The sequence below is a fragment of the Callorhinchus milii genome, unplaced genomic scaffold (assembly GCF_018977255.1).
Source record: "Callorhinchus milii isolate IMCB2004 unplaced genomic scaffold, IMCB_Cmil_1.0 Scaffold10, whole genome shotgun sequence".
NCBI classification, from domain to species: Eukaryota; Metazoa; Chordata; class Chondrichthyes; order Chimaeriformes; family Callorhinchidae; genus Callorhinchus; species Callorhinchus milii.
In genome coordinates this window covers 17869647-18013825 of record NW_024704751.1, presented here as the reverse complement: position 1 = coordinate 18013825, position 144179 = coordinate 17869647, and the positions used below count along the sequence as shown (strand labels likewise).

General features: G+C 43.2%; 1 protein-coding gene across 3 annotated transcripts; it reads left to right on the top strand.

The window, feature by feature from the left end:
* Positions 1–39526: 39526 nt before the first annotated feature.
* LOC103179592 (KH domain-containing, RNA-binding, signal transduction-associated protein 1) lies at positions 39527–101414 on the top strand. Of its 3 annotated transcripts, none has more exons than XR_006085317.1 (12): positions 39527–39693; positions 47165–47286; positions 47632–47748; positions 53386–53532; positions 56357–56478; positions 57390–57621; positions 58884–58951; positions 59938–59996; positions 63160–63246; positions 67109–67168; positions 94283–94584; positions 100630–101414. XR_006085317.1 is itself a non-coding variant. In XM_007894962.1 (9 exons), the coding sequence occupies exons 1-9, from the start codon at positions 39600–39602 to the stop codon at positions 63255–63257; spliced, it is 1059 nt and encodes a 352-aa protein (XP_007893153.1). In that variant the 5' UTR covers positions 39527–39599; the 3' UTR covers positions 63258–65879. The 3 variants fall into 3 exon arrangements, 1 of the variants encoding a protein (XP_007893153.1); XR_487994.2 differs by having other exon boundaries at positions 47632–47770; positions 53390–53532; XM_007894962.1 differs by lacking the exons at positions 67109–67168; positions 94283–94584; positions 100630–101414 and having other exon boundaries at positions 63160–65879.
* The last annotated feature ends 42765 nt before the right edge of the window (positions 101415–144179 follow it).

Below are 144179 nucleotides of genomic sequence, written 5' to 3'. Positions count from 1 at the left end.
CCCTAAGCCTGGCGCAGTTTTTTGGGGGCTATTCTTAGTATTAACAATACAATTGGAACAAGGTTCTCAGTCAGGCCAAGGTTACCTGGAACTATGATTGCAACACTGCTCCTGGTTAGACAGTGGGAGGGCAAGTGCACATCTGTAGCACTAAAACAGTGCTTTGGTGCCAGCTCTCTCACTGTAAATGGGTTAAGCCTCATGCTGTTTGCAGGTTCCCTCATTATTGTTGTATGAAATGACTTAAAACAAAACACAAAGAAGTAGAAGCTTTTCTCTGTCATTGGAAACCCAGCAGGAGGTAAGGAAGCAACATTTAGCAACTGCACACAGCATGTTCTCACTGGAGTTGGAATGAATTACGAGGTTAGATTACTGACGGTAGTTTCGCATATTGATCACTGTCCTCGGCTGTTTTTTCAGCAGCTCAGAGATTAGTGCAGAGAAATCCAAAACCTCTCAACAGTAATGGAATACCAGTGTGTGCGAGGACTGTGCCTGATGTAAGCCTGAATCCAGGCATGAGGCAAATGCTGAACACTAAAGGATGGGACCTGCAATCGGACTGTTACATTGTCAATCACTGCAAATTGAAAAGAAAACATATGAGCAGAAGGGTGATCTAAGCAAAGTTTTTGTTTAGTACAAAGTAGTTGGAACAACAACAACTTGCATTTATATAGCGCCCTTAATCCAATGCAGTGCTCGAGAGAGTTGTAGGTGCCATCCTTCGGATGAGATGTCCCAGCTTCCTGCTTCGATGAACGTCACAGCGCCTTGGGACGTCCTCCCGACGTGAAAGGCGCTCTATAAATGGAATCTTATTGTTGTTGTTGTTAAAGACTCTGGTGATACCGTTAGATAAGAGAAGGGTGTTCCCCCTGGTGTCCTGGCGGACAAGCTCCCGAATTAAACCGGTCACGCGCTTGATGGTGCGTGGGATATTGTTGTGCACAGATTGGCTGCCGCGGTCACCTGCACAAATTCCCAGTTACTACACCTCACAGTTAATGCTATGAAGCATTTTGAAACTTCTCTCGGAGGTGCAAGCATTATTGTAATGCCCTGATGGAATATTCTAGACCATTTCTCCCTAACCCACAAACTTAATTTAGCAAACCATCCCATAATCTATCGAACTCTCAACCTACACTATTCACTCTGCTGTTGCTTTCTGTGGACGAACGTGCCATAAGAACCTAAGAATATCTAGATGAAAGAAGACCAAGGTCGATCCAGTTTGTCTTCCACCATCCTGGCAGTCGCATGGCATATCATGTACCAAACTATATATTGTTTCATGAGATATTATCTCCGAAAAGAAACCTATCTAATTTGTTCTTGAATGAGTCGACACTTTCTGTTTCTGCCATCTCCCTCGGGAGCCTGTTCCGTTCGTTTACTACTCACTCACCGAAGTAGTGTTTCTGCAGATTTGTTCTGAATTTCCATGATCCCAGCCACACTATAACCATTATGTGCAAGAAACTATTCGATTATCTTGATCTCTGCTTATCTGTGTAATGTTCAATTTATTCGCAGCCAGATACTTATCCGGTTATTTTTTCCAAGGAGATTTCACAATCTGCTGTGAAATCTGTCTAATCTCTATTCTTTGGTTGACCCTGGTTAACTTTGTGCTTGTGTCCTTCAGTTCCGCCCTCACAGTCCACATAAAATTGCTTGATGTTGTTTACCTAACCAATAACATCTAATTGTACTTATTATAATATCTTCCAATGTCTCAGAGTACTTACCAGGTATGATAAAGAGCATTGAGCAGGGTGAAGGGTGAGTTCAGGATATTGACCAAAAATACAGTCACAGAAGCTATGTTTTAAGAGGGTTTTGAAGACACAAAGAGAGGAAGCAAATCAAAAGAGGTTTTTGAATAGAGTTCTAGGGAGCAGAAGTTGAAAGCTCAACCACCAATGATGGGTTGAAGGGAATGAGTAATAGATGAGAATTGGAGTCAATGGTTCAAGTGATTGCTTAAGGAAGGGAGGGGAAAGACCTTGAAGGATTTAGAAGGTTTGGACCAAAATCTTAAAATCAATCCTGACGCCTTATCTCTCAGACCTGGATCAAACTAGCATCATTTTTTTGTTTCTCGGTGTTCAGTCGTCTTTATAAATTGCAGCTGGAGATAGTGATTCTTCCCTTATGGCTTCTGTGATTCCTGTGAGCCAAAGCCCTAATAGATGGGTTAGTGCAAGCTTGACAAGAACCAGATTTTGCTGTCAATGGCAAGCTGTGCAGTTTTAGCTAGTTAAACTCCCAACAGTGGCCCCAACTCACACACTGGATTACCTCTCGTCAACCTGCACCGAATACTCTCCAGAATTAGGTAAGCAGGTTGCACCCCCCTAGAGAGACTGTGCATTCTATTGGGAACACAGGGAAGTTTCTGTGCACAGGTGGCATTCACACGCCCATAAAATATACAGTTAATCGACTTTACAGTATATTCTGTGAAACGATTTGAGACGCCTCAAAGAAGTGATAAAGACGCTATATCAAATGCATGGATTATTATTATTATATGTGGAACTCTCATTCTGGTCATCTTGGTGATGAGTTTCCACTGGTGTCAGCCACTCAGCTGACCAAGAAAAAACAACATACAATGGAGGCTCAGATCCCATAACCATCTCTCTTAATCTTCTTGAAGCTCTCCTAACTCATGGTGTTCTTCTGAAGACGAAGTGTCTAACATTGCACACAGTATTTCAACTGTGGTCTCACCGGCTAAGAGATTAGGATAACTCACTTCAACTTTAATCAAATGCCCTTGAGATACATTCCTCTACACAATAAGCCTTGTCGATATCAGCTTCGCTCTAACTGGATACTTGCTAAGAATAGTCAATAAATAATCACAACCAAATCCTTTTCCATTTTCACCTCCATCGTATCACTCCTGCAAAAGCTCCGTTGCTTTAATGTACCGAACAGTAACTGTTAAACACGTCTTAAACCGGTTTCTGTCTCGATTGGCGACTGTGAAATAAACAGAATACACAAAAGGGAACAATGAAAGAATGGATCAATTGGAATTATGAGACAGAACTGATTAGCTCAGTCATGACTTTGTCAATTGTGAGTTATGAGGCCTTTGCTGCTTTTTATTCATGCAGTTTCTCAACTTGTGTTGTGGTCCTTTTCCAACACCTTCCAGCGCCTTGGGAGACGTGCTCCCAACGTGAAAGGCGCTATACAAGTAATCTTGTTGTTGTTCCTCCCCAAACTTTGTGTGGGATCTTTTACCAGTAGTTATTTTTATGTCTCTGAGTTCTGAGAACTGAGATTTCTGTGTGTCAAGCACATGGCTTGGTGAGCACCAGAGATCCCACTTTTAATGTAATATTCTTGTTACAGCTCATTTTTAATTTAAAATTCTTGTTACTGCTCAGAAGTAATATTTGATTTACACCAGATATTATGGCTTTATTTCATTAAAAGGGGCACCGGCATTATATAAAAAATCTTTTGTTTACGTCCGTTTGACGCTTGCATTCTGAGTTAGAGGTTATACCATCTCGTGTGCTTTACATGACAAATGTAGTTCAGTTCGAGAATCAAACGCAACTTGAGAACTTTACCTCCCAGTCTAGGCTGACATCCCAACCCAGACTGGGAGAGGGGGAGTGCTGCATTGCTGAAAGTGCCATCTCTTGGATGAGACATTAAACTGAGGTCCTTTCTGTCATCAAAACAGAACAGGGTGACACAGGAGCTGAGTGGGAAGAAGTCGGTCGTTTGAAGTGACTGAGCAGGTACCCATGACCGTAGCTAGTATTAACATTCAGTCCTGCTTTTATATTATGATACTGACTGACTGAATGACACTCAAGTGGTGACTGACTGAATCACAAGGTGACCGACCGACTGAGGGAAAATTTTCGTGCTGACACATGAGCCTCTCTCTTAGTACAGCCGCACATTTTAGAATTAAGAACCCACTTTTCCGTTCCACATAAACGTAAAACGTATGACTTCATTGTGTACCTGACACAGTGCATTCACGCATGAGTTCCTTGGAAAAGTTTTTCCAGTTTTTCAGATTACCAACCAATGAACTTGATGGGGAGGGGGTGAGGGAACAGGTGTCTCCTTGGAATTGAGATGGGAGGTGTGACTGAGTATCAGGTGTTTGTTGCTGGTGTTTTTTTCCAGTTCGGCTGCTATTATTTAGGTTGTAATGAAAAAGTAAAAGGGCGTCAGAAGTTCCACACCAAGGTTTGACATTATCATGTTATCTAAGTGTTGAGAAAAGGTTAAACACATCCACAGAGGCAAAGTTAGATGCTTTTTTTTCACTACACTCTGCCCTTTGAAACAATTACATACTGCTAAGAGGTCTCTTCAGCTGCATCGTGTATTAGCAGCCTCTGTTCACCTCCTACTCTGATCACAGGGCCACCAGTTGTGTCCTTTGATGAACAGAATCTGCTAAAGACAGATTTTCAATCCTTTTCTTGTTCTTCAATCGAAGAATGTTTGTCTTCATTGATGTCACCTATTTTCTCTTTTCCCTTCCAAGCCAATTTTCCCATCATTTCTTCTTAATAATAATAATGATTCTTACCATAAGATCAGAAGATGTAGGAGCCAGGAGTAGGCCATTCGGTCCCTCGAGCCTGCCCCACCATTTAATAAGATCATGGCTGAACTTCTAACCTGATTCCATATCCCTTAAAGATATGGGGATAGAAATCCTTTAGAAATCTTTCAACCCCCGTCTTTGCCAGCAATGAACTCACATTCACTTTTGATAGTCTCTTCCTCTTTATATACTTTTAAAACTCTTATAATCTGTCTTTATGTTCCTAGCTAGTTTACTCTCATATTCCATTTTCTCTCTCTTAATCAGTTTCTTGGTTTTCCCAATCCTCAGGATTACTGCTCTTTCTGGCAGTATTATAGGCCTCATCTTTAATTTTATACTTTCCCTAACTTCTCTAGTTAGCTAAGGTTGAACCACTTTTCCCATGGTGTTTTTATTTTTCAAGGGAATATGTGATCGCTGGGAATTATGTACTATATCTTTAAACGTTTGCCATTGCTGGTCTACTGTCGTATTTTTAAATCTAATTTCCCAGTCTATGTTAGCCAAATCTTCTCTCAAACCTGCAAAGTTGGCTTTATTTAGATTTAAGACCCTTGCTTCGGATTCAACTATATCACTCTCTAACTTAATGTTAAATTCCATCATGTTATGGTCACTCTGCCCAAGAGGAGTGGAGTCCTGTAGCTCAGTGGTTAGAGCACTCGCTTTGCAAGCGAGAGACCTGAGTTCAATTCCAGGCAGAGGGCGAAACCTTGGGCAAGTTTCCTTACTCCACACAGAGCCTAATAATAATCCCTCCAAAAACAATAATAAATTGGTCATTTTCAATCTACGACTGTTTGTGGGACATTGCTGTGCGCAATTGGCCGCCGCGTTCGCCCACAAATATACAGTCAATTCACTTTACAGTATATTCTGTGAAGCGCTTTGGGACGTCCTCCCGACGTGAAAAGCGCTATATCAAATGCAAGGATTATTATTATTATTATTATTAAGAGGAACCTTAGCTTCCAGATTGCTGATTAGTCCTATTTCATTAAACATTACATTTAATACAGAGTCTTTCACACTAGGGGAACATCTCAAAGCGCTTCACAGGATTTACTGAAAACCGCTGTGCATTTGCAGGTGATCATGGCAGCCAGTTTGCACGCAGTAGTGTCCAACAAACAGCCATGAAGTGAATGACCAATTTTATCCAGGGGATTGTTGGGGAGAAATTCCCTTCTTATGTTGAATACACTCATTGAAGGTAAGAGTACAGTATGTGCAACAAGGCCTCACAAAGTAAGTCCTGTATATAACAGGATGTGGCTTAAAGGAGGTAAGGGAGGGAACAAGGCGGCTGTGGGATGGAGTTCTAAAGGGTGGGGGCTGAGAGGATGAAGGCCCAACCGCCAATGGTGGGGCAGGCCGGGCGGGGGATGTGGAGCAGGCTGGAGCCTGCTGAGCAGAGGCAGCGGACAGGATGATATGGGGTTCGCAAGTCACAGAGGTAGGAAGGAGCAGGGCTGTGGCGGGCCTTGAAGGTGAGGGCGAGGATTTTGAACTCTCCTCTGGGGGATGGGGAGCCAGTGGAGCCAACCGAGGGTGGTGGTGATAGCGCCTATAATATGCTGCAATGTGATCCATCAATCAACTAACAACCGTGTTCCTACTTACTGTTAGGCAAACAGAGGTGTGTGCATGGAGTAAGAAAACTTGCCTAAGGTTTTGCACGGCCTGGGAATTAAATCCGTGTCCTCTCCCTCGCGAGGCGAGTGCTCTAACCAATACCTACAGGACTCCACAATTTGTGTAGGGTATATGATCCGTACATTCTCGTTGCACCGAAGTGCCCTCCATTTCTCTTTGATATCAGAATATTTATTTTGCAAAAAAAACTCCATATTTGATGTCGGTGACCTCCAGGGGGTGTGTGGTCTTGAACGCGGAGTTCTGCCATCAGAGAGCGTTGTTAGTTGGCTGAATAACAAGGCCATATGCAGATGGTGCAATATCAGCTGAGAATTTGTGGCTTTAATTAACTAGGATGCTTGAAAGTTCCAAGCCTTCCATCAATTACTCTCTGTTTCTGAAGCTGCTTTACTGCGGTGCTACCTCATGCTGAGCTTCTGCTTGGAAAAATGTGCACTGAATTATTCCTCTGAAGACTCTGGGCTCATTGCGGCTCAACGAAATCCCACACAGAATTAAAATGAAAGAGCAAGCACTCAGCAGTTGTTATTTTTTACAGCTACACATCGCCTCCATCCTGCCCGCGAAGGTTTGCCTGTGAGCGAGCGAATCTCCAAAAAAAATCCTTGCATTTGATATAACGCCTTTCAGGTCAGGAGTTTGTCAGGATTTTACTGTAAAGTACAGTCATTGCATATTTTGTACTTGAACACGGAAGCCAGTTTGCGCACAGTGATGTTCCCACCAGCAGTTACGAAGTGAGAGACCAATTTTATCCAGGGCGATTGTTGACCAGGACTTCAGGAAAAACTCCCTTCTTTTTTCGAATCGTTCCATGGGATCTTTACCTGGACAGGCAAACAGGAGTGCAATTTATTTGTCTCATCTGAAGGATGATGCCTGCATCAATGCAGTACACCCCCAGCGCTGTATTGGAGCGTTATCTCAGACTGCGTTGTCACGTATTGATGTCAAGTTGGAGACCAGAGTTCTGCTAACCAGGCTGAACTTTAACATCTTTGCTTTTAGCTCTGATTATCAGCCCCACGAACCACCAGGAATTAGTTTCTCTCTCTCCACAGCCATCTCAACACTTTCTCCTCCACTGTACATTGACTCTAACCAAAAAGGTGAGCCATCCCCAAGCCTCAGTCATCACACATTGCTCTGTCTCTCACTTTCATCCAGAAGAAAGGAAAACTTGGCTATTTTGGGGGTCTCACAAACAGAATGAGGTGAATTACCAATTATTTCTGGAGTTTTGTCGGCCAGGACACAAGGAGAAACTCGCTTCTCCTTTCAAATTGTGACATGGTACCTTTTATACCTTCATTTTTACCAGAAGATGGATCTTGTTTTAACCTCTGATCCGAAGCATGGCACTTAAAATAATAATAATCCTTATTATTCACTTCTTATTAGAAATAATAATTATTATTAAGACTTTCTAATAATACAGAGCTCCCTCTATACTATACTGAAAAGTTATCTTGGACCATAAATTCGAATGTAATCACTTGCTTTTGCGACCACATGTTCCTTTGCTCTGTGCTCTTCCCAGTCTGGTTCCCGTCTCCTGGTCTCACTAAAGAGCATTTCTATTTCCAGTTATCTCGTGGTCTTGCTACTTAAAACTGGAATGTCACTAGGCCTCGCCCAGTTGGAGCTGGACCGAGACAACATTAAACACGTTTCCGCAGATCCTTTCAAGCCAACAGTGACGGAGAGGAAACCCAAACACAGGTATAAGAGCACTAAAGGTCAGAGAGCTATACAGGTTGATACTCAAACCTGTCAGGATGGAGAGAATGAGCTGATGTTCGGAATTTGACTGATGTTCGTGAAAGATGATTTAATAAAGAATATTTTCATGAAGTTGAAGCATTTTAAATCACTTTACGCTGACCTGATTTATCTATTACAGGCTGCTTGGGAGCATATTGAAACATTAGATAATTATACAGATTTACTTCAGTTAAAGTACAAAATTAAATGAGGGTAATTTTATTCGTGGAAGCCCAGATGCATTATGATATCAGTCTTCTGTAGCTTGGAATGGAACAAACTGACTGATTGACCCTCCTCTGTCCTGACTTCATCACAGCTGGAGTGAAGAGATCACTTCAATCAGCATTGTTGTAAAGATCCTGAGAAACAGACCATTCTGCAAAGTCAGGACCTCGAGACAGTTAAAGTTTTTTGGACAATCTGGAGCTGTTCAATGGGACAGTTTAGATGGAGCTTTATTCTGTTTCTAACCCATGTTGTAGCTGATCTGAGATGGTGTAGACGGAGCTTTATAACTAACCTGACCTGGGATTTGCCGGATTGAACAGTGACGAGAGAGGTTTATTCTGTACCTAAATCGTATTGTGGCTGACCTGGGAATGCTGGATTGTACAATATAAAGGGAATTTACTTTGCTATTTTGAATGTTCCTATGTGCTTTTCACTTAAGCTTCTGTATCTTAAGCTTTAAACCACATCTTAAGCTTGTTTGCCTGTAATTAAGATCAGTGCAGTCTTAGTGTCTGCCCTTGACAATACTCCTTCCATGTTCACTGGAAGCTAGACCTTCACATGAGGGAGAGGGGAATAGAAGGGTGAGGGTGGGAGGGAGCAAGGAGTGAATGAGTGAAAACTCAACACGTTACATTTGTATAGTGCCTTTCACGTCAGGAGGACGTTCCAAGGCGCTGATGCGTGCGGAGTGTAAAAAACAGCAAGGAATGGTTCGGCCGAGTGGCCTGTTTCACGCTGTACTTTCTTTGTAAATCTTTATGTTTTGAGGTTCGTTATCTGAGTTACTTCCGTTATCTAAGTAACTTCATTGCCAAATGTCATCATCTACCCAAGTATTGTCCCAGAGTCACTACCAAATAGAGCCACTGAAAGCAAAACTCAGCCACTAACATTCCCTGTTCCCGGCACTGACAGCCCTCACAACATTCACCAAGAAATTTAATTTTAGAAAAGGTTTGGGACTGTGATCTGGCCATATTATCCAGAGGAAAGCAAGATAGATGCTCGTCTTCACTCTTTCCCCCCCGCCCCCGCACGTAACATTATTTAAATAGGTATTGAATATTTACGTCTAGTTAAACCTTCAACAGTAATTATTAGCATTTTAATAAGAAAAACAGCCCAAACCAATCCTTGTCTTCTCAGAGTTGTCCAGAAGCTGGGTGTCAGTCTGGATCTAAATCCCTGAATGTTTAATCCTACGTTTGATGTTAGCATTCCCACCCTGCGTTCTGATCGCAGTGAGAATAATTCGCACGGTGATTGGCAGTGACAATTTCATAATGGTGTGCACCCGAGTGGGTCAGGCCTTAATAGTGCATTATGTGAAATCACATTCCTCTCTCAGCAGTGGCACCGATTTATTGGTTTAGTTCCTGCCGGAGTTTGCCTTCCAGCCTCTTCCAGTTTGTCTTCAGGCTCTGGCTATGTGCGAACGCAGGTTAACACACTACCAAGACGTTCGGTTTCAAGTAGATGCAAGGAGTAAGTTGGAACAATCAGGGTTAGCAAAACATTTATTGCAGTTGAGAAAAAAATCTCGCCAGCTTGTGTCCTTCGACTGTGGGACCTGTCATATGTATTTTTCAGACAGAGGCTTTCCTTTGCGAAACGATCCGTTTGGGGTTATATGGGGCCGGGATTGGTTCTTTTTCAATCATTCCACTTTTTTCCATTTGATTTGATTTTTTCTCTCTTCTTTTTTGTTTCGACTCTGTTCCCGGGAGGAACAGCAAACAACGGGAGCTGGAACCAACCTGAACTGGTGGACATTGTGTTTTTTTAAAGAAAAAAGGCAAACTGATCATCCTTAGGAGCAGAATCCTGGACCAGGACAAATACAATACAAAATAACATTTGTATAGCGCCTTTCATGTCGGGAGGATGTCCCAAGGCACTATACACAATTGCAGGCAGTCAAATCAGTTTGCAAAGCCCTCCCCCAAAAAATGTGGTCACTCAATCCACGACTGTTTGTGTGACACTGCTGCGTGCAATTGGCTGCTGCATTTCTCCTACAAAATACACAGTGAATTCACTTTACAATATATTCTGCGAAGCGCTTTGAGACATCTCAGCAATGTGATAAGGTTCTATATCAAATGCAAGGATTAATATGTCAAACCTGTATCAAGTGGGATGAAGGGACGTAGTCCTGAGATACATACAATAGGTTAGAAGATGAGACACTGTCTTCAAGTTGTGTTTCAATGCAGTGATGAGGAAGGAGTATTGAAAAATTATTTTATTATTATGTTTTGAACGTGCGAAAAAGAAGAGGGGAAGGTTTAGAGCAGCAAAGAGCTCAATAACGTTGATGTAACAGAGTAAGGTAAGCAAGGTTGTGATGGAGAGCGAGAAGGATTGGAGGTTGGAGGTGAGAGAAATTGTCTTACAATCTATCTAGGAGTGTAAGAGAGGAGTTCAGAGTATCTCCCTCTTTGGAAACAGAGTTCAACTCTTTGATCTGAACTGCATACCGAGGTGAGAGTTGCTGAGAGAAAAATCTGCCTTTGGCGTGACAAAGGGAAACTTCTCCCAATGTGTTTTTAACCACAAAGGAGATGAGAGCACTCTATTTGTGATCGGAGGGGGAAAGGAGACAAGAATCAGGCCTGAGTTGACCGAGTGGAGGGTACGATCGCAAGCAGTCGCAGAGGTAAGTCGGGGGCAAGAATTTTGAAAGAAAGAGCAGGGATCTTAAAGTGGATACGCGAGGAAATAGGGAGCCAGTTAGAGCTGTGTGTGGATGGGTGCGAGAATGCATTCAGTGAAACTGCATCCTTTAGGTGTCTGTGTGTGTGTGTGTGTGGTGGTGGGGTGGGGTGGGGCGCAGTGTTCAGTCTGTGACTATCAGCCAAATTGCCAACCTTAACAGTTATTGGCAACCTCATCAGAAAATCCCATCAGTATCACTAAACAAGCAGTGATATTCTGTGAAGCTGATACATTTGCACTGTCCACATCCGCGACACGACCGTCACTGCCTACCACCACCTCCGGAACATTGCCAGACTCTGCCACTGCCTCACCCCTCAGGCTGCCCAAACCCTCACCCACGGATTTGTCATATCAAGCCTCGATTATGGAAATTCCCTCCTCATCGGCCTTCCCAATTCTTCCCTTCACATCCTGCAGATCATCCAAAACTCTGCAGCTCATGTACTCTCGCACACCAGGCTCCGTGATCCCATCACTCCCACCCTCGCCCGACTCCACTAGTTCCCCATTCCTCAAAGGATCGAATTCAAGATCATCATCCTCACTTTCAAGGCCATCCATGGCCTTGCCCTCTCCTACCTCTCTGACCTGCTGACTCCCTACCAACCTGCCCGATCCGTCCATTCAGCAGGTTCCGGCCTGCTCCATGTCTCCCACCCGACCCGCGCTACCATCGGTGGCCACACATCCTCTCTGCCCCCACACTCTGGAACTCCATCCCACGGTCCCTTCACTTCGCTTCCTCCCTTGCCTCCTTCAAGACCGGTCTCAAGACCCTCCTCTTCGATCGTGCCTTTGGTCTCCCTCCCACCTCTCTGCCTTCCCTCACCCCTACCTCACCCCTCCCCCATGTTCGGGTCCTGACCCCTGACTCTCCAGCGCCTTGGGATGTCCTCCCGACGTGAAAGGGGCTCTCTATAAATGTAATTTTGTTGTTGTTGTTGTTGTCTTTGCGGCTAGCTGAAATGTTGGTGGGGAAGCCATTTGCAAACAGGGTTCACTCCATCCTCTGAGATGCTGCAGCTTTCCCTTTTGCAGACTGACTAATTCTGAAATGCCAGGCGTGTATCTCCAGTGGCCTTCACACAGTGTTTGATATTGGCCCGTGTCTGTGAATATCATTAAGCTGCATTTCTCAGCCTCCCTCGTCCCTAAAACCCTAGGATATCACTCTGTAGTTTCTGCCATTGCTTCTCGCCTTTCTTTCACTCTCAGTGGGAATGCGCTGTGATGTCACGACCCAGACAGACTTTTGTGTGCATGTGTGTTTATGGGACTCAATGAGTAAATCCATTTCCTGAATAGCTTGTTGCAAATGGACCAGCTGTGACCCACTGGAACAGACAGGATCGCCTGCGCTCATAGACATCGCAGTACCTAAGGCGAGAGAGCTCCTAAAATATTCAGCTATGATTTAGCAACGTGCACCAACTTGCAGGCTGAAGCTTTCTCATTTGTCGGTGCTGGATTCCAAGCTTGTCACAGAGAGAGCACATGATTTGCAGTGACAGCTCCTGCCAGGATTAATGTCACTGACATCCATCCCCACACTGCTTATAGCTGACACAATGGACCTTCTTCATTATCACTGATATCACCTAACTCGGTGTGCTCTTTCTTTCTATCCCCTGTAATAAAAGTTTACGCAGCAAAGTTTATCCCTGTTTCTCAATGGCACGGCTGTTAATTCGTAATCCGCCCAAATTTGTTGCGAGGCATCCGAAGTGCAAAGGGAAAGCACTTTGAGACGTCCCGAAGTTGTGATGAGGCGCTATATCAAATGCAAGGGTTATAATTATGTTATTATCCCAGCACATCTGAGATGCAAAGAGGAAATGAATGGAACAAAAAAAGGGATACAAGCAACAACTGGGATTTATTTAGCGCCCCTCATGCAGGGTCGTGTCTCAAAGCGGTTGACAGTGGCTGAGCCTGATGCCAAGTCAGGGGGTGGTGGTGGGGGGTGTTGGGGTGGAAGAGGAAGGTCTTCAGACCCGACCTGAAGATGGGGAAGGGCTGTGTGTGATTACAGTGATTCATTTAGTTGAGGATTGGCTGTTGTTTGTAGAATTCCTTGTTGTTTGCAGTAAGTAAGAAATATTTCTTTGCTGACAACCACTGTTCCTCCAATGACTCTGTAGATAAATGCATTGTGTAGTGCTGAAGCACATACACATCGGAAAGCTCCCAGGTTCAATAGCAGCTCCATGCTGAGTTAGCTGATCTCAACCAGTCAACCTTTACTGCCCAAGAGCAACAAACAGGTTTATACTTCTCAAAGTTTCAGTTTACAGACATTAGTTGAGACCGATTGGATTCAGCTTCCCCACCCTCCCCCCCACCGCCCCAGCAGTCAACAAACTGCCAACACTCACTATCTCTAACCTTGAACATGACTCCACACGCCTAATAATAATCCCTCCAAAAAACAAAACAATAATAAATGGGTCATTTTCAATCCATGATTGTTTGTGGGACATTGCTGTGCACAATTGGCTGCCGCGGTCGCCCACAAATATACAGTCAATTCACTTTACAATATATTCTGTAAAGCGCTTTGGGACATCTAGAAGACGTGAAAAGCGCTATATCAAATGCAAGGAGTATTATTATTATTAGAATGTCTCTGGGTGAGATGCCTGAGGGAACTCTTGCTCAGAGAAGATCAAGAGGAGAAGAATAAAACTGTCCGTATTGATTGGTGAGAACTCAGAGACTTCTCCAAACAGTCAGGACAGGTCGATTCAACAGGAACAACAGGCAGAGTGGACGTTGAGGCCTGATTCCATCAGTTCACATGTGTACAAATAACGTTATATAATAAGCAAATGATTAAACCTGGTTCTGAGTCTTTCCAGAAGTAAAGCTAATGGATGTTTTTGGTGAGATTTCTCCCAGATTAATATCTCCCTATTAGAAAGCCATTCTGAGATTTACTGAGAGCTACTTTGTGGGCCATTATCTTGACAGATGATCTGTTTCACACTATTGGTATAATTCCCCTCATCTGCAACTCCACCCTCACCCCTCCCTGATGAAGCAGGTTTACAGCACTGAATGCTAAAAGGTGCCAATGTATTCACTTACCACAAAGGCACCTGCAATCATCGAGTGTAATGATGACACAGGATATGGTTTTGCAAAACTCAATTTCAATTTCTAATCAGTTAGCAGAGACAGCGGGGAATCAGTGTGTGCTGCGGAGTGCGTACTGTCTGTGTTCCATTCACTGCAGCACTGTCTCAACAGGAACTTTGCTGTCACACAAGCTTGACTGGTGACACACTGCACGCAGCACTGCCTGTGTGTCAATGATCAGTTACCTTTACCGCAGAGGAACACTGAATACAATTGTATAATATCCCTTGCATTTGGCATAACTTCTTCAGCCTACAAAAAATACGATCGCTGCACTTCAAGTAACATCCGACACAGTGATTTGTGATATCCTCCCATTTAGAAAAGCACTGTAATAAATCCAAGGATTATTATTGTTATCAAAGTGTCTCGAAGCATTTCACAGCTAATTGCTGTTAAGAGCGGAGAGCTGTGTATTTGCAGTCAAATAAAACAATAACAAAACACAAATATTGTATATTTATATTAAGTTACCATTCTATCTGAGAGTAAATATCTTTCAGTAAAAAGAAAGAGGTATTAAAGAAGCAGCCACTTCATTTCTATAGCACCTACTTATATTAAAATGCCTTAAAAATGATTTACAGTAATTACTGCTAAGTGGAGTGTTACTGTATATATACTGTGTATATGTAAACAAATACGACATCCATTTTGCTCATAGTAAGGTACCACAAACAGCCATGAGGTCAGTGACCAGATTACCTGGGGATTGTTGGCCAGGAGAATAGTGCCATGAGATAATAATCCCTCAAGAAAAAAACAATAATAAAATTGGTGACTTCAATCCACGACTGTTTGTGGGACATTGCTGTGCACAATTGACTGCCGCGTTTCGTCCACAAATATACAGTCAATTCACTTTATAGTATATTCTGTGCAGGGCTTTGAGACGTCTAAAAGACGTGAAAAGCGCTATATCAAATGCAAGGATTATTATTATGAGATCTTTAATATCCACTTGAACAGGCTGACAAGCCCTTGCTTTACTGTCTCACCTGTATAACACCAATCCCCACCCCCCCAGCAATGTCCCTGCGGTCATTGCACATGGCCTGAATGTCTGACTAGTTCTTCCTGAATTACTTGTTGCTCAGCTCTCGAGTTCTCATGGGCTCTAGTCTGTGCTCCAATGAAATGTTGAGGCATCAATGTGCACCAGAAAGAAAAGAATATATAAGTACAGGGAGGAAAACAGAGGAAGAGAGAAAATAGGAGATTTTGCTCTGTTTTATTTTACAAGAATATCAGACACCAGAATCCCCCTGCACTGCCCCGCACTGGGCTGGTACTCTTGGCTTCACAATCAGTAATTAGAACAATTACAGGGCAGCTCTCTGGGAGATGAATCACTTTGATTTGTCAAAGCCACAAGCTACAGATTCACAGCCAGGGCACTGTCGAGTCTCCTCAGTGCTGTCCTCTCATTTACTGGTGGCTTCAAAGGTTGTTCTGCATGTTTCAAGGTCACAGCAGCACCACAGCCCCTGTTACCTGAAATCACAGCAAGTTGGGCTCCAGCACGACTCATAATTGGTGCCAACTTGCCACTGGCGAGTAAAACATATGGGTATAGGCTGAGCACTGCAGTGCGAGACATGTTGTGAGCATTGCCCTAGAGAAGAGTCTTTCCCCCCAGATATGAAAACATTAGCATCCAAAGACAGAGAGATTTCTGTGGAGTCCTGCAGTATATTGTGAGATGGCAAGTGAGTTTTCAATTGACTCTTTGAGTGCTTCCCTTACAGTGCCAGTTGATGAACACAAACACACTAAAATACATCATCCAAATGGCCACTCTTTGCATGTACTGAGCTGGTAAATTGATGATCTGTGAACGTTAACTTGGGCTAGATCAATAAGATTCACAGGCCGATCAATCTGTTCTCACCAGAGTAAAGATGAATTAAAGGGGAGACAAACTGACACCCAGCGTAGAGAATAGGACTCGGTCAGAATAAACTGTTACCCACAAGTTGAGGGGGATTCAGTTAGAGTAGACTAGATTAGGGTCACCCAGTGGAGTGAGTGTGCGATTGGTAATAGCATTCACCAAGGAGATGGGGTAGTTTCTTAATTCAAGCGACAGAAAAGAGGGAAGGGGTAGGTGCCAAGGCAACAACAACAACAACAAATTGCACTTGTATAGTGCCCTTCATGTCCCAAGGCAGGAGTGAGATGAAAGTGATCTGAGAGATGACTGCAGGTCACATAATAGGATGAATGTCTTTCTGTGATCTGCCCTTTTTTTTTGTCCTTGTCATTTTCTTGCTGTTTACCTGTTTCATGTAATGTCAGGTATCCATGTTTTTGAGAGACGGCTGGTTAAACACTGAGCAAGTGTCAAAGGCTCAGTTCCAGACAATGGAGCGAATTGCTGAATTGTAGCTCTCAACTTACCAGAACCGTGATGTTATCGTATTATAATAATGTTAAGTTCAGCTTCTTCACTCGCATGGGTGCTCAAGATATTACATGCATGTTCGATATCACGTGCATGTTCAACAATAATCTTGCATTTGATATAGCGCTTATCACATCTTCGAGACGTCTCAAAGCACTTCACAGATCATCCTGTATATTGGTGAATTGACTGTGTATTTTGTGGGCGAAACGCGGCAGCCAATTGCGAATTCAATACCACGTGCGTGTTCGATAACATGATTCCCAAAACATGTTCAGAATATTTAGAGTTAATCTGCACTTCATGATGTGGATTCATTCATGCGCATTAAACACAAATCGGCTCCAGTTGCTGGGTTTGAAGAATTTGGCCCTTATTTTAAATAAATGCAAATATGAGACTTTCCCTTTAGTTGGGGCTCCGATGATAAGACATTTGTGTTTGTTTGTGTCTTAGTTTGAAGCGTGCCTGTTGACATTATTGCTGGGATAGCAACAAAGAGAACTCAGTGTGGCAGTGCAAATATTGTCGCCTGACTTAACCTCAGCAGAGATTCAATCGTTGCCCCGAAGCTACTTCACTGATGCTGCAATTTCATTTGTGGACGTTAATTCAGCTTACTCACATTGGCAGCTCACAGCGAGCACCCGAGTTATGTCACCAGCACTCACTGTTTTAATATAAATAGTATAAATACACTTTAAGGTTCATCAGAATTGTTCAAAATTGGACGATCTTAACATATTTCTGCGGCAAAACATCTTCTTTAAAAAATATGTATACTGACAGCTTCGCTCGCAACTAAACAATCCAGAATGGAATGTAGATTGACACACAGACAGACATTTTGTCTTTATGTATACTCAGTTGGAAGGACTCCTTTTGGGAGGACTCCTGTGGGAGGACTGCAGCTCCCATTACAACCCGAAAAAACTGCCATACATTTGTTGCAGAATATATTGGTATAGGTATATCTCTTTAGAAGGGTGTACTTTCCTCTGGGACTACTTTGTTGCAGAATACCACGCGTACCTCATATTTCGGGGCTTAATGAAAGCTATATTTTTTAAATATAGCTCATTCACGGTAGGAGATCCCCGGGAAAAAAAATTCCCATGACACTCTCGCATGCGAGACCTTTCCGACAAGATACAAATCATGTCTGTACGTCAATCAATTATTACGTTATTGGCGGAAACACAGACACACTCCCACAGACACTTTGCACTTTGTCTTTATTAGTATAGGTATAAATTTTAAAAAGTTATTAGCTAACAAGATGACCGTGAAGCAGTCGCAGTTCATTTTGACCAAATGACAGAAGAACATCTGCCTTTAATTCTGTTCTGAGATGGGATGTCTCACTTTAATTGTAGCAATACTTGCATTTGATATCGCGCCTTATCACGTCTTCTAGATGTCTCAAAACGCTTCACAGAATATACTGTAAAGTGAATTGGCTGTATATTTTGTGGGCAAAACACAAAAGAGTCCACTTTAGGGCTCTGAGCGATGATTTGTGGCCATCAGTACACTCCAGTGCGTATTCTTAGCTTACCTGTTAAACTGGTGTGGCTGAGCTAGTGGTTACTGGCTGAAAATGTCCAAGAGACAATATTTAAAAGATGCACAGAGGCGTACAAATTGATGTATGGGATTAGATATCCAAGCTACGAGGAGAGTCTGCGGAAAGAGGTGAATGTTTGCACTGGAGAAAAAATTAAGCGTGATCGTATTGACTTTTTCTCGATGCGAAAGACTACAGATGAGCTGGACTCCGATAATGTGTTTCACTAGAGTCACAGAGTTTACAAGAGAGTCAAAGGCTCAAGGTCAGCCGGGGAGGTGAGCAGACAGTTTGGACTTGTACCAGTAACTCAGGGAGGCAATGGAGGAAGATAGTAGAAAATGATGTCTAATGTGGTTCAAATGTAGAAAATCGCATTGCGTCTCTGGCTTTACTTCAAAATATTTACGTGCGGCAAAGTTACAGAAATCATATGTTACATCTGCCACTGACACAAAACGAAAGATGGAAATTTGAGTTAATGTTTTTTAATGATTATTCCATCGAACATATTAGGAAATCCGACAGATTTTACCCTGGAGTTTATCTGAAAGCTGCGTTGAATATCCTGTACTGACTGGTTGTGAAATTAAACGTGGAGCTCTTATAATGAGGTCTAACTTAAATATTAACTGAGCAATTGTTAAACAAGGTTGGGCTATTCAATCTTGAAAAGAGATATCTCAGAGGGCTTCTGTACAGGCCCTTAATTATAAGATTTTAAATGGGTTTGAGAAAATAACCTTGGAATGATATTTTTAGATGTAACAAGACAACAGGAAGAGAGGTCACAGCTCTGGAGTTGGACCGGGCAGTTTCAGGGCAGATACCAGGAGATATTTCTTTACTCAGAGAGTAATTAGTGATTGGAATACATTGCCACGAAGAGTGGTCAAGGTCAGGATACTGGACTCATTTAACTAACAGCTTGATGCTGTGATGGTAGGATGGTGGGGTGGGTTTTCTGGAAGGAAGAAATGAGAAGGACGCTACATAAATGCAAGCTGTTGTTGTTAAGATGGACCAAACGACCTTCTTCATCTAAACCAGTCTTGCGATTGGGAATACCTTGGAGGTGAACCCTCCATTCTATGTATGTAATGTTATGGAATCCTCACCGTCCAGCTGAATAAGCAAATGGGACTTCAGCTCAACGTTTCATCCAAAGAAACAGGACCTCTGACAACGTAGCGCTCCCCAGCACTGTGTCTGGGTCTCGGCATGCATTAAAGCTTCTTACTGAAGTGGCTCAATACATTTGCAGCGTGCTGGGTCACGGCACTGTAAAATGGCTTCTGGAACAGATGTTATTGAGGTTTTCCCCTGCAGAAGTTGTCTGGTCTCCGAGCTTCCATTTCCCTCACACTGCGGTGGGGGTGAGAATGTTGTGGAGGAGAATCCGCTCTAAATTTCTGATTTGGCTGATTTCACAATGGGCTTCACCGATGATGAGACTGGCACCTTGTTCCACGCCTTAATCTGGGATTGAGCTGGGTTGCAGCTGGTGTCATCTGCGAAGGACAGGGAACTGTGCATTGTGGCGATATGTAACAGGAGGCTGATGTACACAAAGAGGCAGCAGATGCAGTGAGCAGGAACAAGTAGATGCCTTTGTGTGTGTGTGTGTGTGCACTTTTGTCTTCATCTATCATGTGAACCTGATTTATGTGGTCCTACTCTCCGGCTGTGTCGCCAGAGGGTCATCATATTACACTCGCATCAGGACCCTCTTGCAAGTCAAAGGATGCTGCATAACATCTTTTTGTTTTTCTGTCCATTGGAGTTTTGGTTTAAACGTCTTTATATTAATTTCAGATCGCTAATTCACACACAATCAGTGGTGGTTGAGAGGAATTACTGAGACTGACAATGCGAAGCCGGTAAATCCCTTGACTCTAACTGGGGATTATTTTCAACTGATTGCTAAAAGTAGGCGTTCTTTTGTTTTCAGGATGTCTTAATAAAATATCAGCCTGCCTTAGTTTGCCTCTGAGTCAAAAGGCTTGTGTGGTTCAAGCTACATTAAGTGCTCAGGGATGCTATATAAATGCAAGTTGTTGTTGTTGTTCTTGTTACATGTTAGGACTTTGAGCTCATAGTCAAGGCTGACATTCCAATACAGAGCTGGGGGAGTGCCGTATTGTCGGAGGAGCCGTCCTTTGAATGAGACTTTAAATCAGATCCCATTTGCCTGTTTAGGTGGACGTTAATAAACAACGGCAGTATCACATTTGTACAGTGCCTTTCACGTAGAGAGGACATCTCAAACCACTTCACACTTCATCTGCTGGAAGCCCAACCTGAATATTTCCATAGAAGGTAAACAGCTGGAATAGGTGAGCAGAAAGGATTTTAGAGCCCTGTACTCTGAACTCTTTGAAGAAGCAATGTGATGCCATGAAGGAAAGACAAGGAATGTGGGTTGGATTTCTGAAAGGAAGAAATCAATGGGGCTGAAAGTTTTTTTTAATCAGAAGCTCTATATGGATGTTTTAACACTGAGGATCTCTTTCTACTGAAGACGCTGAGTGGAGCAAGCAGGAAGAACTCGGCTACCTGCTGATGACTGTTCCTCTTTGACCCATTGGGGATCCTGTAATATTTAATTGAGAGTTAGTGAGAGACTCTCACTAGAGGGATCGAGTGAATCAATCTGAGGTGACATTACATTCGACTCCATAAATTAATTCACTGAAACACAAAGTGCTAGCATTCCATGGCTAAAGTATTAATGCAGGCCGACGTGCTATGTTCATACATTTATTATCAGTGAAAACTACATCTCTCACTCAGTGAAGTTAATGTAGGCCAAATATGGTAGAATACCAAATTAAATGGTTAGCCATCCTTAAGTTTGATCACATTCTGTCTCTCTATTCTTTTAATTTCTCTTGGAAAAAATCATTTTGATCCAGGCCAGCGTGAGGCCAACTGTTACAGTCTGGTGTACATGTGGCATTATATAATAATAAATATAATAATGGTAATCCTTGATATAGTGCCTTATCACGTCTTCAAGTCATTTCAAAGCACTTCACAGATTATATTGTAAAGTGTAGTGACTGTGTATTTTGTGGGTGAAACCGGCAGCCAATTGCGCTCAGCAGTGTTCCCGCAAACAGCCGTGGTTTGAATGACCAAATTATTATTATTATAATTTTTTTAAGGGATTATTATCTAAAGCTCATGAGCGAAGAACTGGTGAATCTGTCGAGTCATAGTCAAGCCTGAACATGATGAAACCATAAATAAGTAAACGTATAAATAAATAAACTTACCCTTGATCTTCCCTTCCTCCTACAACCTGCAGGTTTTGAAATCCCAGGCTTAGCTTCAACCTAAATATTTCTTGACTTATCCTGTTTCTATGCGATTCATCCAACCTTAATGGTGCCCTGTACTATAGAGCTTGTGGTGTCTAAAGTGTCTATCTTCATATTTGTTCTGCAGTTCTGTCTCCATTTATTATTTGAACCCTGTTCTGACCCAGCCTTGCTCTGAGCTGAGTGGATCACCTTTGGTAGAGCGGCAACAATCAAGCAACAGTCACTAAGGTAAAGGATATCCTTAGTGTAGCTTTATATAGCAAGCAAGAGACACATAAAGCTTATGATCATATTATCAGTGCAGATAAATAATAATCCTTACATTTGATATAGCGCCTTATCACATCACCAGTTTAGATTATACAAGCTCAATTCCTGACATGCGGCTTGAACCCAAAACCTCCTGGCTCAGAGGTAGGCTGACACCCAGGTTTAGCGTTAAATTCAGTCTTAATTTGGAAGCAGGTTTCTTGTATTTTTTAGAAAGCACTGGCTTCTTTGTGTAATGTGTATTTCGCCCACAAAATGTACAGTTTCCAGTATATTTTGTGAAGCCCTTTGAGACGTCTCAATGATGTAATAAGGTGCTGTATCAAATGCAAGGATTATTATAATCGTTAAGTGCTCTGGGACGCTACCCAGCATGAGGGGCACTATATAAGTACAGGTTGTTGTTATTAATTAGGACTGAATTCAAGCTTTTGAGACGGTTCGAAGGTGTAAAAAGCGCTATATCAAATCCAAGGATGATTATTATTAAGCTTTTGCCACAATTCTGCAGAATGTTAACTTTTAAGACCAAATGGTCTTCAGGCTGAGGCTAAATGGAATTTTGAACCTTTGTGTTTGCAACGTCTGTGCAGTGTTTAATGGCCAAGCCTGCGTTACATTGTCAAAGGTCAGACTTTAACCAGAAGGTTAAAGATCACTGCAGTCAGATCCAGGATATCACAGCGCTGCCCTCAAAGGACATGCTTGATGGGAATTACAGTAGATTATGGGCAATTAAAAGAAAACCCATAAACCAAGGCTATTAGTGAGTCACAAGAGCATTTTAAAAGCAATGTCTGCTTATCTGACACTATCGAAGCGCTGGCCTGGCTGATGCTCTGGAGACTTACATTTGTTGAAACGATCAGTAAGTTGCAAAGTGCTTGTGATTATTTCTTTGAAGCGGATGTTACAAAGTGGATGTATATCACAGCTCCAAACTTCATTAAAACAGGATCCAGGATGAGCGGTGATGCTCAACGCAGTCTGATAATACTAAGTATGAATTAATGAATTCATTCAACTTCTTATCTGCTTCCAGCAGCACGTTTAGCAGTTAGGATAATATTTAATCATAAGCTTAATATCATTACCCAGAGCGATGCAAAAATGAATCGTCTGCAATCTGCTTGAATTTTAATAACTGGTTTGATTTTAGATTTGTAACTCACTGCAGAAACAACAGGGGGGGTATTATACCATTGCACGTGAAAACAAAGTGCGCTCTTTTGCTTTTTGTTAGAAAATAAATGCTTTAATGTAATATTGTTCCTTCGGAGTGCAGTGCAGTATGTATTTCTCGAGCCTGTTTGCCATGTCGTCACTACCCTGGGATTGGCAATGATTTCTTGCTTCTACTTTCCTGGGATTTAGCCTTCATCCTGACACCTCCGAGGATTTGCGTCTGGAGCATCTCACCAACTGCAGGCTGAATGTGAGATCTATCACTCACTGTTTGTGTAATTAGGCACATTGAAGCAGAACAGTTGCCTGGAGCTGCATAGACTAGAAGCAGAAGCAGTGATTCCTTGGGCACCTGTCACAGGCTGCCCCAGATCTAACAATACATAAGTTCAAAGAATAATTCATTTAGAAAATTCTCACAGTGGCAGCTAACATTCAAAAATGAAATGAAGAAGCCCAATGAGAGTTAACGTGGACGTTGGAACATTGGTGACGTTATCGTGTGCAGAACTGCGTGTTGTAGGACTGTGGAGTCCTGTAGCTCAGTGGTTAAAGCACTCGCCTCGCAAGCGAGAGACCTGGGTTTGATTCGCGGCAGGGCCAAACCTTGGGCAAGTTTCCTTACTCCACACGCCTGATAATAATCCCTCAAGAAAATAAATTAAAAAATAATAATTTGGTCACTCAATCCACGACTGTTTGTGGGACGCTGCTGTGCGCAATTGGCTGCCGCGTTTCACCCACAAATATATAATCAATTCATTTTACAGTATATTCTGTGAAGCGCTTTGAGACGTCAAGAAGCTGTGAAAAGCGCTATATCAAATGCAAGGGTTATTAGTATTATTGTTACACACACACAAAGACATCCACACAGGTATAAACACACACATGTACGTTCACCAGCAAAATACCTCAATAATAATAATAATCCTTGCATTTGATATAGTGCTTTTCACGTCTTCTCGACATCTCAAAGTGCTTCACAGAATAGACTGTAAAGTGAATTGACTGTATTTTTGTGGGCGAAACGCGACAGTCAATTGCGCACGGCAGCGTCCCACAAACAGTCGTGGGTTGAAATGACCAATTTATTATTGTTTTTTTGAGGGATTATTATCAGGCGTGTGGAGTAAGGAAACTTGCCCAAGGTTTTGCCCTGCTGGGAATCAAACCCAGGTCTCTTGCATGCAAAGTGAGTACTCTAACCACTGCGCTACAGGACCTTTGCTGTCGTTTCCCTTTACAGAAAATCCTGTGAAGAGCTTTGAGATGTCCTTTCAATGTGAAAGGTGCTACATCAAATGCAAAGATTTTTAACACTATATATATGCATATAGACATGTATGAATACACACCACATACGCATTCACACATGCATTTAAATGCACACACAGATACATAAATACATTCATATAGTACAAATACACATTCACATAAACTCATTAATATATTCGCACTTACATATGAACAGTCATGTATAAATTACCAATTCTCGGGCCATTAGCATGAGATATGGCAGATGTCGAAGACAAATGGGGAGGGATGGGGCGGGGTGGGGAGAAAGAGCATATAGCTAAATATTTATAAACATACACACATTGACACATTTGTACATAAACACACAAACGCCCACATGTAAATCAGAACACATACACCACATGTACATAAAAAGTACAGGCCTACATAAAAACAGCACATTTATTATTTTCTAATAATTTTATTTTCTAAGCACACATACAATATTTGCATGGTCAGAAACTTGGCACATTGATTCACTTCAATTTCGAGTCTCTGGCAATATGTCTTCACAGACACTTTGGTAATGGGCACAGAACCATATTGGAGTGAGTTCATAGAACAATTAGGATAGAGTAATTGTTAGCCCTCAGGCACGGACTTACAAAGGCGAGAGCCATCAGCAATTCCACGATTGGAGGATTCCTGGTTGCAATTTTGGGAACTCTTGCTCAGCTGTTAAAACATGAGGAATGGCAGCAAACTCGAGGCTGTAAGAGGCTCGTTGCATTGCAGGAGATGCCCGGCTGTAAATTGCTTAATGGTTAAACGACGATTGTTTATTTGCCCTTAATTCTCACATTGCCAACAATCTCACCTCCTTTCTAACCCTTCCTGTATTTCCCTTGATTGCTTTAGGAGCTAAGGCAGAATTTCTTAGTGCTTCACACTTCCACGTAGGCCTATAGACCCACGTACATACAGATGCACATTTACGAATGCAGGTACAATCACACTCCTTTAAACACACACTTTGGTTTCGTTCGGGTCTATTTATAGCTCAGGCGCATGATATGCTGGAAGTGTGGTCATGTATATGTGTGTCCATATATGCAGGGGTTTGTATATGGAGGTCTCCACAAGAAATGAAGTGAATGTTGTTATATAGGTAGAAGCAGCAGCTTCTTTGCACCAACAATGTCCCATGAACAATAATGAGATGAGCAGCCAATTAATCTGAAAATCTGTGAGTCGATTTGAAAGAGGAGGGAATATAAACCAGGATAACGGGAATAGGACTCTACAATGTACAAACTCTGAACTAGCAATGGCAGGGTGATCCCTTTACATCCACCTAAAATTAATAATGCAATCAAGGATGCTGATCTGGAAATAAATAATAAAATTGTTAGAGAAAAATGATCCCTGCCTTTGATCTCAGCAGTGTGAAGCGTTTTGAGACTTCCTCCCAATGCAAAAGGCATTTATAAATGTAAATTGTATTGTACTGGGTGCCTTACCACATCATGAAAAGATCTCAAAGCAAAAGGAAGAAAGAAAATATGAGTAAAATGGGGAAAAAGAAAATGGAGGACAGAAAGGCAGTCAACTCCATCCCCAGTCAGGGTGGCATTCTACATGCCAAAGGTTCACTTTACCCTTTGTTTGTCACTAAGCCGATTGGCGGATCGCTTTTCTGGGGATAATAATCCCTTCAAAAAAACAAATATTAATAATAACAATTTGGTCACTCAATTCAAGACTGTTTGTGGGACACTGCTGTGTGTAATTGGCTGCCGTGTTTCGCCCACAAAATATCCAGTCATTTCACTTTGCAGGATATTCTGTGAAGCGCTTTGAGACGTCTCAAAGACGGGATAAGGCGCTATATCAAATGCAAGGATTATTATTATTATTCTATAGCTCCTTGGGTGTTAACATGAAGAGAGTGCTTTGGGTTGGTTAAAGCTGCATTCTTTTGGCCTTCACAGTCGCACGTTAACTCACACACACACACAGACACAGTCACTCGCACACGTTCACTCATACCCACAAACAAGCACACATTAATTTACAGTCACACAAACTCACATAAACTCACCCACACTCAAAACATACTCAACACACATTGACTCACACACACAATTCACAATGAATGCAAACAAACTCACACACACACACTCCCACACTCAGTTGCATAAACACACATCAAGACACGAACCAGACACACATTTAAGATCAAACAATTCGTATGCTGACGTCTGATTCTCTGCCGTCCAGGCGTTGGTGCTGGTTTATTTGGCACTGTAATGTGTGTCCTGTGGCGGGAGGCTTATTACAACGAATGATCACTATGGGACCAGATATTACAATTTACTCAGTCAATTCACCTGTATAAACAGAAAGAAAATGGTTAGCATGTATCCTGAAGTGACATTTTTAGGAGCCGAGCAGTTTGCCCGAGGGAAGTGGGAGAACACATCTCAAGTGCGTTCTGCTTTCCTCAAGGATTTCACCAGTGACCAGGCCAACTGCAGCTCCCAGGCTCAGGAGCAGGAGGCCATTTGTTGATGACCAGTTTTTGGATCCCCAGTGAGTGTGTTGGAAGTTAGATAGTCAGTTTCAGCTTCTCTCCAGTCGGTGCTGCAGTGCACTGCTGATGTCACCTGGGATTTCAGGTAGCTGTGCCTGCTCTCCAAATGAGATTGCTGCAGAAATACATCACTGACGGATTGTTATTCATTAGCTGTGGATCCTTCTCCACTCCAGAGACTGCTCCAGCATTTAATGGTACACACAGGAAGGCACACGTACTCAGGCACGCTTTCGCTCTCTCTCACACACACACACACACACAAATACATACTCGGACATACACAAACACACAAGGATAAATACACATGCACACACATACTCGAGCATACACAAACACAGGTGTACACGCAAACAGATAAAAACACAGGCATACCCACCCAGGGATACTCATAAACATGCAGATGAAAAGATACAGAGGCACACATGCCCTCACGCACACACACGTTCAATATGCACACACACACATCATTTGGACATTTATGCAATGAGCCAGTACGCATTCCAGAGTCTGAATCCAGTTTTCCATCTGCCAATTGCCTCATGCCAATAAATGGGAACACATCACAGTACTCAATGAAATGTACCCCTTGTCTTTTAGCTTGCGATGACAATTGCCATGGTGAACAGCACAACCTTTCCTTTCCCAGCCCAATCCTCACTGGAGAAACTCATTGCTCCCCTTTCCTTTACTAGTATTGCAGCAAATAAGCAACTCCTTCTCTACTTTTTTGTCCATGCAAATTACCCTGTTATTTCAGCAAACTTATGAAAATCTGCTGTGCTCTGTGGATGCCGCCTTGTAATCCTGCTCCAAGCTGTGCGTTACAGTACAAGTGCTGCAATGTGAAACAATGACATCTCATACATAAACAGACAAATCCAGCCACTGACCTTGAAGCTGATGGCACAGATGTTTCTGCCCCCTGTGTAGTTTCCTAGACTTTGCTCCCTTTCAGCAGAATGCCAGCAGGACAAAGCAGAGACACTATAAAATGTAGTGACTGTGTATTGTGTAGGTGAATTTGTGCTTTGCAATGTCCCAAAAACAACCATGAAATGAATGACCAATTTTACTTGGCCATTTGTCAGCCACTATTTTCTTTTTGAATACTGCTGTGGAATCTTTAACATCCACCTGAACAGTCAGACGGGACCTCAGTTTAATGTATCATCTGAAAGACGTCACCTCTGACAAAGAAGCGCACCCCCAGCACTCTCCTGAAGTTGTTAGCAGAAGAGCCTGCTAACACTCGTTATCTAGCCTCACACATTACTCATGGCCACTTAATGGGTAAAGTAATGGAGGAAATGCAGCGTTCAACAACAACAACAACAACAAAATTACATTTGTATAGCACCTTTCACATCGGGAGGATGTCTCAAGGCACTGGACAGAGTATAGCATTTCAGACCCGAGCTGGAATCAGGGGGGAGAAGGGAGGGAAAGGGAAGGGGGATGGCCGATGGCATGGTCGAAGAGAAGGGTTTTGAGGCAGGACTTGAAGGAGGCTAAGGAGGGGGCGAGGCGGAGTGACTGGGGGATGGAATTCCAGAGGTTGGGGCTGAAGGCTCTTTCGCCAATGATGGGGCGGGTGGGTCGGGGGATGTGGAGTAGGCCAGAGCCGGCTGAGCTGAGGGAGCGGGCGGATTGGTAGGAGGTTAGGAGGTCGCAGAGGTAGGGTGGGACGAGACCATGGAGGGCTTTGTAGGTGAGGACCAGGATCTTGAACTGGATCCTCTGAAGGATAGGGAGTCAATGGAGTCGGGCGAGAATGGGGGAGATGGGGTCATGGAGTTTGGTGCACGAGAGGACATGGGCTGCAGACTTCTGGATTATCTGCAACCTGTGGAGGGATGAGTTGGGAAGGTCGACAAGCAGGGCGTTTGCATATTCGAGCCTGGAGGTGATGAAGGCACGAACAAGTGTTTCAGTGGTCTGAGGGGTAAGGTAGTGGCGGAGTCGGGTGATGTTATGGAGGTGAGGGAAGGTAGAGCGGGTCATGGCTTGGATGTGGGGAAGAAAAGACAGGTGAGGATCGAACAAGACACCCAGGTTCCTGACTGGCGGTGAGTTGGTGAGTTGAAGTGTGCAACCATGGAGGATGATACTGCCAGAGCCTGAGGTGCGGAGGCGCTGGTGCAATCCAATCAGGAGGGCCTCAGTCTTGTTCACATTCAACAGTAGGAAATTTGCCCTCATCCAGGACTTGATATCCGACAGACAGTCTGTCAGGACAGCAGTGGTCCTGGAGTTGAGGGTGGAGGCAAAAAGATAGAGTTGGGTGTCATCTACATACATATGGAAGTTGACCCCATGTCTGCGGACGATGTCACCAAGCGGGAGCATGTAGATGTTAAAGAGGAGATGGCCAAGGACAGAGCCCTGGGGGACTCCAGACGTGACAGTGCAAACATCCCAGCAAACAGTCATTGCTCTCGGAGAAGCCTTGTTGTTTTTCTCCCTTTGCCTATGTCAAGGTGATCAGTGTCCGGGTGCATCCTGCACAGCGATAGCATGAAAACTGGGAATTTGAACCTATTTGAGGCAGGTTCATGTTCAACTCATTTATTGCTGCTTAGAACAATTTTCATCAAAGTGAGTGATGAGTCACCTAACTCCCTGAGGTCTCTTTCAACTTCCCCCTTGGCAAGCTCTGTCCCATCCTCAGAGTATAAACGTGCCTCCTATTTTTACTCCTATGCAACTGCCTTGCATTTATCCTCACTGAGCCTAGTTTGTCACCGATCTGCCCAGGTACATAACCGGCTGAGCTCTCTTTGTATGATCTTGGTTGAAATCCTTGGTTTCCACAAGCTCCCGGTTTGGTCTCAACTGCAAAGTTACCTACTGCACCCAGCACCGAGTCAGTGAATCGAATGCACATTTCCAGAAGGCCGCAGAGGTAGAACAACAACAACTTGTATTTTATATAGAGTCTTTCACGCGGGGTAGCGTCCTGGAGCGCTTGACAGTGGCAAAGTCTGACCCCGACCCAGTGAGTGAAGGAGGGGGGAGATAACCGTAAACACGATCAAAAAGGAAGGTCTTTAGTCGGGATTTCAAAGTGGGGAGGGAGGGAAGGATGGGGCATGGCCGAGGGATTGAGGGAAAGTTCCGGAGTTTTGGGGCATCGTGGCTGAAGGCACGGCCTGCGATGATGGAGCAGAGGGGACGAGTGATGAACAGGAATCCCAAGCCAGCCGAGCAGGTCAGAAAGCTAGGGAGGTGCGAGGGTATGAAGGGATTTGAAAATCAGTGAGAGGATCTTGAAATCAATCTGTTCGGCAATTGGGAGCCAGCGGAGCCTGGGAAGGACTGGTTTGATGGGGTACGGAGTTTTGTGTGGTTTTGTGTAGAATCAATCAAAAGGAGATAGGACATCTTTGGCAATTAAGGGTATGAAGGGGTATCAGGAAAAAGATGGGGAAATGGGATTAAATGATCTGCCATGATGTAATAAACTGGTGGATAGGCTCGATGAGCTGAATGGCCTCTTCCTGTTCCAATATTCCTATGTATACTACGAGTAAGGAGAGGTCCTACGTAGACCCTTGAGTCACCCTGCTCAATGCCCTGCTCCTCCATTGGATTCCACCTACCTGTACAACTCAAACGAGAGGATACGGATTTGATTCTCAAGCATCAAATGGGCGAAACCTTAGGCAAGTTTCCTTACTCCACACAAGTTTCCTTACCTCTGTTTACCTTGCAATAAGTAGGAACCCAGTTGTTAGTCGATGGGTAGATTGTTTCCGTGGGTAATAATCCCTCTGAAAATTTTTTTTTTTTGTGGGACACTGCTGTGTGCAATTGGCTTCTGCCTTTCGCCCACAAAATATAGAGTCAATCCATTTTACAGTATATTCTGTGAAGCGCTTTGAGACGGCTCAATTATGTGATAAGGCGCTATATCAAGGGTAAGTATTATTAAATACAAATGCTCTCTGCTTCCTTTCACTTAACTAGCGAATGTTCAGGAGCAGGAATTCCTGATAATATTTCCTTCCTCTAGTCCATCAGCTGCTAAAGGACGATTGTGATGTGAAAGTTTTCCGCGGTGGAGATCAGCTGGTTCGGCATAGACTGGGATTGGAATTTCTGTATTTCATCCATAAGGAAAGCAGTAAGCAATTGCTAGAGACCAAATCATCAGAAACATGCTCGTTCCTCCCACACAAAAAACTAGGTCATTGAGTCTTGGAGATAATGCTGGAGCAAATGCTGTAGTGATGATGATAATCTCGACCAGTAAATCCTCACTGAATCTCTAATATCTTGTGGGAAAATCATCTTCGGCCTAAGATTCTGTTAAGAAATGGTTATAGCTGCAATATTGCTGAAACTGAGATGTGTATCAGTGGATTGCCATACGAATGGCCTTGGCTAATGGGAACTGGCAGTAATATACCGTTTCCTTCATAAACATAACATCCAGGCGTTAATAAGGTGAACATCAGCTTACCACAATATTTTGTTTTATGATAGTCTATGTTTTACAATTAGCATAATGTTACTCACCTCTCCAGAGCTGGAATAGCAAGCCACAGAAATAATTTGTTGTTTCTTAAACGTATAATAAGCCTAATAAAAAGACAGGTGCATCAGTGACTCACATACCGGCAATGTTTTCATTGCTGCCTTTTTAGCAGCCTTGACCCAATCCGCAGCCCCATCACCCAACCTGCAGCCCCCAACATCTAACAGTTTCAGTGCCAAGACCTAACATGCAGTGCAGAGCAAACAGTAGGCACATATTTAATATCCAACATATTAAAAATAATAATAATATAATCCTTATATTTAAATTTTTGAGTCCTTAATTAAGGATGTCGTTATGGGATTCCTGGAAGACCATAACAAGATTAGGCAGAGTCAACATGGCTTTACAAAAGCGAAGTCAGGCTTAACTAATATTTTAGAGTTTTTTTGAAGATGTATCTGCAGGTTAGAGAGGGGGGAACCAGTAGATGTAGTATATTTAGATTTTGAAAAGGCATTTGACAAAGTGCCACACAAAAGGCTATTGCACAAGGTTAAGGCCCACGGGATAAATGGGAGCATATTAGCGTGGATTGAAGAGTGGCTAACGGGTAGAAAACAGAGAGTGGGGATAAACGGGTCATTCTCGAATTGGCAGGATGTGACTAGTGGAGTGCCACAAGGATCAGTGCTTGGGCCTCAGTTATTTACAATTTACAGCAATGATCTGGACGAGGACATTGAATGTAACGTATCTAAATTCGCGGATGACACTAAACTAGGTGGGAGCGTAAGCTCTGAGGATGATGCAAAAAGATTGCAACGGGATATAGATAGGCGAGAGGAGTGGGCGAGTAGGTGGCAGATGGAATTTAATGTGGGGAAGTGTGAAGTTATTCACCTAGGCAGAAAAAATAGAAAAACAGATTATTTTCTAAAGGGGGAGAGACTAGGTAGTGTTAGTGTTCAGAGGGATTTGGGTGTCCTTGTACACCAATTTCAAAAAGTTAGTTTGCAGGTGCAGCAGCAACTAAGAAGGCGAACGGTGTGTTAGCGTTCATTGCAAAAGGTTTAGAGTACAAGAGTAGGGAAGTCTTGTTGCAACTGTATAGGGCCCTGGTGTGACCGCACCTGGAGTATTGTGTGCAGTTTTGGTCTCCTTATTTAAAAAAGAACATACTTGCCTTAGAGGGGGTGCAGCGTAGATTCACTCGGTTAGTTCCTGGGATGAGGGGACTGACCTATGAGGATAGGCTGAATAAACTGGGGCTGTATTCTCTAGAGTACAGAAGAATTAGAGGAGATCTTATTGAAACATATAAAATTCTTAAAGGCTGGAGAAAGTAGACACTGAGGGTCTGTTCCCCCTGGTAGGAGAGTCCATAACCAGAGGTCACAGTCTTAAAATTAAGGGTCAGCCTTTTAGAACAGAGTTGAGGAAACATTTCTTCACTCAGAGAGTAGTGAATTTATGGAATATCTGGGGTAGTGAATTTATGGAATTCACTACCCCAGAAGGCTGTAGATGCTCAGTCCTTGAACATTTTCAAGGCTGAGACTGATAGATTTTTAAAAAATAGAGGGATTAGGGGATATGGGGATAGGGCAGGTAATTACAACAACAACAACAACAACAAGATTCCATTTATAGAGCGCCTTTCACGTCAGGAGGACGTCCCAAGGCGCTGCACAGTTGGGTCATGACCCGAGCAGGGGGGAAATGGTCAGGGTGAGGGGAGGGAAGGGAGGGAGAGAGGAGGGGGGAAATGGTCAGGGTGAGGGGAGGGAAGGGAGGGAGCGAGGAGGAGGAAGAGAGTCGAGAGGGGAGCTGAAGGCACGGTCAAAGAGAAGGTTTGAGACCGGCCTTGAAGGAGGAAAGGGAGGAAGCGGCGAAGGCACTGGGGATGGAGTTCCAGAGCCTCGGGCTGAGAGGCTGAAGGCCCGACCACCGATAGTAGGGCGGTTGGGGCGGGGGACGTGGAGCAGACCGGAGCCAGAGGAACGGAGGGTACGGGCAGGTAGGTAGGGGGATAGTAGGTTGGAGAGGTAGGAGGGAGCAAGGCCGTGAATGGCCTTGTAGGTGAGGATGAGGATCTTGAAATCAATCCTCTGGGGGATGGGGAGCCAGTGGAGGCGAGCGAGGGTAGGAGTGATGTGGTCCCGAAGCCTGGTGCGGGACAGTACACGAGCTGCAGAGTTCTGAATGACAAATTAGAGTTAGGTCAGAAGATCAGCCATGATCTTATCGAATGGCGGAGCAGGCACGAGGGGCCGAATGGCCTACTCCTGCTCCTAATTCTTATGTTCTTATGTTCTTATGATATGGCGCCTTATCACGTAATTGAGATGTCTCAAAGCGCTTCACTGAATGTACTGTAAAGTGAATTGACTGAAAATTTTGTCGGCGAAATACAGCAATCAATTTTGCACAGCAGTGTCCCACAAACAGTAGTGGATTGAGTAACTAAACTATCACTATTGTTTAAATGTGTTTGTAGGTGAACCCAGCAGCCTCTAACCAATACCCTACAGGACTCCGAAATTCAGTGCATTTCACCCATCATTGAGGACCTCCAACCTTACAGCACGCAGCAGCATCCTGGGATCCACCACGAAGGATGCATTAGTTGAGTAATGGATCTTGTACCAAACATTCAGCAAATAATCAATAAACAGCATCTGGGAGTCAACATTCCAGACACACAAGCAGCCATGGTTCCCTGTGTGCAACCCCAGAATGCAGTAATCCTTTCCTGACTCACTTTTCTGCACTTATCAAGGTGAGGGATACCAGTCTACAGAGATGGTCTATTCGACATAATCAACATTAAGCTTCCCCGAACACTGACCAAGCATAATACAGCAATTGCACCAGTGTCATTCAGCTCAATAGGTGGCACTCTTCTATGCATCAATAAGTCATATAATAAACATCACATAAGTTGCATCAGGTGGGACCATACAGTTAAAGACTTGTGCAAAATATGTTATGTCAAACTCGCATAAGTTGTATCACATATATAAAGTTATTTATACGTCAGTTCTTATCTGACTTAAACCAAACAAATACACTAATACAGTGCAGTATCTTCATGCCCTGTGTCGGAATCTGAGTGCACAGCTTAAGGTGTCAGTGCAGTGGTTGAGTACTGAATTGTCTGAGGAGAACAATCAGATGTTGTTCCAATATTCAGGTGGAATTTAAAGATAAAATATCTTTATCGGGCCAAAGATTTTCCAAATTAATTGGTTGTGCACCCTATGGCTGCTTGTGGAATGCTGCTGTGTGCAAAGTGGCTGCTGTGTTTATCTACAAAAGCAATCACTTACACTTGATGATAATTACTGTGAAGGGCTCTATAACTCTTACATTTGATAAAATGTGTACAGAATCAAAACTTATCAAAGTGCTTCACAGATAACTGTCTGACAAGTGTACAGTTGTTGCTGTGCTTTGTACGCTTTGAGATGTTTTGACCTGATAAAGCACTGTAAAAATGCAATTTCTTTCTTTCAATGGTACATTTCTCTCTTATTTAGAGCACACAAAAACACATGAATTTATCTGAATGAGATGCTTGTCAAATACAGTAAGTGGAGTTTTCCAGTTTCTATTCCTTGTGGTCCTCTCAGAGTGAAATTGACAATTTAGTGCCAATTAGCAGAAAAATAATAATAATAATAATCCTTGCATTTGATATAGCGCTTTTCACGTCGGGAGGAAGTCCCAAAGCGCTTCACAGAACACACTGTAAAGTGAATTGACTGTATATTCGTGAGCGAACGCGGCAGCCAATTGCGCACAGCAATGTCCCACAAACAGTCATGGATTGAAAATGACCAATTTATTATTGTTTTTTTTTTGTTTTGGAGGGATTATTAGTAGGCGTGTGGAGTAAGGAAACTTGCCCAAGGTTTCGCCCTGTCTGGAATATGCGAAGTTTTTGCTGTGAGGCCATTGCCCACTTTAACTACTTTCATTTCAAATGGAACACATTCAACTGGAAGTGAAAAGACTTTTATTTGGGCTGGACTCAAACTCAGATTCCAGGAGTGAAAGGAGTCCACTAGAGTGACAGCTTCCCATATGTCACCCTGCCTTTGTGGATGATATTATAAGCATCAGCTTGGCTCAGTTAGTAGCACCCTCACCTTTGCGTCAGAAGGCAAAGGTGAGCACCGCATTGGGACTTGAGTTCATCGTCTTAGCTGATATTCCAATGCAGTGTTACATTGTTGGCGGTGCCGTCTTCTAAATGAAACTTTCAGTTGAGGTCCTGTCTGCCTGCCAACGAGCTAATCTTTCATCTGCAGTGCCCTGGAGTACTGCAGACTCGCCTGGCTCAAGAACGGACTACCATGACCGCCAGAGAAGGTTGACTCGATTCCAATATCCTGATGCCAAACATGCCAGGTTTGAGTGAGCAAAAGACCTCGGGGTCTTTCAAACTAGGAGGACTACGCCTTATCTTGTTTATTGATAGACAGAGAGATCGCTACTTTAAGTTTTTCCATAGTTTATTAAGTCAAGTCTCTCAAGCAGTTCTGCAACATATATTCAATCCTTACACAAAATGACAAAACATATATAATTTATAACGAGTGTCCAAGAAGGGGTGGAACACACTGACTTAACAAAATATATATTTATGTCGACATATATTTACACTTATCTCAGACAGTGTTACAGAAGGAAAGACGCAACATGTTATTAGCCTGTCAACAGGACGTGATAGAACCGGCCCCTTGTGGCGGTGGAGGGGGAGGCTTGCTCTGCACACTCCACCAAAGTGGAGGGACCAAGGCTTCCCCGCTTCGGGGCTCTGCCTCCGTTTGCAGGGCGCAGTTACAAATGGGGTCTTGTACCCCACTCCTTATCGCCCACTTCTTAGTGGGGAATGTGGCAGGGTCACAGCAACAACAACAACAACAAGATTACATTTGTATAGCGCCTTTCACGTCGGGAGGACGTCCCAAGGCGCTGGACAGAGTACAGCATTTCAGACCCGAGCTGGAGTTCGGGTGGTAAGGGAGGGGAGGAGCAGGGGGGTGATCAATGGCATGGTCGAAGAGAAGGGTCTTGAAGTGGCACTTGAAGGAGGCTAAGGAGGGGGTGAGGCGGAGTGACTGGGGGATGGAATTCCAGAGGTTGGGAGCAGAGTGGCTGAAGGCCATCAATAGTGGGGCGGGTAGATAGGGGGACGTGGAGCAGGCTGGAGCCGGCTGAGCGGAGGGAGAAGGAGGGGGTTGGTAGGGGGTTAGGAGGTCACAGAGGTAGGGTGGGGCGAGGCCATGGAGGTCTTTGTAGGTGAGGACCAGGATCTGGAACTGGATCCTCTGAAGAATAGGAGTCGGGTGAGATTAGTGGAGATGGGGTCACAGAGTTTGGTGCGGGAGAGGACACGGGGCTGCAGAGTTCTGGATTATCAGCACACAGCATGTGCGCACATTTTTTAAAATTATTTTTGGAAACGCACTGACCTTTATCTCCAGAAGCACTAAGAGCTACAGTGGTGCCTTCCTGTACAGTCCTGCACTTGTGTACTTTTCGAACCACATCTGAATGACTGACAACATTCGGTCGACTATTCATTATGTTCTAAGTGTGCTTGCCATTAACAGGCTGTTTACCATTGTGTTCCATTGTTAATCCATCACAAGGACATCTCAAAGCAGGACCTTCAACAGGATTTGCTATAAACTGGGGTGACTGTGTATTTTGCAGGTAAACACAGCAAGCAGCCTAATTGTAAACAACAGTGTCTCACCATGAAGTGAATGAGCAATTTTATTTGGGTGGGAGGGAGGGGGGATTTTTGACCAGTGCCCAGAAACGAGAACTCCCCCTCTTTAACATCCACCTGAACAGGTAGATGGCGCCTCGGTTTAACGTCTCATAGGAAGGAGCATTTCTGTCAATGCAAGACTTCCCCCCCCCCCCCCCCCACCCATCCCCTCAGCACTGCACTGGAGTGTGAATTCAAAGTCCTGGTTTGGGGCTTGTACCAACAACCTTCTGATTGAGCAGCAAGAGTGTAACTGCACCTCCGCTGGTACCTGTTGCTGTGTAATTTCACTTTTGATTTTTTTTTAAATCAGCTGGGCGTCTGACACATACAGAAACCCAAACCCAAACTGAGATTTCCATGCATCCCACCCACACATGCAAATCCCAGAGATAGTATCCCAGAGATACTACACAATCTCACTGCTTGTTGGCCTCCACAACTCCTCCTTCCATAGGCTGCTGACCATCCGGAACTCTGCAGCATCAATCTCCATGGTTGCACACTTCACCTCACCAAGCCAGTCAGGAACCTAAGTGTCTTGTTCGACCCTCAACTGTCTTTTCTTCCCCACATCCAAGCCTCAGCTCCTTAACATCACCCAACTCCGCCACTATCTCACCCCTCAGGCCACTGAAATTTTTGTTCATGCCTTCATTACCTCCAGGCTCAACTATGCAAACGCCCTGCTTGTCGGCCTTCCCATCTCTTCCATCCACAGTCTGCAGATAACCCAGAACTCTGCAGCCCATGTCCTCCCCTCCACCAAACTCCGTGACCCCATCTCCCCCATTCTTACTCGACTTCACTGGCTCCCTATACTTCAGAGGATCCAGTTCAAGATCCTGGTCCTCACATACAAAGTCCTCATTGGCCTCGTCCCACCTCTGTGACCTTCTAATCCCCTACCAACCCGCCCGCTCGCTCCGCTCAGTCGGCTCTGGCCTGCTCCACGTCCCCCAACCCACACACCCCACCATTGATGGGAGAGCCTTCTTCCACTCTGCCCCCAACCTCTGGAATTCCATCCCCCAATCACTCCGCCTCACCCCCTCCTTAGCCTCCTTCAAGTCCTGCCTCAAAAGCTTTCTCTTCGACCATGCCATCGGCCACCCCCCTTCCCCTTCCCTCCCTTCTCAACCAAGGCTGCACTCTCCACCTCTCAAAGCCGGTCAGGAACCTTGGCATTCTGTTCGACCCTGCGCTGTCCTTTCTTCCTCATATCCGGGCCACAACTCACACCGCCTTCCATCACCTCCATAAATTCACCAGACTACGGAACTACCTCACGCGGCTGAAACTCTGGTCCCACGCCTTTATCACCTCAAGCCTGGACTATGGGAACTCTCTCCTCGCCGGCCTTCCCGGCCCTCCCTCCACACTGCAGGTCATTCAGAACTCTGCAGCTCGTGTACTGTCCCGCACCAGGCTTCGGGACCCCATCACTCCCACCCTCGCCCTCGCTCGCCTCCACTGGCTCCCCATCCCCCAGAGGATCGAATTCAAGATCCTCATCCTCACCTACAAGGCCGTTCACGGCCTCGCTCCCTCCTACCTCTCCGACCTACTATCCCTACTTACCTGCCCGTACCCTCCGTTCCTCTGGCTCCGGTCTGCTCCACATCCCCCGCCCCAACTGCCCTACCATCGGTGGCCGGGCCTTCAGCCTCTCAGCCCCGAGGCTCTGGAACTCCATCCCCCAGTGCCTTCGCCGCCTCCTCCCTCTCCTCCTTCAAGGCCGGTCTCAAGACCTTTCTCTTTGACCGAGCCTTCAGCTCCCCTCTCGACTCTCTACCCCCTCCTCGCTCCCTCCCTTCCCTCCCCTCACTCTGACCATTCCCCCCAATGCTCGGGTCCCGACCCAACTGTCCAGCGCCTTGGGACGTCCTCCCGACGTGAAAGGCGCTCTATAAATGTAATCTTGTTGTTGTTGGAATGGAATGCAAACTCTTTCTCTCTCTCTCTCCCTTCCATCTGACACAGCGTCTTACCAACGTCTTAGAGACGCCTGAAAGCACGTCACTGGAAATAGCGTAAAGTGTAGTGACTGTGTGTTTTTGTGGGCGAAACCTAATTCCGGAACGTATTAGGCGAGATATGTTGGCAAGAGCCAAGGCTCGGGGTAACACCCCGGAGCGTGGGTTGGGGGGGGGGTAACCCCTTGGCAATGCAGCTGCCCAGGGTCCTGGTGTGTGATTGACAGGTGGCTCTCACGTTGCCCCGCCCACACAGACAAAGGGGGCGGGGCGTGGGTGGAGCAAGCGCTGTGGGGAGGCGGACCCTTCTGTGATTGACGTGACGGTTGCTTTGACTGACGTACAGCCTCCTCGCGAATCAGAGCCGCGCAGCGCTTGTGAGTGACGGCTCGGGGGGGGGCGCGGGTCCGCCCCCGCTCCACTGGCGAGTGACAGCTCTGGCGACCAATCGAACCTTCAGCGGGTTGGATTGACGTGCACCTGCGACGAATCGGCAGGCGCCCGGCGGACGACCCGCCCGCCGTGGGCGGCGAGTGACTCCCGCCCCTTCCGGCGCGCTTATAGTGGCGGTTGGCGGCCAGAGGAAGCAGAGGCGCAGCGCGCGGAGCTCAGCACCACCTCCATCCCCGCAAGCGATCACGCAATGGCGACGGAGAACAAGTACCTGCCCGAGCTGATGGCCGAGAGGGACAGCCTGGACCCGTCCTTCGTGCACGCCACCCGGCTGCTGACCGCAGGTGAATGAAGCAGCAATCAGCGGGGCCCCGACACGACACGTGGGCCCCGAGCGGGCGGGGACCGGGGCCGGGGATGGGCTGAGGCGATGGTGAGGAGGGCGGGCGGGCGGGCAAGGCCCGGGTGGTGTTGTGTGAGGTGGCGGGCGGGCGGGATGTAAGCGGTGTGGAAGAAGCGGAGCTCTATAGTTGGTTTGCGGCCCGGCAAGAGAGTCAGCCAGTGGGCTATCCGCCGGCGGGGTGGGTGGGTGGGTGGGCTCGGGCTCCCCCCTCCCTCCCTCCCCTCAGCGGGTGGGACGGGAAGCGCGCGGGGCCGCCGAGCGGCGTTGGGTTTAAGTTGCGGCGCAGAACAAAGAGAGCGGGACACGTGGGGGCGGGGAGGAGGAGGAGGGGGGGGAGTCCCGCCAAAAGGAATGAGGCCTGAGCCCCCTCATCGGCGTTTACACATTAGAGAGCATCCCCTCCCCCTCTCTCTCGTTACCCCCTTCCCCTCTCTCTCGTTACCCTCTCTCTCTCTCTCTCTCGTTACCCTCTCTCTCTCTCGTTACCCCCTCCCTCTCCCTCCCTCTCGTTATCCCCTCTCTCTCGTTACCCTCTCTCTCTCGTTACCCCCTCCCTCTCTCTCTCTCTCTCGTTACCCCCCAACCGTTATCTCCCCCCAACAATGAGCGTGACACAAAGAGAGAGAGAGGGAGAGAGAGCGCACGTGCCTCTGGGCACAGTGTGGGGAGTGTAGTTACTGTATTGGGGGGAAAAAAAACTTCTTCCCATGTGTTGTGTTGTTGGCCGCCGCAGCGAAGCCCGAACCTCTCTTTTTTTATTATTAAACAGTTTGGCGACCTTCAGTTTCAGATTCAACCGTGACCACGATTTTAACGTGTGTGTGTGGTGGTGGTGTTTTTTTTTTTGGGGGTGGGGGGGGTTGTTGCATGCACCACCCCTGGCGGCTATAAATGCTTTTTTTAAAAGGTTGTTGCACCTGGACACCCAACAAAAAGCCAATTGATGCTCGTGGCATTTTCGACTTGGAATTCGTTTCCATACAGACGGGAATATATCCTTTTTTTTCTCCTCCTTTTTTTTTAAAAACAAGTGCTGCAACGTTTTAAATGGCTGTTGTTTTTTTTGATAAAGTTCACAGGATAATTCGATCCGCTTTGTGAAAGGTTGATGCTTGTTGTCAGGCTGCTTCCTGTATTGCCGAGTGGCAGGATGACTGTCAGACTCTTAAAATAAAGACACGTTCAGCTGTATCTGCCATATCATGGTTTCCGATTCTATTTCATGTTGAATTAGTAATGTGGTAATACAGACTGACGTTGGGTCAGTGTTTTGCAGTCTGTCTTATAATTAAAACCCCTCAGGCATTGGCGCAAGGCAGATGTAATCCACATTTCCAACTTCGTTACCTGTTGTAAAATGATGTCTCTACGCTGCTTGCTTGAAGGGTGCTATATAAATGAAAGTTGTTCTTGTTGTCTGTCGCACTTGTTTACATTTATTATTCAATGCTAATGTGCCAATGAAACATTCAGGAACAGATGAAAGCTTTTAGGAATTGCAGTAATGCAACACCCACCCGTGCCTCTAAACAGTTTAGAGGCAAGGTAATGTTCCTCATCTCGTGTCATAATGACATTTTTTAAAAAGCCTTAATTCATAAGTCCATATTTAGCTTTATTAGTTCATGTCCAGCTATCGATCTTGAGTTATAGCTTTTTAAGGGCTACAAGTAATTTGAAATATGAGGGGGTTTGAAACATTTAGCTATTTCTGCAGATAGCAGCTGCTTGGTTGAATCTTGTATAGCAGGTGCTTGTTGGCTTCCAAATGTATTTTAATTGTCAAGTTTCTGTTTTAATCTTCAAGTGTAAAACTTGTGCAATAGCTGCATTTATTTGTGGGGAAGGTGAAGCGTGTTACTGTTTGTTTGTGATCTCCAGGGTCTGTGTCAGGGTTAAAACTGCTGTTAGTGAAGGGAGAAGCCTGGTGTTTCAAATGGATTGTTTCAGACATGACGTTTCTTCATGATTAAGAATGTAAAAGCACAAGACAGCATTAAGCTGTTCTGCTACAGGGTGACAACAGGACAGAAATACGTTGCTTTTGCCTAGTTACTTGCATATGATATATTGCCATATATTGGATATTTAACTATATTATGATAAACCAATTGCAATGTGCGCATTTGGTGAGTAAATATTGTGTAAACAAAGGTGACATCTGTATGGTAAATATGTGACAAGACTTTCTATGAGTAATTGTCTGGATGGATAGGATGAGGTGCTTGAACACCTTGAGCATTTGACTTGATGACTAAGTTTTGAAGTTGAGAGGATTTGTTTGAAACCACTTAAGTGGATTGCTAAATTGCAGTGACTGAACATCTTCAGTTGGTACTAATTCACTCTTTCAGTGACTTTCTACAGTTAACAGAAGTGTCGTATTTGTAGAAGTTCTGGGTGCATTTGGTTCAAGGAAGGTATGCAATTTTTATTAGCTTAACTGTTGGGCTTCAGTGTAAAATTACATAAGCCCAAATTTCCATTTTAGTTGAACATAATTTGCTTAAGATCTGAGACTTGTCAGTTTCAGTTATCCAGTACTAGAAGTTCAGTAGTGCTTGGTATATCTGTGTGTTGAATCTAATTTATGCTAATTGTTTTGGGGTTCCCGTTTCAAATGCCTGGAAGTGGGCAAATTGGGATTTTCTATTTGCGTTCGTTTGCTTCTAGTTCTGTTACCCAAATGTAATAATCATCAACAATAACATGTATTTAGTGAGTTGAGTGCCATCTCTTCATGGAAATGAACAGTTGTCTCAATTGGTAAATTTTGTCATGCTCTCGCTCGTGCTATCTAAAATGTTCGACCAGCAAAATTACATTTGTATAGCACCTTTCTAGTCTGGAGGCACGCGATGTATGCAACAACTGTATTTGCAAACAGTTTGGAAGTGTTTTTACAATTTTACAATAGAATTGATATTAACTGAATTGTCTTTCATCTTTGCATGTTTACTAATTGATGAAGAATAGGTATGGAATGATTGTACTCAAGTGGTGTAATCTGTATTAGGCTGGAGAGTTGTTAAGATCTAGTTGACATATTTTCCTCTTGAGTTTGAAATCTGAAATCAGATTTTTATCTGCGATGTGTCCTGACTGAAGGACGTTTCGATATGAATTGCTTCGTAATGAGAGAGCTGAAACTAATCTTGATTCTTTTGCTTTCTACTGTCTTCATGATTCAACAGTGCAGGTTCATAATTTTCATGCCTCTGATGTAATTACATAGATATCAAAGTGTGAAATTGAGAAAAACAATGATGGGTTTGAATGTCATGTTTTGTCCAATGGCATTTTGTCTTTGGAGTTTATTTTCTCAGGTCATAGTTGTCAGTTTGCTTGTTCACTGCTAACATATTCCATGATGGATGAACACACACACCACTTGCCTGAAGCAGATTAGTGGACACCTTCATTGTTTGACTGCTGTTCAAACTCGGGCGACTCTGCTGAGCCTGATGTTTCACTGTTTTGTGCATTGGAAAGATTGTAGCAGGGTGGCGCTGTGGTTCTGCATTCTTGTCATTCCTTGTGGGTCGTGGGATCTTTCTTTCCTCCGCTTCCTCCCTCCCCCCAACGTCGACTGTAAAGTCTGACAGCTGTTGGAATATATGTCCCAGCATTCTGTAATCAGTGCTTCAGATGTTATCTACCTGCGAATCTGTGGAGAAGCTTCAGTTATATTGTAAAACGCAACATATGCACAACCTTTTCTCTCTGTTGTAGGATATGCACATTTTATTTTCAGACATTTAGAGGTTAGAGTAGGTTGGTAATAGTGGTGTGTTGTCAGGAATTGTGTGTTGACTGTCTCTTTGATTTCCTCTTTATTGAACTGAGTGCATTTCAGGTATGGTTTGTGCAAAGATATCTAGACATTTTCGATGTTGAAGTTGTCCCCGAAGAGGACCAAATTGTACTACATCTAACCTTGATGGAATGATTTTACTTTAAGCATGTGGCCCCGTTTATTTTTAAAACAATTTATATTAATTTATGCAATTATATAATGCTCTTAATGTAGCAGAATAACAACTTGGGGTGCTTTATAGGGATGGGGTGGATACTGAACCGGGGGTGGGGGGCATGTGGCATAAGTACCTTAGGAACGTAAGGTTTAGAGGTGAGACTTGACAGAAAGATAGGGAGTGAGTGATTGGTTAGAAGGAGGGAGTTAAACAATAGTGGTTGTTTTCCTCTGTATACTCAATCGTAGAACAGCAACAAAAAAATTACATTTGTAGAGAGCTTTTCACGTTGGGAGGACATCCGAAAGTGCTGGACAGTCGGAGTTTCGGACCCGAGCTGGGGATCAGGGAGCGAGAAGCAGGGTGATTGAAAACGTGGTCGATGAGGAGGGTCTTGAAAAAGGCAAGGGAGGCGGCGAGGTGAAGGGACTGTGGGATGGAGTTCCAGAGGATGGGGGCAGAGTGGCAGAAGGCCCTCCCGCCAATAATGGGGCAAGTGAGGCATGGTACGTGAAGCAGGCCGGAGCCCGCTGAGCGGAGGGTGTGAGCAAGATGATAGGGGGTTAGGAGGTTGCAGAGGTAGGGGGAGCAAGACCACGGAGGGCTTTGAAGGTGAGGAACAGGATCTTGATCTGTATCCTCTGTGTAATGGAAAGCGGGTGGAGTCAGGCGAGGATGGGGGCGATTGGGTCACGCAGTCTGGTGCCGGAGAGGATACGGGCTGCAGAGTTCTGGATGATCTGCAGCCTATGGGGGGAGGAATTGGGGAGGTTGACGAGCAATGACTTTGCATAGTTAAACCTCGATGTAATGAAAGCGTGTATGAGGGTTTCGGTGGTCTGTAGTGTGAGGTGGTAGCGGAGCCAGGCGACACTGCGGAGCTGGGAGAAGGCAGAGCGAGTCATGGCACAGATGTGGGTTAGAAATGATAGTTGAAAGTCAAACAAGACGCCAAGGTTCCGGACTGGCTTAGCGAGGTGGAGTGTACCACCACGGATGGTGATCCTGTCAGCACTTGAGGTATGGAGGCGCTGACGGGAGCCAATCAGGAGAGCCTTGGTCTTGTTGACGTTCAGCTGAAGAATATTAGCTCTCATCCAGGACTTGATGTCTGACAGACACTCTGTCAGGACGTCGGTGGTCCTGGAGTTAAGGGTGGTAGCAGAGAGGTAAAGTTGTGTGTCATTCGCATACATCTGGAAGTTGACCCCATGTCTGTGGATGATGTCACCAAGACAGGGCACATAGATATTGAAGAGAAGTGGACCGAGGACAGAGCCCTGAGGAACGCCGCACAAGACGGTACGGTGGCTAGAGGAGAAACTACTTGTGGAGATGAAGTGGCCAGTGTAAGAGGTATGATCTGAATCAATCAAGGACAGGGCCGTGAAGGTTGAGGTGGTGGATGAGGATAGAGTGGTTGATGGTGTCGAAGGCGGCAGCAGAGAGGTCAAGGAGATAGAGGGAGCCCTGGTCGCAGATGGACAAAATGTCATTTGTCACTTTGACCAAAGCTACTTCCGTGTTGTGGGCGGCACAGAAACCCAATTGGAAGGGTTGTGAAGGGAGTGGCCGGAGAGGAAGGAGCGAAGCTAGGAAGCAACAACTCGCTCCAGGAACTTGGAGAGGAAAGAGAGGTTGGAGATGGTGCAGTAGTTAAGAGAGTAGAGATGAGTCCAGGGAGGGTTTCGTATGGGTAGGAGTGATGATGGCCGTTTTTAATGGGGTGGGAACAGTACCAGTGGACAGGAAGAGGTTTATGATGTCTGTGAGTAGAGGGGCAAGGAGGTGGAGCTGGGAGGTAACGAGAGGGGTAGGGCTGGGGTCGAGAGAACAGGTGGTCGGTTTCATGCGGGTTATTGTGGTGGTGAGAGAGGAGTGGGAGACAGGTTCGAAGGTGTGGAGGGAGGGGTGGGTGGGGGCCGGGCTGGAGGGGGAGGGTGTAGTAGATGGAAGCACAGAGGCAGCTGAGTCGATCCACCTAATTTTTGAATTTGAGGAAGTCCAGCATCGCCTCGCAGTTGGCATTGGAGGTGAGGATGGGCGAGGTGTGAGGGTGGATGGAGGAGTCGGTTGGTGATGGTTGGTGAAAAGCTTCACAGTTGATATCCTTTTATCAGTTTGAGAGTGAACAATCGGGGAAATCTAGCTGGTAGCTTCTGGTTTTGGTTACAAATAGACTTATAAGTATGCAACAGTTTGATGTGAAAGTAGATTTAGAAGGAACTGGTCTCGGAGTTAGGTTTTCTTTATCTTCAAACCTATTGCATTAACTGGATGTCATATGCTGTTTACATAGAAATTTGAGCAATAGACATTTAAAACATGCTTGTAACATAGGGCAAGTTTCCAGTTAATAGAGGCAATGGTTTAAATTGGTTGGTTGATCAGGGTCAAATCTTTTACACAGGAGCTGCATTTAAATTATCGTTCTGTTGAGTCTACAGTTACAATAGGAATCCATTCAGTTTTCAAAAGCTGGGTGAGCATTATTTCACTGGCCCGTTCCTTTACATCACTTGTATTATGCCCCTGGAATTAATGTGCCTTGAAGTTCAAAGTTTTTAAGCTGATAAGATCTGAATTCTTGAGTTCATTTGTCTTGAAAGAACAGGATATCATTATGAAAGGACATTTTTTCTATTGAGGGGAGAAAAACATTAACCTTTACACACAAATGCTGAAGTACAGATCCATTGTAGGATCATGCTTGATAAAAACATTACATTGGTCAGAGATGCAGTTATATTATGTATCTTTTTCTTCAGGCACTGGTGGAGCTACTTTAGGGCATGAGAGATGCAATTAATCTATAATGTCATAACATTTGTAACGGTATTTATTTTTAAAAATCCGTGATGCTGCAGTGGGCTGAGTTCTCCTGCTCTGTATTGTAGATATGAATATAGAAGACGATTTATATTTTAATTGGTGACTTAGTCATTATATCTAGTCCTTGACTGCTAGTAAACCGACGGGCGCATTTCTGGAAACAGAAGTATTTCTTCAGTGCAAGTCTGCAACCGTATTAAATCCTCTCTTATTCTACTGATCTTTGCTTGCAAAATTGGTTTTACATTGCGTTTTTCTGAGAAGCTATAACAAATTGAAGTAAAACCATGTAATTGCTTTATCATGCTTGGCCCAGTTTCCTGACAAGGGCACTGTGATTTAGTTTTGTGACTGAGATCGCAGGCCTAAGGATGATGCACAGCTTTGACTCTCCACCTAAACGTCCTTTTCCTGAAGACGTTTAGTGGTTTTACTGTATTTGTGAGTGCAAGGTGCTCTTCTCAGTGGAATTCTCTCTTTGTGATTGTTTGTGTTGGGACCAGTGCACTCACACAAGTAGAACACAATAATTTATTGACTTGTAATTTGGTTATCCAATTTGCAGTGTTTTGGAGGTGTTTTTAGATCATTTTTATTCCTTTTCAGAAATTGAGAAAGTTCAAAAAGGCGAGAAGAAAGATGAGGAAAAGAGGTTCCTTGACATCCTGACACAGAAAAATATCAAGCTTTCTGAACGATGTCTGATACCAGTTGCGCAGTTCCCAAAGGTAAGGATTTTGTGTGTCTTCTGAGCGGCTGCATTTTGGGAATTTTCTGCTCTGACAGCAAGCCTTGATGATCTGACGATGTGCTTGAAATTCGTTTAGGTAGAGAAGAGGTAGCGTGACTATTTTCTTAGTTTATTGCACTATAAAAATGAGCAAATATGTTTTTTTAAAAATGCCATTGTGTCTTGTTACCGGAATCGGCCACGTTTATAACATCCACAGTTAATTTTTTGATGGGGATTCTCAAGCACCTGAGGGAGAAATTAGTCTCTTCCAAATTTTATATAATTATTCTAGTACCTGTTGTATTGTGGCTGCATATTAAGTTTCTAATTTTGCTTCCAGTTCAACTTTGTAGGAAAACTGCTTGGGCCTAGAGGAAACTCATTAAAACGGTTACAAGAAGAAACTGGCACAAAAATGTCTATCCTTGGAAAAGGCTCAATGAGGGATAAGGCCAAGGTGAGACTGTATCAACAGGAAAGTTTCGCTTTTAATTTTTCATTATTATCATTATTATTATCATCGGAAGTGTGATTGTGGTCAATGCTGAGCACCAAATAGAATCCTGTTATAATGCAGATTTGCTTATTGTGTGATGGACATGTGGACCCTAATACTTACTTAACAAAGAATATACAAATGCCCACAGAAAGCCGGCCAGCCTGCTTCAAAACACCAACCAGCTTCTTGCTTAAAAATGGCTTTCTTGTGGATCATCAGGTTGCTGCCACAATCACTTCCCTTGCATGTGCCAGCCAGCTTTCTGTGTGCACGTGCAGTGAATGCGGAAGCATTAGCGGGCAGTCTTGTCTTATTGTAACACTAGTTGGGATATTATGGACCTCAACTGGTGTTATAATAGGATTTTACTGTATTCCTAGAGACTGTTTTCTTAAATATGCAGTGGGATGAGGGGGAGAGAAAGGGAGGAGATAATATTTCCTCCCTGAGGCCATACATCTACCTTAGGTGACCATACAGCCCCCTTGGCCATTGCTGATCTGATCATGGTACCAGAAGCTGTGCGCGAATGGCCAGGAGATGACCCCTTTAAGCTTGTCTACCTTTTTTCAGGAGTGCCATCCAGGCTTCTGCTTTGTGCATCAGCAGTAAATGTGACCATGATACTGATTGCAGTGGAGTTTTAGCCTGTGTTCAACTTGTTTAGTGGTTGAGATTGACATTCTACAAATGTTTAAGTCTAGGAAACAGACTTAAGTGGGAATAAGAGGTGCCTCAGGCAACGAGTGTATCGGAGTGGGAGTTTTCATTGTGCTTTTGCTTTGACCCACGGGTTTTTGAAGTGAAATGAAAGCCTTCCATAATGTTCAAATTTCTTTCAATAGCTAAAGAATCATTATTTTTAGAAATAATGAGATGAGTGATTCAGAAGCCGTTGAATTGCTATAAGATTACTAAATTCACACAATTTTGTACCCTTGAATTCCCAGTGTATCCTGTGTGACACTGGGTTTTGTAGTGCACTGCAAAATGCTAACCTGCTGTGATGCTAACCTTGTGCTGGGAATGATATCACCTCACTTTATTTTATCCTGGAACATGTGCAGAACTGGACACAGAACATTCATGAGATTACCAGAACTCTTATAGTTCCACATCTTGCTCTAATCCTTCTGTAATCTTGCAGGATTTTGAATACTAATTAGATCCCCTCTTAACCACCTGGATTCCAGTGTAATAAAACCATGTTTTTAAGACCATCCATGTAGCTAAATGTATGTGTCAATCTTACAATAATTACAATCCGAAGTACAAGTGTGATCATATGTTTCTTTATTCTCTCCTCGAAGCACTTCGATCCACTAACTGTAACCATACACATTTGTTCCACTCCCAATGTCGTTTTGTACTTCCTGTCTATCTCATTGACTCCAATTGTCTTAACTTTGAAAGTGTTACTACATCTTCATTTCTCCAGTCCTTATTCTTCAGTCTTCCATTAACCTTGCTGGTCATCTAATCTCTCCTCTGAATCTTGTGCATGTTCTCGCTCGTTCATCTAGTTTTGATTATCTCCAGTTTTTTCTTCATCTCTCTCCTTTTTATTTTTCCTTCTCTGTTTACTCTTTTTCTTATCTCCCAAGGCGTTCTTCTGCATCAGTTTGCTTTGTCTTCTATCAAACAGGTCCTTGGATTTTTAAGGTTTTAGTATCATCCCATTTGTCCACTTTTCTGTCTTGAGATCCATATTCTGAACCATATTTTCTCATTTGTATCAAAACTCTTTTCCTTTTTGTCTTTTATTTCTATTTCCTTCTCTTTGCAGTTGTGGAGTCCTGTAGCTTTGCAAGTGAGAGACCTGAGTTCAATTCCAGGCAGAGGGCGAAACCCTGGGCAAGTTTCCTTACTCCACACAGAGCCTAATAATAATCCCTCCAAAACCAAAAACAGTAATAAATTGGTTATTTTCAATCTACGACTGTTTGTGGGACATTGCTGTGCGCGATTGGCTGCCGCGTTCACCCACAAATATACAGTCAATTCACTTTACAGTGTGTTCTGTGAAGCGCTTTGGGACATCCTCCCGACGTGAAAAGCGCTATATCAAATGCAAGAATTATTATTGTGGTTTTAGTCTTTTTTCCCTGCATATTAATTAGTCTCATAATCATCATAACATTAATATTTGTGGTTGTGACCTTTCGTCTTGTGCATATTCTGCTTTTCCCCCACACATTTTCTCAATTGTGTATAATGGTCTTTCCACCATCCTGTTACTCAGGGGATATTGCCCTATGCTCTAATCCCAGCTCATGAATTTTCTATGTTCATCACTCACACAGTGTAATCCATTGATACTTACCTCTGGTATTCTGTGCCTTGCAAAAATCGTCTTGGTTCCAATCCCTCCAAAAAAAAACAATAATAAATTGGTCATTTTCAATCTACGACTGTTTGTGAGACATTGCTGTGCGCAATTGGCTGCCGCGTTCGCCCACAAATATACAGTCAATTCACTTTACAGTGTGTTCTGTGAAGCGCTTTGGGACGTCCTCCCGACGTGAAAAGCGCTATATCAAATGCGAGGATTATTATTATTATTTATTACTGTTCCCGCAGTCATGTTCTGCAGTGCAGTAATAACATGACATGTGGTAGTCCCATATAATAGTAGGAATCTGTTCCTACTGTTGTCTGGGCTTAACATGGTTTCTTGTGCTACATGATTGGCTTGTGCCTCTCCTGGTTTTGATATTTGGCTCACTGCGCTTTGCCTTTGCCTCTGTTAATGCCAGGCCAAAACACTACCTCTCTTGCTCTTTGCTTGGTTCTCTCCATCCACAATGCCCTTCATTAATGTTCAGAAATTTCTTTTTCAGCTCCTTTAGTATTATTGTCTCCTCAGTGTGTTCCTTTTTTGTTATAAATCATGTCTATAATCCCAATATAGTTTAACTTCTTCTGATGAATCCTTCCTGTTTTACAGTTGTCTATTTCATATCATGTTATTAATGGCAGCACTCACTCTCTTTTGGTGGCTTCCTTTATATTTTCCTTGTTTTGTTTCTTTTGCTATTTGCCATACATTGACTGTTTTTTCCTAGTCGTATCTTCATTTCCTTCAACTTGCAGCTCTGCTCAACCTATCCGCTACACGTAACATTTTTCTTATTTTTGAATTCACCTACTTTTTTGCAGTCATTTGGTGCTTGCTCTCCACTGTTATCTTTCCAAATACATTGGTTGCATCCAAAAACTACCATCAAAATTTTTCTGTGTATTTCTTTTCCTTCTGATGATGTCCGTGGTGCAAAAGCTCCTTTATTTTCTCCTTGTGTTAATATCGCACCTATCTCTGTTTTGCTTGCTTCTATTGATATTGTTATTGAAGCATTTATCTCATAATATTTTAAAACGAGGCCTGTCTAAGAGCCTCTTTTTAAATGCCTGCTGTGCTGCTCTTTTATCAATTCTCTTATTAGTGCCATGATCTCCAGCACTTTTGGTATGACCTGGGCTACCCAGTTCATCATTCCCATTATTGTTGTTATCCCTCTTGTCCTGAGGTGCTGACATCTTTATTTGACCTTCTTTGGATCTTCAACTCTTTGTGAAACTGTATGTCCTGTTTAACTTTACATCAAGGACTTTCGTAATACCCTCTCCAGATGTTCATCATGCTCTGCCCATCCTTCTAAATATGTAATTTATTACACCTGGTACCTCTTCCAATATTTGTTCTAATTTCCTCTGGAATATTTGCTGTGCTGACTTTATGACAAATGACATTCTCCAAAAGCAATATGTTCTGAACGGTGTTAAGAACATTGTCTTTGCAACAGTTGCAGTAAATTTGAGGTTATCAGAAGGATTCGGAAATACTGCGTTGTATTCTGAAATACTGGATTCGGAATTTTAAAATCTTGCCAATTGTATCTCAAGTTGCCCATTTTAGTGCCCTACCTGATATTTGGATACACGGTTTTTGCACTTTCCTTGTTATACCAACTGATTCCTCTGTTCCAGAATTTATTTTGCTTTTGATTACAGTTTCCAATCTCGTAGTCTTCCAATCCAAGTTTAGTTAACTTCCTACACCATGTAATAATATTCCAAAGTATGAGTCTAATCTTAAATTACTTTATTCTCTATTGAAAACACTCCAATCCACTAGCCATAACCACACCAATTTGTTCCTCTACCAGTGTCCTTTTATACTTTTTGTCTTTAGTTTTAGCTTTAACTCTTAAAGTGATTTTGCGTATCATTCAGTTTGTGCTATTGTTATAATAATACTCCTTGCATTTGATATAGCGCTTTTCACATCTTCTAGACATCCCAAAGCGCTTCACAGTATACAGTAGAGTGAATAGACTATATTTGTGGGCGAACGCGGCAGCCAATTGTGCACAGCAGCGTCCCACAAACAGTCATGGATTAAAAATAACCAATTTATTATTGTTTTGTTTTTTGGAGGGATTATTATTAGGCTCTGTGTGGAGTAAGGAAACTTGCCCAGGGTTTCGCCCTCTGCCTGGAATTGAACTCTGGTCTCTCACTTGCAAAGCGAGTGCTCTAACCACTGAGCTTCAGGACTCCACTTGTCAGGTTCCCCGCTTTGATGCAATCATTTTGCTACAGGAGGGACATGGCAGGCACTAAAGCATTGGATCGACATACTGTTTTGGTACACAAATAAATCATCAATAAGCAAATCATTCTTGTTACCCTTTTTTGTGATGTTACATTAGTAGTTTCAGATAAAGTTTAAGGTTCATACAGTGATTGTGTAAGTTTGTGCAGCATTTAGGAGGACAAATAAAACTTCCTTTGCTTCACTGTGCATGAATTTACTGCTAACTATTAAGTGTGAACGTAGTTTGTTGTTACTGCTTGTGTGATGAAACAAAATGTCTTGACAAAGAAATATTTTACGTAATAGTGATGGCAGCCTGGGGCCTTGAAATATTCACTGCTTTAATAATAATAAAATGCCCTGTTTTGCATAACATTGTATATGAGAATTAATATTGCATAGATTTTGATGTTTGATTCAAGCAATATAAATCCTAATTTTATAATTAGACATGTTCAAGTGACATGAGTCTAATGCCTAATAGCAAGGAAATGCAAGGGCCAAATGGTTCAACAAACGCTAAATGTTTATTTACCTAATGTTCTAGCTAATATAATAATAATGATAATGATGTGGAGTCCTGTAGCTTAGTGGTAAGAGCACTCGCCTCGCAAGCGAGATCTGGGTTCGATTCCTGGGCAGGGCAAAATGTTGGGTTCCGCATGCCTCTGTTTACCTAGCAGTAAGTAGGAACCCGGTTGTTAATTGATTGGCAGATCGCTTTGTCGGGTGTAATAATTCCTTTGAAAAAATAATAATAATAAATTGGTGACTTCAATCCATGCCAGTTTGTGGGACACTGCTGTGCACAATTGGATGCCACATTTTGCCCAAAAATATACAGTCAATTCACTTTACAGTATAATCTGAAGCATTTTTGAGACGTCTTGAAGGCATGATAAGGCGCTATATCAAATGCAAGGATTATTATTAATATGCTGCATATATACCTGTTATGTTAATTGCAGATGGAAAATGAATTTTTTTTGCCTCATTAGGAAGATGAACTGCGTAAAGGAGGAGAGGCGAAGTATGCACACTTAAGCGCTGAACTCCACGTTCTTGTCGAAGTATTTGCACCCCCAACTGAGGCATATTCTCGAATGTATCATGCTATGGAAGAACTTAAAAAATTTCTTATTCCTGTAAGTTTCATTGAATATCATTGCAAATGACATAGACTTGAACAGAGTTCAATGTCCACCTAGACTATCCATTTTTGCTGAAACGTTCTCTCCGCCCCCACAACACACGCTATCTTTCGCTTTCTTCCTCCCTCAATTAGGCCTTTCACTCTCCCACTCTTAACGCTGTCCTACTAAATGCCTTAGACTGTTTACTGTTAATAAAAACTTACCTTTGAGCTACCGGCAAAAATGTTCCAGTTTCATATATGTGAGAATTGGGATATAATTGCCTTGTGTTTGTTGGGATCTTGCAATCTGGCATTCTCTTGTTTTTTTTTTGTCTGCGAATTTAAGGTGAGCAGCAATTTTGAACTATGTTTGGATAAGAAATCTCATCTTCTATTCAGAACAACACAATGTTTTTTCTGGCTGTAGACTGCATGATTCGGGAATAGCAGAGTAAGCCCTTTTTAAAAAAAATTTTTTTTTTTAACTGATAGTGAAAATTAATTCCTGCTACGGTTGTAAACTGCTGTTGATCGTAATGAAAGGTTTCATTCTATTATGCTGCATTTCAAAGTAGGTTCTCAAGTAGCCTGAAGCTTCTGTTGCCTGTGAATCTTCCTTAGCGCCGCCCCCCCCCACCCCCCGGGCCACAAATTCCCAAAACAGTGGCAATTTGGGAATAATTGTTTTTAAGTGGTTTGTTTTCTGGCTTTGGATTTACTCTATTCTCATTCTTATTGGAAGTGGGCTGTTCGGTTCACCAACCATGTCCAGAAATCATAGTGCCCAGTGGACTTGGCTTCAGGTTGAATATTGTTGTGTGATGATTCCATTTGTCAAGACGGCCATTCAGATGTTGCCAAATTGTTTAGAATTAAGAGCAATTTTGTTTGGTGCCAATTGGATATCAGGCAGAGTCTGCTCAAGCTAATTTTATAGTACCCTTACAGCTGGCTGAGAGGCGCCTTCGGTCCAACATTCTGGATTGGGTGCAAACCAAGGTTCCAGAAGTGGAATGATGGGTGGGGTCTCCTTGAAGCTGAACTGGCTCCATCATTATGTGTTTGGCAACATAATATCAGAATCGAGCCAGCCCTCTGTGGTGGTCTCAGAGGTCCACTTCCTGAGCCAGGTGGGTCTGCATTACTCCAGGGCACTGCTGATGACAGCACGGCACTTGGAAGGGCAGCTCCTCATCAGCAGGGTTTGGAAGGGCAGACCAGTTACTGAAGGCCGGGACTCTATTTAAGCCAAAGCCCTAATTAATAGGGTCGTCCTAGCTGGACAAGCAGTGAGAAAGCTTGCCAAACAGTGAACTCAATGACAAGCTATGTAGTTTTAGCTGGCTAGACTCCAGTACCCCAATCCTTGGCTCTTGTCAACCTGATCGTAATACTTTGGAATTAAGCAAACATTCCATTCCAGCAAACTATCTGGAATTTCCATGTGTAGGCAGGATTCATGGAATTCTGTTTGGTTCGGATACTCTTAAGCATGGTGATGGGTATCTGCATGTGTCAAGACACCCAGCTGACCAAAATAAACTATGGCAATGGGCATTTTTTCCTTTTGTCATGATGTGGGTTATTTAGTTTGAACATTTCATTTGCTTAACTGGAAATTATTTGGATTATGTCCAAATACTGTCAAGTAAATGTTGTATGCCTGGAATCTTTATAGAGCTAATGTAAATGGCCTTCTTTCTTAGACCCAGCTTGACACTTTGAATGCTGCCATAGGGGTAGTTGATCATGTATTGAAAATTACTTGTCTTTTTTGAATTAAATAGTCGCCTTGTCAATTGCACAAACGTTTTAGCAGTTGATTGTGGTGGTTAGTGTTTGACTAAATATATCTACTGAAAAGCTGTGCGCTGACATCTGAAGTGAATGTTTATCCCCTGGACTATATGGATGGTAGTTGTTGCATTGCGTGAAATGCTGATACAGTATTTTGTCAGTTGAAACCTATTGTCTCTGTTATTTCGTAGCAATGCTAATATTGTTTTTGGAAGGCCAGTGTTCTACTTGTTAATGTTTGTACATTGTGAAAATCCCACCCTGATAGAAAATGTAAAATTCATTGCCAGGGTTTTCTCATTCAGTGATATGATCCCCCATGGGCACCATTATTTGTTACTGAATCTTTTTCTATGGCCATCTGGTCTGGCAGAGCTATCTGGCTAAAGCTGCTGGCATCTGCTTTTGGTTTTAATGGTGATAGTTTTTTTATTTGGACCTATAATTTGTGGCTCAGCGTTTTGAGCTCACAGTCTAGGCTGACCTTTGGACAGCTGAAGGAGGACTTGTGAGATATGCTGTCCTTTGGATGAAGCATTCGGCCAAGATTTGATTAAAAAGAGAAGGGATTTCTCCCGGTTTCCTAACTAGTATTCTCTTCATAACTAAACTGTTTGTGGGACTTTGCTGTGTCCAAATTGGCTGCAACAACCTATAAAAACAGTCAATATACTTTACAGTGATTATCTGTGAAAGGTTTTGAGACATTTCAAAATTAGGCTAACATTAGATCAGTGTGAGTATTACAATATTCTATATTGTTACATGAATATTTTATTTTTGAAAGGAAGTCTTTGTTCATTAAATTCTTGAGGATAAACAAAGTCAAGCGAGCTGTATTGAATTTTGTTATACCTCTTTTCAAAGAGCCGGCACAGGCACGAGGGGCCGAATGGCCTCCTTCTGTGCTGTATAATTCTATGATTCATTGTCCTCTCATTCTTCACCCATGTTCTTGCACTGTGGTTTGTTTTACAAATTTGATTATGAGATTACTGATTTCTGCCTTAGTTTGACAATGCCTTTAATATTAACAGGACTACAATGATGAAATAAGACAGGAACAATTAACAGAGTTGGCGTACTTAAATGGTGGGCAAGACCCTTCCCGTGGCAGAGGGGTACGTGGGCGTGGAGCTCCACCAGTACCTATTGCAAGGTAACAAAATATCAGAAATTTAGAGTCCGTTATACTGTAGTTTGGGAATGCCATACTTGTCCTTGCATTCATTTGCTTCTTATAGTGCTCAGATATTGGATATTATCTAATCAGCTTTACTTAATGACTACCTGAATGTCTTTCCATGTTAAAATGACTGTTGATAAAACCCCTCCTGGATCACTCAGCTCCCATTTGCTGAACGGCTTAAGGATAGACTGGATTGTCGGTCCCCAAACTAGAGCAATCCTCACACATTTACCATGTATTAGAGTTTGGTTCTCACTACAGTCTGACAGCTGCCGTTTCAATTATTCCACGATGTCCCTCTTTTGAGGAAAGAAATTTTTACTTTTTTTTACTCTGTCGGTATCTTATGGGGTATCAAGCTTGTTTAGACTGAAGAAGGAAGATTGCATATCTTTAGGACATTGATAGCAAAGAGATCCTCTACATACATTTACATCTTTCAGGCCTTGAGGAAAGTAGAGAATTCTTAAATTGATGTAGTAAAAATTAAGTGAAGAATGTGAGGGTGCTGCACCTGAAGCTCACATTGTGCCAGAAGAATTTATTGAAGGCTGGGTCTCATCTCTTTGAAAATACTGAACAGTCTGGAGCTAGAGGGACTAATCCTGTACTCACAGGGACGTCTGAGATGAAGAATTCCCTACACAGAATAATATCTTCCTTTTGTACTGAAATATAGGGGTATGAGTTTTTTTTGCCAGCACCAATGTTTCTGGAAATTCAGAGCTTATGGGTAAAGCTGCTCATAGTATCTGCATCTATGCCCGCGCTGATAAAACATGCTAAGTACATAATAGTTCAGGAATTTTGTCGATCTGTGGGAATGGAGTCCAATTCTGATGGTAACATCCTTGTGTATGTTCAATTTGGTTGCTTTCTAGGGGACGTGGTGCTGCACCGCCACCACCTACCCCACAGTACGGGCCACGAGGTGCCATGACACGTGGCACGGTGGTGAGAGGAGTGCCTGGAGGCCGGAGGGAAGTACCACCGGGTGGTCGCGGTGCAGTCCCACCACAAAGGGGTGCTCCAACTACACGTGCTCGGGGAGCACCTACTGCATACAGGCAGCCGCTGCACGCTCCCCCTACTCAGGAGACCTACGATGAATATGTAAGAATGTGAACATCATTGGTATTTGAAATTTAAATCACTGTTAGACAGGAATGGAATAAGGCTGCTCTGAATTAACTTGACCAAAGCGACAGGGGTATTGTTTTCTTTATCCTGTCCAAACAACCCCATACTTTTGACTTTTTATAAAATTGAAAAGTCTAGCATGAATTTATGTATTGCTGTATTTGGCTTTGGTCATAGTAGTTTCTCCCTGGCCAAGAATTCCCCTGAACAAAATTGGTTGTTCACTTCATGGCTGTGCGATGTTGCTGTGTGCCAATTCGCTGCCGCATTAGCCCATAAAGTACAGTCACTTCACTTTAAAGTATATCCTGTGAAGCACTTTTGGACGTTCTCCTGACGCTGGGCATTATACCAAATGTGAGGATTATTATTATGATAACTTTCAGATTCCTTGTTTACCAATACTCAAGCAAAAGGATTTCATTATTGATGCAATGGAACTCCCTCAGAGGGCACATTACTAGGCAGGCTTGTGCTCATAAATCTGCTTTGCTTTCATTAAAAACATGCAGCCATGCAGTGAATAACCATATGACACTTGGTTTCAACTGATTGTAAGTAAGATAGCTTGCTTTTGATCGTGACTACAAATCTGTATTCTGCCACTCTTTTGTTGAGGATTGACCTGAACAATGTTTGAAATAAAAATTGTAATTCTGTCAGAGCAGGACTTTGACTTTTAAATAAATTTGGGCAAGTTCTGGCAATCAGGTATCTGCATTGAGGTTTGGTGAAGAGAATGGTATAGTGGTATCAAATATTTAACGAGGGCACTTTGCAAAATACTTAAGAAATGAAATTCTTTGGTTTATCAAGAGACTTGTTCCAAATTACTGCAGTAGAATTTGATCATTTGCATCAGAACTGGTGCCTCAGATGCAGTTTTCCCAAATGGCCAAGGTGGAGCACAATCGACCTGGTTGAGTTGAATTTATGTAAAGAATTTCAATTAACATGGTGTATTGTGTAGTTATAAATGGCCATGTCTGGGTCCTGTGTCCTCTGTGTGATGTTGAATTGCTTCTCACTGTAGCAGTATAGGTATTTAATAATGAAATGTAGCCTATTCTGACCTAAATTTCTGAGGCAAGTTATCCATAGTCTGGGAGAATCAGGTCAAATAGATCTAAGCTCTTGACTTTTCATTGAGAGTGACATTAAACATTCATGCTGAATATTGTGAGATACGTTTGGGAGTAACTCTGAAGGACTTGCTCTTTTTTAAAATATTCCAGGTCTATGATGATGGATATGCAGAACAGAATTACGACAGTTATGAAAACTATTATGAGCAATCTCAAGGGTAAGTTTAGGATCACGTGTAGGACTAATGACTTTCTGTACTATGGAAATGAAACGTCATGAGCTCTGTAAATTATTGATGATTCAGACCATGATGTATTGGCATTGAGAGTGTCTGTTAACAGGTGACATTTCTATCTGTACCCTTTTCAGTTTCCATGATATAAAAAAAATGCATAGAAACTTCTACCATATGAGCTAGAGATAAACATTGTTTGTTATTCAGTGAGGTGAATGTCCTTTCATTGAGTGCACCCTATGCCTGTTGTGGCCCTTGAATTATTACTGAACTCTTTAAGTAAAAACTATTATCGTGAAGTATTACAGTATTTTTAAAAATTATGGTGTGGAGTAGCACATCTTTACATTGCTGGAATCCATTATATCCAGTTATCGCTTAAGTTGGATGCGATGAAACTCTCCTCTGGTCAAAGTGGTTTTTAAATTTGAATAATTTCAGCTGCAGTCTAATTGGGATTCCCAGCACAGAATTGCCCACTGTTAAGTTGTGAGGTCAGAGGATGGCAGGGTTGGCTATGAAAACGTTTATGCTGGTTCAAATTCGTCTAATTTCTGTGGATGGGGAAGGGTGACCAGGCAGCCATATTGTTGGCAATGTGACCTGGAGTGTTAGATGTTACTACTGGGTGTTTTATTTGCCTCTGCTATCCCTTTTGTTTGAGTACAGAAATGCATGTCTAAAAAGGTGACTAAGGAGGAGTTAATTGGGTGGGTGTGGGGAGAGCAAAGACGAAAAATTAAGAAACAGGAGAAGCCCATTTCCTCATAATGGATTTTGATTTCCCTCTTTTCCTGTGCTTCTACCTCCCAGAATAAATAAAAGACGGTGCAGACTCGATGGACCGAATGGCCTCCTTTTGCGCTGTAAATTTCTATGATTCTATGATTTTTTTTAAACAAAAAGGTTTTCAAATCCAAACTGAGACAAGGGACCCAGTGACTGGACTCTTTATTTTGTTTTTGCAGTGATGCCGAGTATTTTGACTATGGACACGGAGAGGCCCAGGAAACGTATGAGGATTATGGTGAGTAAATTAGTTTTCATCCCTTTTGGAATCGGTCCAGATGCAGATTAATATGCAGTTGAAAGCAAGAATCATAATTGATTTTATTCTCTGCCTTGTGGTGGTAGACGAGCTGTGGGTTCTCTAGATAACTGAAGTGAATTAGCAAGTATGTTTTAAGGTTTTGAATGTGATTTTAGAATAGTATTGATCAAGATAGTGTGTTACAACCCAAGCTTTGTATAACTACCTTCTTTAAGTGCAACAAATTGAATTCATTCCTGTTACTCATTTGCCAAGTCATTGAGGAGCTAGTTTCTAGGTTGAACAAATGAGAATTTTTCAGCTTGCAGCAAAGTGGTTTTCATTCCTTGTGTGCTTTATTGTCTGCCAGGTCCTATTGCTGCATCTTTCTGAACGCTATGCTCTTTGTGGTTTATATATTTTGTTAAGAGCTTTCATATTAAATAGCAAATATTAAAGATTTTGTCAGAGGATGGCCATTAAAACTTTCTAAGCTGTTTGTCCTGAAGAAAATAAATGGGATGCGTATAATATAAAACTAAACTGGGGTGGTTTGCACGTACTCAAGTCATTCTGGGTGCAAATGGTATTAGCAACCTGGAAGCATCTGGTTTGATGGTCAGTTCGATTACTGTTGTTAAGATTGCTGCAATGTGCAAATTTGCACCATTAAAACTGAATGCCCCTCTTAGGTGACGTCATCCGCAGACATGGGTTCAACTTCCACATGTATGTGGATGACACCCAACTCTACCTCTTTGCCTCTTGATTTCAAGATCCTCATCCTCACCTACAAGGCCATTCACGGCCTCGCTCCCTCCTACCTCTCCAACCTACTATCCCCCTACCTACCTGCACTCTGTTCCTCCGGCTCCGGTCTGCTCCACGTCCCCCGCCCCAATCGCCCTACCATCGGTGGTCGGGCCTTCAGCCTCTCAGCCCCTAGGCTCTGGAACTCTATCCCCCAGTGCCTTCGCCGCTTCCTCCCTCTCCTCCTTCAAGGACGGTCTCAAAACCTTTCTCTTTGACCGAGCCTTCAGCTCCCCTCTCGACTCTCTTCCCCCTCCTCGCTCCCTTCCTTCCCCTCACCCTGACCATTTCCCCAACTGTGCAGAGGAAATAGAGAATACAGCAGGTAGTTAGAGTCCATAAAATCCTGGTGTACAAATACAAATGTACGGATCTTCCCATACACCAGCTGGCTTCCTGTGCTAAAGGAGGGAGCTTCACTGGGCAGTCAGGACATAGAATCATAGCATTATACAGCATAGAAGGAGGCCATTTGGCCCATCGTTTCTGCCAGCTCTTTTAAAAGCTATCCAAATCAGTCCTACTCCCCTGCTTTCTCTCCATAGCTTTGCACATTTGTCCTCCCCAAATAATTATCTGCTTCTTTCTTAGAAGTTGTTATCGAATTGGCTCTTCCACCACCCTTTCAGACAACGCATTCCAGATCTGTACAACTTGGATATTAATAATAATCCTTGAATTTGATATAGCGCTTTTCATGTCTTTTAGATGTCTTAAAGCGCTTCACACAATATACTGTAATGTTAATTGACTATATTTGTAGGTGAAACTGAATATGAAAGATATATGAAAAGTTCTTGAGTTTATAGAAAATGTATTTTAAAAACTTTCCTTCAATCTCGTATTCAACATGAAGCAGGTAGCTTCACTGTATAAGTTCCTGTTCTTCCAGGTTATACTCATTATTTTTGTTAATTAATCAATCAATCTCTCACTTTAAAAGAAGATTTAAGTGAAAGTTTAAAAAGATATGGCATGAAGGCAAACTTTAGTAGTGGAAGGAGAAAGGAAAATCTGCTTGAAAAGGATTCGTGGATCTGTTAATCTGTAGTAGTGTTTCATAGTTTCCCATGCAACTCCCTGAGGGCCTCTGTGCTGAGGGCTGTTATCTTGAAATGTTTTGTTTCTATTTTTGAGTGGGATTGTAGCTTTGACTAGAATTTTGTGGGTAATAAAATTCAGCAGCCTGTGGAAACTGATATTTGGATGTGAAAGGCGCTTTACAAATGTAATTTTATTGTTGTTGTTCAGATGTAATGGTGATTTCAGCAATGAAGCTAGAGTATACAGAGTATTACTACCTTTAGCAAAGCCCTTCACAAAAAGGCTATTTTCCTTCGAGCAATGTAGTGTTCACAGATATAAAACCAACTTTGACATAAATTACAATATAGCTACAATGGTGCTTACTTCTGTTCACTAATTCGGCTGCCACAGCTGAGATACGTGAACCCAAACTGGACTGTAACTGAGAATTTGGTTCAGGATATTGGAACTTATTCAGACTGTTTTAGAAGATATAATGGAAACAGGGCTGCAGCAAGGAGTATTGGTATCTGGGAGTAATTGCCATTTTACCCCAGGCCTGCAAGCTGCCTTCAGCTTTTTGTAATGCAGCTGTGTTTTGGTTATGCTTGTTCTGTTAATAATTCATGAGAGTGTTCTTGATGAAAGGAAGCCTCATTGGACTATACTTGAATGTCTGCAAGTGACTTTGCTGAGTAACAGTGCCCAGTTGAATGCGAGGCAACCGTCGTGTTTTGTTTTCATCGATTCACTGCCGCCCGCAATTGGATATCCTTATTAAATTTCACCATTAAGTTTGACATTGCCCTGATCAATAATCAATAATACTCATTTAGTGAGATATAATGAAGCACCGTTGTTTGGTCAACAGTTGGTACGTGGCAATTTTAAGTGTGAACATTAATAAAATCCAGTATAATTTCAAAAAAGTAATTCTGCCTTTTACTCAGTTCTCACTTTACTGCCTGGGATTTTCTAGATTCCATTGAGTTTTGCCAGAATTGTATATTTACAAGTAAATTTTGTTTTGCGGTAATTTGTTCTATGGGGATGCAGTTCACCCTTTGGTGTATAAATCTACAATTTAAAATGGATTTCATGCTTAATTACTGGTTTGCAGGTTGAAAGTACTCACCCCAATTGGCTCTGTGGTGCTTTCTCATTGTTTGAGCATCTGCGAGTTAATGCAAGCAATGATGGATGTGTATTGGGTGGTCGCATTTATTTTGGGTGGTGTATGGCATAACTTATTAAGCTTTCTTTTGCATGATGAATTTGGGTGCTGGTCTGTATAATGTAAGTCTCATCTGCTTCTCTTCTGTAGGACAAGATGAGTGGAATGCGGGCAGAGCAAGCATGAAGGCACCTCCAGCAAGGCCACTCAAGGGAATGTACAGAGAACACCCCTATGGTAGATATTAAGGCAGCCCTCTGACCACGTGTGCGTCCTTATTTCCTTCAATCTTCTGTGGTCACCATCTTGTAAACAACTGTGAGACAAGTAATAGTCCATTTGTTTTCTACTCTATGGACATTTTTTTGGGCAGACTGGTTTATGTACGTGTTTAAATGATATTAAAACCATGGTAGTGCAACTCTGGCATGATATGTTTCAATAAATTAGAGGACAGCGATTTCAGATAAGACCATATGATTAGAATGCTTTGTCGTTTTTATACTGTTGGCACATCTTGTCAATATTCATGTACGTGTAAAAGATGGCTTTTATTTGAAGTTTGGATTTCATTCTGCTGTGTAGGTATTTTTAGACTTGTTTACCATGAGTTACTTTGTTAAGTTGATTCAGTTCGGACAATGTTTAAATGATCTTTGAAGTTGCAGAATCCCATTGGATTACATGAGCTGCATTTCAAATCTGTCAAATTGAATCTTCACCACATTCCATTCACCCTTGGCCTCTTTAAAGAATTGTCATTTTTATTCAAAACAAATTGCTTTACAGCCATTTTTGCTACTACCTATAAATTTACCGTTTTGGACAAGATGTAAATCTTGACGTTTTTAACCCTTTTTGGACCAAGTTTGAGAGTCAAGTGAGGTACTTAAAAAAATAAATAAAAAACGGGAGCAGAGGTTCAGGATTTTTATAAAGGGATGTTGTGTACATTTGATTTTGACCGTTTTGAACGACCCCTTCGAGGTTGATATAGTGGAGATGCAATAAATATGTTCCTACAGACTACTTGCCAGTGAATATTTCAGTTATTGCATAGATGCGCATTATTTCAAAGTTACTTTTGCAACAGTTGCTAGTCACTTGCAGCATGTGAATTTGTGTTGGCAAGGTTTTGGTAGGTCCTGCCTGTGAGGTTGGGGAGGGGGTCACCAGCTCAGGTGCATATCCTTGACTGTTCAGCGCCTTGGGACTCCTTCCTGCCATGAAAGGCGCTGCATAAATGCAAGTCGTAGCTGTGATGCTTCCTGTTTAATCCACCAAAAGGAACAGTACTGCAGCCTGCATCACAATTCAACAACAAATTGCGTTTGTATAGCGCCGTTCATGGTGGGAGGGCGCCACAAGGATCAGCACAAGAAATAGACACAGCAGATAAATAATTAGCCACAGTTAATTTGTAATCTTACAATTATAATAGAGCACATCAATTGGACATTGGAGTGGGGTTTTGCTTGGAAAAGGCCTTAACTTGTTATTTATTCTGGAAACATACCATTGCTAGATCAAAACTGCCACTGTATTTTGATGAATTGCACAAAGCTAATTATTGAAGTGAAACTTCATTTTTTTTACATCTATGTAACGTGCACTTTTTTGTGTGGTTGAATTTTTTTTCGAAACCACAGTGCATTTGTAATGTTCAAGCTCATTAGTAGCAAATCACTGGCCACAGGGATGCTTGAAACTTAGACTTTAGGTGTTTCCTCTAGGTTGTTTTTGATTCTGTTTGAATTGTTTAGATAGATGGTGAGCAGTTTCAGTATTGAATAAGGCTGTGTGTGATCCTGTTGGTAATTGTACATCTGTTCTGATGTCTTTAGAGAAGTCGCAGTGCAGTGTCACAGGATGATTTTTAAGACAGATGCGTGGAAATGAATGTGTTTGGTTTATTCTCTGGCTTCTCTTGAGCAGTTTCAGTACGTTAGAAAGCAGTATTGTTGTGCTTTCAGGCACAATGTGATATGTTGATGTACCAACCTACAATGATGTAAAGAATGGTACTATTGTTTCTTAAACATAGAATTTTAAGGCTGGGGCAAAAGTCCTTTTTACGTTGAAGGCTAAACTTTCAAAAAATGAGACTATTGGTCTATAATATTGCAGCAATCGATATCATGAGACTTCTCTAATGAAATTCTTATAAATCAAATGATGGCACTGTTGTAGCTTTGAACTTTGAATCTCTTGGTAGTAAATTGCTTCTTTTTGTAATCTGATTGGCTAGCTGGATAACGCAGCTAACTGAGCTACTCCATAAGCATTAGTAATTGGGAGAGCCTTTGCCTTTATTTCATTAAACATTTGAGGTTCCAGGAAGAAGGGGCTGGCAGATGTGTGAGGCAGTTGGTCTTGTTGAAAAGTGCCGGGAAATTCTTTAGAACAGTCCTGCTTTTAGAAGGTTGTTTGTGCCAGGATACGTGATCGCCCAGGGCCACAAAATGAAATTGTAAAAAGTTAACATATTATCTTCCATTTTCACGCCCCTGCTTTCCACTTTCTTTTCTCCCTCAATTTTGCAGTTCTGACAATTCTCGAAAGGGTCTGTATGCTAATGTAAAAAGGGACACTGCAGCTAAAACGAGTTCATGTATGTAGTTAAAACATATAACCTGAATTGTCTGTTGTCCTTGAAATCTGTGCCTGGACATAAATATGCATAACACTCCTTGTGTGAGCTTGCCTAAATAGGTAGCTAAACATTTGTCAAACACGTTTGCAGCAGTTTGTCAATAAAGTTTAATTCTTTTTGTATAGAACTAAACTGAATTCCCTCTTACTTTTCCTTAGAAATAAACGCTTTTCTTTTCCTGCAGTACAATAAACATTTTCATTATATAAACCTAAAAGACCTCAAAGTGTTCTAATGATTTCATTTACAAAAAAAAAAAGTAAAAGTCCTTGAGATGACTTGGAAGTTAAAAGAAAAAAAAAGGTTAAACTGTTGCATGGATTTTTGGTAAATTTTGGTTAATATGTGCAGAAACGGTGAAATAAAAAAAATAGACGGTTTGACTTTGCTAAAATAAATATAATGAACTTGTTTCTGCCAGCATGTTATCTCCGAACAAAATGTAAAGAAGATAGAGGTAAGACTGCTTCAACATAAAACTGTTAAAAGAAAAAAATATTCCTTGTAGCTTCTACATTGTGACTTAACGCGATTAAATCATATATCGGACAGGACCTTGTGGTTGCATTGGGCTGAACTGGAAAGCTCCTGATCTCTGCAATGTTTTGAGTCTTCTAATAACCGGTGTAACGGTTAATTAAACCACAAAAATCAAGGTTACAATACAAAACATTAATGTCTTTCTATACTGAATTTGAAAATGTATTTGCAATTTTCAGTGTTAATTTAACCAAGTCTCAGCAATCCCAGTCAGTTCACAGGGCTCAATGTCTTTTTGATGAAATGAAAGATGATGGCTGATTTTTTTAAAGGAGTATATCGCAGGACTCAAAGGATGACTAAACCTTAACCACCTCGCAAAAAACACAAGGTAACCCTAATGCTAAATCTGTAATTTTAAGACACTGATGTGTATTTACATCCTTTCTTGTTAACTCGTGTAGTTATAAATTGTTAAAAATGTAAACTTCCAAACATTAAAATAGGAAAATAGGTAAATAAATTTCTAATTAGTGTTAACTAGTAATAAACTTGTTATGTTTTAACCCTGTCTTGATTAAAGAGTCTAAATTTGCCCATCATAACATGAATGTAATGCAACTCTTGCTAAACGCTGAATGCTTTAAATTAAAACTCGAAAACAACGCACCCAAAAATAGATATGTCCAGGTAAACCATTAAAAAAAAAATTGTGGTTTGTCCTACCGCACTAATAACATGTATTTTAGATTTTGCCTATTTAAGAATAATTTGAATGTTTCTCTGTATCTATTTTCCAAACTTTTAATTCTAAAGTTTATTTCAATTTATAAAAGCTTGAGTTGCATGCTGCCTTTCTGTGTAACGTAAATCTAGTTGCATGAAGATGTTGGTACTGCTTTACCTCCATTTTATACCCTCTCAGACAAACTGACCAGTTCTTACCTGTTTCTTTACTATTTGCAGGCATTGGGTAACTTCCTCTGTTGAAATCTGGAGTGTTGGAGACCAGGGTAGCCGAGATAGGTATGTATATTCTTTACTTGTCAGCTTTAGTATCCTGTCTTTAGGATTCAAATGTGATTGTTGGATGATATCTGTTTATATAATTAACCACAAACTGCAAAAAAAAACAATAATTATGTTGGCTTGTTCCAGATTGTTTGCTGCCAACAGAAATTTTCCAATGGGAGAAATTGGTGGCTTTTCAGGTTTGTGGGGAAGAGAGTGTTACTTAGTAAGTTCAGGAGATAGAAAGTAAATGGATCAAGCCTTGAATGAATTGTTACATAGAAGTTGCAACTCAGTTTTATAATAAAACTCACATAACTGGGATTATTCTCCTTAGAACTGAGAAGGTTGAGGGGAGATTTAATAGAGGTGTTCAAAATTATGAGGGGTTTTGAAAGAGTAAGTAGAGAGAAACTATTTTCTCTGTTGGGTGGGTCAGTAACCAGAGGACACAGATAGAAGATAATTGGCAAAAGAACCAGAGGGGAGACATGGAGAACCTTTTTTACCCAGAGAATTATCACGATCTGGAATGCACTGCCTGAAAGAGTGGTGGAAGCAGATTCGATAATCGCTTTCACAAGGGAATTGGAAAACTACTTAAAAACTAAAAAATTTGCAGGTCTGTGGAGTAAGAGTGGGGGAGCAGAGCCAGTTGGTAGCTCTATCAAACATAAAAGGCTCGATAGGCCGAATGGCCTCCTGTGCTGTAAGATTTGAAGTCGTATCAGTCGGGACCGTAACATTTAATATGACTTCCGCGTCTGAGTTACGGGCAAGCTGTAAAAGTCAAAAATCTGGTTTCATGAATAACCCACATTGCACGTGCATAATTCAATGCAGCCGGTAACTGTGCATGCTGTGCTTTGTCAGTGCAGCCAATAAGTGTACAAGCGATGCCAGGTCAAGACTACAGTTCAGTGCACCTTGACTCGTCCCATAATGCGCTCTTCCTGGCAAGTATTGGTATTGTATTGGATTGCGAGAAATTAAGTTCTTCTGCGCATTGGGTGACAGATCAACCTTTTCCACGATTCAATGCAGGTATGTTGTACACATGAGAGTGCTACGAACTGTGTCAGGCTGAAGTGTAGCAGTAATTGGAACACAAGCGTAAAAAATTAACATTTCACTTTGTTGCAGAGCTGAAATAAAATCAAAAAATGTCGATGAGGACCTCAGTATATGGCTCATTTGTTTCCACCAATTTAAAACCAATGAATAGGGCATCAGGTGCCCTAAATAACTTATTTTTGTATCCTTCAATATTTCAATTGAACAGCTGGGTTCTCAAAATATTCATAGCTGATACTAGAGAAGTGTTTACTTACAACTGTGGCAAGGTAATAATTGTTAGGGAATAAGCCATTGAAAGTTAAGGTGTTCTATAAACTGGGCACTGGATTCCTAAACAGGTTCCTAGAGATTATATGGATTGCATTGTGTGTGAAGCAGGGCAGTCCGCCCACACACTGATAAAGGAACGCAGAGAAAAGCTGAGCCACAAGAGACTTAACAGTTGTCTATCTGGTAGAATGATTTCATTTTTATTCCATTTGGGTGCGTGCTCTGCTTACTAAGCCTTCTGTTCCACCACAGGACAGGAGTAGAGTGAAGTGAGAAGTAGAGTACCTTTTGTACTGCACATGCTTATCTTAGACTTCTGTCAGAACAGAAATTTGGTAGAAAATGGTCTTGTGCTGCAAGGAATGCTCTCAGGCCATGAGAGTGGAATATTATTGCATTTGATTAGCATGACTAATTTGTCTTCTGCGAGTGGGAGATAAGAATACTCTAGCGAGCTCAGAGCTTTGTTACTGGCCGGATTAAAAAAGAAGCACAATAGCTCAAGAAGCTGTTGGATCTAGGTCATGTTGAGTGCTTTGCTGCCCTATGCTAAGACAGTTTAGTGGTATTGTGTCCTCCGTAACCAATAAAATTATTCATTTCCGACCAGATAACACAGTGAGACTTCAAAAGGCAGCCGTTGTTGGGGCACATTGTGGTTTCCACGGGAACAAGGTTGAAAAGGCATTTTTCCACCTTCCGTTGCTGACTTTCTCAAAAGTAATATTCGGTACAAAGCTGTTAAAAATTCTCAGATTTGTGTCCAGTTGCTTGTACGGGGTCAGTGTTCTTGTTTCCCTCTTGCTCCCCTCTGGTCAGATTGACGTTTTCTAACATGTAATTATTCCTTTCGATGTCAACTGTATAACTGTTCAGACATGTACAGCCTTGTACGGAGCGTCACATTTTAAACACAATGGAGCTGTGGACAACAAGTTAAAAAATGTAGCAACTCATGTTGAATGTTATCGATAATGCACCTGAGTCAAAACCATTAAGTCTTCCACGATATTAACAAATCAGGCATCTGTATGGAGAGACTTGGGACCCCCCCCCCCCCCCGGCATTTTACAGGAAGGTGTTTTGTTATTTTGACTGTTGAACCAGTTTCCATTGTGCAGGTTTTTTTAAGACTTCCAGAAACTCCTTTTGCTATCATTTTAACCTTTGCTGTATTGTGGAAGGAAACTATCATTTTCGTTCCTGCTATGATTCAGGTTTTTGATTTGCTGCTTTTCAATTTGAAGGTTTCTTTGGGGTTGAATGGGGGAGAATTCAGCGCCTTGGAACGTCCTCCCGCTATACAAATGTAATTTTGTTTTTGTTGAGTACCTTGTTGCAACAACAACAAGATTACATTTGTATAGCGCCTTTCACGTCGGGAGGACGTCCCAAAGAGCATATTCTGAGGTGTATGTTCAGATCACATTTGAAAACCTTTAGATCATATTTGAGGACTTTTCAACCTACATGTTTACGTAACCTCCGCTCTCTCCCTGGCTCGGCATTAAGCTCCGCCACTGTTACGTCTCCGCTGAAGGGCACTGTTATAAATGGAAGTTGTTGCTCTTTCTAAGTCGTACCCGTGATGCTACTTCCGATTCAATTCGATGTCCGTATTAATGAATTGGTGGCAGTGGGGACAAAAGTAATCTTTTAAATTAGGAGATTCTTGCATGGATGTACATTGTAAAGTTGTGTTTTGTGTGAAATTCACAATGAATTAATTAGACATTTAAAGTGGTATATACAGTAGTAAGCTGTTACATGTCCCATTTTGGGCGTTAGCCTAGTATGTTTGGCACACAGGAAAACCCACCACCATGCTTAAAAGAACTGTATTTATAATTATCAACCCAACCTGAGTTTCACATATGTATACCACATGCAGAGGGTCGTTCCTCCTGCTTGTACGCACTCTCCCTGGAAAGATTCATCATGTTTACCTAATTCCAGAGACTACAGTAAAATTCACATAAGTCGTATCAGTCGGACCCATACACTTAATATGACTTGCCCGAAGTCTGAGTTGCAGGCAAACTTGTATAAGTTCAGTGAGATCCGATTTAATCAATAATCTACACTGCACATGTGTAATTCAAGTGCGCATGGGGTACTCCGCCACTGCAGCCAGTGCATGTACAAGGGTCATGTTTCCCGCGATTCAATGCAGTCAGCCGGTAGGTGTCATGTGTTGGTGGGTCAGGGCATCACTCAATGTAGCCGGGAGTAATGGAGAGTAGGGGGGGCGCCGTTACAAGTTCAGAGGTGATTATTACGACTAGTGCAAATAAATCTTGACTGGTTTTGAAAGGAAACTGATTGGGACTCAGGTGCATGTACGACTTGGCCAATTAGATAACTTATAAAGATCAGGCTTATGCAAGTTTTACTGTATTGGGCACAGGTTGGCAAGAGCCAAGGTTTGGGTTCCCAGAGTCCATTGGGTTGCTGCTTTAGTTTAAACCAGCTGAAACATGTAACTTGCCATTGAGAACCCTGTCTGGCAGACTTCCAGCTGCTTGTCCAGCTAGGACCACCCTACCCGAGAACACCTCACAAGATTGACTCCTTTCTGACATTGCATTTCCGCCAGCCGTGTCTCCCCTTGAAACAAGCTCAACTTTAAGGAGACGCAGCTTATATCTTCCTCAAGAAGAACAGTTTCACATGTATTCATGGTCATCGTCAGCCGCAAACCAAAGTTTTGCAAGAAGCCTTTATGCACAGATGGGCTGTGTTCCAATGTAATGTAGCAGAATGGATAAAAGGTCTAGTTTTGGGTTTCAATATAATGAACGTGTCCAGTTTTAAGCCAACATTTATATTTCTAAATGAATAACAATTGATATTCGATATAATGTCTCCTGGTGTCCAGCAACAATCCCCCAAATAAAATTGGTCATTCATTCCATGGCTATTTGTGGGACACTGCTGTGAGCAAACATTAGGAAAAACTCCCTTCTCTTTTTGAATGTTGTGCAAATATTTAACATCCACCTGAGTAGGCAGAAGGGACAACAACAACAACAAGATTCCATTTATAGAGCGCCTTTCACGTCGGGAGGACGTCCCAAGGCGCTGGACAGTTGGGTCAGGACCCGAGCCTTGGGGGGGAAATGGTCAGGGTGAGGGGAGGGAAGGGAGGGAGCGAGGAGGGGGTAGAGAGTCGAGAGGGGAGCTGAAGGCACGGTCAAAGAGAAAGGTCTTGAGACCGGCCTTGAAGGAGGAAAGGGAGGAGGCGGCGAAGGCACTGGGGGATGGAGTTCCAGAGCCTCGGGACTGAGAGGCTGAAGGCCCGGCCACCGATGGTAGGGCGGATGGGGCGGGGGATGTGGAGCAGACAGGAGCCAGAGGAACGGAGGGTACAGGCAGGTAGGTAGGGGGATAGTAGGTGGGGGAGGTAGGAGGGAGCGAGGCCGTGAATGGCCTTGTAGGTGAGGATGAGGATCTTGAATTCAATCCTCTGGGGGATGGGGAGCCAGTGGAGGCGAGCGAGGGTGGGAGTGATGTGGTCGCGAAGCCTGGTGCGGGACAGTACACGAGCTGTGGACCAGGGTTTCAGCCGCGTGAGGGTTGAGGTAGTGCCGTAGTCTGACGGTGTTTCGGAGGTGATGGAAGGCGGTGCCAGTTGTGGTGCGGATATGAGGGAGAAAGGACAGCTCAGGGTCGAACAGAACACCGAGGTTCCTGACACATTGAGAGGTGGAGAGTGCAGCCTTGGATGCTGATGCTGTCAGCGCCTGAGGTGCGGAGGCGCTGACGTGAGCCAATCAGTAGGGCCTCAGTTTTGCGCACGTTGAGCTGTGGAAAGTTGTCTCGTCCAGGACTCGGATGTCGGACAAGCAGCCTGTCAGGACATCGGGGTCGTGGAGTTGAGGGTAGGGGAGGAAAGGGACCTCGGTTTAACATCTCAACTGAAGGATGTCAACCTTTCACAACGCTGTGCTCCCTCAGCATAACACTCAGTTATCAGCCTGGATTAGACTATGAACTCAAAGTTCCAACATTGAATCCACAACCTTCTGTCTCGGTGCTATTGCTACCGACCAAATCGGTAACACTTGCATTCTTGCGCATTATTGTTTTGGGTTTTTAGTGTTTGTATTATATTATACACTAACTATTCCTCTTCTAAAAGTTTGAAGGGATATTCAGCCAAGAAATTACTTTCGGGTGCCTAAATCGCATTTCTGAAAATAATAATTTCACAGACAGAGTGGTAAGCGACCTACCTCATCGATTTTATCCAATGATCAACAATCTTCTATATTACCATTATACAAGACTAGTTGGGCGAGCAGCAGGAAAGCTTGCAGCAACTGGTTAGACTCCAGCAGTATCCCAACACACACTCTGGGATCCTCAAGCTTTGGCTCTTGCCAACCTGCTACCAATCAATTGAGTGATACAAAAAAGTTCTTGCAAAAAAATTTAGTGTTTGAGATGTATGAATCTATTATGGAAGGATCCCTACTGCTGAAAAACAAGATACTGTAGTTATTAATGTGCAAACATAGATATTTAAACATAGGATTGCATGTGAAAAGGACAAATGGCGTACTAACTGTTGTGTATGAGCATTGAATAAAGAAGTTAGGGCATAATATTGAATCTTGGATTTTGGGATGAGTGGTTACTGTTGATCATTTGCCTATTTACTGGAGCAGGCTAGCGAGTCCAATAGAACTGTTCCACATTATGAGAATCTCTGCATATGCCTCTCTGAATATTTTATTCTTCAAATCACTCTTCTGCATCCATAACCATCAATTTAAAATTAGTTTGGCTTTCAGTAGGGAATCTAGACGATGGTACTAATGTAATATGAATTTGGTTCTAATGCATCCAGAGCACTCTGAAATCTACACAATTAGTTGGATTTTTTTTTAGCTATGGGATGGGGGTGGGGGGGCTGGATTTGGTTACCCTTTACACTTTACTCCACACACAATAATTTCATTTGTCCAGAGCTTGGTATCCATCTTGATACTCAAGGTCTGCATCTCCAACTGGCGGAATAGTTTGCGATGGGTGTCTGAGTAGGACTGCAGGATGGTGACAATGCTCTTGTGCATTTCAACAACAAATTACATTTGTATGGCACCTTTCACGTCGGAAGGATGCCCCAAGGTGCTGGACAGTCAGGGATTTGGACCTGAGCTGTGGGTTGTGATCAGGAAGGATGGAGGGCAGTGAGGGTCTGCTATTCGACAGACATCTGCCTTTATGTGGCTTTCTGTATGTCAAGCCCTTCAGTGGGTTCCCATTATCTAGTAATGATACTAATAAAGACAAAATCTCAGCAATTTTGCTGACTTAAGTTTCACCTGTAGAGTTGGTAAGCTCCAGATACTCAAAATGGTTTCCTTGCCCTATGTTTTTTACATTTTCATCTATTCGATAAGTTATTATCTGGGCAATAGAGAAGTGCAGCCGCTACAGAAGAATCCGCTACAAACATCCTCCTCCGCTACAAACCCACTATCAGTTTCCTTACTCCACACAGAGCCTAATAATAATCCCTCCAAAACCAAAAACAATAATAAATTGGTCATTTTCAATCCATGACTGTTTGTGGGACATTGCTGTGCGCAATTGGCTGCCGCATTCGCCCACAAATATACAGTCAATTCACTTTACAGTGTGTTCTGTGAAGCGCTTTGGGACGTCCTCCCGACGTGAAAAGCGCTATATCAAATGCAAGGATTATTATTATTATTATCAGTGTCATTTCTGGCCGTGGGCCTCCTGGCTGTTTACCTGACGTCCCTGTTAACAGGACGCCTCCAGACGGGGCTTGGGGTGATGGGGCGCAAACGGCAAATTGGCTTCACTTGGAAGTTGTGATTTCAGTGTGTGTGAGTACAACAACAACAAGATTGCATTTATAGAGCGCCTTTCACGTCGGGAGGATGTCCCAAGGCACTGGACAGTTGGTTTGGGACCCGAGCAGGGGGGGAAATGGTCAGGGTGAGGGGAAGGGAGGGAGGGAGCGAGGAGGGGGTGAGAGTCGAGAGGAGAGCTGAAGGCACGGTTGAAGAGAGTAGTTTTGCAACGATCTAATATGTATTATTTCCTTGTGTTTAGTTTTTATCCAAAAAGTGGAAAAAAAGTGTAGGTTGGCAGTAAAATATACCTCAACAGCACCAATTGACTCTCTGCCATTTTTTGCAAAATTTTGTCAAAAATTCTCGTGAAATCTGCAAACCTCTGCAATTTTTCAAAAATATTTCCACGCTTTTCTAGCCCAGGCTATTATTCATCTTTGCACTTCAGAGTTGGAGAGGAGGTTTCTCTGTGTTGATAATAAAAAAAACATTTTAGCCAATTATATCGAAGGAACCAAACTTACAGAAGTTTAGGCAATTGTTTCAAAATGGGTCTGAGACATAGATACAAACTGTGTATGGTTTGCAAATCGAAACTAGCTGATGATTTATGAGTGGAGAGATCCTTTATTTGATTGCCTTGCAAGCTCGACCTCTGCTGAATAAATCAAGTCATTATACAGGAGGGCAGCTGTGCACTGGACAGTCCTTTAACGTGTTCCTGGAAATTAAATTTCATCCTTTGTTTTCTGTGTACATCACTAGAAGGATTTGATATCCTCTTGCTCTGTTTTTGCCTCCATATTAATGCAAAAGTTGTGTAAATTGCAATGTATTCATTCATGTTGGTTAAATGAGGGATCCCTGCAGAAGTTTATCAGTTTTTTAATATATGGTTTTTGAATGAAGAGATTGTGAGCTGTACTGTTAGTCATGAATAACTGCAATATTCTCCATACCATCATCCAGCCCTTAATTCCAACCTGGTTTATCTACCTCATTAAGCGGTGCTACAGATCAACAACATACGCTTGATAATAACAATTATCCTTGCATTTGATATAGCACATTATCACATCATCAAGACGTCTCAAGGGACTTTGAGGGAATACTCTAAAGTAGTGTGACTATTTTGTGTGCGAATGCAACAGTCAATTTGCACAAAACAATATCTCACAAACTGCCGTAGAGCCAAAGAGCGAGTGACCAATTTATTATTGACCGGGATTCCTCTGAGCCATATACATAAAACCATAGAAATGTGCAGCACAATAGAGCCATTCTACTCTGGCTGTTCAAAAGAGAAATTAATTCAGTCTCATTTACCTGCCGTGTTCCCCACCCACCTTCAAAGATTTCCTTTGCGTTTTTTTAAAAAATTCTGGTTCTTGAATATAAATCAGTGGGGTGGAGGAGTGTATCGAGGTTGTGATCTATGATAAACCCATTTCTGAACAGAGATTAGCAGCTGGGTAGGAGAATATTTCTCATTATGCAGTCCTGTATCTCATTGGTTAGAGCTCCTGCCTTGCAAGCGAGAGACCTGGGTTTGATTCTCGACAGGGCGAAATGTTGGGCAAGTTTCCTTACTCGACATCCCTCTGTTTACTTAAGAATAAGTAGGAACCTGATTGTTAGTCGATTGGTGGATCGCTTTTCTCCGGCAGTAATAATTCCTTCAAAAAATAATAATAAATTGGTCACTCAATCCACTCTTTGTGGGTCACTGCTGTGTGCAATTGGCTGCCGCATTTCTTATTTCAAGTCAGTTCACTTTACAGTATATTCTGTGAAGCATTTTGAGACATCTCAAAGATGTGATAAGGCACTATATCAAATGCAAGGATTATTATTATTTCTCATTCATCTATCGGAGAAGATGAATAATGATTCATTTTATTTTCGCAGTGGCTACTTCAGACACCAGTGTTCAGAGCTTTCCTCCAATAGCTATTTGCAAAACATTAACACTTTTATCAAACATTAACATCTTGAAGGCCGTATGGTATTGGTGCAATAATACTTTAAGGTAAGGGGAAAAAAAGCTGTATTCTACTTCTACTCAATGTGCTAGTTGTAGAGTTCGGTGCACTAAATGGTTATTGGCTTCAAAATCCTTGTACCTGTTCCCAAACCAACTCAGCGGGGCTGGGAGGAGTTCTGTGTCCTCCTCATTATTTCACTATACATTGGAAATAAATTGAAGCCGAGCTTGATGTGAATACGGCATTTATACTGTGGAAAAACGTCAAAGGTGATCTGTCTCACATCTCTGCTCCATTACTCAATGCCACAAGGTTATGCTAGTTATTTAGTTGGCAACAGATCTTCTATTGTGTTCCAAAGCAGCAAATGTTTATTTCCCATTTAGCCATTTTGGTTGTCCATTATTTTGTTTTAAATTGGCCTCAACACCAATTCTGGATAAATAAATTTGTACAGGCATATAATTCATCACATAATACAAATACAGACAAAGCTCAAGCAGAAAGTGAGCAAAATCTGTCAGATCATTTCCTCTTTCTTTGCTATGTCTTCCTGATTTGAGTCGGGGTGTTCACAAAATCCTGTTTACACCCCTATTTTTTCTACAGTGCATTGATTAGCAACTCAAACATGTGGAAGAATGATGATACTTATTTAGAAGTACTTAATTTAATTTGGTGCAAATGTTTAACTATTTAGGGCAGAGGATCGAGAATGATCTGTCGCCATGTTCAGTGCAACATTTTCCTTAACATGGATGGAGTGAAGAGGAAGTTACTGGTGTCAGACGTTGTTACGTTCGACTCACCGGTAACAGAAAAAAATTAATTGTTTTAAAAAAACAGGACTTTGGTAACAGGACTTTGAACACCCTGTAGAATACTGCATCTGATCTGGTCTTCAAAGTTTCACCTAGTTGAGGTGGATGATTTTTCATGGAAAAGATAACTGTCCATGTGAAAGTAGGGGCTCTTTATAGAATAGCAATGGAGGGCATCATAAGTATTGTTTGGGTGGTTGGCAGATGAATACTTTATTGAATATTTCAAGTCACTTTTTTTGAAGACTTAAAACTGCCAGAGTAGTATCTATTAGAGCGACAGTGCACCTTCCGAAGAGCTGGCATCTGAGCTTGGTAATTTGGTGCATGACATGGCTGCATCCATTTGGTGACTGGTCAATACTGCACTATTCTCTGAATCGGTTTTAAGATTAAATATTTGCCAAGATGCAGGAGGACTCTCAGGTAAGATATGTGTTAATCGAGATTAAAGTTAAACATTAAGGGCACAACAGTCTTAAAAGTGCCTGGTCAGTGGGATGAGGTTTGTGATGTGAGAAGGGAAACCAGCTGAAAGATTATTGCACCTGGTCAAAATACCGTTAGCTCTTCCATGTTTTCCACTGTTGAACTTGATCCTTAAACTCAAATGGGCTTACGTTAGTCATCGGAACGCCTGGTATTTTAAAAACTCACCTTGAATTAATGAATCTAATCCTTTCATGCGTCAACCAGTTACTCGAGGATGACATGAAGCAACATTATGCTTTGTGCAATTTTCTGGGAGTAGCGATAATTGGATGAAATAAAATAATGGAAAAAATGTATTACTAGATAATTGCAACACAACTAAGTGTCATGTGTGCAAGCTTATTGACTTAATCCTTCTTGAATTCAGAGTCCTGGTGTTAAAATTCTATATGGCTATGAAAGTAGATCCTAGGGACTTGTTTCATGTACTGATGAAACGCAACTAATGGTTAAAAAAAGCCAGTTGCTGGTGCAAACATTGCTTTCATTAATTAATAACTTCAGTTTAACAGGTTTTGTCAGGACGGATCTTACTCACAAATAATTGCTTTCAATCAGAATAGCATTCTTTCGTCTGTACAATAAACTTCTCATTTGTAATCAGAGTCGCATTTTGTTTCTAATAAATAAGCTGCTTGCAGTGAACTAGACATGCTCAGTCCTGGAGGAAGGAAAAGTGTGATTATGAGCATCACAAAGTGGCTGTCAAACGTTGTGCTGTTTCAATGTTTGTACTCTTGGGATTTTGGTGATGTTGACATTTTGCCAGCATGTCTTGTGCATTCCTGGTTTCCCTGAGAAAGTAGTGATCTCGTGGGTCTTGTTAAACCACATTTTCTGAGAACAGTTTATAACGATCCCAAGTGTTTGAAAAACAATATGAAAGTTGAACGATAGTCATTGATATTGATAGGTTTTAGAGGCTAATGGGTGGCCCGTTACACTGAGTGCCACTTCTGCTTGTTTCCTAGCCCATTTTAATCCCACTGAAGAATTATATAATTGTTCCTGAAGAGAAAAGTGTGACCGTCTTTTACTTATCACACATTTCAGTTGGGAAACCAATTAATGCACTTTAGATCCCTTTATTATTGACTGCCGATCTGTACCCAGCTGGCAAAGGTGTGATATTCTGAAGTTGTAGTTTTACTTGGGTTTAGTCCCTTGGTTGCCACAGTTCTAGCCACAGCATGAATCCATCCCAACTTCCTGAGGAATGGACTATATAAATGTTCAATTTTGCTGTTGTGCATGCTGAGTGCTTTCTTTGTGGAGCAAAAAAGCTCTAATTGGTGCAGAGGAGATTTCCAGGGTTTTAGACCAGGACTTCATATTAATAATAATAATAATCCTTGCATTTGATATAGCGCTTTTCACGTCGGGAGGATGTCCCAAAGCGCTTCACAGAACACACTGTAAAGTGAATTGACTGTATATTTGTGGGCGAACGCGGCAGCTAATTGCGCACAGCAATGTCCCACAAACAGTCATATGATTGAAAATGACCAATTTATTATTGTTATTTTTGGAGGGATTATTATTAGGCTCTGTGTGGAGTAAGGAAACTTGCCCAAGGTTTCGCCCTGTCTGGAATTGAACTCAGGTCTCTCACTTGCAAAGCGAGTGCTCTAACCACTGAGCTACGGACTCCACATTATGATTGTGCTCAGTACGTTTCTGATTTGCTGATTAACACAAACATTTTTTGTGGTAGTCACTGAGTTCATTTCACATGGTGTTGCAAGTACAATACACTTGGGACAGTTGCCTTAATTACTCCTAACAATGTTCCAGTAACTTTGAGCAGCGTGTAAGCTACCTTGCCAAACCCTCTTTTAACCTGAGGAAATCTCTCATTTGATTTTTTTCTGCTTGAGCTTGGAGCTTTATCTGTATTTGTATTATGTGATGAGTTATTTGCTGTACAAATTTATTTATCCAGAATGCTTTAAAGTTAGACTGAGCTACAAAGAGCAAAATCTCCCAGAAGTTCTGTGCATTGCCTGTTTCAAATCCAATAACCTTGCTAATGTTTGCAGGATGGAAACCTCTTGAGTGACCAGATAAGTTGGTCAATCAGAAGTGATGGGAGAGGGCAAAGAGAGACTCACAGATAGACGTCAGTCTTGAAAAATTAGGGTTAACCAAAATTTGATGAGCTGTGACTAGAGTTTGCTATGTATAATGGAGGTGTGGGGGAACAACTGAATCTTTCATCGTATTGGATAGTTTGGCTTTCCAGTACTGTATGCTGGACATGACTGCTGTATAACTGTATGGTGTATAGTGGAGTCCAGTAGCTCAGTGGTTAGAGCACTCGCTTTGCAAGCTTGGGCAAGTTTCCTTACTCCACACAGAGCCTAATAATAATCCCTCCAAAACCAAAAACAATAATAAATTGGTCATTTTCAATCCACGACTGTTTGTGGGACACTGCTGTGCGCAATTCATAACCTTGCTAATGTTTGCAGAATGGAATTCACTTTACAGTCTATTCTGTGAAGCGCTTTGGGACGTCTAGAAGATGTGAAAAGCGCTATATCAAATGCAAGGATTATTATTATTATAACTGTATAAGCGTCACAATGTATGAATACAGACCAGCTAATCTCATTCTCGTACTTATTCTGCTGCAGAACTGTGACCGGGTTCCTGAGCTATGCTCAGTTCCAATAGCTCTTCCTCTCAGGGCAATCAGTATGTTTGATTTGTCATGGGACCGGCTTAAACTCAATCAGTGTCTCAAATATTACCGCAACGCACATTTCAAAATGGGCAGGTATTAAACTGGGAGCTGTGACCTTGTTAGTGCTGCTGAACGGTGGCGATTAAAATTTATATGTTAGCCTTTGGAGTGTCAGCAGATTCGAGAGCTTCAAACTCGAGTGGAGTTGCGAGCAGGTGTACACGGTTACGCATTGTAAGCAGGTGTATTTTTTGGGGGGTCACCCGGTGTCTGACACATGCCGAAACCCATCAATACAAAATTGCATTTGTATAGCGCCTTTCACATCGGGAGGACGTCCCAAGGCGCTGGATCGCCATGCTTCAGCTTATCCAAACTAAACTGAGATTAAACTAAACATGCATCCCCGCCTACACATGGAAATCTCAGAGATAGATTGTTGGAATGGAATGCGCACTCTCCCTGGAGGGACACATCTTACCTTATTCTGGAAAGTATTAGGCACATGTTGGCAAGAGCAGGTATACAGGGTTAGGCATTGTGAGAAGGTGGACAGAGGCGGAACATGCACAGATTTCTTTGCTCTTCAATGTCAGGGAAAGTATATATCGTGTGCTCCAAATCGGTGTCCTGGGTTAAGGGTGCTATTTAAATGCAAATTGTTTTGGGACTGAATTGGCTTACCAGACCATTTCAGAGAGCATTAATCAACTGCAAGAATTGCAGACTTTTCTTCATTGAAAGGCACGAGTGAACAATTCGCCAGCTTTTGAAGCTATTTTTTCTGTACTAGTTTGAAATATTTATTTAATTCAAATTGCTGCAGCAGGTCTTTGGTGTACTCGTCCAGTAGCATTGTCAATCACTACCCAAAGCTATTTTGAGGTAGACAACCTCATAGAGAGAAGTGAATACTACTTCACTTAAGAAATGGGAGGAATTAAAGGCTTTGAGATGTCTTGACAACATCATAAGGTGCTTTATCCAATGCAAGGATATTTATTATAATTTATAAATTTGTTCATACTTTGGCATTAGTTCCGTGTAACAAAAATGCACCATTCAAATGACCTTTCAGGAGGCCATTAATTGTTGTGTGTTATCTGACATAGAATGCATTTTTTTTAAATTTGGGCACACGTGTACTTTGAAGCATGAAATATTACAGCTCTCACAGACCATTGGGTTTAGCACGTCTTCGCTATTGTTTTTCTCCTGAGCCATCTAATCTAATACCACCCCTACTCCCTCCCTGGGCCATTTAATATTCCTCCTCCACAAGAAAAAGATCATCTATGCACTCTTACCACCTCAACTGCAGTTGGTGTCAGAATGTTCTAAACTCTCTTCATTTGTTTTGTAATGCATCTTAAATTTGTGCCCTTTTGTTATTGACTTGCTGACCTGTGGAAATCTATTATCACTTACCCTTTTACAAGACCTTTAAAATCTTCAAAGCCTCAATGTAATCATCTCAGGTCGCAAGAACAAAGCCCGAAATTCTCAAGTCTCTACATCTCTAGTAATATCCATCTGAATCTATGCTGCACCTTTTGTGCGAGACCCTCCTTTCCAACCGTGCCTTCAGCGCCCTCTTACCTCTCTGCCTTCTCTCATTCCAACCCCCACGCTTGGGTCTTGATTCCCGACTATTTAGTGCCTTGGGACATCTTCCCATCGGGAAAAGTACTCTACAAATGTAATGTTATTGTTGTTTGTATTGCTTTTGTTTCCTTACTGTAATGGGGTGTCTGGAGCAAAACAGTAGAACTGTGGCCCAACCTCTCATACAAATTACTTATAGCAATAGAATACAAATTTACATAGTACCTTTCACATCAGGAGGATGCCCCAAGACAATGGATAGTCCAAGGTTTGCACCTGAGCTGGCGGTGGAGCCTTGGGGGAGAAGGAAGGGCATGGGGGGAGGTTAAAAACTCAGTCAAAAAGGAAGGTCATGAGGCAGACCTTGAAGGGGTCAGTCAAAGGAACTCCCAGGATGGAGTTCCAGAAGTTGGGTGCAGATATGCTGAACGCCTGACAGCTGATGGTGCGACAGCTCCTATTGAGCAGATGGGGCGACCAGGTTGTAAGGTTCAAGGAGGTCCACAGATGGGTGGAACAACCACTTAAGATAATTTCCCTATTTCTAGTTGCCACTTTTAAGCTATCATATGCTGTATTGTCCTTGGCCCATTTGTGTCTTGTGAAGGGGTTGGTGCATTTGTTTTACAGGTCTAAGTGCAGAATAGCTCTTTCTAAGCTTTTCCCTCAACAACCCAAAATGGTATTTTGTATAAGACATTTAAGCCTTGAGGACTGTGAACTTTGATATTTGAGCACTCTAGAGTAAATAAACCTTTTTCTGACTTGACCTTTAAGCTTTGAAAAAAAATGACATTTGGGGGTTGAATAAGTTTAACAAATGATGGAGCATTGAATGTGTGGCTAAGATGACAGGAAATGTATTTATTCAGCTACTGAGACTCTTGGATCATTCTTAACTCAGCTTTTTTTTAAAAAAGGCGAAAAAGGTTCAGTTTAACTAAATCTACAATGTTTTTTGATTCAACAACTTTCAAATGAAATTAGAAATTTCTACCAACCCAAGTTGTTTCTTCCTTTCTTCCCCCTCCCCCTCAAACTCCTTCATTAATTTAGATCCAATTAAACTCATCTTGCAAAGGATTGATTAGACAATCAGCATGGTTAAAAGCAAATCTTGTTGACAAAGATTTTTGACGTAACTGAGAAAATTGATAAACATGATGGTGTGAATAGGGATCAGCTGCTGCATCTGCCTAGAAATGCAGAGTCACTACATTTTGCAGTAAATCCTACAAAGCACTTTGAGATGTCTCCACATGATAAAGCGCTATATCAAATGCAGTGGTGATTATTGCTGTTACTACATTTGGGCAAAGGGTTGGAAGGAGTGATTGATAGAAAAATAATAATCCTTGCATTTGATATTGTGCTTTATCAGATCTTCTAGACGTCTCAAAGCGCTTCACAGAAATATACTGTAAAGTGGATTAACTATATATTTGTGGGCGAAACACGGCAGCCAATTGACTAACAACTGAATTCCTACTTACTGCCAAGTAAACAGAGGCGTGTGGAGCAAGGAAACTTGCCCACCGTATCACCCAGCTGGGAATCGAACCCAGCTGTCTCACTTGAACTGAGCTACAGGACTCTTTTTGAAGTTCTTTTGGCTTTATTGGCTTATTTATTTATACATTATTTGGTATAAAGGGTGAATTCATTATATAAAAAGGGCGATTTAGATCAAAAGCACAGTCAAAGAAGTAAACCCTGTGCAGCGTGCAAATCGGAGGGGCTCTCAGATGCAGTTCCAGAAAGCGAGGACAGAATAGCTCACACTGATGATTGGGCAGGTCGGAAAGGGAATATGAAGCAGGGCGGAAAAATTTCCCTGTGTCTGGAATTGTATTACACTAATATTTTTATATTAATTGGATGGATTATAATAGTAATAATCCTTTGCATTTGATATAGCTCCTTATCCAGTTGTTGAGGCATCTCAAAGGCTTCACAGAATATACTGTAAAGCGATTTGGCTATAAAAGCAAACCTCATTTATACTGTTGACAATTCATAATAACAGCAGTGCCAGATTGATTATTTCTGTTTGGATTGATGAGCTGTCTTTGTTTTTGGACCTGAGCGACAATAGAAGCTTTGAACAGTAGAAAACCCTCTTCTGAATTTGGTTTCCTCTCACTGAACCCCATTCCCTAGTATATCTTGCTGAACTTGGGTGGGAAAATGTTATTTTAAAAATTAATCTTGTTCAGCTAACGGATGGTACAGAATACTGTAATATAATCTTGTATTTGATATAGTGCATTATGACATTGAAACATCTCAAAGCGCTTCACAGGGTTTCAAGTAAAGTGTAATGACTATTTGTAGGTGAATGTGGTGGTCAATTTGTCAAGAGCGATGTCCCACAAACAGAATGACCAATTTAACCAAAGGATTATTGGCTAGCACACCGAGCTAGCCAATAATGTCAAATAATAAGCCAATAATGTCTTCAAATAATGTCAAGGTTTCTTTAATATCCACCTGAACAGGCAGATAGGACCTTGGTTGAATGACTCATTGGAATCTTCAAAATACAGACTACACTCTAGCTTCAGTTGTAAACATAACATGACGTCTGACACCCAACCTTCTGACCCAAAGGCAAGAGTCCTACAAACTGAGATATTCTGACACCACCAACTAATGATCCAGTTAGAAACTGGTATAACTAGGGAAATGTTTGCTAATTTGTTTCTCGTGAATCCAAGGCTTAACTGATTGTGAAATTTTGCGTGGTTAGTTTGCGCCAAATTAATGTCTCCTGTTGAAGTGATTCGATACTCCAAAATAATAGAGGAGCCTTTATTTGCCTTTAAATTATTAACGCTCAATAGGCTGATGCGAATGAGCAGTGCACTTGGGAAGAGCAGATAGACAGACAAACATTTTTTGGAGTGTGAGGGAATCAGTCAAGTCATTGCTAATAATCACTGGTTCATTGCTTGCAAGCTGTGCACCATATAGCATAGAAAGGGTAGGGTTGCTTCAGGGAAAGGAGAAGAAGAATGTGCATTGAAAATATTATGATACACATTCTCAACTGATTGTCATTGTAGTTGACAAATTAGTATTGTTCTATTTACTTTCCTTTGAGATCATCTGTTCTGCAAGTTAACTTCAAATATAAATAATTATTGTGCGTGATTTCTGCTTCCTTGCAAAGTATCTTACGTTGTATCTGTTGATAATGTAGAGTCCTGTAGCTCAGTGGGTAGAGCACTCGCCTTGCAAGCGAGACACCTGGATTCAATTCCATGCAGGGCGAAACCTTTGGTAAGTTTCCTTACTCCACACAGAGCCTAATAATAATCCCTCCAAAAAAAACAATAATAAATTGGTCATTTTCAATTCAAGACTGTTTGTGGGACATTGCTGCGCGCAATTGGCTGCCGCGTTTTGCCCACAAATATAGTCAATTCACTTTACAATATATTCTGTGAAGCGCTTTGAGATGTCTAGAAGACGTGAAAAGCGCTATATCAAATTCAAGGATATTTATTATTATTATAATGTACTTTTGGCTTTTTCTTTCCATTCATTTTCTCTTTCCTAAGTCCGTACAAACAGAATCATTTTAGGATGTTTAAAAGGGAGGTAACTAGAGACAACGAAACCTTATCACAACATAGTGATTGGGATCCATCAAATGTGCTATAGTGAGGTGTGATGGAGTTTGAATGTGCATGCTCGCCACCATCCAGTTCCCGTGCTAAAAGAATAAGTGTTTTATGTGCAAAGCAGGAAGTGATGCCACATGTCCTTTTTGTTCAGAGTGGGAAGCTAAACTGGGTGATCTCTGGGTCATTTTTACTGACTTCACTTACTGCTCAGCAGAGTGGAAAGTGCCTTCGACAGCGACCTAGTGAACTGGAAGTTGAAAATTTTAGTGCAAGATGGCATATGGGAAGCCACAGACCAGGTGAATGTGTGCACAATGAACCAGGTCCACATTAGAAGTGAATTTGTTCTAGTGAAAGGTGTTTTAGTGGGGCTGTATTACATTTGAATAGAAGGTTTATTAAAGGCTATGGTGAAAAGGCAGATTGAAAACTCTATATTGATCTAGTACACTTAGTGGAACAAGCCTTACTGCCTGAATGACCGCCTGTTCCGATATTGAATAATCTTCATACTCATGTGAAACATCAGTTTTGTATTTCTTTCCATTTCTCCAGAAGGTAATTCTCTGGAAGTTCTGAATGGACCCCTGAATCTACTCCGTTGTCTTAGTTGCTTTGGTGACTTTTTCAATGTTTGGTTAAGTAGCTGGTTATGTTCTATCTCAGTTTGCATTATATGCTTCATGAAATGGTGTAGTGGATAATACACTCAATGTAGCATTAACCTTACAGAATTTTGCTGACGTACGTAAGTATTTTCTTGTGAATATAAACCAGTCACATCCTTCTTCACTTTGTAGTCCTGTTTGCTATTTTAAGCCAATGTTGTTTACCTTATTCCTTCGCTTGCTGGCTCCCAATTAGAATCAGTAAAAATCTGTATTAATCAGGTTTTCTAATTTTTTCCCAAGTTGAGAAAAAATGAATCCCCATCGTTAACTTTTTTTTTGGTGTGGTAGTTTTTAACCACAAAAATGGCTGATGACTTACTAATGAATCTTTTTTTAAAAACAATTATCCGTTAAAAGTTTTAAAACAAAATCAAACCAGTGACCTACTTATTTCCTATGTATGAAAGCAGTACTGCTTCTGAATCCCAGATCTAAAGTGGACAGACTTTTTCTCTTATAGCATCTCCATCTTTGCTTTGCATTTAATCATACATTACAGGAATACCACTGCTAGAAAGGTTCCACTCCGTCAGTACTGCTTCAGCAATCCCATCTGATTTGGGAGGATCAGATGCTGGCATTTTACTTGCTGTGGGCCAACAAAATCCTGATCCTATGCAACAGACTTGTTCGCAAAATGCTAAACAGAAATCTTCCACATGGAGTGTTTCAACGTAATTCAAAAGGGTTGGAGACTTCTCGCTAAATCATCTGATCTACACGAGGATTAAAATTTACAGAGGTAGCAGGAAACTTGGCTGCCTTTCAGCTATGATTAATCGCAGCTCCCAGATGCACGTAGTAGTATTCTTCTGCATAGGCAAGGTGAATTGAAAGCAGTAGGAATAATAGTGTTTTAATTATATTTCTAATGATACATTCTTGTCATCCCTGCAAAAGGCAATAATGTTACCTGCACTGAAACCACAAACTGTAATGTTAGTAGGATGGAATGCATTTGACATCTCCCAGAGGATGCTTTGGCATATTGCTATTCGTTCCTCTGCTAAATATCTGTTTGCCCATGACTACCGTAGTGCCTGGAGGCATCCTGTATAAATATTGTTATTGCCAATTTTTCTCCCTTCATCCAAGCATGAAAGGATTCTTGCTGGGCTGCAACACTGTGAGCAGTGGGCACCCTCCTGCCCTTTATCCATTTGCTTTTGTGGGTCATACATCCAAGAGCGCACTGCATTCTGTTCATCAAATAGTTATAACTTTTTGATGTGGTCTGATATCGCCCAGTTCCCTCAAGTACCGCAGCTTTGTAAGCTCACGGCCATCTGTTCTTCCGAAAAGTGTTCCAAATATCGCTGCTTTTCAAGCTATCACTGTGGCCAAATACGTATTCGGACTTCAGAAGTTACAACTGAACGCTCTGTAGCAGAAGTTTGAATAATGAAAATGAAGCAATCGGCCATTGTAGAAATCGCCAGCGGCATAAGAAAATCTGTTCTGTGTGCAGTACCATTCAGTCAGCCAAGCCTTACTGAAGATTTATTTTGGGGTATTGAACTTGGAGATTCATGTTTTAAACTCTGATTTGTAGATTAGCAATCCACCAGTGGAAGTACAGCCACAGAGCCGTGCAATGTTAATGGCCTTCTACTTGGACGTATCCAAGGAAACTGATGACTGGACTTTGAGCTTCATCTAGTATCTGACACCCCAGTTATTGATGATCTGATTAGTTTTCTTCGGGCATTGATTGCATAGTGTTGGTGATTCCTTTGTGCTGTTTTGCTAAAGGATAATGGGCTTATATAATTTTCTGTTTGTAGAGAGTTTGAGACTGAGTGTCTATACTTGGATGTTGAGGGAAAAAATCCATATTAACAGTTGGTGCCGATATTTGGGGTTTTTTACGTATTGTGTAACTTGCATAGGCATTTTCAGAACGGGCCATTCGATCTGATATCACTGAGTCATTGCTTTCTTGCTTTTCTAAATCACCTTTTTTTTCCATCAATCACACCTTACGTCTCTTTACCCCGATCTAATAATGATCGTAATAATCCTTGCATTTGATATGGTGCATTACCACAACGTTGGGTAATCTCGAACCACTTCATAGGATGTACTAAAAGTGTCGTGGCCATCCCTAGCACGGATGTATTTGTAGGCAAATGCGGCAGTAAATTTACACACAGCAGACATCCTGGTGGATTGGGCTGAATCAGGATGCGGGGAGAATGTAAGCCAACATAAAGATTCTGAGACTTGCAGTGCCACTGGACTGTTCATGATCTTCCAGTGCTCATACAACTGTAACACTTTATAACTGACTTGGGATGGTGACGAGTTAATGTGTGGGATTTAGCTGGTGTGGGTTTCTTGGTACTAAATTTGATTTCAGTATTTAAGAACCTCTTAGCTCTAATGACAAGAACTTTAAATGCAGATTGAGACGTGCAAGAAGATTCTTGTCCTGTCATTGACCTTTCGCGCCTTCTCCCAGTTAAAACGCCCAATTTGATACGAGCTGTGAAGGGAGCAGCTGCAGAGTTTGTGTGGGTCTGTCTAGAACTTTTCGGTCTCCTCTGCATATTTCATGCATCGGATATACTATACCTTGGCTCTTGCCGACCTATGCCTAATACTTTCCGGAATTAGATAAGCAGGATGCATCCCTCCAGGAAGAGAGTGCACATTCCATTCCAACAATCTTTCTCTGGAATTTCCACGTGTGGGTGGGATGCACGGAATTCTCAGTTTGATTTCGATACTCAAGCGTAGTGATGGTTTCCGCAAGTCTCAGACGCCCTCCAAAAAGTGCATCAAATGGTTCTTCTAAATGACTTGAAAAGTGCAGAGAGAGCCAGGTAAAGTGATCTGTGCAGCCAGATTTAGACTATAGGTCTCAATGCCGTGCTTTAACATAGCGTACTGTAGCTCAGAAAGTTTTGCTCTTGAAATGTAAGGCAGTGGAATGTGTGAAATTCCCTCATGGGTAAAGTATGCCTTTTCCTGCTTTGCTCTGGTTCGAGTTAGCTGTAATATGCTTATACAGACATTTCATATGGAACCCAAACTCTTTCATCTCAGGTTTGGTCTCAAAACCGTTGGATGGTGTATAAAGACCGTCAAATTCAACACTGAGTAACTAGTCAACGCCTTCAGTTAAGTTGCTTTGATTAATCTGGTCAGGAATGTGAAGGTCCTGTGTTTGTGTTGTTTTTTGGTTCTAGTGGAAACCGAGAAGCCTCTTCCAGGTAATGTTGACAGGTTCTTGGAAGGCAGCACTGAGTATTCACCTTGACCTAAAGATCTGGCAAAAAAAGGGGGTTGGGTTTACTAAGCACATCGGAGAGGAAAAAGGTTATCAGGCCAGCAATCAGCAGTGTCCTCGTCAGACCTCTGCTCCACTCACCGCAGCTCACGTGTGATAATTAGAGGAAGGAGCAGCTCAGTATAGCCCCTACTAATGTATGTGTGTGCACACACACACACACACACAGCATTTAATGCCAGACTAATTCCTCTGGATTAAGTGCCCTCAAGTCACCCAAGGCAAGGAAAGAGCTATGGCTAATTTGACAACTGCGAAAGGAGAGGCGTGAACAAATCTGTCACAGCAGGGCTCGAGAACACTCTCGAGCTGCAATTAGATTGAAGACCCTCTACAGTTGAGTGTAGAGACTCATAATCGTCCTTCATGGGTACAGTTAGTGTGGATGATAATGAAACATGTTCAATGAAGCCCCACCACCAGAAGGAACGCTTTCTTTGAACAGGCAGATAAGACCTCCGTTTATGTTTCATCCGAGGGATGGCATCTCTGACAAAGTAGCACTCGCGCAGCACTTGAGGATGAGGGTGTGGTTTTAATCCACAACCTTCTGACTCCGAGGTAAGAGTGCTACTAACTGAGCCAGAATGCCTTGACTTCAGTTGGAACGTGTCATCCGTTGCTGCTGAGGTCACGGAGGTAGACTATGATGGCCTCATTCAGCTCTTTGAGGAACGCTACAGGGCATGAACTGTTTCTGAAAAACAACTTGATTTGCAGCTTTTGGACAATTTCCAGGGCTGTGGCATATCGTCGGAATTAGATGTCCGTTGTCGTGCATTGTCATGACAGAATCTTCACATAAGAAGCTTTAGGGAACCGAGTTCAGCCCGAATGGAGAACCGGCTACCTCTGATTGCTGCAATCACCCGGGATTCCTCCCTCTGCCTCCTGCAAAATAAAACAAACATTGTTATTGTGGCCAAAGGCTACTTGGCATGACAAATGTGCATCGAGTGAGCCTTGCTGCTATTTCCTGCTGGCAGGGTCAAAAAGTGAATCATTTCTTAGAAAATGTTTTGCGGGGGAGAAAAGCAACATAATAATGATGCTCACATTTAATGAAGCAACTTTTATGTAGGGAGGATGTCCCGAAGCACTTCATAAGATGTTCCGTAAAGTGCAGTGGTTGTGCTTTGTAGGCGAATGTGGCAGCCAGTTTAACCGCAGCAGTGTCCCACAAACAGCCGTGGAGCGAGTCACCAGTTTTTGCGGGTGGGGGGGGGTGGGGACTGTTGTCCAGGACCATAATAGCAATTGTGTTTGTTCCAGGAGCTTGATCTCTCATTTTGAACATTAGTTAAGTTGAAGCGTGTGCAGTCAGTCAGGAACAATGAGAATCAGATATTGTGAAATTGATATCTCGCAGGTACAGAGAGAGCAAAGGCCTGTATAATTTGTTGACGTGATGCCTGGGGCTGGCTTGGAATCTTCCCTGGTGTAATGAGCGCTCTAAGCTAGTTCGGCACATGATTAGTTGCTTTGTGACCAACAGAGAAGGGCCAGGAATAGATGTATTCCGAGTATTCTAGCTGTGTCTTGTTGTTGGTTCTCTGATTAGGTTGAGGTGGTTTGGAGCAATGAACTGATGCTCCGCATTTGATGAGCACTTCCTGTTCTGTTTTTTTTTAAAATACTAATTTTATTTTATATCGCCTTTCACATTGGGAGGCTATCTCATTAAGTGCTTTACAAAGCTGGCTAGGTATTTAGCCAGGGGGCAAGGGGGAATAAATGGAAATAATAAATAATAACAATCCTTGCATTTGCTCCAGTGCCTTATTACATCTTGAAGATGTCTCAATAGGCTTCACAGAATATATTGTAAAGTGAATTGACTATATTTTGTAGGCGAAATGCAGCAGCCAATTGCACACAGCAGTGTCCCACAAACAGTCATGGATTGAGTGACAAAATTATTATTTTTTGAAGGGATTATTAGCCCCGGAAAAGTGATCTGGCAATCGACTAACAACCAGGTTCCTACTTCCTGCTAGGTAAACAGGCATGTGGAGTAAGGAAACTTGCCCAACATTTCTCCCTGCCCAGGAATCGAACCCAGGTCCTCTCGCTTGCGAGGCGAGTGCTCTACCCACTGAGCTACAGGACTCTTGTTAGAAGTTCTCGTGGCTTTATTGGCTTATTTCAGCCGCTCTCTGATCCCGTGGTTCATTGGCCTCTCTGTTTCTGTACTTTGGGAGTGGCCTTGATGCTCTCGCTGTAGTTTGGTGTGTTTAGGGCGCCTTTGTGACCAATTCAGAACAGTGGCACCAGCTGATATCAGTGCACGGGTGTGAACTGCCCGGCAACAATTGCTGATGAAGCTGCTCGTGATGTGATCGGAGACCTGGGATGAACTTTTATTTTGCAGCCAAAATAAATGCACAACTGAAGAGATTTCAATATTTTCTAAAAAAAAATAATAGAGCTTTAATGCAGAAAGTGCTCCTCTAAATTGTTAGCCAAAAAATCTGCCGCTTTCCAATTTTTAATGGAACAAGGTCACATGTTTTGTTTCATGTTTGTACAGTTGTTCCCCCCCGTAACACCGTTGCTCCACTTTACAGTGAATTCTGGGAAGCCCTTTTGAGACGTCTTCCTGACGTGAAAGATGCTTTACCAAATAAATGCAAGGATTATTTAGGGTTATTATTTACAGTCACACATGATAGCATGGGAGCCATCCCACTCAGCTCCTGTTAACCCTTCAAGCCAAAGCCCTCATGGGTAGGTTGGGCGAAGCTGGACACGCGGTGGGAAACCTTTCCACGCAGCAATATCAATGGCAAGCTGTGTGGGTTTAGCTGGTTAGACTCCAGCAGTTACCCCAACTCTGGACTCCCCAAGCCTTGGCTCTTGCCAACCTTTACAGCATTAGGTAAGTAGGGTGAGTGTCTCCAGGGAGAAAGTGCGCATTCCATTCCAACAATCTGAGATTTTGTAGGTGGGATACATGGAAATCTCAGCTTGGTTTGGTTGCTCTTTTTCCAGCTTAGTTTGAAAGATTGAGTCAGCATATGGGTTTGTGCATGTGTCAGAGACCCAGCTGACCAAAAAATAACTGGTACGAGGCTTGACAGCATTGTGTCCACAGCAGCGGCACCTTGTGGAACATTGAGTATTTGCACATGCCGCATATTAAGTGAGCGCTTGCACTGATTGACAAGGACGACAAGGATAACACTTATGTTAGGATGATCTTTTAAACCGCTTTCTAGAAGCTGAACACACCCTCTGCTTTGATGAATGGTTCTTTCTGCGCATTCATTAACACGAGAGACGAATCCTATATGTATTTTCCCCACAAAATATACAGTCAACAATCAACAACAACTTGGATTTATATAGCGCCCTCCACACCGGACTGCATCTCAGAGCGCTTCACAGTGACGGATCCCAGGGCCGAGCGAGGGGGAGGGGGGAGGAAGGTGACCAAAGGCGCGGTCAAAAAGAAATTCACTCTGCAGTATATTATGTAAACTGCTTCGAGGCATCTCAACGACACGGTGAGTAGCTGTACTAAAAGCAAGGATTAATATTATTATTTGTACCATACGTTGGTCTGCTCCCATGAGCCTGGACCTCTCTTGACTTCCACCTTTGGAAGCTCTCCCTACAGCCCAGTGGTTTGGTTCCTTACTGCTGCAGTTTCATAATTCAACTATTACAAACCAGTTAAACAGTTGCAAATCCAGTATCTATCACTGGCTGAATGAAAGTTAAAAGTATTGGATTCTGAGTGCAGATAGAAAACCCATTTTGATTCATCTGTTTCCAGTGATTTGTGGAGCTGATGGTATGACATTGTGGTAATCCTCAGAACCACAACCTAATGTCTGTTTTTCAGAAGATAAACTACCCTTTTTCCAGCTTAATTTGAAAGATTGAGTCAGCATATGGTGGGGAAAACCTGGGTTATCAGTTGATATTTATTTATACACAAGCACATCATTTGTCTGATTGTAGAAGTGACTGAGCTGAATAGAAATGTCTATAACCTGCCAGACTGGCTGTGAAATTAGGCTGGGAATGTTCAGCTAAATTGAAGAGTTCTGCAAAATTTCACTCACGGTGCACATCACTTATCGTCTAGTTTTAGAGCATCTCTCCTGACACTCCGTGAAATGATGAGGTAGAATAAGGCTGAGCTAATTCTTAAAGAAATTGATGCACAGTTTTAATACCTCCCTAAACGGGACAAGACCTGAAGCCTGGTAATCGAATCCACTCGCGGCTTTATGACATTTTAAGGTCAGATTAAAAATCATTGATTCGTACTCTGCACTGGCATACCTGAGCTCGTTTAAATCACTAAGACCTCAGTGCTGTAATTACATTGGGCACAGCGCAGTATTCTATTATACTGTCGGTTTCCTCTTTCAATTAGTTGACCTCCGAAGATTGTATAACTGAAAAGCGTGGTGCAGATCTTTTTAAAAATCCAAATGGCTCAGATGTTCAACCAGTTCATTATTGTGGGCTTTGAATATTCAGTGCTCTATCCTTGAGTGAAATACTGCCAGCCTTTCTGTTTGATACTGGTCTGCTCTTCATATCAAGGTTGTGAAATGCAGTGCTGTGGAGAAACTGAATGCCATATGTTTGGAGTCAAAACGCTACCCTGTGTGAAGGGTAGTATACAAATGCAAGTTGTTGTTGTTGAGATGTTGATCTGCTGTGCAGTGAGTGATTGGTGCCATCCTTGCCTTTGACCATCTGAAGCTGATACAGTAACATCGCCACTCATCCATCTGCTCTTTTCTTTTCCAGGGAGAATTCTTCCAAGTCTTGATTGCAAGGAGTACAGAGATGGCAATACTTCGGAAAAAGGATGGTGGGGGGGGCTTCGAAATCTTCAACCACACAGTTGGAAACTTCTGCCGAAACCTCTTTAAGGAGCACATCTAAGTCCAGCGTTCTCTGAGGAGCCAACTGATTCCAGCCAACACGGTTGTTCCATCTGGGTTAGGGTGTGCCAGATCTCACCCGCTTCCATCACAGACTATTGAATGAACCATATCGGGTCTGTGGTTAGATTGAAATTAGCAGGAATTCTGCATTACTTCACAAAGGTATGTTGACGATGTGCTCGAGCACCCTGAGATGCTACACTACATGAAGGGCTCTTGTGTAAATTGCAAGTTATTGACCTTGTTGTTTTTATCATCGATCGTGGACCTGAGTCAAAACTCATAGGGACGGGCTCCATAGGTGGAATTTGTTTTCTACTTGCAAGTAGAGAACGCCATCGCTCTTTTTCTCTCCCTCTCAAAACGTTGCACATGCAATAGAACAGTTTGGTTTTAAATTTACTGGGCACGAGTATTTGCCCGAATCTGGTTGTGTATGCCCTACAGAACTTCTATTGCTGATTCATTCAGATCAACAACGATTCAGAAAATATCTGATTAAATGTATTCTACCTTAGGCAACCTATGCTCTTTTACTAAATGTTATTCTCGAGACAAACTGACTACTGAGTCAGTACTTTGTACAAACTCTTTGTCGTACTTTGGCAAATCTGCTGTTTCTCGGTGTGGTAGCTGGATCCAGAGATCCTTTCGTTCTTTTCCCCCACCTTTTCGATACCTGCTCCTGTGCATGAATGATATTGCTGCAGTCCTGTTATAACACGGTGACAGTAGCAACGTGTAACAACTGATTTAACGGTGCATGTATCTGTCCGGGAGCTTGCCAACCACTTCCCCCGCTAAAAGAAATAAATGGCCGACTTTCAGGTGATCAGGTCACCACAACGCCACTTACTGTTGTGTGTCCTGTTTAGGCAGCAGCCCTAGTGAACTGGAAATGTGATGTTTTAGTGGAAAACGCCTGTGGTGCGTTTGTGCAAGAAATGAGCATGGTCCACTTTATAAGTGAATTTGCGCCATAGTGAAGCCAGTTAAGGCTGAGCTGCACCGTATCGGATTGAATGGATACGTTGTACGATGTTCGTTTAAATGAAAGCATTTAATTTGGAGTTCTGTCGCTTAGTGGTTAGAGCACTCGCCTCGCAAGCGAGCGACCTGGGTTCGATTCCCGGGGTGGCGTAATGTTGGCTATGTTTCGTTACTCCACATGCTTCTGTTTGCCTAACAGTAAGTAAGAACCCGGTTGTTAGTCGATTGACAGATCGCTTTTCCGAGGTTAATAATTCCTTCAAAAGAAAATTGATCACTTCAATCCACGATATTTTGTTTCTCCCACAAAATATACAGTCAGTTCTGTGTGAATTCTGTGAAGCGCTTTGAGACGTCTCAGACGTGCAAAAGCGCTATATCAAATGCAAAGATTATTATTAATTTACCGCATTTCAAGATTGCACCCAGCTGGCTCCACCATTGCATCCAAAGAGTATTCCTGTAAATTCTTATGTTCTTCCTCTGCTAAATGCCTGGAAAATACAACTAAGTGATGTTATTGGCGTGAAATCGACGCGCGAATTTACTGGTGACTTCAGTGTTGGGAGTAAATTCTGCTGAGTTTCTTCTGGATTAAATATAGGATTTTCACAGCTGAAGATAGACTTAGAGCAGTAATTAATATTTGTGGAACGTGTCGAATGCGAGTTTCGGCCCCATGCGGCTTACTGTTTAAAGCGCTCCGAGACGCTACCGGTGTGAAGAACGTTTACAATGTTCGACAGAGCAGTCCAGGGTGTTTTGCTTTGCTCTGTTGGTTTGTCAAGGTCAGTGTGTCTGGGGTAGAGGGCCTCATACCTTGCAGGCAGGAGTAGTGTAGCACTGCAATACCTTGCCCTGCTCCATAGCTGGGTGACGTGTACCACATAGAGAACACAACCCGTGCTGCTCAGACTGTGGCTCCTATTTGTGCACAGTCTGCTCCAAAGCTGGCTTTTAGTTTGTCCGAAGCTATTATGTGCTGACATCGTGTCGGGAAAGACGGCGCTTCTCGTGTGACTCCCTCCAGCCAATCTCCAATCTATTCCTTCTTGGGCTCTCTGTTTATTGTGACATTCTCCAGGAGTCCGGAGGAGATCATATTATTTTCTCCCGCTGTGCTGGGTTTCAGCCTTTCTTTTAACAAGGCTCTAACATTACCATTCATGTGATGAGGTTCTAATTCCACTTCATGACCTTGCTATCCAGTGTTATCAGAATGTTGCAGGTCATCTTAAATGCTGCAGCCTTGTACATCAATTTATTGGATTGAAGCCTGCGGTTACATTCCTAAATGATGGATTGGCATTTATTTTACACAGTACCGCTTTGGTCTAACGTTGGTCATTAAGCGCTCCGAAACACCGTCCGGCGTGAAGGGCGCTATATAAGTGCAAGTTGTTGTTGTTACCTTGCCCATCCTTGAGGTTGCTGTGTTGCTCATTTATTTATTTTAGTTTGTCGTCTTGAATTTCTGTTTTATTCATTTTCTTTGACACTTGTTGTTTTCAGGGCTGTTTATGGATATTGTATTTGTCGGGTGCACTCGTCACTCTCTTGGGTATTCTTTTTGGTGCCCGACTTGACAACCGCGGAAACCTATCACCGCACTTATTAGTACCCAAACCAGACTGAGTTCCTCATATGCTTGCCACATAATAATGATCCTTGCATTATCCACCGCCTTTCACCTTGGGAGAACATCTCAAAGCGCTTCACAGGAATTACTGTTTAAGTGTAGTGACTGTGTGTTTTGTAGATGTACTGGCATATCATTGCACTTCCCCAGAGTTGATTCCCTTTATTCTATGAATCCGTTTCTAGAAGCGGGCAGGGAATGTGATTGTAAGACAGAGTAGATAGAGTGCGTGTTAGGGTAACTGCTGGAGTCTAACCAGCTGAAACCACATTGCTTGCCAGTGAAAGTACTGTCTGGCTGCTTCCTGCTGCTTGTCCAGCTGGGACCTCCCTGCCCGGGATACTCAGCACCATCTGAAATCCCCACTTGCCGTTTAAAGCTTACATTTGGAAGGTGAAAAAATATATGTATGTTTTGCATTTCCTGCCCAAATGGAGTGAGTGTGTGTGTGTGGTGTGTGAGGAGGGGTGGGGAGCGAGGAATCACTCAGGTGGGTTATCACTTAAATTAGCCATTTAATTTTTTTTTTTGTGCAGAGAGAAAAATCACCTTGGCAGCAGTAGATGCAATCTGTATTCAATCCCATTACTTTGATTTCGGGGAAGGTATAAATTTAAATTACCTGGAGCACCAGGCTGTGCGTCCGCAGACAGATACGCACATTCCATCTGCGCTGGCGAAGAGAGGGTGAAACGCTCGCAATATGCTAAGTGATGCCGTTGGTAACCGCTAGCAACAGCAGTCACCGTCTCCATCTATTGTCGTGTTTCATCGGAGCTGTGGACGTATCTACTTAGGGACCAGATTAACTGTGTCTGAAATAATAGTGTATGTACTCTGTGAGTCAGCAGTGAAAGTGACATCTTAGAGAGTAGCTTATGCCTCTGAGTGTGTTGAACAGTCGCTGCCAAAGTTGGCCACAGGAAGTCTTAAAATCCACGGAGGACCCAGGTTAATATTATCAGAGCTCATTTTCTTTGTGAACATTCGATCGTTTACTAAAAGAAGCTTAATAATAATAATTCAGGCATTTGATATAGCGCCTGATCACGTCTTCGAGACGTCACAAAGCGCTTCACAGGATATACTTTAAGGTGATTTGACTGTATATTTTGTGGGTGAACAAACAGTCATGGATTGATAGACCAAATTACTATTTTTTTTAAGGGATTATTACCCCAGAAAAGCAATCCGTCAATCGTCTAGCAACCGGGTTCCTACTTGGTAAACAGAGGTGTGCCTAACCTTTCAACCTCCCGGGAATCGAACCCGGGTCTTCTCGCTTGCGAGGTGAGTGCTCTAACCAATACACTGCAGGACTCCACACAATTTCTTCCACAAATCCTGGGTGGCAAGGGTCTATAATGAGAAAATTGCTTGGCTTTCATAGTGTTTTTTTTGTTTTTGATATCTTCCCTGAGCATCCTATACTCCAATCGTATCCATCATTTTAAACACAAAGAGCCTTAACCATGGCTTGCTGAAAATGCGGCCTCGTTACAATTCCCGCCCCAGAAATAAACATGAATTCTCTGAAGATCTGCTTAAATCGGAGTCTGGTTTTACATAGCGGCTTTTGTAGCAATGGCCCAAGTGAGGAATATTTTAATACGTCCTCTGACATTCTACTATATTAAAGTAAAACTCCAGGGAGGGCTTGTGGAAATCAAATTTGTGAGGCTTCCCACGGGAGCAGAGAGGTACTGAATTAAATATGATTTGATCCTGTCTTTGTGAGTTTCTTTTTGTGCAATGTTCCAACAGACAACCAAGTGTTAGCAAGGCAAGACTGTTAACCTGTCACTTGTGTAATAACCTTATATTATAACAGATGTGTGTGTGCGTATGTATATAAATATATATATGTGTGTACATACTCCTGATAACTTGACCCTGGCTTACTATGTCTCTACCGCTTAAGTCATCGTGCTGTTAATAATAATAATAATCCTTGCATTTGATATAGCGCTTTTCACGTCTTCTAGACGTCCCAAAGCGCTTCACAGAATATACTGTAAAGTGAATTGACTGTATATTTGTGGGCGAACGCGGCAGCCAATTGCGCACAGCAGCGTCCCACAAACAGTCGTGGATTGAAAATGACCAATTTATTATTGTTTTGCTTTGGAGGAATTATTATTAATATCCTGGCCACATTTATTTATGTATTTACACATATAACTCAACTTGCCACTCCTGAAAACTCGTCACTGAGCGCTTTTCTCTTGGAGAGACATTATCAGGAGTTTACTGTAAGTCTACGTATATATTCTGAGGCTGCAATACACTCCTATAAATGGAAGTGGGAATCCACACGAGGCGTCTGGAGTGCTCTGTGCTACAGTTTCCTTCCATCATTCTGCGTCACGTTGTCAGAGCACAGAACAGGAAAATATTGGCAGAAACTGTCCCAGTCTTCAGGACAGCTTTTGGAATTAAAATAAGACCAGAACTGTGATAAATTGCAGCAGCTTCCCCTGCGTAAAGCGCTGACAGCATCACCATCCGTGGATACACTAAACCAGTCCAGAACCTTGGTGCCTTGTTTGACCTTTCTACCCCATGTCTGTTCCATGACCCGCTCTGACCTTCCCCCACCTCCGCAACCTCACCCGGATCCACCACTGTCTCACACCGCAGCCCCGTGAAACCAGTGACCCTATCACCCCCATCCTCGCCCGACTCCACTGGCTTTCCATTACACAGAGGATACTGTTCAATATCCTGGCCTCACCTTCAAAGTCTTCCATGATCTTGCTCCCCCCTACCTCTGCGACCTCCTAACCCCCTACCATCCTGCCCACTCCCTCCGCTCAGTGGGCTCCAGCCTGCTTCACATCCCCTGCCTCGCTCGCCCCATCATTGGCTGGCGGGCCTTCTGCCACTCCGCTCCCACCCTCTGGAACTCCATCCTGCAGTCCTTTCTCCCTTGCCTCCTTCAAGACCCATCTCAAGATCCTCCTCTTCGACCGTGCTTTCGATCACCCTGCTTTTCCCCCTGTCCTCCACCAATCCTGACCCCCAGCTCGGGTCCGAAACTCTCTGTCCAGCACCTTGGGATGTCCTCCCAACATGAAAGGCGCTATGCAAATGTAATCTTTTTGTGTTGTAGGTTCAAGCTCCATGTTGTGACTTGAGCTCACATTCTGGACTAACGTTGTTCTTCCTCAGTAAATTTAAACATAATAATCCTTGCATTTGATATAGGGCCTTATCACATCTTCGAGACATCTCAATACTGTAAAGTGAATTAACTGTATATAAACATGACTTTTATTCAAAAATAGTAGGGAATTTCTCTATTTCCTGGCCAACAATCCTCTGGAAAAATTAATCATTCACTTCATGATTGTTTGTGGGACATTGCTGTGCACAAACTGTCAGCCACATTTGCCCACAGCTTCCATACTTGACAGTAATTACCTGTGAATTACTTTTGAGATGTTTCCTCACTTACAGGCTTCTTCGTGCTGCATGGGGAGGTTTCTACAGACCTCAAAAAATTACTCCCTGCCTGCGTATGTCGCTGACTGTGCCTGTATCCTATGTATGTATTTATTACTTACTTTGTCTTCCAGGTCTACAAACTGAGCAGCAAGATCACATAGAGCTGCAGCCCATTCATCAGATTGTGAACAGAAAGTACTTCTGATAACGTGCGTGCTGCATCTAGGCTTGTATTCTGCGCAGTGTGTGTATACTGTGCCCGTGCCTGAGTCTGTGCTCTACCTCCAACTAGTGTATGCAAGCCTGCTCTCCGAACCCACACCATGTCTAAGGTTGTACATTGCCTCGAAGCTGATCTTTAATTAATGCACTGTCTGAATTGCTGACGAGAATTTGTCATCTTGTCTGCCGGGGGTTAAACAGCGCCTGTATTCAAGAGGCTGCAGCTTCACAGAACCAAGCAAGCACGCTCTGTGATTCTTATTCTGAATCTCTCCTTGAGGCATGAATCAATGATGTAATGATGTATATATTTGTAAAAAAAACAGTTAGCGAAGAGAAGCCTTTTGATCTCCCCCAGGATCCTGCAGGAGCCATTTCAATCAGTTGTTGCTAACCTGAAGGGAGCATTGAGCGACTGTGATGTGAGCTCCTCCACGAGAAACCAAAGTGTTGTCCAGGACTCTGGGTGAAGTTGGTTGAGTGATGGTGTGCTTGCTCCAACTGAGTCTTATCTCCTTTGAGACTGGAGTAACCTTGAAATCATTGCAGGAGACTCAATGCTTTGCTGATCACCATACGCAGTAACTGGTGTTTTAAGATGTTCCGACGCGTGTATAATTCTTGTGTATAAGGTCGCAAAATTGTCCTTCTCAAAACCAGTTGCTTTTTATTAAAGTAATTTTAACAGCCTTAAGAATGCGAGGTGTTTTTACTGTGATTTGACATGATGCCATTTGGCTCTGCCGGTCTTGGCGAATGACATGCGCAATAATTAGCTTGTTTTCCCATGGCGGAAATGTGAAGATCGTTTTAAATGCTTTAACGCACTTGACAGCCATTTGTCGCAGTGCTGAGTCTTACAAATTCTGGCTGGAACCCCCTCACCCACACCCCGCTCCCGTTAGACTTCTTGTGACTTGCATCTGTGCCTTGGCTTTCCTGTTTGCTCTGGTGAGTGACAAGTCATCTCGTCATGCAATATAGGAGGCCTGGCACAATGATGAAAGTAGATGAACGGGTGCAAACAAGGATCTGAATTGTATAGAGAGTCCAATAGTATTATTGATTGTGTTGCCTTTCTATTATCTGTAGTTATAGAATAAACAGTAACCCAGTATTATCAACACCAACCGTATAACAGTTAGTGCAGCTTTTGTTTAGGTGTGGGCCAGGCTCAGTCCAGTGTGCTCGTTCTTACCTCTGCAGTAATGTATAACATCTAGTCTGTTCCTGTTGCACTCAGGTGGTTACTGTCTGGGTTCTGACCTCTCCTAACTGGATATTGCAGACAAATCTAGGATTGTTAATGATTGAGACTGCAGCCACAGTTGCCACCCACACATCCATTGCCTCTCATCGTTTCCGGGCTCCATTGTCTCCCACTGCCTCAGAGGATTCTCGTCTCTAAATCTGGTTTGCCCTACCATCCCTGTGAAACCTTCTACAGCCTCATATTCAAACCTGTACCCTTTGCTCTTTCAACTCTGTTTTATTCCCATTCCTTACTCCCTTCACTCCACCATTGAGCCAATCTTTCAGACACCATTCCTCTGTCCTCTAGATCTCTCATCCAAAGTCACCTTCATCTCGCTTGCTCTCTTCCCTGCTTCCTAAAGAGATCTCTTGACAGTGTCTTTGATCAATATCTTTAAATCTCTTATACCACTCCTCAGTATCCTCCACCATTTCTATCGAGCGCATAAAAAATATCTATGTATAAATGCACTTTGTTGTGGTGTAAAACTTTACATGGGATTGCTGCTGGGCTTTTTTTTTAATTGAGTCTGCATTTCATTATGAATAAGAAAGATCTGCACATTTGGAGTGCCTTCTGTTCCAGAGATTAAAGCCACGTCTCCAGTGGATTTCAGCGTGTGCTGAAGAAGTTAAGTGTTAAGTATTTCCAAGATAACGTGCTTTGTTTATCCAATGATTTTTGAGATCTCAGTATCTGGCTGTCGGGTGGGAGATTTGTGCAAGACTAATGTACCGGCCTGGAATATCTGTAAACATATACACGCATCCTGGGGGCGAAGGGGGAGAGATGTGTTGTATTGGGACACTTTCTCTGCTATTCAAATGCCCTTCTTGGTTAGTGAACACTGTTTGAGATGTGCGCAGCTGACTGCAGGGTAGGCTATTGCACTCTTACAACCAAGGACACTCACATTGGAAGAGAGTTGGGAAGAGACAGAATGTGTACAAGATGTTGCATTAATATCCCATCAAATAAAAGACTTTAGCACACAGTTGTAATGCATCATCATTTGTGTTGAGAGCATCAATTGCATGATTCAGGCTGGGATTATTTAGATGTTTTGGTATTGATCTTAATTAATTGAGATCCATGGAAAAAACATCTAACTGTTCCTAAAGTTTTAACACGCTGAATGTGCACTTCCAGGGTAGAGCTAGTGGCACGGTGCCAGCAGATAATATGCAAGGTTTGCAATCACTGTTCCCCTTAAAAAGGAGGACAACTCGTATGCCAACTCAATCAATTATCCTCCTGAGGGGGGGAGAATGAGGGTTGTGGGGTCCCTGTGGACCTGATCTAGCACCAACGTGACTTGCTTTGCAACGTATTTTCAGAATCAAGACAGCTCTCTGATGGTCTCGGAGATCTAGTTCCTGACCCAGACAAACCTGCAGTAATCCAAGGTACAGTTGATGGCTGGCCACCCATCTGGCCTCTTTGGCAAGACATCTAGGAACAGGGATTCTTCCCACCCCATCTCTTAATTCTTGTGTAATAAATTACACTTGTATACGGAACATCATGTCTCAGGGCGTTGGTCAGTCGGGTTTTTGGACCCGAGTTGGGGTCAGAAGGGTGGAGGACAGTGGGGGGGTGGGGGACGAGAGGTGTATATATATCCTTATATATAATACATTGATATATGTGTATATTATCTTCCCCCCATATCTTAATTTTATTCCATCGCCAGCCAAACCATGACAATGTGTCCAATATATGCTGTGAAGCTCTTTGAGACGTCCTCCTGACGTAAAAGGTGCTACAATGATATGTAAAGATTTATTTATCGATTAATGCTTCCAACCAGCCTCTCACCTTCGGCGATGAAATTTGATTTATATACTTCCACACTCCCCAGCAGTTTGGTTAAATTCTCGAGACAGCTCGATAGGGCAGTGTACGCTAGGTGAAATGCATATTAAAAGCACAGCAAGATTGCAGGTCTAATTACTCGACAGATGGAGATTTGCATATTTTCAAACAGCTGATAAATTTGGAAGTAACTAATGAACTATCTGAGCGGCAGCGTTCAACACAGAACCAAACTGAAAGGATTAAATGAGGCTGTGATAGAAGGTATTTGCTGAGATTCAGATTTGCATCAGAAATTACATGAAGATTGATATTTCGGAAGGTGGCGAATGCATTCACAGCAAAATCATTGGACTTTTTTTTNGGGTGGGGTGAGAAAATTAAGGGAAATAAACTAAAATATACTCAAAAATGAATTTTGAGATGTCACAATAATTACACCAAAAGATAACAGACTTGACATGATTTACCCACAAAATATACAGTCAACTCACTTTATAGTGTATTCTGTGAAGAGCGTTGAGACGCCTCAAAGACATGATAAGGCGCTATATCAAATGCAAGGATTATTATGATGATAGATATCACTTCAGTGACGCTCAATACATCCACTGATCCCAGCCAAATCTCACAGACCATTATTCCGTCATTGCAGCTCCTAAGATTAAAAGATGTCTCAATTACATGATGCCTTTCAGGTCGGGCAAATGTCTCTTAAGTGTTTTTACAAAGACTACGGGGTTCACGGGCAGTTCGGAAACAAAAAAGAGTTGGAAAGTGTTGATCAAAATCACGATGAAAGAGAAATTGTTCGAGGATTTTGAAGGCGGGAAACAAAGGGGCCAGGCGAAAGAGTTTTGAGACAGTTCAATAGAACAACCAATGGTGGGGCGGAGGTTAGCAAGGAATACGGTGGTGGAAGGAAGAGCAAAGGATGTCAATGGGCGATCAAGCTATCAATGTTTAGCAAGCCATCACCATGAGCATCAAACAAAAATAAAAAATCCAATTGATTTTTGGTCACCAGGACATGTTTTTTGGTCTGACACATGCAGAAACCTGTTTCCATGCTTAACAGTATCCAAGGTAGACTGAGAGATCGATACATTAACGTGACCGACATATCAAAATTTCCAAGCGTCTGGAAGGTAATGTGCACATCCTCTCTCTTTCTCTGGAGAGACACACCCTACTTATCTAATTCCAGAGAGTATTAGGCTCACGTTGCCTTAAAAAATATAATTGTTTCATGATTTCCATGCTCAAAACCTGAGTCTTCTTGGAACACGGAGACAGTTCAATAGAGAAATTCTAATCTTTGTTACAGCAGAACCTGGTTCTCTTTTAACAACCGGTGAGAAATCGTCTTCCAAATGAAGAATGAATTGAAGAATTCGCTAATCACTCTCACAGAATAAAAGGAAGAGAGGAATTTTGGACCTGACCTGAAATATAACTCTTGAAGGCAGTTCCATTGTGGGTTGAGGCAGAAGAATCACTTTGGTGAGTGCTTTGAAACTCTTTCAAATTGGAAACGTCAATCCTGCTTTCATTGAGTGAGGCTTCACTGTAAACCTCTGGCCTGTAATTAGGGAAACATTCTCACTACATGGATATATTTATACAGTGTTGTTAAAAAAAAATCCAAAAGCGCTGGAAATATGATGGAACAATTTATTTTTGAAAAGCAACCTTGTACTAAGTATTTAATGGATACAGCTCGCTTTAATACATATAACGCCCTAAGTAGGTGAGCGCACACGCCCAGCGGGCAGTGGGCTATTTTGAGTCGGGAGATGTATTTGTGTGATTATTTGCTAAGCTTGCTACAGAAAGATGCTGTCGGCTGGCTTTGTGCTGGTTCATCATTACCTTTGTCTGCCATAGGCGATGGATCAAGTTCAGTTTGGGATGAAAGGCTCTCTGTCCTTTGAGACATGCATTTGAAACTTTGTTCACTCACTGTCTGTCAGCCACTGCGCCCCAAAACTCTGGAACACTCTTCCTCTATCCCTCCGCCTTGCCCTCTCCTTCCCCCATCTTCTATCTGAAGATCTTCCTCTTTGATTGTACCTACGGTCATCTCCCATCTTCTTTCCCCCCCTACAGCTTAGCATCATGCTTCACCACTGTCAAGCGCTCTGGGACGCTAACCTACGCGAGGAACACTATATAGGTGCAAGTTGTTGTTATTTATGTGACTTCTTTTTTAATTGTACATCAAATATATTTTATTAACGGTTTGAATTTTGCTGACGCTCTGTATGTTCCACTGAGAACCGACAGCAGATGGTCCTGCTTAACATCTGGCTTAAGTGCTGACCAGCCACTATGCCCTCAATCAGCATTGACAACAACTGTGGTTGCAGATGAGGAACCTGCCGAGACTACTTTCACCAGACGAACACGTGAGACGAAGGTAAACTCCCCAAAGCAAGAGCCGAACACAGGCGTTTTTGATTAATTTTTAATTAATTGGAGTTGAGGTACAGATCAGTCATCAAATAGAATGGCCAATTAGGCTCGAGTGGCTGAATGGTCTATTCCTGTTCTTATGTGAGTGATCCAATGCAGTTTGGCAGAGTTGCTGGTAAGGGCTATGGGAGGAATCCCTGCTCCGAATACACTGCAGGCCAACGGAGAGCAAATCATGGTGCTTCATTTTAATGCAGTGCAAAATAAACAGTCACTACACTTTGCATTATTTCATGCGAAATGCTTTTGGGACAGTCCTCCCGACGTGAAAGGCGCTGCTACCAAATTACCATTCAAGTTCTCCCACGACAAACCCGACAACCGCATCACTTTTCAGTAAACGCTGTGAAGCGCTTTGAGATATCTCGACGACGTGAAGGGCATCATATCAAATGCAAGGATTATTATTAATACATTGAGCCAAAGTGAGAGCGTGGAAATTCAGCACAAAAGGTCCAGTCGTTCAGGATATATTTAGAAGTAGTGAGAATCAAAGGTGACAGGAGTACTGTATCCGAGAGCTAGACTGTAAGATAATTTAAGAACACAACAACTTATAAGTATATAGCGCCCTCCGTGCAGAGTAGCGTCTCAGAGCACTTCAAGAATGCACCAATTGTCTCCCTTAGCCCCTTTCCTTACATACACCTGGAGGAACTATTGTGAAAAACTTCAATGGAAATGTTAAGCAATTCACAAGCCTAAGGAGTGAAACACTGCGTTGTGATATTTTGGTAACCTTCACCTCTCGAGTTTTAATATATTTTACTCCAAGCAAACTTGTCTTGTAGGAAGCGGAACTGTGTCAGAAACTGTACAACACGGAACTGAAACCAAACCATTGGCCCATTGGTGAGAGTCGACAGAGAAGGATCAGAAGGAAACCTTATTGTCTCAATAATATCTTTGCCAGAGGTCTGGCATGCAATCCAACACCTGAGAGCAATGGAGTGGTCATTCAACTGAGGACATTGCAACCCATTGATCTTTAAATCACAAGAATGTATTTAGTAACTGGACTGTACACACTTGTGGCCTGAAAAAGTACTCAATAAAGAAATGATCAAATACAGTAATAGTCATACTCATTGCATTTGATTGAGCACTTAATCATATTGAACGTCTCAAAGCCAAATTACTGTAGAGACCCTGTATTTGTAGGCAAACACAGCAGCAAATTTGGGCACAGCGATGTCCCACAAAGAGTCAGAAGATGAATAACCAATTTAATAATAATAATAAAAATCTTTGCATTTGGTACAATACCTTTCAAGTCGAGAGGATGTTCCAAAGTCCTTCACCAGACTGTACTGTACTGTGCTGTAAAGTTTAGTGGCTGTGAATTTGTAGACGATTGCAGAAGTCCAATTCATCATAGGAATATATTACAAACAGCCATTAATGAAATTAATGACCGATTTTATTTGGGGGATTGTTGGCCAGGACACCAGGAGAAACTCTTCTCTTTTTTGAGTAGTGCCTTAGGATCTTTATTGTCCACCTGAACAGAAGAGTAGGATCTCTGTTTAACGCCTCATCCAAAATTGTTGGCACCACTAACAATGCAATGCTCCTTCAAGACTGTCCTGAAGTGTCAGCGTAGACCACGAGTTCCAAGTTCATGACCTGAGGCATCAACCCAAAGCGTTCTGACTCGGAGGCCGGAGTGCTACCAACTGAGCCAAGCAGCCACAAATACATTGATGATTCCTAAATATAGTGGTTTTTTTAGAAAAACAGTGTAAGTTTCTAATTTAGTAAAAAAAGTGTCATCTCGCAAGTTTTTAACCATATTGCTTCAAAGATGATGCGTCAGCTTTTAATTAACATTTACAATTTCATGTTTTAAAATGCTCGTAAGTTTCTGGCGGGGCTGTAAGACTTAGAATAATAAAAGTCTGAGCCAAGCTTTTCTGCCCTTTGGCCATGGCAGCTTTGATTTGCAGAACACCCCCTGCTTGATAAAGACCTTCTCAGCTACCTTCCAGCAGATTTTAAACCAGCATCTGGCTCGCTGCGCCGTGTGTTCTGATCGCTTGTTAAATTATATTCTAATCAATTCCATGCTATTGCAAGTTCTCCATTGACAAGGACCCAGCCTTTCCTCCCTGATAGTCTTAGCTTTCTTGTTTTGGCATTTGTTGCAGCACCTCACACCTCAAAACCTCTCAAAGCGCTTCACAGAGAATCTCTGTCCAGTGCAGTAACTGTTTATGTTAGCAAAAATGGCAGTCAATTTGCACACAACAATGTTCCACAGCCAGCCACAAAGTGAATGACCAGTGTTCTCTGCGGGATTGTTAGCCAAAGTCCTGGGACAACAACAACAACAAATTGCATTTATATGGCGCCTTTCAGGTCGGGAGGACGTCCCTAGACGCTGGACAGTCAAGGGTTGGCACCCGAATTGGGGGGTTGGAGTCAAGACGGGTGGAGGGCAGGGAGGTGGAGGTGGGAAGATGACCGAAGGCCATCAAAGAGGAAGGTCTTGAGATGGGCCTTGAAGGAGGCAATGGAGGGAATGAGGTGATGGAGTTCCAGAGGGTGGGACTGAAAGCCCGACCGCTGATGGTGGGGCAGGCAGCGTGGAAGACATGGAGCAGGTCAGTGCCCGCCGAGCAGAGTGAGTGGGCCAGTTGGTAAGGTTTTAGTTGTGGTTGAGTGACGCATGTGTTTTTTTTTGGAAGGGTTTATTAACCCCAGAAAGCGATCTGCCAACCAACCTACTTACTGCTAGGTAAACAGAAGTGTATGGAGTGAGGAGACTTGCCTAAAGTTTCTCCCCGCCCGGGAATTGAACCCGGGTCCTCTCATTTGCGAGGCGAGTGCTCTACCCGCTATGCTACAGGATGCCCCCATTTATATTCTTCTAATGACCATCCAATGTAGTCATTATGCTCAATGGGAGCCAGGACACTGAATGAAGCAGACTCCTACTCCAGTGCTGGGCTGAGCGTTGAATGGAAATTAGACTGCATTAGCCTCCCAGCAGCCAGCATCCCTGCCGTCTGAGATGAATGTTGAATGTACGGATCAAGTACGTATCAGTGATTTCACTCCACGGTGAGAGCAGCTGCTAAGATTTTAGCTTTAACCGTGAAATAAATTGAGTGCAGAATCCATTCTCTTTTCAGTAATGAATAATAGCAGCACCAGGCTATGCGTCGTTCTTATTCTGCTCCAGGTAATCCTTTATTGGACACTAATTCCATTTCCCGTTTAATCTAGGATTAAACTGACCATGTTTCCCAAATAATCTGGTCTTGTACTACCCGGGTCTCTCTTTCTCCTTCCCATGGAGTCCAGGACTGACTTCTTCACTTAACCCCCTTGTATGATGGGAATCTTAGCAGCTTTGTGAGCTCAGCCTCAGCTCCCTTTTATTTCAGGGTTAATACAATCAGACGATGGCAGAATAGTGGCGAGGATAATACCGGTTCCTCCAGAGTAAATTCAGATGAGGTTCGTCGATTTCCTTTTGACAATTTTCCTTTGCCAACTGAATCGTGCTGGAGTTCAGTCACACCCCAGCCGAGTGAGGGAGTGAGGGGATCTTAGCCAGCTGCTCAACCGCATGGATGAAACGGGAGAGAGAGGCACAAGGGCTGAACCCGATCCTGTCTTCATCTGACGTCTCGCAAATGTTTGAAGGGGGGGGGCTCGTGTCGAGAGAGAGAATCTGTCCTCCCGCCCTCCCTTGCCGAAAAAGGCTATTGCGTCCAATTATGTGATGCTCTTAAGTGCTCTGAGACGCTACCCTGTGCGATGGCGGCTATATAAATGCAATTGTTGTTACCTTGGATACAATCTGGCCTGGCCAACAATCCCCCAAATAAAATAAAATTGGGTCAATCACTCCATGGCTGTTTGTGAGGACACTGCTGTGCACAATTGGCTGCCACGTTTTGCCAACAAAATACGCAGTCAATCAACTCAACAGTATATCCCATGAAGCGCTTTGATTCGTCTCGATGACGTGATATGGCGCTGTATCAAATGCGAGGATTAGTAATATTATTATGATGAATTATGATTATGCTGAATCATTATAAACCGAGCCAGGATTGAATCTGCAGCTTCCGGTTTGATCTGTATGGTTTCAGAGCTGGACAAACTACCAGGCAATGAGTTAACCGAATATCCCAAGAGAACTTTCAGTGATCATAATGATGTTGCATTTAAAACATCCTTTGAGGACTGTAACAGAGATACTGGCTAGGAGAGAGTCAGCCGGTAATTAGAAAATGATCCTCTATTACTGAAAGCGAGTTCTTTCCAATATGCATTAATTTATTTAGTAAAAGCAGTCAGGTGAGCAATAATAGACCCCACGGCAGCTGAGATTTGGCACCTGAGCATTAAAATCACTTGAAAATTAATCCTTTTGTGTCTCATTTATTCTGCCTCGCAGGCAGTTAATTAGGAGTTCCCGCGGAATATACAGCTCTGGGTTAACGAAGATCTCGTTAAGACATGGACGGTCTCTCATGATCGGTGACTTTTAAGGAAGGAAGCTTGCGTTGAAGTGCATCGGGTCTTGTCCACACCAAGTGACGAGGTTACCTTTTGGACATTGATCTCCGCAGTGGAACCCATTCTCTCAGTGGCTTGGGCAGTTTACATGATCTCACCGTAACTGATTACCACACCTCGCAAGAGAGAGGACCCGGGTTCGATTCCCGGACAGGGCAAAACCGTAGACAAGTTTCCTTATTCCATACGCCTGTGTTTACCGAGCAGTAATATAATAATAATATAATAATCCTTGCATTTGATATAGCGCTTTTCACGTCTTTTTGACATCTCAAAGCACTTCACAGAATAGACTGTAAAGTGAATTGACTGTATATTTGTGGGCGAACGCGGCAGCCGATTGGGCACAGCAGCGTCCCACAAACAGTCGTGGATTGAAAGTGACCAATTTATTATTGTTTTTGTTTTTGGAGGGATTTTTTTTAGCAATTAGGAACCTGGTCGTTAGTCAATTAGCGGATCACTTTCTGGGGGTAGTAATCCTTTTAAAAAAAATAATAATTTGGTCACTCAATCCCCGACTGTTTGTGGGACGCTGCTGTGCGCAATCGGCTGCCCACAAAATACACAATCAATTCACTTTACAGCATATTCTGTGAAAAGCTTTGAGACGTCTCAATGATGTGTGGTAAGGCACTTTTCAAATGCAAGAATTATTGCGATTATTCTTATTATCTGTAACCCATTCACGTTTAAACGTGATAAGCACTTTTCAAGAAGAGTCTTGTAGAATTTTGAAATTCCTTCTGCTCCTACAAAACAGTTTTCAAGGCACGATGCGATGGAATTTGATGCTTAGCTTCCAGTGTCCAAGTGTTTTTCATTCCCACACGGTTTTCTCACACGTTGCAGTGAGATTTATTAAGGGTGCAAATCCCAGGGCATGACCAAATTTCATAAAAGCTGTAAACTAAAGGTTTCTGAGAATATATTGGTGAATCTCACCTCATGCAGAGTCTTTCATTTTGATGGATGAATCTGATTGCGTTCCGATGGCTTTTTTTTCCTTAAACGCTTTTTGTTTGTCTCAGAGACTTGACATCGCATTATAGGAGGCTATTTCTTCAGCTTGCCGTCTGCATGTAATAACGCCGCCTCACAGTTAGACGGAGTGCATGCATCAGCAAGGCATTGTGTCAAGAACAAACAAGCCCACAAAACCTCGGGGGTAGAGACTAGCTCCTCACCGAGCCCTAGGACTGTCCTTCACCACCGGAACTAACCCGATGGATTGAAGATCTCTCCTTTTATCTCACACATTACCATGCGTATAGTGCCTTATCATAACGTCGAGACATCTCAAAGTGCTTCACAAGTTTTTACTACTATGCTTAGTGACTGTGCATTTGGGTCATCAGGTAGGATTTGGATTTTAGTAATTTCCCCCTTTATTGAAGGCAGGAGGTGCAGTAATATTATTAATAATAATAATCCTTGCATTTGATATCGCGCCTTATCACGTAAAGTGAATTGACTGTATATTTTGTAGGCGAAACTTGGAATGATGAATTTTAATGTAATTGTTACAAAAAATGGCACTGACTTTTCTGTCCCCCACCCCACCCCCGACTTTCAGCCCCCAGTAAATTCAGCGATCAAGGGTGGCTTTTGGTTCCGATGACGACTGGAAGTGGACAGTTGATGGGCTGCGTTGACTGTGTACCCAGCCTTTGCTCCATGTTACAGATCAGTGCCTCAGCCACAGGGAGATATCGGGGGCAGTTCCAGTTTGCGATGTGAATTGGAAAATCTCACGCTGCTTTCAATTACTATTTCACAGCAAAGAATTGGCGTTGGATCTCTTGCCGAGGGCTTTTTGTAAACCAGTTAAAGGACAACTGAAACATAGCATCATAGAAATTACAACATGGAAGGAAGCTATTCGGCCATCGAGCCTAAACTACCATGAACGGAGTTGCTCCCGGTGTCCTGGCCAACAATCTCCGGATAAAATCAATGATTCTCGTCAAGGCCGTTTGTAAGACGCTGCTGTGTGCAAATTGGCTGCCGCAGCCAACAAAATACACACCATTACACTTTACAGTAAAAATCTTGTGAAGTACTTTGAGACATCCTCCGTCCAATATAAAGTGTATTGACGGTGTATCAAATGTAAGGATTATTATTGTTATTATTATAGAAAGAAAACTGACATCTATTCAATTGTAAAGTGTTATTGGGCTGGCTGACCCATCATTGAAAGCCATTAAGAAGTTACCTCAACAGAGTGATTTAAACAGAAATTATAATATTATTAATAATAATAAATAATAATTGGTGATAATTACTACTACTAATAATAACTTCACTAGAGCTATCATTGCACCAATCCATATTGACTGCTCTTTCGCTGTACGCTCTCATATTCTTTCTCCTCACTTATCTGATTCCCTTTTCAGTGTTTTAATCTTCGCTCAAAGCATTCTGTGCTCTAATAACTCTCTGCGTGAACACAATTCTCATCTCATCTCTCCCCTTAGCACTGCCAGGGAAACACTTTTGACTTTACGCCCCCTCACTGCCCATTCACCAAACAGCAGGAATAACTCTTTCACTATTTTATCCTCTCAAAAACTTTTCAGAAGTTTGGCAACACTGAACATTTCGGAAGTTTCAGGATTTCAGTGACATACCTGAGGTAAGCAATTCTGCTCGTGTAGGGGATTTATTCCATTGAGGTAGTGTTTTCGGAGTGCCCGGAAATTTTAATCATAATAATAATCCTTGCATTTGATATAGCGCCTTCTCACGTCTTCGAGACGTCTTAAAGCGCTTCACAGAATATGCTGCAAAGTGTAGTGACTGTATATTTTGTGGGTGTTTTGTTGGAATAAACTGTGAACCGTGTGTCCGGCACAGCCATGCAGGCTGATGTTATGGCTTTAGTTTCATATTTGTGAGCCTCAGCAAAAAGTAAGTGACTGGCGGGGGAGCAAAGCAGGAAAGGGTGCTGCAGTTTTAATAATAATGACACTGCCTTGGATGAGATGAGCTATGAAGAAAGACACAGCACACCACGAATAGACAACCGTGGGAGGTTTGCTGGCTTTTGCCTTCTACTAAATGAATGGCTGTTTTCTGACGCCATCTGTTCCCGTGTCTCTCCCTATTACTAAAGCTCTTTTCCATCTTTTTCTCTCACACCCTTTCTCTCTTTTCATTTTCAGCTTCTCTCTTTCGGTTTGCGGGTGTGTTCCTTGTGTTTTCGGAAGCACCTCTGTCTGTGAACGGAGACTTTTGCACAGATTTGTTCATAAAGCAAATCACTGGATATGCTCTGATGGCTGAGGTGCACAAACCAACAAACATTCTTCCAGCAACGGCTCCATTGGTCACACTCTGGCTTCTGGATCTAAAGGTTCTGGGTTTAAGCCAGACATTGAGACTCTGAATTCCCAGTTCAGGTTGACACACCAATCAATTTCTCCCAGTGTCCTCCTCCCCCTCTGCCCCCAACCCCCACCCAAGCCAAAATGGCTATTCACGTCATGGTTGCTATGCACAAATCGGCTACAGTTGGCTACAGATACACAGTCACTACACTTTACATTAAATCCTGTGAAGCATTGTGAAACATCTGTCTCAATGACGTAATAAGGCAATGGATTATTAGCAGTAGTAGTAGTTGCAGTATTACTAGGGGAGCTACATTGACGTATGAGATTTTAACCTAAGATCCCATCTGCTTGTCCAGGTGGACATCATCCTGTGCCACAATCCGAAAATAAAGGGAGTTTCTCCTGATGTCCTGCCTGACAATCCTCCAGAGAAATTGTACATTTGCCTTATGGACATTGCTGCATGCAAAATGGCTGGTACTACATTAATAATAATTATAATGCGTTGCGATGTATTACAAAAGGTTTTTTNATAAAATACCTTATCAGCTCTGTATTTCTTCTCTGCAGTTCTCACCTTTATGACCAAACTGTGTCAGCCTGGCTCAATCGGTAGCTCTCTCGCCTCTGAGTCAGAAAGTTGTGGGTTCAAGCCCCACAAGTCAGGTCTCGGAATCACATAGTCTAAGCTGACACTCCAAAGCAGCACGAGGGGAGTGTTGTATCGTTGAGATGCCATCCTTCAGATGAGACATTAATACTGAGATCCCGACTGTCTGTTTAGGTGGATGTTAAAGATCTCATGGCACTATTCAAAAAGGGAACGGAGTTTCCCATGGTGTCCTGGCCACTGGTATTAAAGGGTACGGGCAAAAAGCAGGGAATTGGCAAATAAAATTGTCACTCGCTCAATGGCTGTTTGTGGGACACTGCTGTGCTCAATTGGCTGCCGCATTTCGCCCACAAAATACAGTCAAATCTACTTTACAGTTTATCCCACAAAATATACAGTCAATTCACTTTACAGTATATTACATGAAGCGTTTTGAGACGTCTTGAAGTTAGGATAAGGCGCTGTATCAAATGCAAGGATTATTATTATTATTGTTGTTGTGCCAATGGTGCCAGTGTGATGAGCTCCTAGATCTCACCCTGCTGCGCATGAGGAACTCATTGCCAATGTGCTCCCCGTGCTCCCTGAGATCTGATACAAACCCGAAGCCCTGTGTCCACCCTCTGATTAAACCACTGAGGAACTGGCACAAGTGAAACCATCTCCTCTCCTTCCCGTGCCTCTGCCGATGCTAACCTCTTTGCTGGATCGCTGTCCTCTAATTCATCACACTGCTCTTTCCCGATTGTTTTTTGCACTGGTGCCAGCTCCCTGAGTGGCACTGTCTGCACAAATTCAATGCCCCCTGCTCTTTCCTTGGATTATTTCATGGTATTTTTCCTCCAGTATTTATCTGTGACAGCTCAGAGCCACTCAGCTCCTGCTATTTTGTCCCCATTGCCAGGCGTTCGAGGGATCACGCTTCCCTTGACTGAGCGTCTGAGCTGTCACCCTCCGTCACACTGTCACGACTGTGTTGCCACAAGTCGGGCTAATAAAGGCCAACGCGGCAAACGAGCGATTCAGAGAACCGAGGGACGAATGGCTGAGCGCAGACTGTCGATACAGAGTGTAGAGCGAACCCGCCAACACAGGCAAAGCTCAGCACATTCTGCCTGATCGCACGGCCACACGAACGTTGGCATTATCCCACCCACCCCGCCCCCACACACCCCCACCCTCACCCACCCAGCTGAGCTAGAGAAAGCATCGGAGTGAGGGGGTGGGGTGGGTGGGGAGAACAGGAACCGATGAGGAAGTGAGGAGGAAGTGACCCTGGAAGACGATTTCATTGTGTTGTCTGAGAAACTACATCAAGCAATCTGAGTGTCGCGGCTGTTTGTGATAAACCAACAAGCAATGGCTTGGTATTTGGCTCCAACACTGCGTAAGGAGCGCTATATAAAGGGAAGTTGTTATTGCAAGCCCTTAGGATTTCTGGAGAAGATTGTTTTCCCGGTGCTCAGCTCCTGAATTACTTCCTGATCGAAACCTGCGACTCAAATGCTCCTAATGGTTTTTGTAACGAATAAACTAAACAGCGTGTAAATATCAGTGGAGTCCCGTGGTGTATTGGTTAGAGCGCTCGCCTTGCAAGCGAAGGGACCCGGGTTCGATTCCCGGGCAGGGCCAAACGTTAGGCAAGTTTACTTATTCCACAGGCCTCTGTTTACCCAGCAGTGAGCAGGAACCCAGTGGTTAGACGCTTTCTGATGGTAATAATCCATTCTAAATAAATACGTAAAATAATAATAATTAGGTCATTCAAGCCACGACTGTTTGCGCGACGCTGCTGTGCGCAATTGGCTGCCGCGTTTCGCCCACCAGATGCACAGTCAATTCACTTGACAGTATATCCTGTGAAGCGCTTTGAGACTTCTCAGCAACGTGATAAGGTGCTGTATCAAACGCAAGGACTATCGTTCTTTTTATTAACCTGATTTTAGATTGGTGGGGGTGAGGAGATGCTCAGAGAAGGCTCTTGTCGTGAGTGGGGTGGGGGGGGGGTGGAGTGCACCAAAGCTTTCCGCTGCTCTTTGAGGGAGTGTGTGTAAAAGGCTTTGGAACAGATCTCTCGTTGTAATTCTGTGCAAGAGTGATGCAGAACTTCACGAGTTTGCTCTCGATTTCCACCGTGGAGACGGCAGTGGGTGTGAAGTAACTGCAAAGTGACATTAACAAGAAGAGCTCAAAGGGGGAAAAAAATGGAATGTAAATATAATTTATTACATTTGCGTTTGATACAGAGCCTCATTGAAACATCTGAAAGTGTCGTGGCAGTGTATTTTGTAGGCGAACACAGCAGCCAATTTACACACAGCAATGTCCAACAGACAGCCGCCAAGTGAATGATCATCTTCTTTTCTCTCTGAAGGACTGCCGGCCAGCTCTTTTCGAGTAGCGTCCCGGGTTCTTTAAAGTTCACTTTGACAGACAGTCAAGACCTGGGTTTGTTGTCTCATCTGAAGGACGGCACCTCTGACAACGCAGGGCTGTGGATCGGAATCCATTGCGTGTCAGCCTGGCTCAGTGATAGCACCCGAAGCCTCTGTGGGTTCAAGCCCCACGTTGGCACTTGGAATCGCATAGTCTAAGCTGACACTCCAGTGCAGTGCTGGGGGTGGGGGGGAGGGGTGGGTGGGGGGTTGCATTGTCAGAGGTGAGATGTGAAACCCAGGTTCCATCTGCCTGTTCAGGTGGTTGTAAAAGCTCCCATGGCACTATTCGGAAAAGCGAAGAGTTTCTCTTGGTTTCCTGGCCAACAATCTCCCCAAAATAATATTGGTTATTCAGTCAATGTGGGACATTGCTGTGCGCAATTGGCTGCCCCAGTTCACCCACAAGATACACAGTCAATCCAATTTAGATGTACATCCCTTGAAGCGCTTTGAGATATGATGCAAGGATTATTATTATCATTATTGTTGGACAGACAAGCTTTTGGTTGGCAGGACGAGGCTGAAAACAAGGAGGGGAGGCGTCTGAATCAGAGATTTCTCTGATCTATTAGTGAGCAGTGAGTGGGGAGGTGGGGTTGGGAGGGTGTAGGAGGTGGGAGGGTTGTGATGAGGATCTGATCATTTCTGGTCATGATTTCAGTGTGAACATGAGGTCAAAAGGGACAAGTTCTGGGTAAAACAAAGAGGAGATGCGCATAAATAAAGAGAAGGAAAGGTCAAATCTCCCCAGACATCCTCTGCAAACCTTGAACAGTGAGGAGCAGCGAATTCTTTGGCAAACGCAGGACATGAAGGAGCTGTGGCAGGTAATGATGAATGATGTTGAAGCCGTTCACCACAGGGCCCCACAAGCTCTGTCTTACTCCTCTCTCTCTCTCTCTATCTCTCTCGCTATCTCTCTCTCTCTTCGTCTCTCTGCTCCACATGGGGGCTTGCTGGTGCCGACGCAATGTGCATTGCAAATGAATCAGATTGTGCTGTCTGAGCGAGCTCCTGACAGCTCCATCTGTTCCTCGAGGTCCCCTTCCCCACCACCATCCCCCCGCCCCCGCCTCTCTCCCCTTCTCTTCCGCCCCACACGCCCAACTTTCTTCACAGCAGAAATATTTAAGGACAACCCTAGTTCTTGACTACTTGACCTGAGCAGGGTTTATAAGGCGAGAAGACATTAAATGCACCACAATGGTGAATCGGAGGTGTGCCAAGGTGACGTTGGTGTAATCAGCAGGACACAGTCTGACTCAGGGCTCTCACAGCCTGAAATTCCATCTAGCCTTAGCCTGCGAAACTACCACAAAGTCCTCTCCGCCCCACACCCCCACGTATTTTTTTTCACACATTGCACTGAAATATGTGAAAGAATGATGATCATTGAATTTAGAAGTCACTTCATTGTGTTCAGTACAGGTGTTTAACTGTATTTAACAGGTATTTAGAAGTCCAGAGGATGGGTGTGTTTTTTGTGTGTGAATGAGTGAGTGAGTCTGTGTGTGAGTGCGTGTGTGAGCGTGTGCATGAGTGAGTGAGCGAGTGTGTGAGCGAGCGAGCGCCATAATTTCCCTGGTAGATTCCCGTTGCTATGTCCGGTGCCCCATCTTCTGTGGCGCGTACGGAGTCAGTGAGGAGCAAGTTACTGGTGTCAGACATTGTTACCCTCCGTGCATCTGCAACGGGAAATAAAAATTAATTGTAAGAAAAAAAGTGGGGTGGTGGGGGGGGGGAGTGGGGGGGTGGTGGTTAACAGGACTGTGTGGATACCCTGTACTCTGTCTGAAAACTTAAGCCGAACAAGGATTTGTGAAAATGTCTTAAATGCGGTCCAACTGGGAGGGAGGGAGGGAGGGAGAGTGAGCAAGTGTCTAAGCGAGCGAGCTTCAGGGTGATTTGTTTGAAATGTCGTGACATTTTAATGAATTTCGGTGGGGGGGGAATACGGTGCAGAATGGGTCTGGAGCCCGTGAGTTCGAGATCTGCAATGGGGGACCCCCACACCCACACCTGGTCCTCTGCGCTGGCCCCCACAAACAAATCGCATCGTGTCGAAACAAGATTTTATTTTCAGTTGATTTCTGGCTGAGCAGCACCCGGTTCCCGCCTGCGCCTCAGCCTGACTTCCTGTGTTCCAATGAGCTGAACACGGCACAGCTGTTCATCCCAGCTCACCAGCTGTGCAGCTCCGCACCCCGGGGGAGCGCAGGAGACAGTGACAGAGCTCGCCAGCCATGCCGCCGTCGTGGGGATTAACCTGTGCCCTTCCGTTTGGCAGCGCTGAACGCTCCGCTATCGAGGTGCAGGGGAAACACGAGAAGGTCATTCGGCTCAGAGAGCCCCCTCTGCCGCACACCATCCCATCACTCACGTACTGTCTGCAAACCCGCCGTAGTCCCACCTCCTCTCCAAGTCGTCTCACTATCCATCTCTCACTTAAATGTCAATCCGCTTTACAGCATATCCCGTGAAGCGCTTTGAGACTTCTCGATGACTCGGTATGGAGCTCTGTCAAATGCAAGTATTATTATTATTATTATTATTATTTGATTACAGTTTAAATCATTCTGTGGAGGTAATTTCGAAATGTTTTCCAGTGATGGGCCAGTCAGATCAGTAACACTGCCACGTTATATATGAATGGATATTATTTTTCATAGTGTATTTGAGCTTCCTAAAATAGCTACGTTTTGTAGGAAGATGATATTTCGCTCACCAGGCATTTTTGAAATCTTATTAACTAACTTAGTTGTACCCCATGATTATAGGAACTCTGTTTTACATTGTCATGTACATCTGCATTTAATTTGCAGGTCAATATACTGTATTTCCTGATTTTCTCTCGTACCTTATTTTTCACACTGTAATCACTTGGGATAATAATAATAATAATCCTTGCATTTGATACAGAGCCTTATCGAGTCTTCGAGACGTCTCAAAGCGCTGCGCAGAATATACTGTAAAGTGAATTGACTGTATATTTTGTGGGCGAAAGGCGACAGCCAATTGCGCGCAGCAGCGTCCCACACACAGTCGTGGAATGAGTGACCAATTATTATTGCTATTTGTTTTGAAGGAATTATTACCCCGGAAAAGTGATCCTCCAATCGATTAACAACCAGGTTCCTACTTACTGCTAGGTAAACCGAGGCATTTGGAGTAAGGAAACTTGGGCAACATTTGACCCTGCTGGGAATCAAACCCAGGTCTCTCGTTTGCGAGGTGAGTGCTCTAACCACTGAGCTACTGGACTCCACGTAGCCACATCAATAACAACAACAACAAAATTATATTTGAAAAGCGCCTTTCACATCCGGAGGACGTCCCAAGGTGCTGGACAGTCAGTGTTTCGGTCCTGAACTGAGGGTCAGGATCAAGGAGGGTGGAGGGCAGGGGGGGAAGGAGGGTGATCAAAGGTACGGTCGAAGAGGAGGGTCTTGAGATGAGTCTTGAATGAGGCAAGGATAAGGGTGAGGCAGAGGGACTGTGGGATGGAGTTCCAGAGGGTGGGGGCAGAGTGGCTGAAGGCCTGCCCACCAATGGTGGGGAGGGAGAGGCGGGGTACATGAAGCAGGCCGGAGCCCGCTGAGGGGAGGTTGGCAGGTTGGTAGGGGGTTAGGAGGTCGCAGAGGTAGGGGGAAGCAAGACCATGGAAGGCTTTGAAGGTGAGGACCAGGTTCTTGAACTGTATCCTCTGGGCGATGGGAAGCCAGTGGAGTCGGGTGAGGATGAGGGTGATGGGGTCATGGAGCCTGGTGTAGGAGAGGACATGGGCTGCAGAGTTCTGGATGATCTGCAGCCTATGCAGGGAGGAGTTGGGGAGGCCGACAAGTTTACATAGTCAAGCCTCGATGTAATGAATGCGTGTATGAGGGGTATGGCAGGCTGGGTGTGATACAGTGGCGGAGCCGGGAGATCTTGCGGAGGTGGGGAAAGGCAGAGTGGATGGCACGGATGTGGGGTAGAAAGGATAGTCGAGGGTCAAACAAGACGCCAAGACTGTCTTAGTAAGATGGTGTACTACATGTACAATTTGATTCTTTAAGATAAGAACTGGTCTGTTACAACTGCTTGTCCTGTCTGAATATACTTGTGAATCCCAGATCATTAAAGGTTATGGGACAATTTATTATTATTATTATTAAATCCCGCAGTAGATTTCTCAGCTCGGCCTGCTCCATGTCCCCCGCCCAGCGTCCCCTACCATCAGTGGTCGGGCCTTCAGCCGTTCTGCCCCCACCCTTTGGAACTGCATCCCACAGTCCCTTCGCCTCACTCCCTCTCTTGTCATCTTCAAGGTCCATTTCAAAACGTTCATCTTCGATCAAGCCCTCGGTCACACTCCTACCCCTACCCTCCCTGCCTTCCACCCCTCATGATCCCAACCCCAATCTCAGGTCCAAGTCCCTGATTGTCCAGCGCCTTAGTGTCCTTGCTATCTGCAAAATAGCTGCTGCCATTCCACCCAAACCTTTCTGACCCAGAGGCAAGAATGCCACTAACCGATTCAGGCTGACAGGCTCTCACAGAGATAGGAGTAATAGAATTCCATTGAGGGAGGTTGTTGACTTGTCTAAGTCACGATTGCTCTCCCACAACCCCCCCCCCCCCCCGAATCAACACCAAATTAATTCTCGCATCACGAATGGCATTTCAGGAATGTCAGGAGTGAAGTAATTCAAACAGGAATCTCCTCCCCATTCCCCCAACCCTATTATGTTTCAAATCAGATTTATACGAGGTCAAGGATAAAGTTAGAACTAAAAACTGATCTCAATCGCTATGAAAAGCAGTTGATGTGAGCTGCAGAATCCTGCGGAATAAAGAGTTCTTGTTAATTGCGTTGAAAATGGAACAGTTTTGATCATTTGATCACAGCAAGTGGGCCAGAAAATCAAACCACAGCTAGGCACAGTGTGAGCTCCATAAACCAAGAGGGAAAAGCAAATGTGTTTTGTAAACCCCAGATGCCAAAGGAGGTTTATTTTGCATCCAGTCTGTTACTGAGCAGAGAATCATACAGTTTTACAGCACAGAAACAAAGCATTCATCACAGCACAAGGCGAGGCCATTCAGCCCACCGAGTCTGCCCCACTGCTTTATATGATTACGGCTCTTTTCATCCCATTTCCTTGCCGTTTCTCTATAACCTTCAATAAGCTTACTTCCCGAGTATGTTTATGCAGTAGTATGTATCTCTCTCTCTGTCTCCAGTCGCTCTCTCTCTCTCTGTGTCGCCAGAGTCCATATCTCTGTCTCCAATACCTATCTCTCTGTCTCCAGTGTCTATCTCTCATGTCATTGAGATGTCTTAAAACGCTTCACAGGATAATAATAATAATAATCCTCGCATTTGATATAGTGCCTTTTCAAGTCGTCGAGACGTCTCAAAGCGCTTCACAGAATATACTGTAAAGTGAATTGACTATACACATTGTGGGTGAAATGTGGCAGTCAATTGCGCACAATTGTGTATTGAGTGTCCCATAAACAGTTGTGGGTTGAGTGACCTATTTATTATTTTTTTTAAGGAATTATTACCCTCATAAAAATTATACGCCAATCGACTAACAACCGGGTTCCTACTTGCTGCAAGGTAAACAGAGACGTGTGGAGTAAGGAAACTTGCCCAACGTTTTGCCCTGCCGGGAATCAAACCCAGGTCTCTCGCTTGCGAGGCGAGTGCTCTAACCACTGAGCTACAGGCTGGCACGATATCACGGTCGATATTTGGCCTGTGCCGAGTTATCCGATCTCGACTGACATGGTGATGAGGATTCTACAAATGGTCTCTGTGACACTCAATAAGGCAGGTTAAAATGGAGCCAGGAATGCCATTCCTTCCTGATCGCTCTCCAGGTTGCGCTGCTGGAAGATGTACATGTGTGAGAGGATTGCACTCTGACACCAGAAACATGGACATTTGGAAGAAATGAAAGCGTTGCGAAGTCCTGGAAGCCTGGCAGCACCAGGAGAGGAGGAACCTTGCCTATGCACCCAGTTTTTAATTGAAAAACTGTGATGATTTGCTATCAATAAGGCAGTATGTGAAACAAAAACAGAGAGAACTGGGAAAACTCAGCAGGTCAGGCAGCATCTATGGAGAAAGGAAAGTGAGTCAACATTTCGGATCCACGACCCTTCGTCAGAAGGCAGTATGTGCCCGTGGCAGTATGTGAACCTGGTTGGCAGGGCTTTAGGGGATTGTTGGCCAGGACACCGGGAGAATCTCCCTTCTCTTATCGAATAGTTCCATGGGGACTTTAAAGGCCACAGGCAGACTTTAACAGGCAGACGGGACCTCGGTTTAACATCTCATCCAAAGGACGGTGCCTCCGACAATGCAACACAACCCTAGCACTGCATTGGAGTGTCAGCCTAGACTGTGACTCCAAATCCCGGCGTTGGGGACTTGAACCCACGAGCTTCTGACTCGAGAGGCGATTGTGTTGCAACTGCGCCAAGTTCCTTAGTTGCGTCGAGTCCCGGAGATGCCATTGTTTCCCCCTTCTCTGATATTCTGAAGCAAGCCCTAATCCCTGGCACATACTGTGGGGCCACAGCTGTATGAATAAAGCAAACATTGACATGGAGCTGAGACTGTTCGGTTGCTGTATCACGGCAGCTGCTGCATAACTAAAAGAAGCCCCAGTATCGCAGCGAGGCCCATTAGTACAAAACCTACAGTCAACGCAGATCGGTCTTTTCACATGGTGAACGCAGGGTGTTAGAGAGAAGACAGGAAAGCAAGTGAGAGAGTCACCGAACAGCAAGAGAGAGAGAGAGAGAGAGAGAAAGGGAGAGAGGATTGGGGGAAAGCAAAAGAGACCGAGAGAGAAAGAAGGTTAGCAAACAACGAGAATTAGAGAGGGAGGTTAGTTGACAGCGAGGGGAAGTGAGGGGGGTGGGGGGGCTTAGGCAACAGCGAGAAGGAGATGAGGTTAGGGGGCAGTGTGAGGGAGGGAGTGAGGATTATGGACAGAGAGAGAGGATTAGAGGAGATTGAGGGTGGGGTGGTGTGGGGGGGGATTAATGGACAGTGAGAGAGAGTAGTAGACAGAGAGAAAGAGGGTTGGAGGACAGTGCAAGATAGAGAGGGTTAGTGAAGGTTGAGAGAGAGACGGTTAATAAACAGTGAGAGTGAAAAGAGAGAGAGGATTAGTGTGTGTGTGTTGAGGACTGGTGTGTGGTGTGTGACAGCACTGCTACAATGACCTGGATTAAGCAAATAAGGCCATTTGAGATCAGAGACAAGCAGTGGAGAAATGCAAATTGTATATAAGGTTACAATCAGCATCCTTGTGGTCAGAGAGTGATGTACTGTATGTGTGTGTGTGCTTGAAGGACAGTGGAGTCAAGTTGCTGTGGTTATTCCCAGCTATTACCTTGCTGTTGCCTTCTCCTCTGAGCTTGTGGTTAGGATAAACTCAGAGTAAAGAGGAAAGAAATTGCATGTTTACACCATAATAATAATTTGGTCACTTAATCCACGACTGTTTGTGGGACACACACTGCTGTGCGCAATTGGCTGCTGCATTTCGCCCACAAAATGCAGTCAATTCACTTTACAGTCTAGAAGATGTGAAAAGCGTTATATCAAATGCAAGGATTATTATTGTTATATTATTTTTACAGTATATTCTGTGAAGCGCTTTGCGACGTCTTGACGACATGATAAGGCTCCATATCAAATGCAAGGATTATTATTATTATCTCACCACATCGCAAAGACTCAAGGACCTTAACGGTAATCGCTGCCAAGTGTATTGACTGTTTCAGTAGGCAAACAAGGCGGCTATTTTGCGCAAAGTTGCACAAGGTCAAGAGGTGAATGAGCAATTTATGCTGATGATTTTGTCCAGAGATCAGGAGAACCTCTCCAACTCACTTTGTGGGATCCCAGAGCATTGGTTTGGAGTTGGGTCGTGCGGAGGTGCCAACGATTAATCCGTAGCCTCTTTGCTGGGCTAAATAAGCAGAGCCAAAAAATGGTCTGGACTATTAAAAATAATATTATTAATAATAATAATAATGCTTGTATTTGATGAGGTGTGTTGAAAGCGACAAGTCTCAAAGCACTTCACAGGAAATTTCTTTCAAGTATATTGTGGGCTAACGCAGCAGCCATCTTCACCTCAGCAGATACCACAAACAGCAATCAAGTAAACCTCCAACTTATCTGGGGGATTGTTGGTCAGGACACCGGAAAAAACTCCCTTCTCTTTTCCAATAGTGCCACAGGATCTTTAACATTCACCTGAACCGGCAGATAAGACCTTGGTTTATATTTCATCTGAAGGACAGCACCTCCGACATTACATTACTCCCCCTCCAGTACCCCGGTCCAGAGTCAACTCACCCAGGCCATGACGAGCAAAAAATTCCAGCGTGGAGCTTAATCACAGAATCTTCTGACCCAAAGGCAAGAGTGCTCGTAACTGACCCTGACTGATAGACTCGTCCAGTCCATTGCCCTTTCTCCATTGTGTCTGTGCTCAGCTGGAGCTCTCTCCTCTTATCCTTTTCCTCTGCTTTTCCTCCATAACCTTCAATATTAATGCACTTCATCTATTATTCAATTCCCTTTGAATGAAACAATGGTCTCAGCTTGAATATCTGTTTGTGGTTGCTATGCTCCATCTATCCAAAACAAATCTACAGATACATTACTGCAGTGAGCGAGTAGTAAATGTATGGATCAGACTCCCAGCAGAAAATGTTGTTTCTTTCTAGAACAAATTAGGTAGATACATCCTAAACTATTGATCCGAATTTAGTTTTCAATGGCATTTAACATTTTATACGTCGCTATGAGGTCCCCTCTGAATTGTCTTCTCTCAGGGCTGAAGAACCCTAGCTTGTCTAATCATTGCTCACAGCTCATTCCTCTTTACACTGGGGATCATCCTAGTTGCTCTGCTCTACTCTACCTCTAGGACCTGAGCAGCTGGTTTAGAAGTGAGTCTAGAAAACATGAGGGTTGTTGGAATGTGAAACGCAGGTCCCAGAAAGCTCGAGTTGCAGAATCAATTTGGAAGCTTAAGTGGGAGGGACACGTGGGCTGTTGGGAACTAAGCGTTTTGAGGGATGTGAGGTTTGGAAGATAATAAAGAGCCTCACTAACTAATAAAATGGCAGGTGTAGGCTCAATGGACCGAATGGCTTGCTGCATCGAAGTCCTGACACACAGAGCACTGACTCTGTCATTTGTACCTTTTTTTTTAAACGTTAAGACCTTTCACTGCCACTAAATTCCACATAGACCATTATCTGCACTGACTGGGCAAGTGAGGAAAGTGCAGTTAATAGTGCATCGTGCAAAATACAAGTGGGTTACAGCGCTCACCAAAACACCTTTTCCTATTAGGAGTTTTACTGTCCCTCCAGCACCACAATGCCCATTCTTCTCTCTGCCTTTCTCATTTTAATTTCCACTCACTCTCTCTTTGACTCTCTCGAGCTTTCTACATCTGTCTGTCTCTTTAACTCTCTGTCTCTGATTCTATACGCCGTATATTGTCCTCGCTGAATCACAGTTACCGCGTGGAAGATTCCTGGGCACCTCACGGAAAAGAACACTGAAAGGGACTATTTTATCGTGCCTGTTCAGGATAAGAAGTTTTCTGTTGTCCTGATAATTATAGGTCACAACTGAACCAGTGGATCAGGGCTATCAGTCGACTTAATTGACTTGGAATTTTACAAGGGATTTGGAAAGGTCCCGCAGGTGAGGTTCAGAAAGATTATGGTACATGGATTTACTTGCAAATTAGTTAATTAGACAGAATCTGGCTCAGCAACAGGAGAAGAAGGTGATGATGGACAGGCAAAGGTCTTGGGGGAATCTTGGGCAGGCGGTGGTGGGGGGGAATGGGGGGAGTCCCTTGTCTCTTTCTGTTCACATGATTCATAACAGAGATCGAGGTGAGTGTCACTGACAAGCATACTAAACTTGTTAGCAGCTCTAAACCAGGTAACAGTGTCAAAGAGGTTCATTACAATTAAAGATCCCGTGACAGTATTGAAAAAAGAAGAGAGTGTCTAATACTACTCCTACTAATGATGATAATAATGCTTGCATTTGATATAGTGCCTCATCATGTCGCTAAGATGTCTCAAAGCGCTCAAAAAATATACGGTAAAATTTGTGGCCCAAAAAAATACTGTTTTGTTTTCTCCTGGTGACTTGGCCAGCAATCCCTCAAGATAAAAATTGGTCACTCACCTCGCAGCGGTTTGTAGGTCCTTCGTTGTACACTAATGGCTGGTGCTTTTGCCTAATAAGGACTCGTTCACTACATTTATGAAGCGTTTTGAGACGTTTCGACATGTTAAGCCGCTATAGGTTTCGAAAGGATCGATTGTCATCGTTCGGATGAGATGTTAAATCAAGGTCCCGTCTGCCTGGTCAGTTGAACGTTAAAGATCTCGCAGCATGACTCGAAAAGAGAAGGGAGTTTCTCTCTCCCAATGTCCTGGCCAACAATCCCCCAAATAAAATCGGTCACTCACTCCATAGCTGTTTGGGGGACATTGCTGTGCACAACTGGCTACCGCATTTCGCCCACAGAACACACAGTCACTCCACTTTGCAGTATATCCTGTGAAGCATTTTGCAACGTCTCAACAATGTGATGAGGCGCAATATCAAATGCAAGGATTATGATTATTATTATTATAGAGATCAATTTCTTGATTTAATCTCCTTAACTGAATGGAGATTTATTGACACTCTAAGCTCCGTCCAGGGCTCCGTCTCATCCTCTGTGATCAAGCTGCAGGTCTGAGGCAGGAAATGCACACATTCTCCTTAAAAAAAAGAACCATTTCCTACTCTCTGGGGGAGCAGCAGGGTTGCTGCTAATAATATTATACAGTGTGTTAATTAAGCAGACACACAGAGACCTGTAGCTAATTAGTACCCCTGGGAATGACCTTCGGATGATGTGTACAGACAGGTGGTCTCTCTGTGCAGATATAGGTCAGGATCATCGCAAGGCTGAGGGGAGGATTGCTTGAGGACCTGGAAACCAGCTATGTGGTGCACAAAGGTATTCCTCTCGGGCTTGTGTTAACCCATGAGAAGATTCACCTCCTGAGACAAACTGACAGGTTGATATTCCATGTTGTCCAGTGTCGTGTGGCTGAGTGCATTTAACAGAGCACTTCAGCTTAGACCGCAAACACATGAGCTTACAGTCCAGACTGATACTACAAAGCAGTACTGGGGAACACTGCATTGTTGGTGGTGTCAGCACCTTGGGACATCCTCCTGACGTGAAGGTACTGTACAGATGTAATTTACTGTTGTTGTTGTTGCTGACCTTTGGATGAGATCTTTAAGCTGAGGTCCCTGCCTAAAGCTCTTGTCACACTATTGCAAAACAAAAAATATAATAATAATAATAATATCGATCCTTGCATTTGATATCACGCCTTATTAAGTTGTTAAGACGTCTCAAAGCGCTTCACGGAATATATTGTGAACTGAATTGACTGTGTATTTTGTGGGCCAAACTTGGCAGCCAATTGCGCACAGCAGTGTCCCACAAACAGTGAGTCACCAATTTTATTTGACTATTAGCCAGGACACTGGATGAAACTCCCTACACTTTTCGAATAATAATCTATATCAAATGCAAGGATTATTATTATTATTATTATTATTATTATTATTATTATGTTACAGCTTAAATCACTCTGTAGAGATAGTTTCTAAGTGGTTTTCAATGATGTGTCAGCCAGACCAATAACACTGCCATGTTACCTATGAATGAATCTTACTTTTCTTGGTATGTTTGAACTTCCTAAAATAGCTACTTTTCGCAGGAGGCTGATACTGTACTTTGTTCACCAGATATTTTGTCACGGCATTTCTGAATAGTCCAGTTGCATTATCATCATCATCATTATTATTATTATTATTACCTTAAATGCGCCTAAGACTAAGATCATGAGCAATTCGGAGCCTCGAAAAGATTGCTGAAGGTCTCACTATCGCCAGCTCATCATCGATTCGCCCACAATTCACAGTAACATGGAAGTAGCTTTAACAGTTCAGTCTAACTGGGTGCAATACTGACGTTTGATCAGTAACATATGGTTTGTTTGATGTGGTAGTTTTCCCTCCAGCCCAAGACTGCATGTGATGACGCCGGAGACAGTGGTGGGTGGGGGTGGGGGGTGGGGGGGTGCGAGGGGAGTGGAGAGGTGCTGCCACTGTCTACTTTCCCAGGTCTGAAAGATCACACCTCCGTGATGCAAGCTGGGCTCTTTTAGTGGAGATTTATATTGACTGGCTAATAGAGATCATGAATTCATTACACAGTGCAGTCAAAGGCCAATAGAGCTATAACCCTTTGATAGTTAGAACACAGTAGTGCATCAAGACTCTTGCCTTTATTTTGTACGCTATTAGAATGAATGGGGAAAGAGATTTTAAGGCAATCTTCATCACCACAGTTGGCTGGCTCTGTACGCTGCCCATGCATTGCTTTCAGTTCTCATTTTCCCAACAAGTTCCAGACATAGGTTTGAAATAAGGATGATGAGAGCAAATAGGAAGTGCAAAAAAAAAGTGTCGTAAAAGGATCGGTGGAAACAAACTTGCAGCACGTGGCTCTTGCGAAACTGCGCCTAATATTTTCCAGAATTAGGTAAGCAGGAGGCATCCCTCCAGAGCGAGAGAGAGAGAGAGAGAGAGTGGGTGCACATACCATTCCAACAATCTATTGCTGGGAATTTCCATGTGTAGGTGGATGCATGGAATTTTCTGTTTGGTTTGGATGCTCTTAAGTACAGTGATGGGTTTCTGATGTGTCAGACACCCGGCTGGCCAAAAATAAATTGTAGCACAAACAACAAGGTTTCATTTGTATAGGGCCTTTCACGTTGGGAGTACGTCCCAAGGCGCTGGACAGAGTACAGCATTTCAGACCCGAGCTGAGGTTGGGGGGGTAAGGGAGGGGAGGCGAAGGGGGGTGGCCCATGGCATGGTCGAAGAAGAGGGTCTTGAGGCAGGACTTGAAGGAGGCTAAGGCGGAGGTGAGGCGGAGTGACTGGGGGATGGAATTCCAGAGGTTGGGGGCAGAGTGGCTGAAGGCTCTCCCGCCAATAGTGGGGCGGATGGAGTGGGGGACGTGGAGCAGCCAGAGCCGGCTAAGCGGAGGAAGCAGGCGGGTTGGTAGGGGGTTAGGAGGTCGCAGAGGTAGGGTGGGGCGAGGCCATGAAGGGCTTTGTAGGTGAGGACCAGGATCTGGAACTGGATCCTCTGAAGAATAGGAAGCCAGTGGAGTCGGGCGAGAGTGGGGGAGATGGGGTCACAGAGTTTTGTGCGGGAGAGGACACGGGCTGCAGAGTTCTGGATTATCTGCAGCCTGTGGAGGGAGTAGTTGAGAAAGCCGACAAGCAGGGCGTTTGCATATTCGAGCCTGGAGGTATGAACAAGAGTTTCAGCGGCCTGAGGGGTGAGGTAGTGGCGGAGTCGGGTGATGTTACGGAGGTGAAGGCAGAGTGGGTCATGGCTTGAATGTGGGGGAGAAAAGATAGTTGCGGGTCGAACAAGACACCGAGGTTCCTGACTGGCGGTGAGTTGGTGAGTTGAAGTGTGCAACCGTGGAGGTTGATACTGCCAGAGCCTGAGGTGCTGAGGCGCTGGTGCAATCCAATCAGGAGGGCCTCAGTCTTGTTCACATTCAACAGTAGGAAATTTGCTCTCATCCAGGACTTGATGTCTGACAGGCAGTCTGTCAGGACAGCAGTGGTCCTGCAGTTGAGGGTGGAGGCAGAAAGATAGAGTCGGGTGTCATCCGCATACATGTGGAAGTTGACCTCATGTCTGTGGATGATATCACCAAGGGGGAGCATGTAGATATTAAAGAAGAGAGGGCGAAGGACAGAGCCCTGGGGGACACCAGATGTGACAGTGCGGGAGCTGGAGGAGAAACCGTTAGAGGCAACAAAATGGAGATGGTGAGAGAGATAGGTATCAAACCAGGCAAGGGCAGGTCCGTGAAGATTGAGTAAAGCAGAGAGGTGGTGTATGAGGATGGAGTGGTCGACAGTGTCGAAGGCAGCAGAGAGGTCGAGGAGGACAAGGAGGCAGAGAGAGCCCTGATCCCAGATGTTCAGAATGTCATTAGTGTTTGACCAGGGCTGTTTCCGTGTTGTGGGCAGCGCGGAAGCCGGATTGGAGGGGTTCAAACAGGGAATGGCGAGAGAGAAAGGACTTTCAACCATTTCAAAAGGGAACTGGACACATTCCAGGCAGGGCAAAGGATTCAGGTTTGTTCAACGATGTGACAGATGTGTTGAAGGAATCTTTTGGCAAGTCAGATGGATAAAGAGATGGATTAACAACTTACTTCCCTCTGAATCTGTCATTGTTTTTTATGACTCCACTTTTACTCCATAGGGTCTGTCTCCTTGCCTTATTGTGTTGTCTTGTGTTGTGAGATCTTTGTGTTGAAGGAGGCTTGCTGTAGGTTGTCAGATATGAATAGTTTGGTGCACTTGCCTGTCCCTGTGTCTGTAATATTAATGTCAATGATAGTAACTAGCATGGAACAAGCACAGAGATGTTAAATTTCCCTTTCTTGGCCATTATTTTCAATCCAAGATTTAAAACAAATAATAACTTGGGTCACTCAATCCACGACCGTTTGTGGGGCACTGCCGTGCGCAATTGGCAGCCACGTTTCGCCCACAGAATATACAGTCACTCCACTTAACAGTGTATTTCTGTGAAGTGCTTTGAAGCATTTCAACAATGTGATAAGGCGCTGTATCAAATGCATGGATTATTATTATTATTATTAGAAATACGCGTTGGTAAGGACTGCATGCTGTTTGATAGTGATCATGGCACTTCCTCCATTGCTATGTGGGCAATACTTCATTTGAAGAATGCAAAACATCCCACAAGCTTAACCTTACTTGAATTTCTACAAAGTCAATCCATCCTTATTTAGTCCTTTTGAATGGAATTCCAACCGAACATTACCGCTTCCTCTCATTCCCAAAGGACCGAAATCGTTCCGATTTTCTGCAGTTGTAAAGAGAAACAATAAACGGAATCACCTCTGATTTACTGGCGCTGGGCAGAATTCCTGTTTCCAAGTGCAAACATTCACGAATAATTTGTTTTTTTTGCACTGACACCTCGCCCAGCCAGTGTCACATTCACCCACAGACACATACAGCGCTGTGTCAAAGCTAATCCTGTTAGTGTAAAACCTAGCCTCCTGCTCAGTCGCTTCTGTTTTCGTTTATATTCTATCACTGAATGAATAATTCAGCGGGCCGCGAGACAGAGATTTATAAAGTGCTGTTTGGCAGGTGTCGTTTGCAGGGAGTACCAACATTTCTTGGCAAAAGCGGTTGCGTGTTTGAGTGGACTGTCATATCACAAAATGACATGATTAGCAATGTATTGAAATGTATTTTTAAGCACGACGCAGAAGGCAAGATTGAATTGGGATCATTTTTTCATCAGCACCTACAGTGCATTTGTGTGTCAACTCTTCAGAGAGCTGATTGTTCAGTATCAATGTTGATATCGTCCCCATGGACCAATATACAAGATATAAGAGCCCCTTTACTAGGAAACTCAGGCACTGTTAATGAACTGCGTGCAATACAGTAAACATGAGGCTGCATTGAATTTAAAACCGTGCCAGGAGTAATGGTTTTGTTTTAGCTAAAGGAATCCATCTTATGTAATTATACTTGTCTCTTTGCCTACAGTGTGCTCTGTGCTATTCTCCCGGGGCAGAGCAGATGAGTTTATGGTGCAGCATATACACACTGCTGTAATTGCCCAGTGTCGCACACACACTCTCGCTCAGAAGCATCTCAAAACATTTGACATATGTCCTAAGCATTAAAGAAGTGGAGCCCTGTAGGGTATTGGTTAGAGCACTCGCCTCGCAAGCGAGAAGACCTGCGTTCAATTCCCGGGCAGGTCAAAAGGAAAGGCAACTTTCCTTACTCTGCACGTCTCTGTTTACCTAGCAATAACTAGGAACCCGATTGGCTTTTCCGGGGAAATGACTCAATGGTTTAAAATAAATTGGGTCACTCAATCCACGACTGTTTGTGGGACATTGTTGTGCGCAATTGGCTGCTGCATTTCATCCACAAAATATACAGTCAATTCACTTAACAGTATATTCTGCGAAGCGCTTTGAGATGTCTCGAAGATGTGATAAGGCCCTATATCAAATGTAAAGATTATTATTATAAAAAAAGGCCAAATTCTCAACCCTGTTGAGGAACATTTGAGCGCCTTGGGACGTCCTCCTGACGTGAAAGGCGCTTTATAAATGGAATCTTGTTGTTGTTGTATTTGCTGAAAATACGAACCTGCCTTATTTCTACACTCACTCTCTCTCCACTCCGAAGAATGGTCTGGAACCTTCTCGCTAACTCGAAAAACAGCCGTGATTCCTTATAGTCCAAGATTAGAATCAGTGACTCAGGCCGGCACTGATAGCGATCAGAGCAGAGACTCATCTCATGGCAATGGCAGGTTCATTAAATCAGCCAGAGAAAGACTAGGAAGCAAGGACGGTGGGCTGTCATGAACGGAGAGAGGAGGCTTCAAGCGAAAGCCACTGTGAAGCTGTCTGTCTCAGCTGCTGACCCTGCCTGCCTCCTGCCTGACAACGAGCCCTTATAGCATACAGAGCGAGACACTTCACTGCAACCCAATACACACTGATGCATATTGTCTTCGGAATATAGGCCACACAGAAACAAGCATTTCCAGATAGAACCTAGCGAGCTTTCTCCGAAAGAGGGGACTCCAATAATGTTAATAACAATCCTTGCGTTTGCTATAACGCCTGATCACGTCAGCGACACGTCTCAAAGCGCCTCATAGAAGATATTGTAAAGTGAATTGACCGTGTATTTTGTGGGCGAAACGCAACAGCCAATTGCCCATAGCAGTGTCCCACAAACAGTCGTGGATTGAGTGACCGTATTTTATTTTGAGGGATTAGTACTCTCAGAAAGTGATCCGCCAATCAACTAATACCGGAGTTCCTACTTACTGCTAGCTAAACAGAGGCTTGTGGAATAAGCAAACCCACCTAAGGTCTCACCCTGCCCAAGAATCGAACCTGGGTCCTCTCCCTCGCAAGGCGAGAGCTCTATCCACTATCCTACAGGCAGGATGGGCCTCCTTCACACATTAGAAAGGGTCGACAGGGTCCATGTAACAGGATGTCGACAGCGTTTAGCGAAGTGTTCCCACAGGTCAATATGACTCACATCTAGTTACCAACAGGACGTGTTATTTAAAATGTCCTCTAACACATATCCTGTTTTAAATCTGAATGTAATGCTCAGTGTTGATTAAATTCCAAACCACATTCTGCAAACCATAATTGTTTTCGTCCGCATCATGATCATTGACATTATATATTGTGTTGACTGCTCGCTAACTCTATAGTTGTGACTTACCCTGGGGTTTCCCATTACAGGAGTGCTGTAAAACTCTCATTATAAATCTTGACAGGAAATTACTGTCAAGTCAACAAGATTCCCACAAACAGCCATAGGGTGAATGATTGTTTTATCTGCAGGGTTGTTGGATAGCTAGGAGAAACCCTCTTTTTTTCCAATAGCGCCCAATTGTTTTTTTTAGTATCACGGAGTCTTTATATCCACTGTAAGAGGTAGTCAGGACCTCAGTTTAACGTCTCATCTGAAAGATAACACCTTCATCAACACAATGCACTGTCATGGAGTATCAACCAAGAATGTGACCTTAAAGTCCCAATGTAGGGGTTGAACCCACAGCTTTCCAACTGCGAGGCAAGAGTGTGATTAACTAAGCCAGGCTGATGTGATGATGGCATCAGCTCATTTATCAGTATTTGCCTAACTTTTCCCATTGCAGGGAAACGTACCAGTGAACAGGTCACGTTTTCTCTCCGTTCTCTTCATTTGATGAATGGGGAGGATGACATTAAATCTCAAAATTCCTATCAATTCAATACACATTTATTTAACGCCTTTCACGTCATGAGGACACCTCAAATCGCTTTACGCTACTAGCTGGGAACCCGAGTCCAAATATAATGAGTCATCACATCACCCGCAACCCGGCTCAGGCAGGACAGATAGAATAAACATAGATTGTGTTACTGTTGATGTGGACGGCACCATTCTGTCAGGTGAACAGGCACAGGAGAAAGAAACATCCCAGGCAGGCAGAACATTCAGAGCTAAAATGTCATCCCTTGGATTAATGGAGATGAAGTGTCTGTGGAAGCTGACTCTCTCCAGGGATCCAATTACTGAGTTGCATCAAACGTTAGCAGAGGATTTGGTGCGTTTCCTCCATTGTCCAGTAGTGGGTTGTTTCTGGTTGTGATGGGCGCTGCTGCTGTGAACACGTTTGCTGCTGGATCATTCTATTGCCTTGCGCTGGTCATTTCTCAATTGGCTAAGAGTCACGTTCATCAGCACTTAAGGCATGGCTCCTCCTGCACTGATTCACTCAGCACACATATTTCAACAGAGGCGAGAGCAGCACTTGTAAAGGACATTGTCAATAAATTGCTGCTTTTGCCTCCAAGGTTTAAGAGGAATCATCAACTGTAAAAATGTGGTCATTAGGGCCACTGTTCCCAAGGCCAATATCAATTGCAAAACCTTCCACTTCACTACACAGAATTAGATGGTTAAAGAATGGAAATGGGTCATTTAGTCCAACTAATCCGTTCCAGTGTTGATACTCCATGCAAACCTCTAGTTCCCCTCTCCTTTACCCCTCTATTCCCTTCTCGCTTGATTCCAAGTATCAGGCCACAACTATTTCATCATCAGCCAGTCAATGACAGTGGTATAGGGGTACACCCAGATAATAATCCTTGCTTTTGATATTGCTCTACTTTACAGTAAAATCCTATGAAGCATTTTCAGATGTCTCGACAATATGATAAGGCTCAACATTAAATGCAATGATCATTATATTATTAATTGTTCATTAAGTTTCATCCTAAGATTAGGTAACTAACAGTGTTAGATGGATTCTAATAAATGTCTTTGACAACATAGCATGTCTCATTCGACCTCAGCCCAGTTTTTTAATCATCCATGAAGGAATTGTAGGTCAGGTGTACCATAGCTTAGATGCAGAGCAAAGCTCTCTCCTCAAAGCATGCTTTAACCCCTTCAATGCGAGAGCAGCCTTCAGCACATCAGTGTGACAATTCCGTCTCTCTGTGCTGGTGTGTCCAGAGGAAATACCAAATGGTTTTGAAATAATAATCCTTACAATAGATACAGTGTCTCATCAAGGAATAGAAACCTGACAGGGTCTAATATCACCCCCCACCCCAGCGTCGAGAGAGCATGAAATTTAAAGGCAATGGTCTTATGAACATAGGAACATAGGAAAACAGGAACAGGAGGAGGCCATTCAGCCCTTCTAGCCTGTTCCACCAGTTTGTTAGATCTTGACGGATCTTTTAATCCGTACCTCACCCTTTTGACACACCACTTAGTAATAACAACAACTTGCACTTATATAGAGCCCTTCATACAGGAAAGCATTTCAATGCGCTGCGGTAATATCTTTGCTATAAAGAGCAAGTACTGTAGCTGTCTATCTCTCGCTGAAACATATTAAGTTTAAACAGCATGATGAGGTTCCGAGACAACCTCTACGGATAACGTGTTCCTTCTAATGCTCTTTGAAAATGATCTTTAACTGAACGATGGAAAGAACTATTGTACCGATAGTCTGTCAGGCACCAGCCTAGAGAGGGATTGGGGTAACAAGAAACATTGCGTTGACTGGGTGGATGGAGCAACTGCCAATCAAAATCATAACTGTAGACCACGTACGAGCCAGGCTCTTCCTTAACATCTTAAGTAGTGGCTGTTTGAAGTGTGACTCTATAGAGCTGCTTTCCTCAAGACTGTAGTGATCAAGCTGAGGCAGAGGCACCGACTGCTTTGATCTTCCTTGTGAAATGTTAATTGAAAAGCGCAGTTCAAGAGAGGGAATTATCGACTTGTCTTTCCTCGTACAGAAGGGAGATTACGTTTGCGAGAGACGAAGCTTTGAAGAGGTTCTCGGGGTTAAGAGTTTGTGGAAAAGTGGGAGCTGTATCTTCAGAGAACAGGGTTTGGCAAATGCTTTTTGGGATTGTTTACCAATGTGGAATGTGATGGTTTGAATTACATTGAAATGAATCACGTCAGTTCGCAAGGAGAGGTGCAGATTGAAAAAAAAACTCTTCAGTTCATTTGATTAACCTACCCTACAGTTCTCCCATTACAGCAGCAAACTGTTTCTTAAAATAACTCCAGTGTCCTGGCCTCAACCACCAATCCCAATAACCTGTTCCAGCGTTTGATTGACTTCCCCATCAAGAAACACTTCTTGGTGTCTGTCCTAAAATTGCCTTCACAAACGCTGAACCTTTTGCTCTACTGCTGTGCGCAATTGGCTGTCGCGTTTCGCCCACAAAATATAGTCAATTCACTTTACAGTATATTCTGTGAAGCGCTTTGAGACGTCTCAAAGACCTGATAAGGCGCTGTATCAAATGCAAGGATTATTAGTAGAAGTATTATTATTACTGTTGGGGTGTACCTGAGGGAGTTGAAATACACCCTTTCATTCAGGAGAACAATGCTATTCTGGTACCTCTTTAGATCCCATCGCCAGTCCCTCCTTAGTGTCTGTTGTGCCATTGCTCGCTGGGCACCCACCACACTACAAGCCACATTACCACCACAATTGAAACTGTGACTTAATTTTGCTCAATGAGCTATTTCACCCTCTCCAAATGAAGAAATAAACCATCGTTATGGCAAGCTGACAAGCATCTGTTCTCCGAGTGAGACGTGTATCAGGTAGAACTGGAAAGGAAACCAATTAAGAAGGCAGCATATTAATATGTCGAGCTGTAATCTTATCAGTTTCTACTCAACCGGCTGTGCACTTGAGCGGCAAGGATTGCATTGGGAGTGATCGGCTTGAGTGAGGAGGTTGTGGCAGCAACAACAGTAACATGTACTTACAATGGGGATTCCTGAGCAGGAAGGAAAGAATGGGAAATCTGAGGGGCTTTGACCAAAGGCTTTGTCGAGGAGGAATGTTTCTAAGAAGGTTTTAAGGATGGGGAGAGAGGGCAGCGCTCAGAGTGTAGGGATTTTGAAAGTGATACAATACAATACATATTTACATAGTGCCTTTCACAAGGAGAGGATATTTCAAAGTACTTCACGCTGCTAGCTGGGCACCTGAGCTGGGGTGGGAACTGAGAGGGGGCACGGGGTGGGGGGGGGGGGAAGGATGACCGAAACACGGTCGAAGAGGTACGTCTTGTGATGTGCCTTGAATGAGGAGAAGGAGGGAATGGGTCATAGGGACTCTGGATGGAGATCCTGAGAGGTGGGGGAGCAGAATATCCCTGGATACCACATTGACTCGCCTGTTCCTTTAGCTTAGTAAACACCGGCATGCTTCGTGTTCCCTGGCAATGATGGGGCAGATAGGCCGAGGTGGTGGTTGAACCCACAATCTTTTGACCCAGAGGCAAGCGTGCTACAATCAGAGCCAGGCTGCACCAGACTAGAGTTAATCCTAGCACCGACTGCTGATTGTTGACCTCTGCTTCTCTGTGGTGGATTAAAGGCTCAGAATAATGTAAGGCTGCAGTTCAGATCCACCATTTGCAACAGATTTTTCCCTTTATAACCAGACTGTGAAAGAACACGGACCTGGAATCAGGAGGCAGTGGGAGAAGGGTAGCAAAACTGAGAAAAGGTCCAACTCTTCCCCACTGGAATGCTTCCATCCATTCACAGAACATCAGGTCAATTTGCACTGTCACTGTTGAATGCCACTTTGTTAGAGGTATGATCACTACTGCCAACTGCAGTCATTTGCAGCCATTCTGTTGGATGGGCTGATATGTCCTAATAAGGTGACAGTGGGGATGATTATCATGGGCAAGGTGACTTCATTGCAGGAAGCTGGCTCTTATTGGGCTCCAACATACACATTTGATCTGGTTGTCTGACTACAAGCCACTATCGCTGACGTTTGCAGGGCATGTGCCAAATTCTAGACCTCTGTGCAAGTCAGAGAGAGAACAGGAAATGCTGAAGCACCTCATATGGGAAGGTGGAGCTTGAATCTGGCTCCATGTCTCAATCTGAGAGTTGAAATTCTTGTCAGAGTTGAGCAGTGACATTGTCAGGGTCAGATCTAACAGGGTTTATACTGGATTTATACAACATTATTCTCACTGTTGCTACATCTAACTCCAGCAAGAATTTGAGTCTTTTGATGTCTTACCGCAGGAAAAGTATGAGAGAAGATCTCTAATTTGTAATATTTCGTAACAGGAATCCCCATAAGGAATCTGAGTCATGGAAATCGGGGCTGCTTTGAGACCAGTTCAGTGCCAGACCCCGCTTAACTCAATAGATATACAGGGAAATTCTGATAACTCCTCACACCAGGCAAAATAGCTCAAATGACTACTTATCAGATTTGACCAGTTATTGCAAAGTTCAATTTCTTGAAAGTACAAAGTTCTCAAATAGCCAGGATATTGTGTAATTGACTAGTTATGTGGGGTTGGCAACTTATTTCAGGGACGAGTTATCAGAGTTTCCCACCAGATACCTACTATATATTGTCCCTGGTATGGTACAGAATGAATTAGATGGAAAGTAAAGATCTCTCTATGCCACCCTTGCCAAAATGCTGACTGTCCAGTGCCTTGGGACTTCCTCCCGACGTGAAAGACGCTATACAAATGTAATTTTGTTGATGTTGTCAGGTACAGCATCACAGAATTATATAGAGAGTAAAGCTCCCGATATATTCACAGTTTAGATACAAAGTAAAGTTACCTCTATACTGTTCCACCCAAGTCTGGCTAATCGACTAACAGAGGCATGTGATTAGAATCAAAGCCAAGCTTCCAACAAAGTGCCTTAATACCAATCTCGGAACAGTGCCGTTTTTTACGATTTACTGCTGAATTCAGGCAGCTTGGGAGCTACACTAACAAGGAAGTAGGTTAACGTGACCTAAATTCATGTGACAAGGGACAAGGGACCCTACCAGCCATCCGAAAGAGGAACCTTCATCTTCATCCCATCTGCCTGACCTGTATTTGAACCTGGGACGCAGCAAGATTCAAGTAGTTAATGCATAATGCAAGTTGTGTCTTTCACACTCGATGCATTTCACATCCTATCAATTTCAGCAGGTTTTCCAGTCAGATGCCAGCAATGTCATCACCGAAAGATATATCGAATTTGGTCACAATAAATGTCTAAAAATAGCCAGACAGCGAGCTGGCCAAGTCAAAAAAGATTTATAATTTCTCTATATCCGTCTCTCCGTCTTGATCACTTTCTGCCCCACCCTTGCTGTTGCTTTTGCTCTACCTTTCATTTCTTCCTTCCACTCTTGTTCTGTTTTTCTCCGCTCTGTTCTGAACTGATGCTATCCTGGCACCACCATTAATCTTGCGGGGGTAATTGGCTGACATCTAGCAGTTCTCTATGAGGATCAGCGGCTCCTGAGTTTTCACTGACTGACTGTCCTGCAATTCATTAGCACTCAGCCTTCTGTCAATTAAATTGGCAGCAACTCCTCTGGTGAAGCATTGAGCAGCCTTGTTTCCTCCTCGCTGACTAGCGCAAGACTCGGGCAGGATAAATCCCATTACCACAATGCTGCACTGTGTCCCTGACAACCGAGAGTCACCCACTCTCCCAGTGAGTCAGCGCTTTCAGTAAACACGGTGAAAACTGACCTCTGTCCGCCACACAGCTTCGGAGTGGCTGACAATTTCTTTTTAACTCATTTGTTAGGATGTGGGTGACGCTGACAGAAGCTGTCATTTCTTGGCATTACTATTAATAATGATAATAATCCTTGCATGTGATACAGCGCCTTATCACTTCTTCGAGACGTCTCAAAGTGCTTCACGGAATATACTGTAAAATTAATCGACTGTATTTTGCGGGCGAAAACAGTAATGGATTGAGTGACCAAATTATAATTTTGTTTGAAGGGATATCTGGCAATCGACTAACAACCAGATTCCTACTTACTGCTAGGTAAACAGAAGCATGTGGAGCAAGGAAACTTGTCCCACAGCCTTCGGACCTATAATATCTGCTACGCAGGAATTGTTGTCGGGTGTATTAAATGAAGGCAAAAAATCCCCAAAACTTTTCTGATCGAAAGAATGCAACGTGCCACAGTGGAGCACTCCCCCAGTACCACACTGGGAGCTTGTATCTCAATTTTTTTTTAGTTAGAGGCGAGCGTGATTCCAACTGAGGCAGACTGACATCTGAAAAAAACACCCAAATAAATCACTTTCCATTTATTCTCTGGATCATTCTATTCTAACCTGTGGGCAGACTCCTCTCCTCTTGGCTGTGGAGCACCATTTCCTCCTCGCTGTGTGCGTACTCACACTGGACTTGGCAGCAGAGAAATTCCACATCAGTCTCAGTTTGTGAACTTACTGCTGAACCAGACTGTGTGTAAACGGAACATGGGGAAGGGGGTTCTGGGGTCTTGTGTTGTACAGAGTTCCACGTCAATGGGATTCAAACATGTATTCATCACAATTTTAATCACCAATCTTGATGGTTAAACAGACATGCGTCACCAACCCGCAGGAGATCTAAAAAAAAATGTTTTAAATAATAATTGGGTCACTCAATCCACGACATGTGCAGCCGATTCACTCTACAGTATATTCTGGGAAGCGCTTTGAGACGTCTCGGAGACGTGACAAGGCGCTATATCAAAATGAAAGGGTTGTTATCATTTATGATTATCTTCTCCGACACAATTGGAAGCAGCTCGACCAGATACCAGAGGTCAACGGGAGGGATTTTCTGCAGGATTTCACAGGGTGTTCACAAAGTCATATGACATCTAAATGGGATTGAGAAAGCAAATCCAGAACAATACAATACTTTCAGATGCGCCAAGGCAGCAGAACAGAAGAGCACAGGTTCAGTGTTGACCAGGACACCGGGAGAAACTCCCTTCTCTTTTCGAATAGTGTCATGGGATCTTTAAGATCCATCTGAACAGGCAGGAGGGGCCTGGGTTTGACGTCCCATCTGAAAGGCAGCACCCCTGACATTGCAACACACCCCCAGCGCTGCGCTGGAGTGACAGCTTATAAATTTGTGTCCCGACATGGGATTTGAACTCACAGTCGTCATTGCTGAGGGTTTGACTTCCCTCGCTCAGTAGCCGTCTGAATCTTTAATATGCCGTATCATTTCATCTTCAAGTATCATTTAAAGTTTAACCTCAACCTACCGTTCTTCAGCTCAGCTTCGTATATATCTCTCAGTTATCATCTCTGTGAATTAACACACGACACTCAACCTTTTGTTTTACAATTGGAAAATCCTGTTGAAAGTAAAAAAAAGTAACCTAATTGATTGCTAACGAGACGTTAGTTAGTTACTGTCAGCTCAGTGACCCCCTCATACAGTGTTGCTTGATTCCTATTTTCACAAACTACTTGAATAATAACAGAATTGATGTGAAAGGGTTTGGGTCAGAGCAGGCCAATTGTCATCAATATAAAAGACTCTGCACTCAGTTCCACTATGATCTTGTTGTTGGAAGCTGTTAATGCGACATTTCTGCTGAAATATGGTGAGATGGTGTGATTTTTTTTCTCCTCAACTTGCTTAATGTGGCGTCCCCGTAGAATAGTGGTTAGAGTGCCCGCCTCGTAAATTTCCTTACTCCGCACGCCTCTGTTTACCCAGCAGTAAAGTTAGTCGATTGGCAGATAATCCCTCCCCCCAAAAAATATGGTCACTCAATCCACAGCTGTTTGTGGGACACTGCTGTGCGCACACAATTGGCTTCTGCGTTTCGGCCACAGAAATACACAGTCAATCCACTTTACAATATATTCTCCGAAGTGCTTTGAGACGTCTCAACGACGTGCTATATCGAATGCAAGGATTCTTATTATTATTTATCATTGCTCAATGCGTGAGTGTGTTTGTGATTCACTTGGGCTTCTTAGGACATGTGGCGTGCCTGTGATTTTTCCAATTCCTACTCTTGCTTGTTGCCAAAAATAAGTAAGAAACAATAATCAGGATTTGTCTCTCTGGCCCTGCAGGGAACCTGGATAGCAAGTAATACTGGGCTGTCTATAATTCTCTGACTGCTCCACAACCTCCTCAGCGTTGGAGAGCAAGATTGGGATTGAGCAGGGACATCGCCCATAAGGGCCTTTCTTCTGAACTATGAACCTTAACATCTCACCTGGATTTCTCACAGGTGAATTTCTGAAAAGAGTTTCCTCTGTAGTCGCGTAAAGATAAAGGGATGAAAAAGAAACCAATCCAAACAAAGATGGACTGGGGCCCTAAACTACAGCGCCAAAAGAGGCCATTCGCCCAGTAATCCCTCAAATAAAATTGTTCATTAACTCCATGGCTGTTTGTGGACGTTGCTGTATGCAAATTAGCTGCCGGGTTCACCCACAAAATAGCCAGTCACTACATTACAGCATATCCTGTGAAATAGAGAAACATAGAAACAGGAGAAGGCTATTCAGTCCCTCAAGCCTGTTCTGCTATTCTATAAGGTCATGGATGATCTGTACCTCAAGACCAATTGCTCACCCTTGCCCCGTATTCCTTAATACCCTGACCTAACAAATACCTATCCACCTCAGCCTTGAAACGCTTTGAGATATCTTGACGACATCACAAGGAGCTGTATACAAATGCAAGGATTAAGTCTGGGATCTGTCCTGATGTACACCTCAGCATCACACCACGCCACACCACAAATGGCAACAACAGCTTACATTATATAGCACCCTTCAAATTGATCATTAGGTGTGACTCGAAGACAGATAGAAAGGAGGCAAAACAGAGGCCACAAAGCCTCCAACAGCACTGAAAGCTAATCAGGTGCAAGACAGAC

Excerpts from the sequence above, each read along its gene's own strand:
- LOC103179592 (XM_007894962.1), top strand. The coding sequence starts at position 39,600 with ATGGCGACGGAGAACAAGTACCTGCCCGAGCTGATGGCCGAGAGGGAC. Across the intron at positions 53,533-56,356 it reads TTAAAAAATTTCTTATTCCT|GACTACAATGATGAAATAAG; the intron begins GTAAGTTTCATT and ends TAATATTAACAG. Across the intron at positions 58,952-59,937 it reads TATTATGAGCAATCTCAAGG|TGATGCCGAGTATTTTGACT; the intron begins GTAAGTTTAGGA and ends TTGTTTTTGCAG.